A 144,179-nucleotide genomic window follows, 5' to 3' on the forward strand; every position below is an offset into this window, starting at 1 on the left:
ACATAAGTAAAAACATTTTGCAAAGATAAGAGCTGTTTGGTCCTGAAATTGCTCCGGCCGCTCTTACCAGAGCACTGAAAGTTGCTCTGCCTGTCTTGGCCTACTCAATCCTCAGAGGAAATCCCACCCTCAGTTACATAGTATTGTACAGCGCAGCAACAGGCCATTTGGCCCAACACGATTTTATGTGCTCAAGTCTCTGGGGTGAGAATTGAACCCACAGCCTTCAGCCTTAAAGGCAAGAGTGGTACCCACTCAGCCACAGCTGACCCCATTCCTGCACAAGAGTAAGTGAGAAAAAAGAGGGAGCTAATGTTTATGCTCCACATGAGCCTCCACCCACTCCTCTTCAACTCACCCTATCAGCCTATCCTTCTGTTCCTCTCTCCCTCATGCGGAGATCTTGATCCCCCTTAAATGCAGCTATGAATCTAAATTGGCAAGCAGAAGCTACCTCACGGAGAGCCGCACGTTTCGAAGCTCTTGTGCGGTTCTATGTAAGATGGATACAAGGTTGCAGCAGACAGAACTGCGGACCTGGGATCGTTATAATAGCCAGGAATGCTGCAGCTGCCGGGAAAGGGAGGTGGGGAGAGGCGACGGGTTGAAAGCCTCTTCACACGGCATGAAATAACTTCTGATAAGACAAGACCTGATTGCTGAGACTAAACTTGCAGCAATACTTTAGTGGGAAAGTCGAGGAGCAAGAAAGGGTCAAGCAGATGGAGAAAGAACATAAGAATTAGGAGTAGGAGTGGGCCGTACGGCCCTTCAAGCCTGCTCCACCATTCAATAGGATCGTGGCTGATCTTCGACCTCAACTCCACTTTTCCACTCAGCCCCCATATCCTTTGATTCCTCTAGAGTCCAAAAAGATATCTAACTCAGTCTTGAACATACTCAATGACTAAGCATCAACAGCACTTTGGGGTAGAGAATTGCAAAGATTCACAACCCTATGATTGAAGAAATTCCTCCTCATTTCAGTCTTAAATGGCCGATCGCTTATCCTATGCCCTAGTTGTAGACTCGCCAGCCAGGGGAACCAATGTCTCAGCATCTACCCTGTTAATCCCCGTCAGAATCGTATAGTTTTCAATGAGATCACCTCTTTTTTCTAGCTTCCAGAGAGTATAGGCCAAATCTACTCACTCTCTTCTCAAAGGACAAACCTCTCATCCCAGAGATCAATCCAGTGAACCTTCATTGCACCATCTCCAAGGCAGGTATATCCTTTTTCAAATAAATAGATCAAAACTGTGCACAGTACTCCAGGTGTGGTCTCACCAAAGCCTTATATATTTGAGCAAGACTTTGTTACTCTTGTTTCCAACACCTATGCAATAAAGGCCAACATGCCATTTGCCTTCCTAATTGCTTGCAGTACTTGCATGCTAACACTCTAGGGGCGGAATTCGGTATCATCGCAGGTACAGATGTCCCACCCCGGTCGCTAAATTGGGGTTACCGCCCCGAGAGGAAGTGGAACGCAATGTTGCGTGGTCCACTTCCCCTGGCGGGAGGGACTGGGGCGCTACCCACGGGAATTTTCCAGCACCACGCGGAGAGGTTCCAGCACCACGCAGAGAGGTTCCTATGGAGTGGAGGGTAGCCAATGTAACCCCACTTTTTAAAAAAGGAGGGAGAGAGAAAACAGGGAATTATAGACCGGTCAGCCTGACATCGGTAGTGGGTAAAATGATGGAATCAATTATTAAGGATGTCATAGCAGTGCATTTGGAAAGAGGTGACATGATAGGTCCAAGTTAGCATGGATTTGTGAAAGGGAAATCATGCTTGACAAATCTTCTGGAATTTTTTGAGGATGTTTCCAGTAGAGTGGATAAGGGAGAACCAGTTGATGTGGTATATTTGGACTTTCAGAAGGCGTTCGACAAGGTCCCACACAAGAGATTGATGTGCAAAGTTAGAGCACATGGGATTGGGGGTATTGTACTGACATGGATTGAGAACTGGTTGTCAGACAGGAAGCAAAGAGTAGGAGTAAATGGGTACTTTTCAGAATGGCAGGCAGTGACTAGTGGGGTACCGCAAGGTTCTGTGCTGGGGCCCCAGCTGTTTACACTGTACATTAATGATTTAGATGAGGGGATTAAATGTAGTATTTCCAAATTTGCGGATGACACTAAGTTGGGTGGCAGTGTGAGCTGCGAGGAGGATGCTGTGAGGCTGCAGAGCGACTTGGATAGGTTAGGTAAGTGGGCAAATGCATGGCAGATGAAGTATAATGTGGATAAATGTGAGGTTATCCACTTTGGTGGTAAAAACAGAGAGACAGACTATTATCTGAATGGTGACAGATTAGGAAAAGGGGAGGTGCAAAGAGACCTGGGTGTCATGGTACATCAGTCATTGAAGGTTGGCATGCAGTGCAGCAGGCGGTTAAGAAAGCAAATGGCATGTTGGCCTTCATAGCAAGGGGATTTGAGTACAGGGGCAGGGAGGTGTTGCTACAGTTGTACAGGGCATTGGTGAGGCCACACCTGGAGTATTGTGTACAGTTTTGGTCTCCTAACCTGAGGAAGGACATTCTTGCTATTGAGGGAGTGCAGCGAAGGTTCACCAGACTGATTCCCGGGATGGCGGGACTGACCTATCAAGAAAGACTGGATCAACTGGGCTTGTATTCACTGGAGTTCAGAAGAATGAGAGGGGACCTCATAGAAACGTTTAAAATTCTGACGGGGTTAGACAGGTTAGATGCAGGAAGAATGTTCCCAATGTTGGGGAAGTCCAGAACCAGAGGTCACAGTCTAAGGATAAGGGGTAAGCCATTTAGGACCGAGATGCGGAGGAACTTCTTCACCCAGAGAGTGGTGAACCTGTGGAATTCTCTACCACAGAAAGTTGTTGAGGCCAATTCACTAAATATATTCAAAAAGGAGTTAGATGAGGTCCTTACTACTAGGGGGAATCAAGGGGTATGGCGAGAAAGTAGGAATGGGGTACTGAAGTTGAATGTTCAGCCATGAACTCATTGAATGGCGGTGCAGGCTAGAAGGGCCGAATGGCCTACTCCTGCACCTATTTTCTATGTTTCTATGTTTCTATGTACCGCTGGCAGGAGCACAGGACCCTTTGCTTCCGTTAAAGGGGAGGGCACACTGCGGACTCTGCACTGGGGAGAAGGGGCCATCAGTACAGCACTGGGGTGAGTGGTGTTGTGGCAGCAGCCCAGCACAGAAGCTGGAGCGCCGGGCTGCAACATCGCGGCATGGACCCCGTGCTTCCAAGAGGACAAGGCCGCGATCAATACTTGAGCTCCTCGCCGCACCTCCCCTTTAGTTTTTGCAAAGCGAGCGGAATGAAGTCCAGTTCGCGACATGCGAGCTGGCGCGGACACCGCCCATGGCAGCCACATGGAGCACAACCGAATTTTTGCTCTGGGGCAAAAAAGTATCGCTGCGCACGGGGATGAAGTCGTCATCGCTGGCGCAGCAGCCAGGGTCACTACCGGCAGGAGCCGGGCGCTACTGGTTAGCGCCGCCTGTAACGCCCGTGGAATTTCACGGGTGTCAGTAACGCCCCGGACGACAAGTTGCTTGCTCCACATTAGCGCCCCCCCAGGGACGCTAACACGAGGCGCAAACAATGCAAATTTCTCCCCATCTGTACATCCTGTACGAGGACATCAAAATCTCTCTGAAACTAATACAACAGTAAGAATGCGACAAAATAATCCAAAAAACACTCCACACAAAATTCAAGTCACATAAGCTCACAATTCAACACACCTGTAAGAAGCAACGGGATCGCAATTCGGTATCGCCCAGTTTAGGGGCGGTAACCGAGGCGATGCAGGAATTCCTGCGTCCGGCGCGGAAATCCCGCACAGCTGCGAAATTGTGGCTACCGCCCCCGAGAGGAAGAGGAGCGCAATGTCAGATGCATCACCTCTTCTCGGGGACGCGATCGGTGCGGTACGCGGGCAAATTTTTCAGCACTACATGGCCTCTCTGAATAGTGCTGGTACGAGCCTACTGTAAGGAGCCTCCACTAGGACACCAGGGTTGCGGGGTACGGTGGCCGGAGTGCCGGACTGCATCAACGCGGCATGGACTCGGCAAAATAGACCACGAAAGGCTGGACCAGTAATTCGGATGGGGGGGAAAAAATGGCGCCGCGCACCTCCCTTTACTTTTTGTCCCACAATCAGAGTGCGACCAATTCATGACCCGCGAGGCTGGCACTGACAGCGCCCAAGGTGGCCTCACGGGGCGCTGCCCAATTTCTGCTGGTGGCGAATATTGGTCGCTGCGCATAGCGATGATGCCATCAGGAGCTCAACCAGCGGAAGCGGGGCGCTACCAACGGTAGGTGCAAAAGATGCAAATTTCTTCCCCAAAGCCTCAAAGGTCAGAAGGTTCTTTCCGTCCAGCAGCCATTTTAAATGAGTGTAAAAAGACTCTCAATATTTCCAGCAAAATTCATAGGAATTCACTCTTATTTCCATCAATCGCCTTTAAATTGAGGGCATATGGCTTATGAGTCGGATTGCCAACTCCAGTAGGCCATAATCCTAGCGGTTTCATCACATGACCTCCTGCCTCCACTTGCCCCAACCTGTCAAAAAAACTTTTATCCCCCATCTTCAATATTTTTCATACTTAATAAACAAACGTGTTCAAAGAAAATGGAGGAAATAAAATATATATTTTTAATGCTTCTGTTATTTTTCTCCTGGGTTTTTTGTCTTTGTTCCTGGGATGTGGGAGACTCTGGCAAGGCTGGCATTTATTGCCCACCCCTAATTCCCCTTGAGAAAGTGGTGGAGAGCCACCTTCTTGAACCGCTACAGTCCATATTGTAAAGGTATTCCCATAGTGATTTTGGGCAGGGAGTGCCAGGATTTTTACCCACCGACAATGAAGGAATGGCAATATATTTCCAAGTCACGATGGTGTGTGACTTGGAGGGGAACTTGGAGGTGGTGGTGTTCCCATGTGCCTACTGCCCTTGTCTTTTTAGGTGGTAGCCATGGGTTTGGGTGGTGCTGCAGAAGAAGCCTTGCCGAGTTACTGCAGTGCATCTTGTAGATGGTACACACTGCAGCCACGGTGTGTTGGTGGTGGAGGGAGTGAATGTTTAAGGTGGTGGATGGGGTACCAATCAAGCAAGCTGCTTTGTCCTGGATACCTGTTGAGCTTCTTGAGTATTGTTGGAGCTGCGCTCATCCAGGCAAGTGGAGATTATTCCATCGCACTCCTGACTTGTGCCTTGTAGATGGTGAAAAGGCTTTGGGGAGTCAGGAGGTGAGACACTCGCTGCAGAATACTCAGTCTCTGACCTGCTCTTGTAGCCACCTATTTATGTGGCTGATCCAGTTAAGTTTCTGGTCAATGGTGACCCACAGGATGTTGAGTTTGGGGGATTCAGTAATGGTAATGCTTGCAGCAGTGTCAAGGCAGATTAATTTTTAATTCCTGGAGATTCAAGGACAATCCTGGAGGGTTGGCGACCCTAGTTATCGATCAAGTGAAATGTAAGTCTGAAGCTTTCTTATCCAATTCTCTAATCCTCACTCGTCTGACTGATGCCTGTGCATCTAGTACAACTGATTGAAAATTCTACCAACCAGCACTACTTACTCTGTAAGCAATAACTGTATTTCATTACTGGTCCTGCAGTAATTTAGTTAGACTGGAACTTGATTTTTGCTACAGTATCAGGCATAACGTCATTTAAAATCGAAACTAGCATTTTAGCACTGCGGATGCAATCACTCCACAGGCCTGCAAATCTATTATTCAGAATGATTGCCACAACACTAGAAATGGCAGATTATCTGGCAAGCAATTGGAAAAGTTTTAAAAGAACAAGTGTTAACTATGAGATTGCATCACATCTTATGAAGCAGTTCATAGAATTGAACAGGACCGAAGGAGGTCATTCAGCCCATTGTACCTGTCCCAGCTCTTTGAAAGAGTTATCCAATTAGTCCCATTCCCCCGCTCTTTCCCCATAGCCTTGCTTTAACATTCATCACCATTGCGGGAGTTATCATTATGTCTCACCATTCACTGCAACTCACTAAGCCACTTCCAAAGGTGCACACAAATATGTCCATAATCGCAAATTGTTGAAAATAAAAATTTTAATGTTTAACAGCTCATTAACAAAAACTTCTCATGAACATTGCATAAAACGTCTAAGTGCCCATCCTTGTGTGTTGTTAGTTGGTAAGATTGGACTAAGACGAGAGTGAGTGTGAGAGGTGGCTAGTGAGATGCGGAAGTGATAATGTAGGTAGAGAGTTATGGGTGGAGGTGCAAGGTAAGTTGGTGTGGGGAAGGATGTGCACGAGTAGGGTAGGGAAGGCAGAGTGACGGAGATGTGATGAGAGGCACAGCACGATGAGGTTGAGTGTGGCTTTGCAGTAACGTTTCGTGGTCTACTGAAATCATCAAAATGTTTGCGGCACTGCAGCCAGGTCCTCCTGACCCCATCCCTGCTTGTGTCCTCCTGCGCAATGTTCAACCAGGGAGGTCTCTTCTGCCCATTGGAAGGGAAGATAACCTCCCTGTGTGCTGTGACTCCCCCCATAAGCATACGGAGGGAGTTATGGGAGAGCCTGGGTGCAGCCGTGCACTTTATGCAGTGTTTGTCAGTGTTTGCTCAATGCTGGAGAACGCTGACAGCAAAACTGTCAAAATTAATTGCACATGGTCCCTTTAAGGAAACTGGCTGATGACGCGTCATCAAATGATATCATCAGACCCGCTTCCCTCAATTGGCCAGCAAACATGCTGAGTGGGATTAACAAGCCCAATCAGAGAAAAATCCTTCTACACAGCGGGCTGGAGCCAACAGCGAGGTTTGGACCTGCCACCGACCCTGGCCGCCCAGAACCTGGCCGCACCGAGGTTTGGGGAAAAGAAACAAATTAAAACCTAGGAACACTATATTTCTAATAATCAGGATCAAGATTACGATGAGACAAAAAATAAACATTTGTATATAATGAGCCTGCGCACCTTCACAAAAGCATAGAAGAAGGCCTAATCATAACTAGAAATAGAGAATGCTGGAAATCTCAGTGGGTCAGACAGAAAATCTGTGGAGAGAAAAACAAATTAACTTTTCGGGTTGATGACCCTTTGTCAGAACTGCCGAATGTTCAAAAAGAATACATTCTTAAGCACTGAAAGTGGGAGGGGAAGAAAGAACAAAGGGATGGTGTATGATAGGGTGGAAGGCAGGAGAGATAAGAGACAAAAGGGATGATGAGCCAAATTGAAATGGTCATCGACCTGAAACATTAACTTTGTTTTTCTCGACACAGTTGCTGCCTGACCTGTTGAGATTTCCAACATTTTCTGTTTTTATTTCAGATTCCAGCATCCGCAGTATTTTGCTTTTCTAATCATGAATAGAATAGTTATTACAGGACAATAGTCCTTGGATGAGAGCCAAAACTGACATTGAAAGCTTGAATTAACATATGTAAATTGACAACCAAACTCAATCCCTTAGAAGAAATGTAATATTTAGCAATGACACTTGATGTGAAGTTGATGTGATTTTTGAAAGCCCTTGAAATAGACCTTAAAAAAAACCTTAAAAAAACTGTGGAATACATAGGAACATAGGCCATTCAGTCCCTCATGCCAATCCACCATTCAATGAGAGCATGGCTGATTTGTACCTTAACTCCATTTACCCGCTGTAGGACGATGGTTTCATCCCGGATTAATTTGTAGCGGGCAAGAACAATGAGTAAACACTACTGGCTACTTCTCAGAGTTCGACACTGGAAAATAAGGACAAGACACCAATAAGTATAGTTCCCACTGTGCATGGCAGTCTTTACTGAATCTGATCAACCTTTTATCAAAATTACACCTATCAGCCTGTCCCTTGAGCTGCTAAGCTACACTATAGTTACCAGTTCCCTGCGTGCTCACGATTGTCCCAGTGGTCTGCTGATGCGTCATGATGGAAAATGGTGACATGATAGGTCCAAGTCAGCATGGATTTGTGAAAGGGAAATCATGCTTGACAAATCTTCTGGAATTTTTTGAGGATGTTTCCAGTAAAGTGGACAAAGGAGAACCAGTTGATGTGGTATATTTGGACTTTCAGAAGGCTTTCGACAAGGTCCCACACAAGAGATTAATGTGCAAAGTTAAAACACATGGGATTGGGGGTAGTGTGCTGACGTGGATTGAGAACTGGTTGTCAGACAGGAAGCAAAGAGTAGGAGTAAATGGGTACTTTTCAGAATGGCAGGCAGTGACTAGTGGGGTACCGCAGGGTTCTGTGCTGGGGCCCCAGCTGTTTAAATTGTACATTAATGATTTAGACGAGGGGATTAAATGTAGTATCTCCAAATTTGCGGATGACACTGAGCTGCGAGGAGGATGCTATGAGGCTGCAGAGTGACTTGGATAGGTTAGGTGAGTGGGCAAATGAATGGCAGATAAAGTATAATGTGGATAAATATGAGGTTATCCACTTTGGTGGTAAAAACAGAGAGACAGACTATTATCTGAATGATGACAGATTAGGAAAAGGGGAGGTGAAACGAGACCTGGGTGTCATGGTACATCAGTCATTGAAGGTTGGCATGCAGGTACAGCAGGCGGTTAAGAAAGCAAATGGCATGTTGGCCTTCGTAGCGAGGGGATTTGAGTACAGGGGCAGGGAGATGTTGCTACAGTTGTACAGGGCCTTGGTGAGGCCACACCTGGAGTATTGTGTACAGTTTTGGTCTCCTAACTTGAGGAAGGACATTCTTGCTATTGAGGGACTGCAGCGAAGATTCACCAGACTGATTCCCGGGATGGTGGGACTAACCTATCAAGAAAGACTGGATCAACTGGGCTTGTATTCACTGGAGTTCAGAAGAATGAGAGGGGACCTCATAGAAACGTTTAAAATTCTGACGGGTTTAGATAGGTTAGATGCAGGAAGAATGTTCCCAATGTTGGGGAAGTCCAGAACCAGGGGTCACAGTCTAAGGATAATGGGTAAGCCATTTAGGACCGAGATGAGGAGAAACTTCTTCACCCAGAGAGTGGTGAACCTGTGGAATTCTCTACCACAGAAAGTAGTTGAGGCCAATTCACTAAATATATTCAAAAGGGAGTTAGATGAAGTCCTTACTACTCGGGGGATCAAGGGGTATGGCGAGAAAGCAGGAAGGGGGTACTGAAGTTTCATGTTCAGCCATGAACTCATTGAATGGCGGTGCAGGCTAGAAGGGCTGAATGGCCTGCTCCTGCACCTATTTTCTATGTTTCTATGTTTCTATGTTTCTATGATGTGTGTCTTCTGATGACTGACCACGTCACCCCTCTCTAAACGACTGCCAGCTGCTGTTCCGTCGTATGTGTGTTTTATCCCTGCCTCTTCTCAGGTGTTTTTCCATGGCTACCTGTCACTCATTGAATCCTTCCATGATCCATTGATGACCTATCTTCTTTGTGAGCACACATTTAGCACTTCGGAAACTGGCCTATTGTCTAGTCTAGCGCTATCATGGACCTCACTGTGTCAGTATCGGTATTTATATTTCTGCAAAGGTTAGCCGGTATTGGTGTTTAGGGTTAGGGTTAGGGTTGGGGTTAGGATTCTACAAACGGTTTCTCAATAGTCAGCATCATTTCCATTGTGTTGGGGTTTCTCTTCTGATTACAATTTGTGTGGTTTTACATTTCCACAAATGATTTCTTACAGTCCTATTGTGTTGGGGTTTCTCTACAGAGGTAGCACAGATTAACATTAAGCATTTTAAATAGGAGTCGGCAGGAGTTGTTGCATATTACAGGAAGTTCAGCTTTTGTGGTTTACATTAAGCATTTTATACAGAATGTTTAAAAAGGTTAATCACAGAGTTCTGTTTCCTTGTCCTTATACTGAGTTTTCAAGCCCTACACCGCCTTGGCTCCAAATTCCTCAATACCCTAGTCGAGCACAAATCTTTCCAACTCAGATTTAAAATTATTAATTGAACTCCCACCTTATGGGAGAAATTTTCATATTCTACCTTTATTTTGCAGTAGTCTTGGTGACTGAGGAAACTTCTACCCATTTTGAAAAACAATCTACTACCACTTTGCTTCTAAAGGCATGAGGCAGTGGTCCAATATGGTTAATTTGAAGGGTTTTCCAAAGACCATTTGTTGCTTTTAAATGGCAATTTGATTTTCGGACCTGGATTGTACTGGGCACAGACAATACACTGATCCACAACTTCATCCACCATTTGTTATATGTTAAGCCACCACATATTTTGGGAAAATCTCTATGTTAGTCCCTCTCCCTTCTGATGTACACTGTGATTACCACCCGGTTTTGGAACCATCGTAATTGATCTGGTTCCCATGTGATGTCCTCCCTGTTTTTGGGACACCCTAAGGGCCATGCCATGGTGCCTTACATGGAGCTGTGAGGAGGACCACCGCCTGCAAGAAAGTGATGTATGCAAACTTGCTAGTTTCCCAGTACACAACCAGTAGATGTCGCTCACATACATTTTACGACTGTTCCACAGGCGATCGGCCGTGGGATGAGTATGCCACAGGAGCCATCATCCCATGTCTTTCCTGCAAAAGGACTGCTGACAGGGATACATTATTGGTAGCTACCTCCATGGAGAAGGATTTCCCTACCTCCGGAGGGTTTAATGCTGGTGCATCCGTGATGGCTCGTTTAACCAGTACCACTGTTTGTTCCTGCAAGGGCCCCCACTCCCAGGGAGCGCCTTTCCTATGTAATGCATACAAGGGGGTCGTTCAGGCCGCAAAGTCTCTAATAATCATCCTAAGATATCCTACCAACCTGAGGAATCACGGCAACGATAGGATATCAAGAGATATCAGGGTACCCTTTATGGCGTCTATCTAATCCTTAGCAATTTTCCTACACCCATGCGATAGCGTAATACCCAGAAAGGTTACACTGGGTTCTGTTGTGCTATCGGTGCCTTTTTGAGGTTTAATTTCAGCCCACTCTGGATGAACAATGTCAACAATTCTTGGAGCTGTTCCACATTTTCCTGCGTGTGGAGTAGGATATCGTCCACATATTGGACCAGGGCCTCTCTGTGCAAAAAATGTACCAATTGGCCTTGTAACATTTGGTGAAAGATGGATGGGAAATTGTGCAAACCCTGTGGTAGGCATGTCCATGTGTACTGTTTGGCCCTGCAGGGTAAATATAAATTTATATTGACATGGTTCAGTGAGATGGACGGACCATAAGCCATTTGAGACTTCCAATACCGTGAAGACCTCTGATGTGGCTGATGTACCACTGGGGACGAGGTGACTGTTGTCATCAATCGTCAATCGTCATGCCCCATCGGTTTTCCGGACCGGCCAGACAGGGGAATTACAGGTACTGGTTGTCTTATGCAACACTCCTTGTGTTACCAAGGACTTGGCGACCCGTGCCGCTGGTCCTTCTGCTTCCTGCGGGAACCAATGCTCTCTAGCGGGCCGGACGATTCTGGGCCTTGTATATCAACTTCCCCGTCCATCCTCCTACACTCGTTCTTTTGTCTGGCCCAACATGTAGCCTGCTCGATCACCCCCTCAACCACGGGTAAATTGAGCCTGAGGAGTTGGTCGAGACGGTATTCAACCCTCACCCCCACAGGTCAAATTTTCCCTTTGAGTGAGACTATTGCATTCCCTCCTGTGTCCGTATTTCCCCGCCACAGACATTGATTAATCATGTCAAACACAATATCATGTTTCCAGAGCCAATCCGCCCCTAATATGCCATCTGACTCCTCGCTGCGTCCCTTTGTCCAAACAATTGGGTGGTCACGGTGCCCATGGTCAGGCTGGTTTCTACTAACTGACCGTGGTCCCTCCCTCCTCCAGAGCCTCCTAATTCTATCATTCCTTTATAGGCGAATGTCTGGGGAATTTCTCTCCACACACGTGTGTGGATCACCCCTGTATTGACCAATAACATTTGGGAAATACAGCCCACTCTTGCGGTTACATGGGGCCTGCCATAGGGATCTGAACTCACTCACAGATCCCTGTACCGGTGTGGCCGCCGACAGTCATAGTGCACTTGGAGCATTACTGGGCCTGGGACCTGTAGCGTACACCTATCCCACCAACCCGGATTCCCTCATATATAGTTTTAATTCCTCAATCTTTTTCCACAAACAGTCCACCTCATCAGTCCCTCTTCCTATCGGGCCCTTCCCTTCAGGCCAGCTAGATCCCCCATTTGAACATTGCTTGGAAAAATGGTCCCTTTGCCCACAGTTCCAATACCATGGAGCTGACCGAGTCTGGGATTTAGAGATGTGCTGGATGTGGGGGCTCATCCTGTGGGCACCACTCGTTTCTCCATGTGTGTGAGGGGGGGTAGGGGGTTGGCAATGGAACATAGACTGGGGGGCTGGATCACAGGGATCTTTATCTTTTGGGATTTTCCTTGTTCCCACTTCCAGTTCCCCCTTACCCAGTCCTCATTGTGGTTTTCATTGAAGGGATCAGAAATATCATTAATTTCATTATATCTTTCATGCACGGCCCCAATCAGGTAATGAATCCACTGCCTTACTTCGAATCGACTGTCACTGTCATGATCGTGGCTGGGAAAGGCTGCCTGATAGTGATTCCATAATCGGTCTGCAAACACATTCGGGGCTCACTGGCCCCCTGCTTGCATTCCAGCAGGCCTTTTCGGGCATTGCAATTGGATGCCGACCCATGACCAGTTGCTTTCCACACCACTTCTTTCACCCCTCTCCAGGTACCAGCGCCTTTCTTAACTGAGGCGGGAAGAGTCTTGTACGCATTTGGATAACACACATGGAGTAGCAATTTCCCTCTTTCCCCCTCATCGCAATTTTATAGATCGGCTCATTGTTCTATTGTAGTCACATTGGGATTCTGGTCCTCTCTCGGCTTAATCTGTGAGATTTTCTGTGCCATTTCTCTTAACTCATAACTCTTCCACCATGGCGGCTACCTCCTGAACGCAACTTGTACCGTGGTGGTTCACACATCCTCCCCTCTTGCGTCTTTCTTTGTTATCTTAAGGAGCATCATCAAGCCTTTTCCCTCTAAGCTGAAGCCTCCACCGCCTGTTCTTCCCTTCTACGTTTATATCCCCACGCAGCCCATGCGAGAGCGTTGCACTCCATTTCTCCCACTGAACCTCCATGTTCCCCAACCTGTCGTCCCGATACAATGAACATAAGACACCGTTTTTGCACCCACTGATGCCTCAATTCCTGAATCTAGATTTGACACACATCATGACTGTCTCCCATTCCAGCAAATTTCTGGTCCGCCATGTGTTGCTTTAGAGCATCCCTCAGGGCGGCACTCAGGGCCTTCCTTTGGTATTGTTGTACCAACCCTTTCTTTTCTCCAAGCTCTGCCCCACAATGCATCAATTTTCTGATCTTAGCTCCAATCTCAATCCGTAAATAAGATAGTGATCCGGACAGAGACTCGCAATGCTGCTTTTTGTCCTCTAACTGCTTCTCAACCTCGCTCAACCCATTCTGATTCATCTCCACCGCTACCTTTTGTCTTTCCAATTCTTCTTTTATTTGCCACAGAATAATCCTGGCTTTTCAATCATAACTTGTAATTTTCTTTTCCTTCTGTAACCTTTTGTGTAGTTCCGACATCTGTCCCAGACGGTTTACCTCAGTCACTAATGATTTGCATGCTCCTAGCTTCTTTTCCACATATTTCTGAATAGTCCTGACTAGCTCTTCTGCCATGGCACTAACCTCCTGAACTCAACTTGTGACCAAGAAACTGTCCATAATTTATTTCACTTAGTCACAAATGTTGAGTTCCTACCACAGATGAGGCTGCACACAGGGAGGTTAAAGTAACAGTGACCTCAGGCTTTATTAAGACACTCCAGAGTGAGTAACAGGCCTCAGGGGCCGGCTTATATAGAGTGCTCCCAAGGGATGCTGGGATCCCTTGGGACTTCAGGGGATGCGCTCCCTGGTGGCGAAACATGGGAGTGCATGCTTTACAGATACACAACATCACTCCCCCGCCAAAAGTCAAAATGAAAACATTTTACAAGGTGAGCCTTTCTTTCCCTGGTGGACCGCCTCGGTACAAATGTCTGTTCTGGTGTGTTGGCTGTGCCCTTGCTGGGCTGGCGTGCTGTTGGCCCTGCAGGGCTGCTGGGTGAGCCTGGCCTTGCTGGGCAGTTGGGCGTGATAGGTTTGATTTCCTGGTCCGGCGTGGTGTCGTTTGATCCTTTCGGTGTGTGTTGTGGGCTCGAAAAAGGTGGTGTCTGCTATGGGTTGTTCAGGGCAGTCTGTGAACCGCAGCCTCGTTTGGTCCAGGTGCTTTCTGCAAATTTGTCCATTGTCTAGTTTGACGACAAACACCCTACTCCCTTCTTTAGCTATCACCGTGTCCGCGATCCACTTGGGACCATGTCCATAGTTTAGCACATATACAGGGTCATTCAGATCAATTTCCCGTGACACAGCATGACCATCGTTTACATTTTGTTGCTGCCGCCTGCTCTCTACCTGATCATGCAGGTTGGGGTGAACCAGCGAGAGTCTGATTTTAAGTGTCCTTTTCATGAGTAACTCAGCCAGGGGCACCCCTGTGAGCGAGTGGGGTCTCGTGCGGTAGCTGAGCAGTACTCGGGAAGGTGGGCTTGTTGTGAGCCTTCTGTGACTAGTTTCAGGCTCTGTTTGACTGTGTGTACTGCCTGCTCTGCCTACCCATTGGAGGCTGGTTTAAACGGGGCCGAGATGACATGTTTGATCCCATTGTGGGTCATGAATTCTTTAAATTCGGCACTGGTGAAACATGGCCCGTTGTCACTGACCAGTATGTCAGGCAGGCCGTGGGTGGCAAACATGGCCCTCAGGCTTTCAATGGTGGCAGTGGTGGTGCGTCCCGACATTATTTCACATTCAATCCATTTTGAAAAAGCATCCACCACCACCAGGAACATTTTACCGAGAAACGGGCATGTACAGTCGACATGGATCCTCGACCATGGTCTGGAGGGCCAAGACCACAAACTTAGTGGTACTTCTCTGGGCGCGTTGCTCAACTGAGCACACACGCTGCATTACCGTACACAGGACTCTAAGTCAGAGTCGATTCCGGGCCACCATACGTGGGATCTGGCTATCGCTTTCATCATTACTATACCCGAGTGTGTGCTGTGGAGATCCGAGATGTACATCTCCCTGCCCTTTTTGGGTAGCACTACGCGGTTACCCCACAACAGGCAGTCTGCCTGAATGGACAGCTCGTCCTTTCGCCACCGGAACGGCTTAATTAGCGCTTGCATTACAACGGGGATGCTGGCCCAGCTCCCATGCAGTACACAGTTTTTTACTAGGGACAGCAAAGGATCTTGGCTGGTCCAAGTCTTAATCTGGTGGGCCATGACAGGTGAGTTATCATTTTCAAATGCTTCCATGACCATCAACAGGCCTGCGGGCTGCGCCACCATCAACAAGTTTGCAGGCTGCGCCATTTCCACCCCTGTGGTGGGCAATGGTAGCCGACTGAGAACATCCGCACAGTTCTTGGTACCTGGCCTGTGGCAGATGGTATAGTTATACGCTGATAGCAAGAGTGCCCACCTTTGTATGCGGGCTGAGGCATTGGTATTTATCCCCTTGTTTTCAGTGAACAGGGATATGAGGGGCTTGTGATCGGTTTCCAGCTCAAATTTGAGGGCAAACAGGTGCTGATGCATTTTATTTACCATGAACACACACGCTAATGCCTCTTTCTCAATCATGCTATAGGCCCTCTTGGCCTTAGACAAGCTCCTGGAAGCATAGGCGACAGGTTGCAACTTCCCCGCAACGTTAGCTTATTGTAATACACACCCGACTCCGTACGACAATGCGTCACATGCTAACACGAGTCTTTTACATGGGTTATACAATGCAAGCAGCTAGTTGGAGCATAAAATGCTTCTGGCTTTCTCAAAAGCAATTACTTGTCTTTTTTCCCCATCCCCAGTTCTCACCTTTGCGCAATAACACATGAAGGTGCTCTAAGAGGGTGCTTAACCCCGGTAGGAAGTTACCAAAATAGTTGAAGAGTCCTAGGAACGACCGCAGCTCCGTGACGTTCTGTGGCCTGAGGGCGTTCTTGATAGCCTCTGTCTTGGCATCTGTGGGCCGAATGTCGCCCGCCGCGAACTTTCTCCCCGAAAACTCTACTCATGTTGCCATGAAGACGTATTTCGACCTCATCAGCCACAGCCCTACGCGATCCAGTCATTGGAGGACCTCCTCCAGGTTTTGTAGGTGCTCGATGGTGTCCCGACCCATGACCAATATGTCATCCTGAAAGACCATCGTGTGTGGTACTGACTTGAGTAGGCTCTCCATGTTTCTCTGGAAGATCGCTGCAGCCGACCGAATTCCAAATGGGCATCTGTTGTAGATGAACAGTCCCTTGTGCATGTTGATGCAGGTGAGGCCCTTTGAAGACTCCTCCAGCTCCTGCATCATGTAGGCTGAAGTCAGGTGGAGCTTGGTGAACATTTTGCCTCCTGCCAGCGTCGCAAATAGGTCGTCTGCCTTAGGTAGCGGGTATTGTTCCTGTAGCAAGAAACAATTAATAGATACTTTATAATCGCCGCAAATCCTGACCATGCCATAACTTTTGAGTACTGGAACAATCGGGCTGGCCCACTCGCTGAATTCCACTGGGGAGATGAGCAGCCTGTCCAGCTCGATTTCCACTCTCTCCCTCATCATGTGAGGTACCGCTCGCGCCTTGTGGTGAATGGGTCGTGCCTCTGGGACCAATTGGATCTGCACCTTCGCCCCGGAAAAGTTTCCAATGCCTGGCTCAAAAAGGGAAGGAAATTTGTTAAGAACCTGGGTACATGAGGCCTTATCGACATGTAATAGCGCTCGGATGTCATCCCAGTTCCAGTGGATTTTGCCCAGCCAGCTGTAAGGGTCGAAAATCCAGTGCTACACAAAAGAAAAAGGGGCACCCAGTAACAAGGAAACAGAGCATGGGATCATTCCATACACCCTTTTAATCGAACTTTGGCCAAGGCAAGCCGCAGGAAGAAAGGCAGGCTGGGAAATGTGTCTGTGGCCAGTCACTATGTGAATTCGGGGGCCACAGGCAGGCTGAGAAGCCAGCCAATCCTGGGACAGTGCATCCTGGGCCGGCTAATCAGTGAATCGAGCCGGGCCAGAAGCAGGGAAATCCTCGACCAATAGGAAATACCCGGCCCATTTTGTAAAGGACAGCTTACCTGGATCTAATCAAGGAGAATGGCCCATCACCAGCCCATTACCCATGTACATAAAGACAATAGAAGAGGCCAACACCTCAGTGCACCCCGACTCTGACACAATAGCCAGCCAGACTATTCAGGCACTGAGGTGCACAAGAAACAATGCTTTACCTTAACACCTCATCCCCATCTCGACTCAAACAATGAGACACTGATTCAGTTTGGGCACGAAAAGGGCCAGAACTGAACCGGGTATAAAAGTGAGAGCTGGCAGCAATTGAAGAACACAGACAAGGGGACCTAACGACACCTCGAAGGAAGAGAGAGGGACTCAGCCTCGCAAAAGAACGGCCCAGACTAAAGAACTTCAGAGCGGCCAAAGACAACTGCCACCAGCAGTCCGAGACTCCATCCCTGTTCTGAACCAGCAACTTAAAACCAAGGAAGAGGAAAAAAAGAGGGGCCAACCTTGCCCTAAGCAACCGAGCCGCACACCAGGACCGCGCTCCGAGGCCCACCGACTGGACAACCGACGACCGAGGTGACCGGGAGAGGCAACGTTCACTCCAGTCCACACCGACAACTCACCCGGCCGAAAAGAAACACAACTGCGAGCCCATACAACCTCCGAGGATAACTGGAGCAAATCCAATTTAAGGTGGGACCCACTATACCCGTCAAAGGAAACTGTGAGTATCACCCTGGAGTCTTCTCCCAACTGTCAGCTTAGGCTAGTTAGGTGTAAAGGAGGGGGTGGGTGATAGAGTGGGTAGAAGGATTTTAAACTTGTGTAGAATTTTGTTGTGTCCGTTCCTCCCATAAACCTTTTTTTTCCTTAGTTCAAAGTGGTTCAATAAGCCAGTGCGTCGACCTTGTATTTCACTTGGTCCACACTTTGGGGGCTCGCACCAATTTTATTATGTGTGTATTAGTTTTGTGTTGTTTTTAGTAACTTAACCTTGTTTAAACGCTCACCTGGATTTTAATAAAGTAGGACTTACCTGACTTTTCCAGGAACATTTCTTGTCTTTTGCATCTGAGTGTTTTATTGTGGGAAGCTCATTATCCACCTAAATTCTGAGGTCACAACCAGATAGGGGTGCAGGACACCTCAAAACGTCAAGGTTGCGATTGGGTATAAGCAGCCTCAGACTTATTGGTGGTATCAAACATATCACTAAGCTGTAATTGGGTATAAGCAGCCTCAGACTTATTGGTGGTATCAAACATACCACTAAGCTGTAATTGGGTATAAGCAGCCTCAGACTTATTGGTGGTATCAAACATACCACTCAGCTGCAATTGGGTATAAGCAGCCTCAGACATATTGGTGGTATCAAACATATCACTAAGCTGTAATTGGGTATAAGCAGAAAAGGGGTCCACTGATGATAGCAACTCAAATCACCATAGTCTAAAGGCTGCGCCCAGTCACAAGCAACAGTAGAAGGAAAAACCCCTACACAGCTCCTTCCAAGCAGTGTGGGGCCATCGGCCGGGACAATCCTGAATCGCAGTTCGTGTACCATGCCCTCGTAGGTTACCTTGACCATGGTGCTGCCCAGGACAGTGATAAGCTCTTTGGTGTACGTTGTCAGTTTCATGTGGAGGGGGCTCAGGGCTAGTCTGAGTGCCTTGTTGCACCACAGTCTCTCAAACATCTTTTTACTCATGATGCATTGGCGAGCGCCAGTGTCCAGTTCAATGGCTACGGGTAAGCCATTCAATTTTACGTTTAGCATTATAGGTGGACATTTCATCGAAAATGTGTGCACCCCGTGTACTTTAGCATCTGCCTCCTCTCTCTGAGGCACCTCCAACGAGCTCGCCTGCAAGCTCGTTGGAGGTGCCCAATTGTTCCACAGCTCTTGCAAACATACCCTTTGAAGCGGCATGAATAGGCTGAATGGAAGCCTTCACAGTGCCAACAAGGTGTGAATTGCCTTGCATTCATCCTTTGTTGTGGACTCTGAGTATTCTGGGTCACCTGAGGCCTGCTGGCAGTTGCAAACTCGTGGTTTCTGCCTGTACATTTCTGCTCGCAAACACAGTTCCAGTTAATTTATGAACATTGCTAGCACTTGTATGCTGAGAGATTTGTTTGGTATTATCACTGGTGGACATAAACGCCTGTGCTATCGCAATGGCCTTGCTGAGGGTCGGTGTCTCTTCAGTCAAAAGTTTTTGTAGGATGGTCTCGTGGCCAATGCCCAGTACAAAGAAGTCTCTGAGCATTTGCTTCAGGTAGCCATCAAACTCACATTGTCCTGCAAGTCATCTTAGCTCGGCGACGTAGCTCGCCACTTCCTGACCTTCAGATCGCTGGTACGTATAGAACCGATACCTCGCGATCAGCACGCTCTCCCTCGGGTTAAGATGCTCCCGAACCAGTGTACACAGCTCCTCATATGACTTATCTGTGGGTTTCACCAGAGCCAGAAGATTCTTCATGAGGCTGTAGGTTGGTGCCCCGCAGACCGTGAGAAGGACCGCTCTCTTTTTTGCAGCGCTTCCTTCTCCTTCCAGCTCGTTGGCTACAAAGTACTGTTCTAACCATTCGACATAGGCTACCCAGTCCTCACCCTCCAAGTACTTCTCCAGGATGCCCACAGTTTGCTGCATCTTTGCGTTGGATTCGTGTACTCGTCGCCAGTTGTTGTGTTCCTACCACAGATGAGACTGCACACAGGGAGGTTGAAGTAACAGTGACCTCAGTCTTTATTAAGAACTCCAGAGTGACTAACAGGCTTATATACAGTGCTCCCAAGGGATGCTGGGATCCCTTGGGACTCCAGGGGATGAGCTCCCTGGTGGCGGAACATGGGAGTGCATGCTTTACAGATACACAACATCAAACGTCTCCTTTTTTATAATCCGAAGGGTAGTCCACTAATTTATTTCACCAAGTCGCAAAGTGTACCCCTTCCCTCGGAACCACGGTTAGCAATCCAACTTACTTTTTTCACCAGTTTAACTTGAGCCCACACAGAGACGCCAACATGTAAGGAAATCTCTTAACTCAATTAAATGATTCCTCAAGGTTCAGGCGCGAGTGTATTGTCCATTGCAAGACACCAATAGCATAATAATTATTACAAGTTTCATCGGTCACCAGTTGCTTCAGCTAAATTGTTCTGATTTCTGGACTTTTGACACTGAAAAAAAGAAAGACTTGGATTTATATAGCGCCTTTCATGACCACCGGACATCTCAAAGTGCTTTACAGCCAATGAAGTACTTTTGCAGTGTCGTCACTGTTGTGATGTGGGATACGCAGCAGCCAATATGCGCACATAAAGCTCTCACAAACATCAATGTGATAATGACCAATTAATCTGTTTTTAGTGATGTTGATAAATATTGGCCAAGACACCAGGGAGAACTCCCCTGCTCTCCTTCAAAATAGCGCCATGCGATCTTCTATGTTCACTTGAGAGCGCAAATGGGGCCTCGGGTTAACATATCATTAGAAAGATTGCAGTTCCAACTATTAGTACTCCCTCAACACTGCAGTGTCAGCCTCGCCATTTGTGCTCAAGTCACTGGAGTAGAACTTGAACTCACAATGCTTCTGACTCAGAGGCAAGAATGATATCCACTAAGCCACAGCTACCGCAGTGAGGGTAATATATTAGCATGGATAGAGGATTAGTTAATGGACAGAAAACAGAGAGTGGGCATAAATGGATCATTTTCAGGTTGGCAGGCTGTAACGAAAGGGGTGCTGCAAGGATTAGTGCTTGGGTCTCTGTTATGACAGGGAGGAAAAAGAGTGGGAGAGCGATAGTGATAGGGGATTCAATTGTAAGGGGAATAGATAGGCGTTTCTGTGGCCGCAACCGAGACTCCAGGATGGTATGTTGCCTCCCTGGTGCAAGGGTCAAGGATGTCTCTGACCGGGTGCAGGACATTCTAAAAAAGGAGGGAGTAAAGCCAGTTGTCGTGGTGCACAATGGTACTAACGACATAGATAAAAAAAAGGGATGAGGTCCTACGAAACGAATTTAAGGAGCTAGGAGCTAAATTAAAAAGTAGGACCTCAAAAGTAGTAATCTCAGGATTGCTACCAGTGCCACGTGCTAGTCAGAGTAGGAATCGTAGGATACCGTAGATGAATATGTGGCTTGAGCAGTGGTGCAGCAGGGAGGGAATCAAATTCCTGGGGCATTGGAACCGGTTCTGGGGGAGGTGGGACCAGTACAAACCGGACGGTCTGCACCTGGGCAGGACAGGAACCAATGTCCTAGGGGGAGTGTTTGCTAGTGCTGTTGGGGAGGAGTTAAACTAATATGGCAGGGGGATGGGAATCAATGCAGGGAGACAGAGAGAAACAAAAAGGAGACAAAAGCAAAAGACAGAAAGGAGATGAGGAAAAATGGAGGGCAGAGAAACCCAAGACAAAAAACAAAAAGGGCCACTGTACAGCAAAATTCGAAAAGGAAAAAGGTTGTTAAAAAAACAAGCCTGAAGGCTTTGTGTCTTAATGCAAGGAGTATCCGTAATAAGGTGGATGAATTAACTGTGCAAATAGATGTTAACAAATATGATGTGATTGGGATTACGGAGACATGGCTCCAGGATGATCAGGGCTGGGAACTCAACATCCAGGCGTATTCAACATTCAGGAAGGATAGAATAAAAGGAAAAGGAGGTGGGGTAGCATTGCTGGTTAAAGAAGAGATTAATGCAATAGTTAGAATGGACATCAGCTTGGATGATGTGGAATCTATATGGGTAGAACTGCAGAACAACAAAGGGCAAAACACGTTAGTGGGAGTTGTGTACAGACCTCCAAACAGTAGTAGTAATGTTGGGGAGGGCATCAAACAGGAAATTAGGAGTGCATGCAATAAAGGTGCAGCAGTTATCATGGGTGACTTTAATTTGCACATAGATTGGGCTAGCCAAACTGGAAGCAATACGGTGGAGGAGGATTTCCTGGAGTGCATAAGGGATGGTTTTCGAGACCAACATGTCAAGGAACCAACTAGAGGGGAGGCCATCTTAGACTGGGTGTTGTGTAATGAGAGAGGATTAATTAGCAATACCGTTGTGCGAGGCCCCTTGGGGAAGAGTGACCATAATATGATGGAATTCTGCATTAGGATGGAGAATGAAACAGTTAATTCAGAGACCATGGTCCAGAACTTAAAGAAGGGTAACTTTGAAGGTATGAGGCGTGAATTGGTTAGGATTGACTGGCGAATGATACTTAAGGGGTTGACTGTGGATGGGCAATGGCAGACATTTAGAGACCGCATGCATGAACTACAACAATTGTACATTCCTGTCTGTCGTAAAAATAAAAAAGGGAAGGTGGATCAACCGTGGCTATCAAGAGAAATCAGGGATAGTATTAAAGCCAAGGAAGTAGCATACAAATTGGCCAGAAATACCAGTGAACCCGGAGACTGGGAGAAATTTAGAACTCAGCAGAGGAGGACAAAGGGTTTGATTAGGGCAGGGAAAATGGAGTACGAGAAGAAGCTTGCAGGGAACATTAAGACGGATTGCAAAAGTTTCTATAGATATGTAAAGAGAAAAAGGTTAGTAAAGACAAACGTAGGTCCCCTGCAGTCAGAATCAGGGGAAGTCATAACGGGGAACAAAGAAATGGCGGACCAATTGAACAAGTACTTTGGTTCGGTATTCACTAAGGAGGACACTAACAACCTTCCGGATATAAGAAGGGTCAGAGGGTCTAGTAAGAAGAAGGAACTGAGGGAAATCCTTATTAGTCGGGAAATTGTGTTGGGGAAATTGATGGGATTGAAGGCCGATAAATCCCCAGGGCCTGATGGACTGCATCCCAGAGTACTTAAGGAGGTGGCCTTGGAAATAGCGGATGCTTGACAGTCATTTTCCAACATTCCATTGACTCTGGATCAGTTCCTATCGAGTGGAGGGTAGCCAATGTAACCCCACTTTTTAAAAAAGGAGGGAGAGAGAAAACAGGGAATTATAGACCGGTAAGCCTGACATCGGTAGTGGGTAAGATGATGGAATCAATTATTAAGGATGTCATAGCAGCGCATTTGGAAAGAGGTGACATGATAGGTCCAAGTCAACATGGATTTGTGAAAGGGAAATCATGCTTGACAAATCTTCTTGAATTTTTTGAGGATGTTTCCAGTAGAGTGGACAAGGGAGAACCAGTTGATGTGGTATATTTGGACTTTCAGAAGGCGTTCGACAAGGTCCCACACAAGAGATTGATGTGCAAAGTTAAAGCACATGGGATTGGGGGTAGTGTTCTAACATGGATTGAGAAGTGGTTGACAGACAGGAAGCAAAGAGTAGGAGTAAATAGGTACTTTTCAGAATGGCAGGCAGTGACTAGTGGGGTACCGCAAGGTTCTGTGCTGGGGCCCCAGCTGTTTACACTGTACATTAATGATTTAGACGAGGGGATTAAATGTAGTATCTCCAAATTTGTGGATGACACTAAGTTAGGTGGCAGTGTGAGCTGCGAGGAGGATGCTATGAGGCTGCAGAGCGACTTGGATAGGTTAGGTGAGTGGGCAAATGCATGGCAGATGAAGTATAATGTGGATAAATGTGAGGTTATCCACTTTGGTGGTAAAAACAGAGAGACAGACTATTATCTGAATGGTGACAGATTAGGAAAAGGGGAGGTGCAACGAGACCTGGGTGTCATGGTACATCAGTCATTGAAGGTTGGCATGCAGGTACAGCAGGCGGTTAAGAAAGCAAATGGCATGTTGGCCTTCATAGCGAGGGGATTTGAGTACAGGGGCAGGGAGGTGTTGCTACAGTTGTACAGGGCATTGGTGAGGCCACACCTGGAGTATTGTGTACAGTTTTGGTCTCCTAACCTGAGGAAGGACATTCTTGCTATTGAGGGAGTGCAGCGAAGGTTCACCAGACTGATTCCCGGGATGGCGGGACTGACCTATCAAGAAAGACTGGATCAACTGGGCTTGTATTCACTGGAGTTCAGAAGAATGAGAGGGGACCTCATAGAAACGTTTAAAATTCTGATGGGTTTAGACAGGTTAGATGCAGGAAGAATGTTCCCAATGTTGGGGAAGTCCAGAACCAGGGGTCACAGTCTAAGGATAAGGGGTAAGCCATTTAGGACCGAGTTGAGGAGGAACTTCTTCACCCAGAGAGTGGTGAACCTGTGGAATTCTCTACCACAGAAAGTTGTTGAGGCCAATTCACTAAATATATTCAAAAAGAATTAGATGTAGTTCTTACTACTAAGGGGATCAAAGGGTATGGTGAGAAAGCAGGAATGGGGTACTGAAGTTGCATGTTCAGCCATGAACTCATTGAATGGCAGTGCAGGCTAGAAGGGCCGAATGGCCTACTCCTGCACCTATTTTCTATGTTTCTATGTTTCTATTTACAATTAGTATTAATGACTTAGATGAAGAGACCAAATGTAATGCATCCAAGTTTGCTGATGATACAAAGCTCAGTAGGAAAGTAAGCTCAGTGGAGGAAACAAAGAGCCTGCACAGGTATATAGTTGGATTGTGCGAGTGGGCAATAAGGTGGCAGATGGAACATAATGTGTTGGAATGTGAGGTTGTTCACTTGGTCGGAAGAATAGAAAAATGTATTTTTTTTAAATGGTGAGAAACTATTAAATGTTGATGTTCAGAGTGATGTTGATTTCCTGGTACAGGACACACAGAAAGTTAGCATGCAGGTAGAGCAAGCAATTAGGAAGGCAAATGGCATGTTGGTCTTTATTGCAAAGGGGTTAGAGTTCAAGAGTAAGAACTCCTTGCTACAATTGTACGGGGCTTTGGTGAGACCACACCTGGAGTACTGTGCACAGTTTTGGTCTCCTTAACTGAGAATGGTTGATGAGCATTGACCGACATTTAAAGAGCTATTTCATAATTCTCAATAAAAATCCATTCCAGTGAGAAGGAAAGACTTGAAGAGAAGGGAGAACCATCTGTGGCTAACTAAGGAAGTAAAGGATGGTATCAAATTGAAAACAAAGGCATATAATGTTGCGAAGATTAGTGGGAGGTAAGAGGATTGGAAAATGTTTAGAAACCAGCAAAGGTTGACTAAAAAAATAATAAAGAGAGAGAAGATGGATTATGAGAGTAAACTAGCAAAAAATATAAACACAGATAGCAAGAGCTTCCACTGGTATATAAAAAGGAAGAGGGCAACTAAACTAAACATTGGTCCCTTAGAAGATGAGACTGGGGAATTAATCATGGGGAACAGGGAAATGGCAGAGATTTTGAACAAATATTTTCACAGAAGACATTAAAAACATCCCAATAATAGATAATGAAGGGGCTATAAGGAGGGGGGAACTTGAAACAATCACTATCACTACTCAGTAAAATTATGAGACTAAAGGAGGACAAGTTCCCTGGACCTGATAGCCTACATCATAGAGTCTGAAAAGAAAGGCAGCAGAGCTAGTGGATGCATTGGTTGCAATCTACTAAACTTCCCTGGAATCTCGAGAGGTCCCAGCGGATTGAAAAACTGCGAATGTAACGCCCCTATTTAAAAAAGGAAGGAGGCAGAAAGCAGGAAACTATAGACCAGTTAGCCTAACATCCGTCATTGGGAAAATGCTGGAGTACATTATAAGGAAGCAATAGCAGGGCATTTGGAAAATCATAATGCAGTCAAGCAGATTCAGCATGGTTTTATGAAAGGAAAATTACATTTGACAAATTTGCTGGAATTCTTTGAGGATGTAACAAGTAGGGTGGATAAGGGGCAACTAGTGGATGTGGTGTATTTGGATTTTCAGAAGGCATTCGATAAGGTGCCACATAAAAGGTTACTGCACAAGATAAGAGCTCACTGGGTTGGGGGTAATATATTAGTATGGATAGAGGATGAGTTAACTAACAGAAAACAGGGAGTCGGGATAAATGGGTCATTTTCCATTTGGCAAACAGTAACTAGTGGGGTGCCACGGGGACCAGTGCTGGGGCCTCAACTATTTACAATCTATATTAATGACTTGGATGAAGGGACCGAGTGTAATGCAGCCAAGTTTGCTTATGATAAAAAGATGGATGGGAAAGCAAGTTGTGAGGAGGACAAAATGAATCTGAAATAGGATATAGACAGGCTAAGTGAGTGGGCAAACATTTGGCAGATGGAGCATAATGTGGGAAAATGTGAGGTTACTCACTTTGACAGAAAAAATAGAAAAGCAAATTATAATTTAAAAGGAGAAAAATTGCAAAGTGCTGCAGTACAAAGGGACCTGGGGGTCCTTGTGCATGAAACACAAAAGTTAGTATGCAGATACAGCAAGTGATCAGGAAGGCAAATGGAATTTTGGCCTTTATTGCAAGGGGGATGGAGTATAAAAGCAGAGAAATCTTGTTACAGTTGTACAGGGTATTGGTGAGACCACACCTTGGGCTGGATTTTCGTGTTTTTGTGATTTCGCCTGTTTTCGGGCATATATCTCTGTGAAATTTTTTTTTAAGCAACATGTTAGCATTAGCGGCAGATCGTGCAACTTTCTGCAAATGAAAATTGCTGACGAGCGTTAGCTTAACTCCGACTTTGCACAACACATTTTGTGCGCAGGAGCCAAAACTTCCACCCTGTAAAAAATCGACCGTTCTGCGCATGTGCAAATTTTTTTTTTTCTTGTTTCTTTCCGTGCTTCTGGTCTGCTGTCCGAATACACTGCTAATGCAGGAAGTGACAGCACACGTGCGCAGTACACCTGGAACTGAATCAGCATTTTACGTTTGAATTTTGATGATGGAGGACAAGGAGTTAAAACAGCATGCCAGGCGATTTAGCCCAGAAGCAAATGAAACTCTATTGGGGGCTCTGGAGTGGAGATGGTCTGAATTGTATCGGAGGGGTGAATCTAGACCCCACCCATCAAGTTTTAACAAATTCTGGAGGCAAATTGCAGAGGAGGTCTCTGCTTCCGACACTGTTGTAAGGAATGCAACACAGTGCCAAAAGAAATTCAATGATCTTTCGAGGGTCATTAAAGTGAGTACAATTTTTATTGATGCACTCCTTCATAAGTTAAATTACAAATCTGACATAATATTTGTTAGTTTGGCACCCTATTTGCCATGAATGATCTTTACATATTCTTAAAATTGTTTTTTAGATCTCATAAGATGTTTCCGCACTTTACTGTCCTCCTGATGAACCAAATGCAGCTTCCAAGGCCATTAAACAGGACATATTCACACAGTATGGTGTAAGTGCTTTGGTGGCTATCTGTGTGTGCCACAAGAGCAGATGGACCCTCTTGTAAACATTCCCATTTTCATCTTTGCAGGCAAAGCAGTCACACAGTTGCCGCGAACAGATGTGGACAGACGGCGCTCCGCCTCAGACCCTGGAGGAGCGAGTGGCAGGTCTCAATGGTGTCTCAGGTCAGGCACTGTCCGTGGGGGTGCTGACCCCCACTTGGATACTAAGGGTAAGTCCTGCACACTCCCTGGGCTGGGTTGGGGCAATGCGATGCAGTGTCTCTGGACTAGGGTTGGGGCAAAGTCATGCATTGTCTGTCGACTAGGTTTGGGGAAGTGTCATGCAGTGTCTCTGGACTACATAGAATGGAGTAGCCTGTGCTATGTGACCTTCCTCATGTCACCCTGCCCCCTTCCCTGCTGCTTACCACTCGTCTGTTGCTTTCTACTTCCAAATGACCAGTCACAGGTGCCATACCTCTTACATCAACCCTCCACGTCAGGCCAACATGTGGAGGTGGAGGAGGAAGAGGCGGAGGAGGAAGAGGAAGAGGTGGTTAGCAATCAGCCTTCTCCGGCGGTTGGAGGTAGATGCACTTGACTCCTCTTTTGCCATCTTTTGCCTCACCCGAGGATGATTTTACATTCCCAGGCTTTGAGCTCTCTGCGTGTCTTGGGACTAGTGGCATGCAGCAACGCAGTTCTGGGGTCGAATCCCATATGCCATCTCTCTGGAGGGTGAGTTGGTAAAGTTGGTCTGCTGACAGACAGCTTGATGCGGAACTGGACATGGTGGGACTGTCCAGGGAGAGCATCCAGCTCACCCGTCAGCTCTTGATGTCCTGGGTAGGATTCCCGTGACCATCGAGAAACTTACTGCGACCATAATGGAGGTAGGGTCACAGATTGTCATTGCGAGCCGCGAAACCTGCGAGACCATCAATGCCCACTCGAGGCTGGTGGCCTTCACCAGTCACAGTGTAACACCCAGACACACACCACCTGTGACTGGCAATGCCGATCAAGAGGCTCGCCAGTCAGAAGCCAGGCCTTCCATGCCATAAGCTGATCCAGTGCGTCCCCAAATGGCATCTCCAATGTCTCTCCCCCCAATTCAGCAAGATTCTGGCCGCCTTGCTGCACGAACTCTTGGTGCCACTTTAGGTAGGCGCATCAGGCGAGGGAGGGGGATAAGGGTAAGAGGGGGAGGGGAAGAGTAAACGACAGTCGGGCAGGGGTTGTTGTTTGGTTGTTTTTATTGTTGTTATTATTTTATTAAAGTTTTCAAAGTTTCCCAATTCTGTTCAGAAAGTTATAAAAGTTCACAATATTTAATAAAGGTTATTAACGTTTCACAATTGCGTTTACAAAGTTCACAAAGTTTGCAATGTTTAATAAATTATTTTGTTCACCTTAACCATTAATGTGTAGTATCTCATTTGCAGATTAAGAGGGGGGAATAGTTAAAATGGTGGGATAGAGCAGGCAGGAAATGGTCAAAGTTCACTCTTCAAGAAAAGTGTTCAATTATGAGCTACTGACGTAACGCTTTTGCAGCAGTCAAAGCTCCACGAGGCCTCCGCTGTGGTTGTGGTGGGGGTGGTGATGGTGGTGGCATGGGTTCCTTGCCAGGCACCTCATCCTCATCCTCATCCTCCTCCGCCCCTCTCTCCTGAGATGGTTCTGCAATCCCCATTGGCAAATCCTGTCTCCTCAAGAAGGCTACGTTGTGTAGCATGCAGCACACCACAATGAACTCGGAGACCTGCTGAGGGGAATATTGTAGGTAGCCTCCAGAGTGGTCTATCTTATGTAGGCAACCCTAGGCAACCTGTATCATACAACCACCAGAGGGCATACCTGTTGGAGTCTCAAGGGATCACAGCCTCCCTTGAGAGCACTGTATAAAAGCAGGTCTCCCATGCTGTACCAACACCCTGGAGTTTAGGAGCTAAGGTCACACATACTCATTGTCAGTTGCATCACTTTATAATGAGCTTAACAACTGGTGATGAGATAATGAACAATCATGCCAAAATGCAGAGAAGTGTTGGTATCCTGGAGAAATTCTCAGAAGGGCACAATTGGGAAGCCTTCGTGGAGCGACTCGACCAATACTTTATGCCAACGAGCTGGAAGGGGATGAGAACGCTGCTAAACAAAGGACGATCCTCCTCACCGTCTGTGGGGCAAGAACCTATGGCCTCATGAAGAATCTTCTAGCTCCGGTGGAACCAACGACCAAATCGTATGAAGAACTGTGTATGCTGGTCCAGGAGCACATAAATCCGAAGGAAAGCATTCTGATGGCAAGGTATCAGCTTTACACATGTCAACGGTCTGAAGGCCAGGACGTGGCGAGCTACGTCGCCGAACTAAGGCGCCTTGCAGGACATTACGAATTCGATGGATTCTTTGAGCAAATGCTAAGAGACTTCTTTGTGCTTGGCATTGGCCATGAGGTTATCCTTCACAAACTATTGACTGTTGAAACACCGAACCTGAGCAAAGCCATAATGATAGCCCAGGCATTTATGTCCACCAGCGATAATACAAACAAATTTTGCAGCATAAAGAGGTTTCGGCAAGTACTGTAGACAAAGTAATGTTGTTTTCAGGCAGGAATGCATAAGGCAGAACATACACGCCTGCAGCTGCATGACCTCAGATGACCCAGAGTCCGCCATCAAGCATTAATGCGAGGCAGTTAACACCTTGTTGGTACTGTGGAGGTGATCAATGCCACTTCAAACACTATGTGTGCAAAAGCTGTGGAACAATGGGGTACCTCCAGCAAATGTGCAGACGAGTTGCAAACCCTGCAAACCACCATGTTGCAGAGGAGGATCGATCCATGGCGGATCAGGCTGAACTAGAGACTCGAACCGAGGAGGCAGAAGCATACGGGGTACACACCTTCAACACGAAATGTCCACCGATCATGCTAAAAGTCAAACTGGATGGATTTCCAGTCTCCATGGAATTGGACACAGGTGCAAGTCAGTCCATCATGTGCAAAAAGGCCTTCGACAGGCTGTGGTGCAACAAGGCACATAGGCCCAAGCTTATCCCCATTCATACCAAGCTAAGAACTTACACTAAAGAGCTGATCCCTGTTATTGGCAGCGCAGCAGTAAAAGTCTCCTATGATGGAGCAGTGCATGACTCCCACTATGGATTGTACCAGGAGATGGTCCCACACTGTTTGGCAGAAGCTGGTTGGGAAAGATCCGCTGGAACTGGGACGACATTCGGGCGCTTTCGTCTGTCGATGACGCCTCATGTGCCCAGGTTCTGAGCAAGTTCCCGTCGTTGTTTGAGCTAGGCATCGGAAGTTTCTCGGAGGTGAAGGTGCAGATCCACTTGGTTCCCGGTACACAACCCATCCACCACAAGGCACAGGCGGTGCCATATATGCAAGAGAAAGTGAAATTTGAGCTGGACAGGCTGCAGCAAGAAGGCATCATCGCGCCGGTGGAGTTCAACAAATTGGTCTGTCCGATTGTTCCAGCTCTCAAAGGCAATGGCGCGGTCAGAATTTGTGCGGACTATAAATTAACGACTAACCGTTTTTCGCTACATGACCAGTACCCGCTACCAAGGCAGATGACTTATTTGTGACCCTAGCTGGAGGAAAGACGTTTACCAAGTTGGACCTGACCTCGGCCTACATGACGCAGGAGTGGGCGGAATCTTCGAAAGGCCTCACCTGCATCAACACACACAAAGGTCTGTTCATCTACAATAGATGCCTGTTTGGGATTTGATCGGCCGCAGCAATTTTCCAACGGAACATGGAGAGCCTTCTAAAGTCAGTTCCACGCACCGTGGTTTTCCAGGACGACATACTGGGCAAAGGTCGGGATACCATCGAACACTTGAAGAATCTGGAAGAGATTCTAAGTCGGCTAGATCGCATGGGACTCAGGTTGAAACGCTCGAAGTGTGCTTTCCTGGCACCAGGCGTCAAGTTCTTAGGGAGAAAAATCACAGCAGTTGGCATCAGACCCACCGACGCCAAGACGGAGGCCATCAAGGACGCGCCGAGACCACAGAACATGACAGAGCTTCGAGCGTTCCTGGGACTCCTTAACTATTTTGGTAATTTCCTACCCGGGTTAAACATCTTGCTAGAACTCCTACATGTGCTGCTGTGCAAGGGAGACAACTGGGTATGGGGGAAATCACAAGAAGCTGCTTTTGAGAAATCCAGAAATGTGTTATGTTCCAACAAACTGCTTGTTTCTCTATAACCCATGTAAACGTTTAGTGCTAGCTTGCGATGTGTCTTCGTACGGGGTCGGGTGTGTGTTACAACAAGCAACCGAATCGGGAACATTGCAACCGGTCGCCTATGCGTCCAGAGGCTTGTCCAAGGCCGAAAGTGCCGACAGCATGATTGAAAAAGAAGCTCTGGCATGCGTTTACGGGGTTAAAAAACTGCACCAGTATCTGTTTGGTCTTAAGTTTGAGTTAGAAACTGACCATAAGTCGTTCATATCACGATTCTCAGAGAGCAAAGGGATTAATACCAATGCCTCTGCCTGCATCCAAAGATGGGTGCTCACCTTGTCTGCATAGAACTATGAAATCTGCCACAGACCAGGCACAGAGAACTGCGCTGATGCTCTCAGTCGGCTACCATTGCCCACCACCAGGGTGGAAATGGCACAGACTGCAGACTTGCTCTTTGTGATGGATGCATTTGAAAATGAAAAGTCACCAGTTACGGCCCGCCAGATCAGGACCTGGACCAGCCAGGATCCTTTGCTTTCCCTTGTAAAAAACTGTTCCCTCCATGGGAGCTGGTCCAGCGTCCCGGCGGAGATGTATGAAGAAATTCCAGCAGCGCAAAGACGAAATGTCCATACAGGCAGACTGTCTTTTGTGGGGTAATCTCGTGGTTTTGCCTAAGAAAGGCAGGAAAACTTTCATACGCGACCAACACAGTACCCACCCAGGCATAGTAATGATGAAAGCTATAGCCAGATCCCATGTGTGGTGGCCCGGCATCGACTCAGATTTGGAGTCTTGCGTGCGCCAATGCAACACTTGCTCTCACCTGAGCAAGGCACCCAGAGAGGCACCGCTAAGTTTGTGGTCATGGCCCTCCAAACCGTGGTCTAGGATCCACGTGGACTTTGCGGGCCCGTTTCTAGGCAAAATGTTTTTGGTTGTTGTGGATGCTTATTCAAAATGGATTGAATGTCTGTAAGCACGTCCACTGCCACCATCGAAAGCCTACGAGCCATGTTTGCCATGCACAGCCTGCCTGATGTCCTTGTCACCAGTGCTGAATTCAAGAAATTCATGATCCGCAATGGGATCAAGCACGTCACATCTGCCCTGTTCAAGCCCGCATCCAATGGCCAGGCAGAACGGACAGTCCAAACCATCAAGCAAAGCTTGAAACGTGTGTTGGAAAGCTCCCTACAGACCCGCCTGTCCCGAGTCCTGCGCAGCTACTGCACCAGACCCTACTTGCTCACCGGGGTTCCCCCAGCCGAGCTGCTCATGAAAAGGGCGCTCAAAACAAGGTTCTCTCTTGTCCACTCTGATCTCCATGATCATGTTGAGGGCAGGCGGCATCAACAAAGCATGCACCATAATCGCGCAAACTTGTCACGCGATATTGAAGTCAATAGCCCTGTATTTTTGCTCAACTATGGACATGGTCCCAAATGGTTTGCTGGCACCGTCAGAGCCAAAGAAGGGAGTAGGGTGTTTCAGGTCAAACTTGCTAATGGACTAACTTGCAGAAAGCATTTGGACCAAACCGAACTGCGATTCACAAACAGTGACGAGCAGCCCGAAGAGGACACCACCAACTTCGACCCTCCAACACACACACAAGTGGCAACCGACATCACGGTCGACCATGAAGCTGAACTCACCATCCCCAGCAGCCCGGCAAGGCCACCTGCCCAGCAGCCCAGTGAAGAACCAATCAACTCACCCACACCTGCTTTTGTACCTAGACAATCGACAAGGAAGCGAAAAGCCCCAGATCGTCTCACCCTGTAAATAAGTGTACTATTGACTTTGGGAGGGAGTGATGTTATATATGCAACCCTAGGCAACCTATATCATATCGCCACCAGAGGGCATACCTGTTGGAGTCCCAAGGGATCCCAGCATCCCTTGGGAGCACTCTATATAAGCAGGCCTCCCATGCTGTACCAACACTGGAGTTTAATTAAAGGAGCTAAGGTCACATTTACTCATTGTCTGCAGTACTCAGTTGCATCACTTTATTATGAGCTTAGCAGTCCAGGCATCTGAAGAGCTGCTTGAGCATTCCAATTGTCTGTTCGGCAAAGTTGCATGTGGCAGCATGGCTCTCATTATAGCAATGCTCGGTTTCTGTCTGAGGGTTCCAGAGAGGGGTCATAGAAACATAGAAACATAGAAAATAGGTGCAGGAGTAGGCCATTCGGCCCTTCGAGCCTGCACCACCATTCAATAAGATCATGGCTGATCCTTCACCTCAGTACCCCTTTCCTGCTATCTCTCCATACCCCTTGATCCCTTTAGCTGTAAGGACCATATCTAACTCCCTCTTGAATATATCCAATTAACTGGCATCAACAACTCTCTGCGGAAGGGAATTCTACAGGTTAACAACTCTTTGAGTGAAGAAGTTTCTGCTTATCTCAGACCTAAATGGCTTACCTCTTATCCTTAGACTGTGTCCCCTGTTTCTGGAGTTCCCCAACATCGGAAGCACTCTTCCTGCATCTAACCTGTCCAGTCCCGTCAGAATTTTATATGTTTCTATGAGATCCCCTCTCATCTTTCTAAACTCCAGTGAATACAGGCCCAGTCAATCCAGTCTCTCCTCGTATGTCAGTCCAGCCATCCTGGGAATCAGTCTGGTGAACCTTCGCTGCACTCCCTCAGTAGCAAGAACGTCCTTCCTCTGATTAGGAGACCAAAACTGAACACAATATTCCAGGTGAAGCCTCACCAAGGCCCTGTACAACTTGCTCTCTGCTCCTATACTCAAATCCCCTAGCTATGAAGGCCAACATACCATTTGCCTTCTTCACTGCCTGCTGTACCTGCATGGCAACTTTCAATGACTGATGTACCATGACACCCAGGTCACGTTGCACCTCCCCTTTTCCTAATCTGCCGCCATTCAGATAATATTCTGCCTTCCTCTCTTTGCCCCCAAAATGGATAACCTCACATTTATCCACATTATACTGCATCTGCAATGCATTTGCCCACTCACCTAACCTGTTCAAGTCACCCTGCAGCCTCTTAGCATCCTCCTCACAGCTCACACCGCCACCCAGCTTAGTGTCATCTGCAAACTTGGAGATATTACATTCAATTCCTTCATCTAAATCATTAATGCATATTGTAAATAGCTGGGGTCCCAGCACAGAGCCCTGCGGCACCCCACTAGTCACTGCCTGCTATTCTGAAAAGAACCCGTTTATCCCGACTCTCCTGTCTGCCAACCAGTTCTCTATCCACGTCAGTACATTACCCGCAATACCATGCACTTTAATTTTGCACACCAATCTTTTGTGTGGGGCCTTGTAAAAAGCCTTTTGAAATTCCAAATACACCACATCCACTAGTTCTCCCTTGTCCACTCTACTAGTTACATCCTCAAAAAATTCCAGAAGATTTGTCAAGCATGATTTTCCTTTCATACATCCATGCTGACTTGGACCGATCCTGTCACTGCTTTCCAAATGCGCTGCTATTTCATCTTTAATAATTGATTCCCACATTTTCCCCGCTACTGATGTCAGGCTAACTGGTCTATAATTCCCTGTTTTCTCTCTCCCTCCTTTTTTTAAAAGTGGTGTTACCTGAACCAGGTAGAAAGGCCATAACCTTTGGCCCACAGCATCCAGTTCTGGCCTTGTGATTGATGCTGGAACATGCATGAGAAAGTGCTCTCACGCAAGATGAAAGCACCGTGGATGGTCCCTGGATATTGGGCATTGACTGCCATGATGCACTGAGTATGGTCGCAGACGATCTGTCTGTTCAGGGAGTGTAAATCGTTTCAGTTTCGCTAAAGCTCTGGATTGTGTAAAGGTGCTCACAGGGCGATGTGCACACAATCAAGGGCACCCTGAACCTTGGGGAAGCCAGCAAATCATCCAAAACCTACAGCTTCCTTTTGGGCCTCCTTGGTCATTGGGAACTTTATAAAGTCCATCTTGCATGCGTACAGTGCAGCAGTCACCTGGCCAATACAGCAATGTGTAGCGTGCTACGAGATGGAGCATATGTTCCCCGCTGATGCCTGAAAGGAAGGGAAGGGAGGTGGGGTAGCTCTGTTAATAAGGGATGATATCAGGGCAGTTGTGAGGGATGATATTGGCTCCAATGAACAAAATGTTGAATCATTGTGGCTGGAGATTAGAGATAGTAAGGGGAAAAAGTCACTGGTCGGCGTAGTTTATAGGCCCCCAAATAATAACTTCATGGTGGGGCGGGCAATAATCAAGGGAATAATGGAGGCATGTGAAAAAGGAACGGCAGTAGTTATGGGGGATTTTAACCTACATATCGATTGGTCAAATCAAATCGCAGGGGGTAGCCTGGAGGAGGAATTCATAGAATGCATACGGGATTGTTTCTTAGAACAGTATGTAACAGAGCCTACAAGGGAGCAAGCCATTTTGGATCTGGTCCTGTGTAATGAGACAGGAAAAATAAACTATCTCCTCGTAAAAGATCCTCTCGGAATGAGGAATGAGTGATCACAATATGGTTGAATTTGTAATACAGATTGAGGATGAGGAAGTTGTGTCAGAAACGAGCGTACTATGCTTAAACAAAGGGGACTACAGTGGGATGAGGGCAGAGTTGGCTAAAGTAGACTGGAAATAAGGACTAAACGGTGGCACAATTGAGGAACAGTGGAGGACTTTTAAGGAGCTCTTTCATAATGCGCAACAGAAATATATTCCAGTGAAAAAGAAGGGCGGCAAGAGAAGAGATAACCAGCCGTGGATAACCAAGGAAATAAAGGAAAGTATCAAATCAAAGACCAATGCGTATAAGGTGGCCAAGGTTAGTGGGAAACTAGAGGATTGGGAAGATTTTAAGCAACAGCAAAGAATGACTAAAAAAGCAATAAAGAAAGGGAAGATAGATTACGAAGGTAAACTTGCGCAAAACATAAAAACAGATAGTAAAAGCTTTTACAGATATATAAAACGGAAAAGAGTGACTAAAGTAAATGTTGGTCCCTTAGAAGATGAAAGGGGGGATTTAATAATGGGAAATGTGGAAATGGCTGAGACCTTAAACAATTATTTTGCTTCCGTCTTCACAGTGGAAGACACAAAAACCATGCCAAAAATTGCTGGTCATAGGAATGTGGGAAGGGAGGACCTTGAGATGATCACTATCACTAGGGAGGTAGTGCTGGACAGACTAATGGGATTGAAGGTAGACAAGTCCCCTGGTCCTGATCAAATGCATCCCAGGGTATTAAAAGAGATGGCGGAAGTTATAGCAGATGCATTTGTTATAATCTACCAAATTTTTCTGGACTCTGGGGAGGTACCAGCGGATTGGAGAGCAGCTAATGTAACACCTCTGTTTAAAAAAGGGGGCAGGCAAAAGGCAGGTAACTATAGGCCGGTTAGTTTAACATCTGTAGTGGGGAAAATGCTTGAAACTATCATTAAGGAAGAAATAGCGGGACATCTAGATAGGAATAGTGCAATCAAGCAGACGCAGCATGGATTCATGAAAGGGAAATCATGTTTAACTAACTTACTGGAATTCTTTGAGGATATAATGAGCATGGTGGATAGAGGTGTACCGATGGATGTGGTGTATTTAGATTTCCAAAAGGCATTCGATAAGGTGCCACACAAAAGGTTACTGCAGAAGATAAAGGTACGCGGAGTGAGAGGAAATGTATTAGCATGGATAGAGAATTGGCTGGCGAACAGAAAGCAGAGAGTCCGGATAAATGGATCCTTTTCCGGTTGGAAATCAGTGGTTAGTGGTGTGCCACAGGGATCAGTGCTGGGACCACAACTGTTTACAATATACATAGATGACCTAGAGGAGGGGACAGAGTGTAGTGCAACAAAATTTGCAGATGACACTAAGATTAGTGGGAAAGCGGGTTGTGTAGAGGACTCAGAGAGGCTACAAGGAGATTTGGATAGGTTAAGCGAATGGGCTAAGGTTTGGCAGATGGAATACAATGTCGGAAAGTGTGAGGTCATCCACCTTGGGAAAAAAAACAGTAAAAGGGAATATTATTTGAATGGGGAGAAATTACAACATGCTGTGGTGCAGAGGGACCTGGGGGTCCTTGTGCATGAATCCCAAAAGGTTAGTTTGCAGGTGCAGCAGGTAATCAGGAAGGCAAATGGAATTTTGTCCTTCATTGCGAAAGGGATGGAGTACAAAAGCAGGGAGGTGTTGCTGCAACCGTATAAGGTATTGGTAAGGCCGCACCTGGAGTACTGCGTGCAGTTTTGGTCACCTTACTTAAGGAAGGATATATTGGCTTTGGAAGGGGTACAGAGACGATTCACTAGGCTGATTCTAGAAATGAGGGGGTTACCTTATGATGATAGATTGAATAGACTGGGTCTTTACTCCTTGGAGTTCAGAAGGATGAGGGGTGATCTTATAAAAACATTTAAAATCATGAAAGGGATAGACAAGATAGAGGCAGAGAGGTTGTTTCCATTGGTGGGGGAGACTAGAACTAGGGGGCACAGCCTCAAAATACGGAGGAGCCAATTTAAAACCGAGTTGAGAAAGAATTTCTTCTCCCAGAGGGTTGTGAATCTGTGGAATTCTCTGCCCAAGGAAGCAGTTGAGGCTGGCTCATTGAATGTTTTCAAGTCAAAGATAGATAGATTTTTAAGCAATAAGGGAATTAAGGGTTATGGGGAGAGGGCGAGTAAGTGGAGCTGAGTCCACGACCAGATCAGCCATGATCTTATTGAATGGTAGAGCAGGCTCGAGGGGCTAGATGGCCTACTCCTGTTCCTAATTCTTATGTTCTTATGTTCTTAAAGGAGCCGGAGGCATAGAAGGCAAGTGCCACAGTCACCTTCACCTCGATGGGCACTGCAGTCCTATTGGCGCTGGTAGGCTGCAGGTCTGCCTTTGTGAGCTGGCATATCTCTGTCAGCACATCTTTTCAGATGCGCAGCTTTCTAATGCACTGTGCCTCAGAGAGCTGCGTGTATAAGTGATGTTCCCTGTAAATTCATGGGGGTAAGGCCTCCTCCCGACCTATTCGATTACATTGAAAATGCTCATCAATAAGCCTTCTTCCAGCTCGACGCCGTATAAATATAGCAGCTAGCATTAATGGCTGACATAGTATGGTCCCCATCTTTTAAAATGTCCTTAAATGTCCTTTAAAATGAACTATAAACTCCCTTAAAACTTCAGTGTGAAAAACGCAGCATGCTTCTCCCAAACCTTTGATGCACTGAACTTCTGCTCCGTTTTAAAGATGGCACAGTTCACGCCGGTTGTGCCCTGGGTCCGATTTGGATGCAACTGCTTTTTGCTGGCAGGTTCCCAGGCAGACGCTAAATTGGTCGATATGCTCAAAAGTTCCACCCAGGGTGCTAGCGCAGCATTGCACCCCGATTGATGTCATCCAAACGGTGAAAAGGTCGGCTGGGCTTAGCGCCGCCGTAAAACCACTGCCGAATGTTCCACCTGCCGCAAAATGTTGTGCGCCTTGTTTCGCGCTTGTTTTGCCCCGCGCAGGCGCTAAACGGGGTGCAAATAAATCTAAAATCCAGCCCCTAGAGTACTGCGTACAGTTTTGGTCTCCTTATTTAAGGTGGGATATTCTTGCATTGGAGGCAGTTCAGGGAAGGTTCACTAGGTTGATTCCTGAGATGAAGGGGTTGACTCATGAAGAAAGGTTGAGCAGGTTGGGCCTACACTCATTGGTATTTAGAAGAATGAGGTGACCTTACTGAAACATATGATACTGAGTAGGCTTGATAAGGTAGATGCAGAGAGGATGTTTCCACTCGTGGGGGAATCGAGAACTAGGGGGCATAGTTTAAGAATAAGAGGTCGCCCATTTAGAACTGAGATGAGGAGAAATTTCTTCTCTCAGAGGGTCGTAAATCTGTGGAATTCTCTTCCGCACAGAGCTGTGGAGGCTGGGTCATTGAATATATTTAATGTCGAGATTGACAGATTTTTGAACGTTAAGGGAGTCAAGGGTTATAGGGACGGGCAGGGAAGTGGAGCTGAGCCCAAGATCAGATCAGCCATGATCTTATTAAATGGTAGAACAGGCTCAAGGGGGCAAATGGCCTACTCCTGCTCCTAGTTCTTATGTTCTTATATTTGCCTCAGATGCAACAAAGGTTCACTGGATTGATTCCTGGGGTGAGAGGGTTGTCCTATGAGGAGAAATTGAGTAGTTATATTCTCTGGAGTTTAGAAGAATGAGAAGTGATCTCACTGAAATATATAAGATTCTGAGGGGGATTGACAGGGTCGATGCTGAGAGGTTGTTTCCCCTAGCTGCAGGGTCTCAGGATAAGGTGTTCGCCATTTAAGTCTGAGATGAGGAGGAATTTCTTCACTCAGAAGGTTGTGAATCTTTGGCATTCTCTATCCAAAAGGGCTGTGGATGCGGAATCGTTGAGTATATTCAAGGCTGAGATTGATAGAGATTTGGACTCTGGGAGAATCGAGGGATATGGAGATCGGGTGGGAAAGTGGAGTTGAGGTCGAAGATCTTATTGAATGACGGAGCAGGCTCGAGGGACTGTATGGCCTACTCCTGCCCATAATTCTTATGCTCTTATGCATCTCAACTCCAGCTCCTTTCCCAACACTGTCAGTTCCACTTTATGTAACTTGCATACCATCTTACTGTGTATCTCCAGCTTCAAAAATGATAAAGAATCAAAATTAAATCCACAAGTGAAGGGAAATATAGAAAATAAATGCACTCATTTACACTTCAACAGAATGATGGAGAGAGTTGTATAATCCAATGCCCAAAGCACCGACAAAATTCCAGTATACCATGTAATAAAAATGTAACTTATTCAGATACCGTAAATCAGTGGCCCTGATATTAAATTGTAAATTGTTTGGTATAACACGACTATTATTAAAAAAACAGCATATCCTCTGGCTCACTGTGAGAAATGCCATCTTATATATATTATTTCGATAAATAGATCACAACCACTTTTCTAATCTACAACGTTTTAATCTTCAAGTGTGGTGACTTTTTTTTAAACATCTATTTTCTTTCCTCCTGAATATGTAGATTGAAACTAGGATGCCCCCGGAGCATCCGAAAACCAGGGAGTCCTCAGTGTCCCCTCGGTGCCCGGTGCAGATCCTTAGCGATACCAGCATCACTAACGTCCAGTAGGGAGGTGTTGACATCTGAAAGGCAAGAAGAACATGGCCTTGCCTTGAGAGACCTTTCCAGGCTTGTCCCACTTAACATGTTCCGAACATAAAATGCTGTACCCAACCGTCACTGCCTTACCTAAACACATATGCACACAACACAAAGTAACAAAACAGGAAGGGAAAATATATACACCGCCACCCGTCCCCGGGTGGCCAGGCTACATCCTGTCACTGTACAGGCGGCGTCGACCACTCGGCTGACCGTACCCTGGGGACCAGGATGCCCTCCGCTGAGGGGCTCGTATAGTCCCCTTTAATGAGTCTTGTGCTGCCCTCCAAGGCCCTCCCAAGCCCCGGATAATCGGTGGGAGATCCTTGCTAGCGCAACAGAGCACTCTCCCTGTTGTCTTTCGCCTTCTCGGTCTGGGGCGGGGAGCTAAGTAACCAGGGGGCCATGGCGCCCTGGGCTGTGGCACTCTGTCACTCCTCCTTACTGTCGGTGCAGAGTCCCACGTTATGGGCTGCAATGCTATCTCCTCTACCTCTTGGGCTAGCCCCAGCTGATCCACCATGGGAGGTTCAGCTTCCCCTTGGACCTTGCTAATGCTAGAGCCTTTCTCCCTACTTCTGTTAGTGGGCTGGAACCTCTACCCAGTGGTGGGATAGCCTTACTGGAGCAGTGAACTAGCCCCGGCTGTAGAGCTTCGGGGCCCGCTGCCTCCGCCGGAGCCTCCAAATCCACCGGGGCCTGTTCTTCCCCCAGTGCCTGATTCCCTTCCCTTGCTCGTCCCCTCTGTTTTTTTACCTCTTTTGGGGTCAAACAATTTACACTGATTAATGTGATACCACTTCACCCGGCGAGGCAGTCGAACCGCATAGACCATAGGGCTAGCCTTGTCGATTATGCTGTATGGTCCCATTTTCAGTGGTTCAAATACCCCGACCCGGGCGAAGCTCCTCACCATCACCTGGTCGCCCACCTCCCAATCATGGTGACTGCGGTGTTCCAGCAGCAGCCGATTGGCACAGTGCTGTTTACCCATGTTGTTGGCCGCCTGCCAGTGAATCTGTTGAAGCTGTTCAAACAGATTCCTGATGAAGCGGTCCCGGTTCACCTCTCGGAGCTGCCCTTCGGTGAGAACCGGCGCCAACACATGCACTGGGGTTCTCATGATCCGGCCAGTCATCAGCTCATGGGGTGAGTACCCTGTGCTCTGTGACTGACTGTCCCGGATTCCCATGAGGACCAACGGTAAGACCTCCACCCACCTTGTGCAGCCTTTCCTTTAGGGTCCAGTTCAGGCGTTCTACGGGGCCTGAGGACTGAGGGTTGTAGGCGACATGCCATTTGGCTCTTATCCCCAGCACCTTTAGGGTGGCCTGCATCACCTGGCCAGTGAAGTGGCTTCCCCGGTCGGACGCCACGATTTGAGGTCGACCCCATCGAGAGAACACCTCCCTCACCAGGAGTTTTGCAGTCCCCACCGCGGTAGCTGTTCGGCAAGGGAAGGCTTCCACCCACTTGGAAAACACATCCACCAGTACGAGGCAGTATTTATAACCTCCCTGGGTGTCTGGTAGCGGTCTGATGTAGTCGATCTGGATCGACTGCCATGGTCCCTCTACCCGCCTGAAGTGTCCCATAGACACCTTCCTTTTCTGAGGGTCTGGGTTGTTTGCAGCGCAAACCAGACAGCCCGCACAGAAGTTGCAGACGTCTTCCCGGAGGCCTGGCCACCACCCTGCCTTTTCTACCCGTTGCCAGGTAGATTCCGGCCCGGGGTGTTCCGCACCTGGACCCTCATGGGCCAGCTGAAGGAATTCCCTCCGGTGTTGTGGCGGCACTACCCATTTGTCCCCTTTAAACAACATGCCTTCCCGCACAGCAATATCTGCAGCTCTGTATGGGCCCTCCGTCTTTTCCCCCTTTCTGATAGCAGCCAAGGCAGCCTTCAGGACCGGATCCTGCATCTGGACTACTTTAAGGTCCGGGGTCACAGCCGCCCCTACGCTCCCTTGTGTCTCTGGCTTGCTTCTTGCTGCTGCTATCCTGCCTGCCTCGTATGGGTCCCATGGGCGACCTGTACGAGCACCTTCCCTTGCCAGCAGGTCTGCCTGCTGGTTACCTTCCCCCCGTGGCTCAGTTTTGGAGTGGGCCTTTACCTTATGGATATATACATCCCCGGTTTCTCCCATTGCAGCCACGATCTTTTCTAGCAGGGGTTTGGTCACAAGGGGCTTCCCATCCGCAGCGGTGTACCCCCGGCATGACCAAATCGCCAGATACTCTGTACACGAATTGCAAGTGAACATGCTGTCCGAGCAAATCGTGTATGGGGTAGGGAATTCCTCGGGGGGTGTGACCACATACATCACCACCGAGAGTTCCGCCTGCTGGGCGCTCAGGGTGCATGTGAGTTTAAGAGCCAAGGCAACCCCTGCCTTGGGATCCCAAACTCCGCAGCCCGTGATTCTTTTACCCGCCGACACTGAACTGGAGCCATCAACGTAGATCTCGTGGCCTGTGGGGTGTATCCCTGCCCGAAATCCAAAGTTGATGTCCCATACCCCCTCCACAGAGCATCTATGCGGCTGCCCTGGATAGATTAAGTTTGCTGCGAGCCTGGGCTCGCAGAGGGCCTTGACCTTTAAAATCATTTGGGAGATGAGGAGGGTCCAGCGAGTGATTCTAGCACTGCTCACTGTCCCGTCCTTAATCCTCCCGTCCAACAGCATCTGTGTCGGGGTATGATGGGTGAGGAGTGTAATGGGGGATATTCCGGTAAAGATCTGAGCCCTCTTTACTGCCCAGTGGGTGGCAAGCAAGTGCCTCTCACAATTGGAGTATCCCTTTTCTACCTCCGTGAGGATCCTGGAGGAGTACACCATCGGTCTCAGCTGACCGTGTCGCTCCTGGAGCAACCCTGCACTTAAGCTGTCGCCACTGGCTGCCACCTCCAGGAAGAATTAGCGGCAACCGCTGCTAATGTGGGAGCACAAGCTGGGATGTTTTTATTGAGCACCCTATAATCCACCGTAGCCCATCAATTGCCCCTAGGGCTGGTGCTACCTACAGGTCTCTCTTAAGACGGACAAATGCTGCCTCACAGCCCTCGTCCCATTCCCACTCGACCCCTTTATGTAGGAGTGTGAGCAGAGGGGCGGCAGTGGCTGCATAGTCCTCGATGAAGTCCCGACAGTAGCCAGTGATTCCCAGGAAAGACCTTACCCCCGACACATCCCTAGGGACAGGGAGTTCCTGCACTGCCTTCCTTCTAGCCTCATCAATGGCCCTTTCTCCTGCCCTTATCGTCAGGCCCAGGAATTTACCTCTCCTAGACCCATCTGGACTTTCTTGGGGTTAACTTTAAAACCCCTTTCCTTCAGTAAGACCAGCAGTTCGGCCAGCAGTGGACCGTGTTCCTCACTGCTGTCTGTGAACAACAACAGGTCGTCCACATACTGGACCAGCTGGTGTGGTTGGCTGAAGCCTTTTAAGCAGTTCGCCATGCATTGGTGAAAGATGCTGGGACTATTATGAAAGCCCTGTGCGGGGCAGTTCCATGTATACTGCTGTTCCCGGAAGGTGAAGGCAAACTTGTGCTGGTCTTCCCTCCGTACAGGGATAGACCAGAACCCGTTGGATATGTCCAACACTGTGAATGTGGTTGCGGATACAGGGATTTCCCCTATCAGATCCGCAACCACCGCTAATGTGGGAGCACAAGCTGGGATGTTTTTATTGAGCACCCTATAATCCACCGTAGCCCTCCAAGAATTGTCCGGTTTCCTAACCGGCCAAAGCGGGGAGTTGACATGGGTGGCTATGGGTCTCAAAACACCCTGCTCGACAAGCGAGCTTAAAGCTGTCTCCAAGTCTGCTTCTGCCTCTTGGGGAAAGCCATACTGCTTTTGCGGGCGGGACATAGGATCCCCATCTATTCTAACCTCCACTCCTGTGACTCTCCCACAATCGTGTTTATGGGTGGCAAATGCTGCAAGATTTGCTTGCACATAGGACCGGTACTCGGCCGGGGTGTTACCGACCAGAACCTCCAGGTCGTAACCCCCTTTTGGCTTCATTGTACACAGAGTCCCTTTTCCCTGTTTCTTATCAATAACCATGACTTCTCCCTCTGCTCCCGTGCCCACTGTGCCCCATAGACAGTGATTCCTCAAGTCTACTAGGATCTGGCGAGCGATGATGAAATCAGCCCCCAAGATCCCCTTTCCCACCTGCTCCCAGTTCATCAAGACGCACTTCCATTGTATTTGGAGTGCTCCTAAACGAACTGCGAGCGGGACTGAGAAAAACCCAGCCTTCTCATTTCCTGTAAACACAACTAGTTGATACGGCACCCCGTTTGATAGAGGTGAGGTTGCGGGGTTCTCCAAATGGACTATCGTGCTGGAAGCACCAGTGTCCAAAAGGTAAGTACCCAATACACCCTCAACTTCCATCTTGACCCAGGGTCATCCCCATGTGTTGTATTCTAGTGGGCACAGGTATGCAGGCTGGGTCTGGGCTAGTCATGGACTCTGTACTTGCAGGGTTGCTGGTGCTTCCCTGCCTGTTGCCATGGCTACCTTCCCAGTCCCCTCCAGCGCTGTCCTCACTGCAGCTACTATCTCGTCAAGGGATGGTGAGGAGCTCGCTCCACTTCCCCCAATCTGGGCGGCTCCTGAAGGACTTCTCCCCCCATATCTCTTTACTGAGCTCCTGCAATCCCTTTTAAAATGCCCAGCTTTCCTGCACCCGTAGCACACTCCCTCCTTCTCAGATGAGCGGCTAACCCTCCTGGTGCCATTCCCTTTTGGGAATCGAGTTGGGTTTTACTTCATTTACCGGACCTTTGGAGGTTTTCTCCTCCTCCCCTCCTCCATTCCGTTGGACCAGTGCCAGTTGCCTGGCCACTGCTTCCTCGGTGAGGTTGGGGTCCCGGGAATTGAACCACATTTCTGCCCTGGCCTTGAGCCGGGGCAAGCAGTTTGCCACTAGCATCCTCAGCCAGCGGCCAGTCTGTACCGTGGAAAGATTCGCCCGGTCGAGGAGCTCCCCATAGGCTGCGTGGTATACCACCCACAGCCTGTCCGCAAATGCCTGCGGGGTTTCCCCTGCGAGCTGCCTTGTCCTTTCGACCCTTTCGAAAGGACTGCCGTCATCGAAGCCCATAGCCTCAAGGACGGCCCTCTGGACCTCAGTAAATGTGCGCTGCCCCCTCCGGCATTCTGCCGGTAGGGCCTGGTACAATTTGCTGTCCAGAGAAAAGAGCAGCAGCTTGGCTGTCTCTTCCTCGTCGCACCCATTAATTTCTCCTGCCTGCATCACCTCCATGAAGTGGATAGACGGGTCCCCGCTGCGAGTGAGTTTGGCCAAATGGGCCACCATGGCCCTGAGTGATTGAACTCCATGGGGAATAATAAAGTCGCTCTCCAGCGCTCCCTGACCTTGGCCACCTCCCTGTGGTGGACCGTACTTGCGCTGCCTGACCAGGCACATCCGCCCTGGTTCAGGATCTTTCTGCGCTGGTCCCTCTACCTCCAGCTGTCCCACTAAACCCGGTGCAGCAGACAGTGCCTGGTCGCCTGATCCAGCCCTTAACTGACCCTCTGTGGGAGCCTCACATCCCTGCTGCCGAGCGGGACACATTGGTCCTGCACCCAGCCCTGGGTATGCTACTACCTGCGCGCCCTGCTCCTCCCGGTACCCCACCGGACAAACCACCGGTGCCTCAGGAGGTGGTCGGGCGTCTCTTGCATTTGGATTCTCCTCTACCCCCCAATACTCTCCTTTGTACCCTGTGGACCCTCCAGGTCCTATCAGGGTGACCATCCCCTTTGCCTGGGATAGAGCATCGGTGAGAGTTTTAATCCTCTCCTGGCAGGGACTGTATCTGCAAATTCACTGCTACTGGCCACTTTATAGGCTACCTGTACGCCTTTTAATTTATTCTCCAGTTCCCAAATTTTCTGGGTGCACCGAGAGTTCTGTTCCCAGAGGGACCCCTCACTACCCTTGGCCTCAGTGACCTGACACTGAAGATAGTCCCGGCTATTTCGGAAGGTCTCCTTCAACTGCCGGTTCCCTTGCTGCTCCTCAGCTAATTCGGCCAGCAGGTTGTCCCCAACCGCAGCCCAGATAGCAGAGAGCTTCTCTGATTTCTGAAGACTCTGTTCCAAGTCCTTCACCCGTTGGTCGAGCTTTCGGATTTGGCGGGTGAAGCAGATAAGCCAGATAGCCTTTTCCACCCTGTGGTTGTGGTCCTTCCCTGCTGTCCACTACGCAGCAGCATCCACTGGGCGCTCTGCCCGTGTGAGGGCTTCTTGCACCCAAGGTTTGGTGAGGTTCACTTTGCCAAAAATGTATGAGGAAATTCTCTCCTCCATTTTAGTTTCCTCTCTTATTAACATCTTCTGTTTGCTTATGTTCTGCCGCGGTCACCATGTTCTGTAAGGGGTTCTCGGGGAGTGTTGTTGTGCCTTGGGTATCTCTCTCTGGGCTTCTGCCCTCACAGCTTATGCCTGGCCTGTGAGGTACCCTGAGTGCTGCAAGAGCACCCCTGGAGAGACTGTGTCCACAGCTTATGAAGGGGGTTTTGAGACTCGTGCGTCTCCAAGGCTTATGCCTAGCCTGTGAGGCACCTGTGAGTGTCAAACACTCCTAACCCCTTCTTCCCTAGTTGAGCGTTTTCGAGGCGCTCCTAGCTTCCCTTACACTGTTCTGACATAAGACTCATGATCAGGAAATGTAATACAATAGAACTGAGATAAGGTGATTCCAAGAGAAACTTAGGCTTCCAATTTATTTGACAATGTGTATCTCAACAAACAGCAATACACCAACAAAACAATCCCCCTAAATCCCACTAAACGGACACAACGAAAATCTTTACACAAGTTTAGCAGTACAATGCCCAACCTCGCACCTTTCCTGGCCTAACTGAGTTGGGAGTTCCGGGGACCAGAGGTTATACTCACTACTGTGCCTTATGCAGTCTGGTGGTTTGTTTCTTCTATCTTCGGTGTCTTCGGACACCGGTTTTCCTTCATTGTCAAGAGGCTTGCTGGTTGTTGGATTACGAGGGCAGGGAACCACACACACTACGTCAGAAACCCTTTTTTATAGCCAGATTATCCAGTCTGCCTCACCTGCTGAAATCGATCCTTCCCATTGGTGGGCTTTGTGATTTTGAAAAATGCAGCAGTTTTAGATTATTGCGGGTTTTTTTCCACTGATGTTAACCTACTCAAGGTTTGAGTGGGTGTTGATTGCGTTGGCCTCCTGTAGCCATTGTGTAGGCCCTTGGGTTGTTTTGGGTTTCCTGGTTTCTGAAGGTCTGCATAATTTTCCTCCAATTCAATTTTTCTAACCTACTCAAGGTTTGAGTGGGTGTTGATTGCGTTGGCCTCCTGTAGCCATTGTGTAGGCCCTTGGTTTGTTTTGGGTTCCCTAGTTAGCTGAAGGTCTGCATAACTTCCATCCATAGTGTAAACATGGGGAAGACAATAGCCCAATAATGGCTATGAGTCAGTCCCACAGTTTTCGAGCAAGTGTTCTCCCATTGGCTCGAAAGCCCCATGCTTCGGGCTGACTCTTTCCCACCATTGGCCCTCCGGTGTCCTTCCCCGTCCAATCACTGCTCTGCCAAGGTCAAAGCGTCTCGGTTTCAATTCACAGCACAGACCGATCCCACAGCCCTTTTCCTTCTGGGTAAAATGAGGAGGTTTTTGTCCTCCCCTACAGTGGAATGCAAGAGCGATTAAATGACACAAGTTATGATAGTACAAATCCCATTAGCATCTCCTTTGTCTTTGCACAATCATATCTTTTGTCATCTAATCAGGCTTCTGTTCCACCCTATCACAGACCTTCCCTTTTGTTCTTTCCTCCACTCGCTGACTGCAATTTTATCAACAGTGGTGATACTGTTGCGACTGGCATTGGTGGTGTGTGTGGACCGCGCTTCCGGCTGCATCCCGCCCTCTCCAAACAATCTTCCATTGATGGGGCTAGTTAAGCCCGCCCTGTGAGGTTCCCGGCCAATTAACAGGAAGCGGGTCCGATGATGTTATCTGATGACACATCATCAGCCAATGGACGGAGACCACCCAGGAGACCAACGCAGTCTGGCTGCACATTGTGCAGGAGGGTACAAGCAGGGATGTCGTCAGGTGGACCAGGCTGCAGTGGCGCAAACCTTTCAATGATCTCAGTAGATCACGAAACATTACTGCAAAGCCACACTCAACCTCATCCTGCTGTGCCACTCATCACATCCCCATCACTCTGCATTTTCTGCCCTACTCGTGCACATCCTTACTCACACCAACTTAACTTGCACCTCCACCCACCCTTCTCTCTATCTAAATTATCACTTCCCCATCTCACTAGCCACCCCTCACACTCACCCTCATCCTTGTCCAATCATACCAACTAATAACTCACAAGGATTGGCACTTGGTGTTTGACCCAATGTTCATGTAGAGTTTCTGCTGATATGTTGTCAGTCATTGAAATCTTTATTTGGAACACGTTGTGCTGGAATTTTGCGTGTCTAACGTCTCAGTTAGCGGCCAGAGGGTGTGTTAATGGGAATGTAAGAGGTTACCGACTGGGAGCGCAGTGTTTAGCGCCATGACCAAAAATTCATTAGAGTGCAAACCACTAGCGCCTGGCTGCGGACAATCAGTGTGATCAATGCATGTTCCTGATGCAACACCCATGCTTGCGCCCCGGTCGGAAAATTAGGTGCGGCTGCCTCATTTAACGGCCGCCAAAAACAGTCAGTACAGGCTTGCAGAATCGTTAACTGGTGGCTACTTAAAGGGATGAGGAACGCTTCCCTCGGAGGTCACAGTCAGTGCAACGTTTACACCCAGCACGGTGGTGAGCCTCCAAGTTTGCAGCAGAAGGCAGACATACCAGCAGAGCTTGAGAGAAATTTATTTCTGAAACTTTAATGGGGCCATTACTTGTTCGCCAGCATTGTATTCTACATGCTCGAGCAAAGCATCGTGAAGACAGATGGGTTATTGGCCATGTCGGCAGCCGAAGGAAGAGAGCCCCTAGACGTCGGAGCAGAGGCCTTACCCACCACGGATTTATTGGTAGCCACGCTTATAGTTGGACCTCTCCAAGGAGCAGTGTGTCAGAAGGCTACACTTACGAAAGGAGCTCGTGACAGAGTTATGCCATCTCCTGCAGGAAGACCTGCAGCCTCACGTCGGCACCAAAACTGTGCTGCCCGTCGCAGTGAAGGTCACAGTGGCACTCACCTTCTGTGCCTTCGGCTCCTTCCAGACTGCATCGGGGGACATAGGCTGCGTCTCACAATTCGCAGCACATTGCTGCATCTGCGACATCACACAGGCTCTCTACACCCGTCGAATGAAATTCATTACCTCCTGATCAGTAGGAAGAAACAGAATGAACGCGCATGTGGGTTTGCCAGGATATCGGGCTTCCCGATGGTACAAGGAGCAATTGGCTGCATACACATGGCATTGTGAGCACCATTCCAGAATGCAGAGGCCTTCAGAAATAGAAAGGGATACCACCCCTTAATGTGCAATCGGTGTACGACTACACGCAGCGCATCCTCGCAGTCAATGGTCGCTCTGCTGGAAGCGCACATGACCCTTTATCCTGCACTGTCCGGCCACTGCACCGACAGCTGGGCCCATGAGAGCATAGACTCACTCCTCGATGTTGCTGAGGTTCTGTAGGTCTGGTTTCCCTCCTTCTATCCGCTATGGCTATTGCCTGTTGTAGGCGAGCTTGGCCTGCAATGAGCAAAACAAGATGTTGTTAGTGGGTCTGTACCTACTGTTGTGTAACAACTGTCTGTAATAATTGCATGGCAGCTGACAGTGGATGTGTAAAAGATGGGCACAAGGAGGTATGAGTAAGTAAGTTACTGAAGGCCTGTGACTGCATATGGAGACTTAAAAGGTGTTATTGATATATTCAGGCTGAGTCAGGAGCTAGAAGGTTGGAGACACTTCGATGAGCAAGGCATGTCTGGGGAGGCTATAGAGAGCTTTGAGGGTGTGTACAGAAATGAGGACCATGGCCTGGCACACATAGAGAAGGTGTCAAGTGTCAAGCAGTGAGGCTCATATGAAGGCATTGCAAAGATAATGTAACGGGTGCTCACCCTGACGACTCTAGTTAGATCATTGAATCTTTTCTGACATTGAGTGGCCATCCTGGGCACCCTTTCCATGGGCACAGACATGCATGGAAAGGTGGGAGTTCTGGGGTCGGACCGTTGGCAGGCATGCAAAAGGCCCAGAGTGCGAGCAGAGTCGGAGAGTGCGTGGAGTGGCGCGAGTTCCGGGGTCGGAGCGTCGGCATGCCTACAAAAGGCCCAGAGTGTGAGCAGAGTCGGAGAGTGCATGGAGTGACGCAAGTTCCGGGGTCGGAGCGTCGGCATGCCTACAAAAGGCCCAGAGTGCGAGCAGAGTCGGAGAGTGCGTGGAGTGGCGCAAGTTCCGGGGTCGGAGCGTCGGCATGCCTACAAAAGGCCCAGAGTGCGAGCAGAGTCGGAGAGTGCGTAGAGAGGTGGGAGTTCTGGGGTCGGAGCGTCGGCATGCCTACAAAAGGGCCAGAGTGCGAGCAGAGTCGGAGAGTGCGTGGAGTGGCGCGAGTTCCGGGGTCGGAGCGTCGGCATGCCTACAAAAGGCCCAGAGTGCGAGCAGAGTCGGAGAGTGCGTGGAGTGGCGCGAGTTCCGGGGTCGGAGCGTCGGCATGCCTACAAAAGGCCCAGAGTGCGAGCAGAGTCGGAGAGTGCGTGGAGTGGCGCGAGTTCCGGGGTCGGAGCGTCGGCATGCCTACAAAAGGCCCAGCTTGTGCAGCTGCAGCGGGGAGACAAAAAAGAAGTAGAAAGAAATCGAAAGGTGACGTCATAGCCAAGGGGGTAAGTGATTGGCTGGTGATTGGTAAGTAGCTTTTCTTTTTCTTTTCTATTTCAATAATTAACCTTTAGCGTTGTTGTTGCCAAATTAAGTTAATCTAGGGGTTAAGTCATGGCAGGAGAGCTCGGACACGTGTTATGCTCCTCCTGTACTATGTGGGAAATCTGGGACGCCTCCGGTGTCCCTGATGACTACGTGTGCAGGAAGTGTATCCGCCTCCAGCTCCTGACCAACCGCATTGCGGAACTGGAGCTGCGGGTGGATTCACTCTGGAGCATGCACGATGCTGAGAATGACGTGAATACCACATTTAGTGAGTTGGTCTTACCGCAGGTAAAGGGTACACAACCAGATAGGGAATGGAAGACCAACAGGAAGAGCAGTGCAAGGAAGGCAGTGCAGGGGGCCCGCTGCGGTCATCCCCCTGCAAAACAGATAAACCGCTTTGGGTACTGTTGAGGGGGATGACTCATCAGGGGAGAGCAGCAGCAGCCAGGTTCATGGCACCATGGCGGACTCTACTGCACAGGAGGGCAGGAAAAAGAGTGGGAGAGCGATAGTGATAGGGGATTCAATTGTAAGGGGAATAGATAGGTGTTTCTGCGGCTGCAACCGAGACACCAGGATGGTATGTTGCCTCCCTGGTACAAGGGTCAAGGATGTCTCGGAGCGGGTGCAGTCTATTCTGAAAAGGGAGGGTGAACAGTCAGTTGTCGTGGTGCATATAGGTACCAACGATATAGGTAATAAACGGGATGCGGTCCTACAAGACGAATTTAGGGAGCTAGGAGTTAAATTAAAAAGTAGGACCTCAAAAGTAGTAATCTCAGGATTGCTACCAGTGCCACGTGCTAGTCAGAGTAGGAATCACAGGATAGCTCAGATGAATACGTGGCTTGAGCAGTGGTGCAGAGGGGAGGGATTCAAATTGCTGGGACATTGGAACCGGTTCTGGGGGAGGTGGGACCAGTACAAACCGGACGGTCTGCACCTGGACAGGACCGTAACTAATGTCCGAGGGGGAGTGTTTGCTAGTGCTGTTTAGGAGGAGTTAAACTAATATGGCAGGGGGATGGGAACCTATGAAGGGAGACAGAGTGGAATAAAATAGAGACAGAAGCAAAAGATAGAAAGGAGAATAGTAAAAGTGGAGGGCAGAGAAACAAAAAGATCCACTTTACAGCAGAATTCTAAAGGGTCAAAGTGTGTTAAAAAGGCAAGCCTAAAGGCTCTGTCCCTCAATGCTAGGAGTATAAGGTGGACAAATTAACTGCGCAGATAGCAGTTAACGGGTATGATGTGATTGGCATCACGGTGACATGGCTCCAGTGTGACCAAGGCTGGGAACTTAACATCCAAGGGTATTCAGCAGTTAGGAAGGATAGACAGAAAGGAAAAGGAGGCGGGGTGGCATTGCTGGTTAAAGAGGAAATTAATGCAATAGTAAGGAAGGACATTAGCTTGGATGATGTGGAATCGGTATGGGTGGAGCTACGGAATACCAAAGGGCAGAAAACACTAATGGAAGTTGTGTACAGGCCACCACATAGGAGTAGTGAGGTTGGGGACAGCATCAAACAACAAATAAGGGATGTGTGCAATAAAGGTACAGCGGTAATCATGGGTGACTTTAATCTACATATTGATTGGGCTAACCTAACTGGTAGCAATGCGGTGGCGAAGGATTTCCTGGAGTGTATTAGCGATGGATTTCTGGACCAAAATGCCGAGGAACCAACCAGAGAGCTGGCCATCCTAGGCTGGGTGATGTGTAATGAGAAAGGACTAATTAGCAATCTTGTTGTGCGAGGCCCCTTGCAGAAAAGTGACCATAATATGGTAGAATTCTTTATTAAGATGGAGAGTGACAAAGTTAATTCAGAAACCAGGGTGCTGAACTTAAGGAAAGATAACTTTGATGGTATGAGGCGCGAATTGGCTAGATTAGACTGGCAAATGATACTTAAAGGGTTGACGGTGGATAGGCAATGGCAAACATTTAAAGATCACATGGACGAACTTCAACAATTGTACATCCCTGTCTGGAGTAAAAATAAAACGGGAAAGGTGGCTCAACTGTGGCTAACAAGGGAAATTAAGGATAGTGTTAAATCCAAGGAAGAGGCATACAAATTTGCCAGAAAAAGTATCAAACCGGAGGACTGGGAGAAATTTAGAATACAGCAGAGGAGGTCAAAGGGTTTAATTAAGAGGGGGAAAATAGAGTACGAGAGGAAGCTTGCCAGAAACATAAAAAATGACTGCAAAATCTTCTATAGGTATGTGAAGAGAAAAAGATTAGTGAAGACCAGCGTTGGTCCCTTGCAGTTGGATTCGGGTGAATTTATAATGAGGAACAAAGAAATGGCAGACCAATTGAACAAGTACTTTGGTTCTGTCTTCACAAAGGAAGACACAAATAACCATTCCGATGTACTAGGGGTCCGATGGACTAGTAAGAAGGAGGAACTGAAGGATATCCTTATTAGGCGGGAAATTGTGTTCAGGAAATTGACTGGGTTGAAGGCCGATAAATTCCCAGGGCCTGATAGTCTGCATCCCAGAGTACTTAAGGAAGTGGCCCTAGAAATAGTGGATGCATTGGTGATCATTTTCCAACAATCTATCGACTCTGGATCAGTTCCTATGGACTGGAGTTTTGCTAATGTAACACCACTTTTTAAAAAAGGAGGGAGAGAGAAAATGGGTAATTACAAACCAGTTAGCCTGACATCAGTAGTGGGGAAAATGTTGGAATCGATCATTAAGGATGAAATAGCAGCGCATTTGGAGAGCATTGATAGGATTGGTCCAAGTCAGCATGGATTTATGAAAGGGAAATCATGCTTGACAAATCTTCTGGAATTTTTTGAGGATGTAACTAATAGGGTGGACAAGGGAGAACCAATGGATGTGGTGTATTTGGACTTTCAAAAGGCTTTTGACAAGATCCCACACAAGAGATTGGTGTGCAAAATTAAAGCACATGGTATTGGGGGTAATGTACTGACGTGGATAGAGAACTGGTTGGCAGACAGGAAGCAGAGAGTCGGGATTAACGGGTCCTTTTCAGAATGGCAGGCAGTGACTAGTGGAGTGCTGCAGGGCTCAGTGCTGGGACCCCAGCTCTTTACAATATATATTAATGATTTAGATGATGGAATTGAATGTAATATCTCCAAGTTTGCAGATGACACTAAACTTGGTGGCGGTGTGATCTTTGAGGAGGACACTAAGAGGCTGCAGGGTGACTTGGTCAGGTTAAGCGAGTGGGCAAATGCATGGCAGATGCAGTATAATGTGGATAAATGTGAGGTTATCCACTTTGGGGGCAAAAACACGAAGGCAGAATATTATCTGAATGGCGGAAGATTAGGAAAAGGGGAGGTGCAGCGAGACCTGGGTGTCAAGGTTCATCAGTCATTGAAAGTTGGCATGCAGGTACAGCAGGCGCTGAAGAAGGCAAATGGTATGTTGGCCTTCATAGCAATGGGATTTGAGTATAGGAGCAGGGAAGTCTTGCTGCAGTTGTACAGGGCCTTGGTGAGGTGCCACCTGGAATATTGTGTTCAGTTTTAGTCTCCTAATTTGAGGAAGGACGTTCTGGCTACTGTGGGAGTGCAGCGAAGGTTCACCAGACTGATTCCAGGGATGGCTGGGCTGTCATATGAGGAGAGACTGGATCAACTGGGCCTTTATTCACTGGAGTTTGGAAGGTTGCGAGGGGATCTCATAGAAACATATAAGATTCTGACTTGACAAGACAGGCTAGATGCAAGAAGAATGTTCCCGATGTTGGGGAAGTCCAGAACCAGGGGACACAGTCTTAGGATAAGTTTAGGACTGAGATGAGGAGAAACTTCTTCACTCAGAGAGTTGTTAACTTGTGGAATTCCGGCTGCAGAGAGTTGTTGATGCCAGTTCATTGGATGTATTCAAGTGGGAGTTAGATATGGCCCTTATGGTTCAGGGGATCAAGGTGTATGGAGAGAAAGCAGGAAAGGGGTACTGAGGGAATGATCAGTCATGATCTTATTGAATGGCGGTGCAGGCTCGAAGGGCCGCATGGCCTACTCCTGCACCTATTTTCTATGTTTCTATGTTTCTGTGCTGTAACACCTCCCACCACAGCCTCCTGAAGACTCAGGGGGATGGCTTTTGTCCCCCTCCAGTCAGCAGGTCATCTTGTCGCCATTCCACAGCCTCCAGGAGTGTCTCAAGGGCTGCGGCCGAGAAGCATTGCGCTCGTTGTCTCGCTGCATCCGCATCCATCCTCCCGGGCTCAGGGGAGTGAGAGTCTTGAAGTGCGCGTGCTTATAGTTGAGATGCCACTCCGCTGTCAATGAGGACCATTTTGACAGTAGGCCCGCCTCCAAACCCACAGATGCTGCCTGACCTGCTGAGTATTTCGAGCTTTTTCTGTTTTTGTCTCACAATAATGCTTATGTAGCTACCCGACCATTGTTAGTACTTCGCTTTTTTAATGGGTTAGTTTACTAATTTCCTACTTACCACAGTGACTACACTTCAAAACTACGTCATTGGCTATAAAGAGCTTTTGGATATTCTGAGTTATAGAATCATAGAATAGTACAGCATAAAAGGAGGCCATTCAGCCCATTGAGTCTGCGCCGATTCTTTTGAAGAACAATCCAGTTAGTCCCACTCCCCCCGCTCTTTCCCCATACCCCTGCATTTTTTTTTTCCTTCAAGTATGTATCCAATTCCCTTTTGAAGGCTAGTATTGATTCTACATCCACCATCATATCAGGCAGTGCATTCCAAATCCAAACCATTCTTTGTGTAAAAAAGTTTTTCCTCATGTCCCCTCTGTTTTTTTTTGCCAATCACCTAAAATCTGTGCCCTCTGGTTAGCAACCCTTCAGCCATCGCAAACAGTCCTAAAATTGCCCTTTGCACTGATTGGAGGCAGTAACCTTCCAGGGCTGGGACTTCCTGCGCCCGACCCGCAAGTCCCACCCCCAATGCCGTATTGGACCGTGCGCCCCTCAACGTAAGCGGAGCGCTGTCTCCGGCACTCCGCTTCCTGAGTCCGGGAGGATGGATGCGGATGCAGCGAGACAACGCGTGCAATGCTTCTTGGCCGCAGCCCTTGAGACACACCTGGAGGCTGTGGAATGGCAACAAGATGACCTGCTGACTGGAGGGGGACGAAAGCCATCCCCCTGAGTTTTCAGGAGGCTGTGGCAGGAGGTGGCACAGCATGTCTCTGCCCATGGCACGGTGCCCAGGATGGCCACTCAATGTCGGAAAAGATTCAATGACCTAATGAGGGTCGTCAGGGTGAGTACCCGTTACGTTATCTTTGCAATGTCTTCATGTGAGCATCACTGCTTGACACTGCCCACACCTTCTCTATGTGTGCCAGGCCATGGCCCTCGTTTTTGTACACACCCTCAAAGCTCTCTATAGTCTCCCCAGACATGCCCCGCTCCAGGGGCGGCAGCGGTTTGCAGAATCCAGCGCTGCTCGAAGCAGGCCAATACTCTGCAGACCCTTTGGTGGCCGCCACTGAGCACCAGGGAAATGATCGACTTGGTCAGCAGCCTGGCATCCAAAACAGAATGCGCTGAAAAAACTAGCACAACCGAGCAGAAACTCTAGGCTCAAATGGTTAACACAGATATATATACAGAATAAAAATAGCCATTAACTTTTCTGTTCATCTACCACATTATTCCTATGTTTCTCAGCCACTTTGCTAGTCATAGGCTGCTTCTCTGTGCTGGACTACCGAATGAGTATTAAATGCAATAGCTTAAAACAGAAGATTTATGGAGCTTGTTCTATCTAGTTGTGTCTTTTCTTGTATAGTTTTACTAGTTTTAACATATTCTTTTCCAATACAGTAACAACAATTCTGAGGCATTGTCAATGTTGTAAAATGTTTTCCAAACTTCCTGACACTGTGATATAATGCTTATAGCGATGTCTCATTGTATCATTAAGGCACCACTGCAAAGGTGGCACTTATCTAAATATTTATACTCTTCCAGCAATCCTGGCACTGCATCATTAATGTTTGGATAATATAGTAGTTGAAAAATCAAGATAGTGCAAATAATAATATTAAACTTACAAAATCTCCCCCATGAGACAAGTTTTGCCTTTACAACCTGACATCCATCATCAGTTTCAAGGAAGTTAATAGCTAGATATCGCAAATCTATAAATACAGGAAAGTTAAGCAATCACTGTAAGCATTCATCACATCACATCATACAATGTCAAGAGATTTTTCTTGGCTACAACTTACTTCCAGCTCAGAGATGACTGTTATTCTCCAAACTATTATGGGGTTGCGGGATATTGCTAATTTGTACAGAAAGAACAATGAAGCGGTAAAGCTAGCGCCCGGGGACAGTTTGTGCTCAGTCAGCAAATCTCATCAGCTGGGCCAGATGAACAATGAAAATCCCGAGCCAAACAGCGGGCCTCGGAGCGCTCTAAGAGAGGCCTTGGGGGGGGGGGGGCGGGGGGGAGAACTCACGCCACCACAACGTAAATCGCAAAACAAATAAAATAAAAAGCAATCACACTTACCAGAGGTCAACATTACTTCCCTCACTGCGGCCGCTACTGCTTGGAACACCAGCTTCCACAGGCCATCCCAGCAAGGCACTCTACAGAGCGCCACGGATTGGATGGCAGCCAAAAATTGAACCGGTTGCACACCGACTCGCCTCTTCCATGCAGTAATGGTCCATGCCCCATTGAAACCGGCACTGAATGTCCCAGCAAAGTGATGGAAGCTGGCTGCCTGCCCAGAAATGCTTACCGCCGCCATTGCAGCCCCTCCGGGACACTAACAGGGGTCACAGAAGACCGAAAATCCAGCCCAAGCATATTTTTTTGATTTCATTAGGAGGCAATATTTATTTCACTATAGGAGCAAAACAGAAAGAGATAGGGTTCTCTTCTTCAATGTGTTTCTGTTGTGAAATTCTTTTTCTGCAGCTCTTTAAAGAACTCTCTTCCATATGGACCAGTCCCTAGTTTTCCTCTGCTCATGACATTAAGCATAAAATGGCCTTCACCCGAGGGCTGAATACATTTAATCATCAGTCATTGACCACTATGGACAAAGAACACTTCACCCAGCCTAGAAACACTTTTAATTATGGGATGCTGGTGTTTGAAGAAGGCTTTCCATTCAACCTCCCCATACTTCTCAAGGATGCAACCTTCGCTTTCCAGTAAACACGATAAAAAATAAGCATACAATTATTCCTGAGGCATAACACCCCCTTGAAATAGCCAGTAGGAAGTTCACTAGTAAAATGCATTGATGTCCACATGAGCACTGATGCTCAACACTATTCTAAGCACAATGGCATGTCATTTATCAACAGAAACTATAGATTGCATCAGCTGTGGCTCCATTGGTAGCACTGTCACCTCCTGAGTCAGAAGATTGTGCCTTCAAGTCCCACTCCAGAGACTTGGGCACAAAAATTTAGGCTGACACTTCCAGTGCAGTACTGCGGCCCAGAAGAGGCGAGGGCCCAGGGGCAGCACGGGCCAGCCCACACTGCAATATGAGTGTGCACTAGGTCCGTGCAGCAGAGCAGGTCTCCAGTCGTCTTGGTTAATCCTTGCCACTGGACCAAGACCGAGCTCTGTCAAGCCCATGTGGTGGCTGGTGTGCAACGATCACCACACGTTAAAAAAAATTCATGCACAGGCATCTTCCACCCCATCAATTGGAGTTCAGGACTGGGTCCTTCATCGAAACACCTGTGAACTCGTGGAAACAAATCATCCTTGTTTGTGGGACCGCCTATGATGATGAGTACTGAGTGAGTGCTGCACTGTCAGAGGTGCAGCCTTTTGGATGCAAGGTTAAACCGAGGCACCATCTGCTCTCTCCGGTGGATATAAAATGACACTATTTTGAAGAAGAGCAGGGGAGTTATCTCTGGTGTCCTGGCCAATATTTATCCCTCAATCAACATCACTAAAAACAGATTATCTGGTTATTATCACATTGCTGTTTGTGAGAGCTTGCTGTGCACAAATTGGCTGCCGCATTACCTAAATTACCTAAATAGTGACTACACTTCGAAAGTAATTAATTGGCTGTAAAGTGCTTTGGGATGTTATGAAAGGGGCTATATAAATGCAAGTCTTTCTTTATAGGTTAAGGACAGCTAATAAATTTTCATGAATTTACCCAAATGCATTGCAACTACGTTGTTGATAAAGAAGGCAGGATTAGATAGAAAGAATTTGCACTTATACAGCACCTTTCATTATCTCAGGATGTCTTAAAGCTCTTTATAGACAATTATGTGCTTTTGAAGTGTAGTCACTGTTGGAATGTAGGAAACGTGGCAGCCAATTTGCGCACAGCAAGTTCCCCAAAACAGTAATGTAATAATAGCCAGATAATCTGTACTTTTAGTGATGTTGGTTGATAAGGGAGCATTATAGAGAAAGCAACCACTTGAACTCAGGCCCCCAATGGTACAAAGAAAACATTGTAAGCCATTGCATTGCACAATACAGGTTGAACCTCCCTTATCCAGAACTCCCTTATCCGGAACCACCCCTCGTCCAGAACCATTCCCGGCCACCGGGTGATACATGAGCAGAACTCGACATGAACAAATTGAACAAATTGAAGTCCTTCCTCGCTGGCGACTCCCGCAATCGCTGGCCTGACCCAGCGATCCACCGCCGCACTCCCCCATGTTCTCACTGCCGCACTACCAGCCCTAAGCCAGCCAGCGTCGATATCCCCTTGCTCAGTACCTGTACCATCCAATTTAACGTGACCACCCCTCATCCGGAAAAATCACTTATCCAGAACAGGCCAGGTCCCAAGGGTTCTGGATAAGGGAGGTTCAACCTGTACTTAGCTGATTTGTTCCTTGTTCTCATGTGCACTCTGACCTGTTTCTTCACCATCGTAACAGATGTCATGTTTCCTGTGTTCGAAATGATTGAATTGGAATGTTGATACATTTGAGGTGATTCTCCTTGTTAAATATTTTGGTTGTGCTGGAAAATCTTGAGTTTGGAAACCTTTCCAAAGAAATACTAAACTTTTGGAAACAATCAAAAATGCTGTTTTCTCTGATGAGACACAAAAAGTGCTCGAGGTTGGGAGTCGAGATAAGTTATGGAAGTTGCCTTGTAAATGAATCGCGAGCACTTGTGTCTCTAATGTTAAGACACCAGGGCCCCGAAATTCAGTACCGCTGGAAAGCTGGTGCTCCCCCCACCTTTCTATGGCCAGTAGCACCAAAATTGTTTTGTGGCTGGGTCACCAAAATTCAGCTCCAAAATGGTTCCAGTGCTAATGTACTCTTCCAAAGTGGATTTTTCAGCAGTGTGACTGTCTTAATTTGAGCGTTATCACCACTGAGAAATTCAGCATGCAGGTAAGGAGGGGATAAAAGGCTAGGGTTTGCAGCAAGGTCCTGAGGGGGGAAGGAGTTTGGAAGGATGGCTGGTGTAGGAGGTGCAAGGAGAGCCAACGGGTTCACTGATATGCAGCTGGAGACACTGATGGGCGGTGTGGAGGACAGAAGAAGAATACTGTTTTGTGATGTCGGGAGACCTGGCAGACAAGCACTCCACCAGCTTGTCCTCGCCGCACAGCACTGCCCCCAATTATCAAGTCCATGGTGCAGCCCTGGACAATGTGGCCCATTTCCCATACCTTGCGAGCCTCTTATCAACAAAAGCAGACATTGATAACGAGATTCAACACCGCCTCCAGTGCGCCAGCGCAGCCTTCGGCCGCTTGAGGAAAAGAATGTTCGAAAACCAGGCTCTCACATCTACCACTAGGCCCATGGTCTACAGGGCTGTAGTAAAACAGACACGAGACTCCCAAAGCAGGCGCTCTACTCAGAGCTCCTTCATGGCAAACGAGCCAAGGGTGGACAGAGGAAACGTTACAAGGACACCCTCAAAGCCTCCCTGATAAATTGCCCCATCCCCACCGACACCTGGGAGTCTCTGGCCAGGGACCACCCTGAGTGGAGGAAGTGCATCCGGGAGGGTGCTGAGTACCTCGAGTCTCAACGCCGAGAGCATGCAGAAAAGAAGCACAGGCAGCGGAAGGAATGCGCGGCAAACCTGTCCCACCCTCCCTTACCCTCAACGACTGTCTGTCCCACCTGTGGCAGGGACTGCTGCTCTCACATTGGACTGTTCAACCACCTAAGGACTCATTCTGAGAATGGAAGCAAGTCTTCCTCAATTCTGAGGGACTGCCTCTGATGATGAATGCATGGAAGGAGATTGCAAGGGAGGTGTCAGGCACCTCCATATATGTGAGGCTGCACCGTCCCAGGAGGGTGCTGGCAAGTTTGCACCCTGCCCTTCCCGGCTCAGAGGTGTTCCGTGGGCATCCAAGAAGGACAGCGTAGGTCCCAAACAACAACCACAGCAGCCTTCCCGGACCCATGATGCAACCACAGGAATGACAGTTAGGCGTGGTATTAGGGTATTCACGCATAACAGTTGTTATAGTGAGATGCACAGGGGTAAAAAATGATCACAGTATTATTATATTGTTCTTTATGGTCTGTTTTTGCAGTGATTTGGATAATTGGATAAATCTTTAATTTTGGCATATATATTTGGCAGGGTGTTTCATCTGGGAGTGGGCAATTCTGCATTAAGGCACTCATTGCGATGCCCATTGAAAGTGGTACTTGGAGCATCATGTGTGGATGGGATTATCTGAAGCGAGCAGTTATGAGACACAGCTGCCCCTCCCTTCCAAGGTTGTGATGGTTCGACGCCTCCTAACTCTGGGGTGACGGGGATCCTCCTCCTCCTCCTCATCAGCTGGTACTGCTGGCTCAACCTCCAGTGGCTGTCCCCTCATGATGGCCCGGTTGTGCAGCATGCAGCAGACCACGACGATTATGGAGACCTGTTGAGGAGAGTACTGCAAGGTGCCACCAGAGCAGTCCAGGCACTGGAACCTCTGCTTAAGGATTGCTGTGCACTGCTCGACAATGCACCTGCTGGCACAATGGGCGTCATTGTACACATGCTCTGGCGCTGTCCTGGGGTTCCACAGAGAATGAGCAGCCAAGTGGACAGGGGTATCCCTTGTCCCCAAGCAGCCAATCACAATCCTGATTCGGGCCGGTGAAGACGGCGGGCACACTGGTCTGGTGCAAAATAAATTAATCATGGCTGCTGCCTGGGTACCTCGCATCAACTGCCAGGAGCTGATGCTGGTGGTCACACACGAGCTGCACGTTCAGAGAGTGGAAACCTTTGCGGTTGACAAAGATCTCGGGGTGATAGTGTGGCGCCCTCAGCCCAACGTGTGTGTAATCAATGGCACCCTGCACCTTCGGGAAGCCTGCTATTCGGGCAAATCTGGCCTGTCATTCCACCTGTTTGTCCCTTGTCATCGGGAAGGAGATGTACTGGCCCCTTCTCCTGTACGGTGCATCTGTGACCTGTCGTAGACACCGATGTGTCGAGAATTGTGAGATGTTGCCAATGTCTGCAGTGGCCAATGCCTGCAGTGGGAGACTGGAAAGGCCCCGTGGCATAGAAATTTCAAGGTGATGGTGACCTTGTTCTCCACGGTGAGGATGGACCTGAGGCGTGTTTGAGGCTGCAGATCTTCTCGCAGGACAGTGCAGAGCTCCCTGAGTACTTCCGTCCGAAATCGTAGCCTTCGCAGGCATTGCTCATCAGTGAGCTAGAGGAAGGAGAGCTGAGGTCTGTAGACCCTTTGAGGGTATGGCCTCCTTTCCCCAAGTCTGCGTTGGCCACCTCCTCTGGCATCTCCCTGGTCCTCCTCATACTCGGGCTCCTCTGGAGGTTCTTGCTGGAAAGGCTCCTCTCCCAGTATTTGGAGGGGGGGGCGGGTCAGCATCCCTCACCCTCCTCCTGGCCACCCTCTCTAGCTGCAGGTCAGCGCACACATGCACGTCCTACTCTCGGTTGTGCAGCCATGGCTGCTGCCTCCCTCTCTGCTCGGTGCTGACAGCGACGCCTTCTCCTGCATGCCGTCCCGTGTCTGACCAGGTATACCCTGCCAAGCAGGTCTCTGCAGCCCACAATGAGGCCTAGAGGCCTCCACTAAACAGTCAGCGGGTTTAATGAAGCAAAAACAATCACTACAACGTATTATATTTTAAATTCAAATCAAAACTTAATTAAAATATTTTCATGTCAAAGGGCCCCGATTCCAGCAACACTCCAGCGGTGCTGCATTCGAGCACCGACTCGAATACCTGAAGAACTCCGACCTTTCTAATAGCTGAAAATCCAGGTGGTGTCCGTTTCCCAGTGGCTAGCCGCTGCTTCCCTTACCGCACGAATCTTCTCCTTTACAGTGGCTTCACCCCGCAGTTTCCCGCGGAAGTGAACACCGCTGAAACCCCCCCTCCACGACTCCCCGCCGAGCTGAATATGGCTCGGTGAGGGAAAAGTCCGCGACCATGGCGGCTGATCAATTTTTTCGGTCGACCGCCCAAACTCCTTCAGGGACAGTGAATTTTGGCCCCCATGTAAGCTATCAAGCTTGCCAGTCACTTGTTTCTGAAATTGAAATTGACACGAATTGCTTTTTCAAGCACCCGAGAAGGTAAAGTCTAACTGAAGTTTAAAATGGATTTTTTAAATTAAAATAAACTGTTGTAGAACAATCTAGGTGGTCCTACTAATTGCTGTGTATCAAGAGGAAAAGGTTTGTTGGGAAATAAAATTGAACAGTCATAAGACCTGTCAGTGCAATATTACTGCTGTTTGGATTTGTGATAAGTTTGAAATGATGAAATTGAACGCGGGCACAATATAGTTGGTTGTGAAGATATTCTTTCAATGTTAATCTTTAATTTTGTATTATATTGTCAGGTTACTCCAGAGCTCATGGTTATGAATAGTAATTAATGGGATGCCAACGTAAGATGCAAGATAGAAGCATGCAAATGACACCACCAAATGAGAATTTTTATCATCGTCATCATCATCATAGGCAGTCCCTCGGAATCGAGGAAGACTTGCTTCCACTCTTAGCATGAGTCCTTAGGTGGCTGAACAGTCCAATACGAGAACCACAGTTTCTGTCACAGGTGGGACAGATAGTCATTGAGGGAAGGGGAGGATGGGACTGGTTTGCTGCACACTCTTTCCGCAGCCTGCGCTTGATTTCTGCATGCTCTCGGCAGCGATACTCGAGGAGCTCAGTGCCCTCCCGAACGCACTTCCTCCACTTAGGGCGGGTCTTTCGCCAGGGCCTCCCAGGTGTCAGTGGGGATGTTGCACTTTATCAGGGAGGCTCTGAAGGTGCCCTTGAAACGTTTCCTCTGCTCACCTGGGGCTCGCTTGCCGTGTGGGAGTTCCAAGTAGAGCGCTTGCTTTGGGAGTCTCGTGTAGGGCATGCGGACAATGTGGCCTGCCCAACGGAACTGGACGAGTGTGCTCAGTGCTTTGATGCTGGGGATATTGGCCTGATCGGGAACACTGACGTTGGTGCGTCTATCCTCCCAGTGGATTTGCAGGATCTTGCGGAGGCATCGTTGTATTTCTCCAGCGGTTTGAGGTGTCTGCTGTATATGGTCCACGTCTCTGTGCCATACAGGAGGGTGGGTATCACTACAGCCCTGTCGACCCTGTTGCAACATTTGAGGGCCTAATCCTCGTACACTCTCTTCCTCAGACGACCGAAGTCTGCGCTGGGGCACTGGAGGTAGTGTTGGACCTCATCATCGATGCCTGCCCTTGCTGATAATAGTCTCCCGAGGTATGAAAAGTGGTCCACATTGTCCAAGGCCATGCCATGGATTTTGATGACCAGGGGACAGTGCTGTATGGTGGGGTCAGGTTGATGGAGGACCTTTGTCTCACGGATGGTTAGTGTAAGGCCTATGCTTTCGTATGTCTTGGTGAAGATGTTGACGATGTCTTGGAGTTCAGCCTCTGAATGTACACAGATGCGAGTGTCATCTGCCAACTGTAGGTCGATAACAGAGGATGGGACGGTCTTGGATCTAGCCTGGAGGTGATGAAGGTTGAACAGGTTCCCACTGGTTCTATAGTTCAGTTCCACTCAAACGGGGAGCTTGTTGAGTGTGAGATGGAGCATTGCAGCGAGGCAGATCGAGAAGAGGGTTGCCGCAAAGACGCAGCCCTGCTTGACCCTGGTCCGGATGTGGATTGAGTCCGTGATGGATCCATTGGTCAGGATCACGGCTTGCATGTCATTGTGGAGCAGGCGGAGGAGGGTGACAAACTTTTGGGGGCAGCAGAAATGGAGGAGGATGCTCCATAGTCCCTTGTGGTTAACAGTGTCAAAAGCCTTTGTGAGATCAAAGAAGGCCATGTACAAGGGTTGGTGCTGTTCCCTGCATTTCTCTTGTAGTGGTCGTGCCATGAAGATCATGTACCCCGCAGCAGATGGAATCCAAACTGTGACTCCGGGAAGAGCTCCTCAGCCACAGGGAGAAGACGGTTGAGGAGAATACTAACGATGACTTTCCCAGTAGCCGACAGCAGGGAGATTCCTCCGCAGTTGCCACAGTCGGATGTCCCCTTTTTTAAAGATAGTCACGATTACGGTATGTCTATGATCTCCAGGCATGCACTCCTCCTTCCAGATGAGAGAGATGAGGTTATGCATTCGAGCCAATAGTGCCTCTCCACCATGTTTTAGTGACTCAGCGGGGATTCCATCTGCTCCTGATGCCTTGTTGTTCTTGAGCTGACGGGTGGCCATTTCTACCTCGTGCAGGACTGGGGTTTTGCTGAGATGGTGGCGGGTAGCATGCTGCGGGATGGAGTCAAAGACACTTGTGTCAAGGGCAGAGTCTCGATTAAGAAGATCTTTGAAGTGTTCCTTCCAGTGGGCCCTGACTGCCTCGATGTCGTTGATGATTGTCTCCCCATTCTTGGCCAGCAGTGGGATGGGGCCTTGGGTGCTTGGGCCGTAGGTGGACTTGACTGTGGTGAAGAATCCTCACCCATCACACCCGTCCCATCACATCTCATCACACCTGCTCCATCACACTCGTCATGAGGCGTTCGTTTATCCCACAGGGGGCTTCTCTGAGACAGCCCACCAGCTCATTCTTGATGGCGAAGCCAACTCCATATAAAGTGGCATTCTTCTTCTGGTTTGCCTTTCCAGAAGAAGGTGTAACCACCACCTTGATCTTTGAGCTGGCCTTCCCCTGCCCACCAGGTCTCGCTTAGAGTGGCGATGTCAACGTCAAAGCGTCTGAATTCCTGAGCAACGATTGCAGGGCAGCGTTCCGGTCTGTCACTGTTGGGGTTGTCCAGTCGGAGCCTGACGTTCCGGGCCCCAAACTTCATTTTGAAGGGTGTACGATGCCTGTGCATGAGTTCTTTTAACATTGGCCATTGCACACTAGCTACCACACGGGCTTAGCAGAGCAAGGACTTGGTCTAGTGGCACGTGGATCCGAGATGACTGGAAACCAGGCTGTACTGTATGGGTTTAATTGCCTACGGTAAGGTGTGAGCTGTAAGCTCAGTACTGACCAGCACCTCAGGAGAAGTGGTGGGAGATCTGAGGTGTGTTGTGGGGTGCTTCGAGAAGCTAAAATTATGCAGGGCCCCAGCGTCTCTCATCCCCGCCCCTCATCACACCTCAGGTCTCCCACCAGCTCTTTTGATTTTCAAAAATGCTATCGCTGAAGGTATTAAGTAACGGAGCATTGGATTGGTGATCTATGATGCTCTTGTGGCAAAAAAAAATTAAACATTCTCCCATTGAGGTTTGTGATTTATTCCATTTTCAGCATAACCATTGCTCACCTCATATCTGGGTCTGTTCCAGACTAATTGATAGACATAGAAACATAGAAAATAAGTGCAGGAGTAGGCCAATCAGCCCTTCGAGCCTGCACCACCATTTAATGAGTTCATGGCTGAACATGCAAATTCAGTGCCCCATTCCTGCTTTCTCGCCATACCCCTTGATCCCCGTAGTATTTAAGGACGACATCTAATTCCTTTTTGAATATATTTAGTGAATTGGCCTCAACAACTTTCTGTGGTAGAGAATTCCACAGGTGCACCACTCTCTGGGTGAAGAAGTTCCTCCGCATCTCGGTCCTAAATGGCTTACCCCTTATCCTTAGACTGTGACCCCTGGTTCTGGACTTCCCCAACATTCTTCCTGCATCTAACCTGTCTAAACCCATCAGAATTTTAAACGTTTCTATGAGATCCCCTCTCATTCTTCTGAACTCCAGTGAATACAAGCCCAGTTGATCCAGTCTTTCTTGATATGTCAGTCCCGCCATCCCAGGAATCAGTCTGGTGAACCTTCGCTGCACTCCCTCAATAGCAAGAATGTCCTTCCTCAAGTTAGGAGACCAAAACTGTACACAATACTCCAGGTGTAGCCTCACCAAGGCCATGCACAACTGCAGTAACACCTCCCTGCCCCTGTACTCAAATCCCCTAGCTATGAAGGCCAACATGCCATTTGCTTTCTTAACCGCCTGCCATACCTGCATGTCAACCTTCAATGACTGATGTACCATGACACCCAGGTCTCTTTGCACCTTCCCTTTTCCTAATCTGGCACCATTCAGATAATAGTCTGTCTCTCTGTTTTTACCACCAAAGTGGATAACCTCACATTTATCCACATTTTCCTTCATCTGCCATGCATTTGCCCACTCACCTAACCTATCCAAGTCACTCTGCAGCCTCATAGCATCCTCCTCGCAACTCACACTGCCACCCAACTTAGTGTCATCCGCAAATTTGGAGATACTACATTTAATCCCCTCGTCTAAATCATTAATGTACAGTGTAAACAGCTGGGGCCCCAGCACAGAACCTTGCGGTATCCCACTAGTCACTGCCTGCCATTCTCAAAAGTACCCATTTACTCCTACTCTTTGCTTCCTGTCTGACAACCAGTTCTCAATCCATGTCAGCACACTACCCCAATCCCATGTGCTTTAACTTTGCACATTAATCTCTTGTGTGGCACCTTGTCGCAAGCCTTCTGAAAGTCCAAATATACCACATCAACTGGTTCTCCCTTGTCCACTCTACTGGAAACATCCTCAAAAAATTCAAGAAGATTTGTCAAGCATGATTTCCCTTTCACAAATCCAGGCTGACTTGGACCTATCATGTCACCTCTTTCCAAATGCGCTGCTATGACATCCTTAATAATTGATTCCATCATTTTACCCACTACTGATATCAGGCTGACTGGTCTATAATTCCCTGTTTTCTCTCTCCCTCCTTTTTTAAAAAGTGGGGTTACATTGGCTACCCTCTACTCGATAGGAACTGATCCAGAGTCTATGGAATGTTGGAAAATGACTGTCAATGCATCCACTATTTCCAAGGCCACCTCCTTAAGTACTCTGGGATGCAGTCTATCAGGCCCTGGGGATTTATCGGCCTTCAATCCCATCAATTTCCCCAACACAATTTCCCAACTAATAAGGATTTCCCTCAGTTCCTCCTTCTTACTAGACCCTCTGACCCCTTTTATATCCGGAAGGTTGTTTGTGTCCTCCTTAGTGAATACCGAACCAAAGTACTTGTTCAATTGGTCTGCCATTTCTTTGTTCCCCGTTATGACTTCCCCTGATTCTGACTGCAGGAGACCTACGTTTGTCTTTACTAACCTTTTTCTCTTTACATATCTATAGAAACTTTTGCAGTCCGTCTTAATGTTCCCTGCAAGCTTCCTCTGATTCTCTATTTTCCCTGCCCTAATCAAACCCTTTGTCCTCCTCTGCTGAGTTCTAAATTTCTCTCAGTCCCCAGGTTCACTGCTATTTCTGGCCAATTTGTATGCCACTTCCTTGGCTTTAATACTATCCCTGATTTCCCTTGACAGCCACGGTTGAACCACCTTCCCTTTTTTATTTTTACGCCAGACAGGGATGTACAATTGTTGTAGTTCATCCATGCGGTCTCTAAATGTCTGCCATTGCCCATCCACAGTCAACCCCCTAAGTATCATTCGCCAATCTATCCTAGCCAATTCACGCCTCATACCTTCAAAGTTACCCTTCTTTAAGTTCTGGACCATGGTCTCTGAATTAACTGTTTTATTCTCCATCTTAATGTAGAATTCCACCATATTATGGTCACTCTTCCCCAAGGGGCCTCGCACAACGAGATTGCTAATTAATCCTCTCTCATTACACAACACCCAGTCTAAGTTGGCCTCCCCCCGAGTTGGTTCCTCGACATATTGGTCTAGAAAACCATCCCTTATGCACTCCAGGAAATCCTCCTCCACCGTATTGCTTCCAGTTTGGTTAGCCCAATCTATATGCATATTAAAGTCACCCATGATAACTGCTGCACCTTTATTGCATGCACTCCTAATTTCCTGTTTGATGCCCTCCCCAACATCACTACTACTGTTTGGAGGTCTGTACACAACTTCCACTAATGTTTTTTGCCCTTTGGTGTTCTGCAGCTCTACCCATATAGATTCCACATCATCCAAGCTAATGTATTTCCTAACTATTGCATTAATCTCCTCTTTAACCAGCAATGCTACCCCACCTCCTTTTCCTTTTATTCTATCCTTCCTGAATTTTGAATACCCATGGATGTTGAGTTTCCAGCCCTGATCATCCTGGAGCCACGTCTCTGTAATACCAATCATATCATATCCATTAACATCTATTTGCACAGTTAATTCATCCACCTTATTATGGATACTCCTTGCATTAAGACACAAAGCCTTCAGGCTTGTTTTTTTAACACCCTTTGTCCTTTTAGAATTATGATTAGAATAGAGATCGATTGGCCCGAATAGTCAACAACTTCATTATCTTGAGACGACCAGGCTGGTAAAAGCCGAACTAGCAATTCCTATATTCCTATGACAAATATGTTTCAGTCCCAAAATCAGAAGCATATTTTTCATTCCGTGACAAGCATATAAAATAAAATGTTATTCTGCACAGTGCAACTCACTACAAAGATCTAGCAGACTTATTTTAGTCTCTATTCTAACTCATGGTCAGAGTGGTACATGCATGATCAGTTTTATAGTCCACACTGATAATTTAACAGATAAATGCATTGCTGTGTTGAGCCATGTCGACCAGAAAAGCTCCTTGCTTGATCTTGTGTTCGATCTGTCACTCTCAAACATGATAGTATTGGAATGCACAAATATCCACCTCCTAAATAGGGGGAAAAAAGGAACCAAGGTTCCTGATCACAGTGATTCTTGCTGGAAGTACATGTGTAGGATGAGGGAAGGATTAGATGTAATAGCCGCCCAGTCAAATAGCCCACCAATACTCCCTCTCTAGGATCACAGACATAGAAACATAGAAAATAGGTGCAGGCGCAGGCCATTCAGCCCCTCCAGCCTGAACCGCCATTCAATGAGTTCATGGCTGAACATGAAACTTCAGTACCCCCTTCCTGCTTTCTCGCCATAACCCTTGATCCTCCGAGTAGTAAGGACTTCATCTAACTCCCTTTTGAATATATTTAGTGAATTGGCCTCAACTACTTTCTGTGGTAGAGAATTCCACAGGTTCACCACTCTCTGGGTGAAGAAGTTTCTCCTCATCTCGGTCCTAAATGGCTTACCCCTTATCCTTAGACTGTGACCCCTGGTTCTGGACTTCCCCAATATTGGGAACATTCTTCCTGCATCTAACCTGTCTAAACCCGTCAGAATTTTATACGTTTTTATGAGGTCCCCTCTCATTCTTCTGAACTCCAGTGAATACAAGCCCAGTTGATCCAGTCTTTCTTGATAGGTTAGTCCCACCATCCCGGGAATCAGTCTGGTGAATCTTCACTGCACTCCCTCAATAGCAAGAATGTCCTTCCTCAAGTTAGGAGACCAAAACTGTACACAATACTCCAGGTGTGGCCTCACCAAGGCCCTGTACAACTGTAGCAACACCTCCCTGCCCCTGTACTCAAATCCCCTCGCTATGAAGGCCAACATGCCATTTGCTTTCTTAACGGTCTGCTGTACCTGCATGCCAACCTTCAATGACTGATGTACCATGACACCCAGGTCTCGTTGCACATTCCCTTTTCCTAATCTGTCACCATTCAGATAATAGTCTGTCTCTCTGTTTTTACCACCAATGTGGATAACCTCACATTTATCCACATTGTACTTCATCTGCCATTCATTTGCCCACTCACCTAACCTATCCAAGTCACTCTGCAGCCTCATAGCATCCTCCTCGCAGCTCACACTGCCACCCAACTTAGTGTCATCTGCAAATTTGGAGATACTATATTTAATCCCCTCGTCTAAATCATTAATGTACAATGTAAACAGCTGGGGCCCCAGCACAGAACCTTGCGGTACCCCACTAGTCACTGCCTGCCATTCTGAAAAGTACCCATTTACTCCTACTCTTTGCTTCCTGTCTGACAACCAGTTCTCAATCCACGTCAGCACACTACCCCCAATCCCATGTGCTTTAACTTTGCACATTAATCTCTTGTGTGGGATCTTGTCGAAAGCCTTCTGAAAGTCCAAATATACCACATCAACTGGTTCTCCTTTGTCCACTTTACTGGAAACATCCTCAAAAAATTCCAGAAGATTTGTCAAGCATGATTTCCCTTTCACAAATCCATGCTGACTTGGACCTATCATGTCACCATTTTCCAAATGCGCTGCTATGACATCCTTAATAATTGATTCCATCATTTTACCCACTACTGAGGTCAGGCTGACTGGCCTATAATTCCCTGTTTTCTCTCTCCCTCCTTTTTTAAAAAGTGGGGTTACATTGGCTACCCTCCACTCGATAGGAACTGATCCAGAGTCAATGGAATGTTGGAAAATGACTGTCAATGCATCCGCTATTTACAAGGCCACCTCCTTAAGTACTCTGGGATGCAGTCCATCAGGCCCTGGGGATTTATCGGCCTTCAATCCCATCTATTTGCCCAGTGGGGTGAGGCACCAGGGGAACTGCAGGGTTTACAATGCTTTATTCCAGCATGATTCACTGATTTCAGGAGAAGAGGTGCCAGCAAATTACATTGGAGTGTAAATTATTGAAAGAAAAACTGATTATCAGAATGCAGAAACTGCCCTCCATTACAGACCGTGGAATTATCATAGCATTTTAATTATTTTGGCAGACTATGGATCTGAAATAGATTGAAGAATCAAGTATTTATATCTTAATCACTATCGGCAACAGAAAAATGAGAAGAAATAGCAAAAATCAAAAAATAAATTTTGGCTAATTACTAATGGATAAATCATAGTCTTACTGTGAATTTTAACACCTCAATTTTCTGCGTCTCACACTTTTCAACTAGATTATTAGTTAGCATACAAGAATCATGGCACCTTCCTGTGTAACTGAGATCTCTAATTCTCTTCTTCACATCACAGGCAGCATGTTCATCAAATTAAGTGACTGAATTACAAAAAAGGGTTTTATTTTCTCTGAAGATTCAGAAGGCAAGTGTGTGAAACCAATTGGCTCCCAGGACATTGGCAAAACCATTGGTACCAAAACAACATCTGAGGCCGTGAAAGCCATCTGCATAAATTGCCCCATTGTGTTGACTAATAGAAGTCTTTTCTACATTACAACAATGACTACACTTCAAAAGTGCTTCATTGGCTGTAAACCCTTCTGAGGTCATGAAGACGCTATAGAAATGCAAGTCTTTCTTTCTTTTTATAACTGTATCTTTAAATGTTTGCAGTGACTCCTGACAATGACCGGAAGCTGCACAAATTTAAAAAATAACCGGCAAATTTAAAACATAATGTTCACAATGGCTCACTCGTGTAGCTCTGTGCCGATGAAGCCACGTCAACTCTCTCTCGGTTAAAACGCTTTTTACCGAAATCGAGAGCCCCCTATCACCCTCGCTCCGGAGTTCAAAGGGGATGTGACAGTTTTAGAATTGTAAAAATCTAGATGTTCATTTAAAGAAACAAAGATTTTTTTTTTTAAAAAGGGACGTGAGGGGATACATCTGTATAGATTGTTGCCATCATGCTTAGCTGAAGTCAGTTGAAGGAATCCGTTGATTTATAGGAATCACGATTGTTAATTTTGAACCAGTGACCCCTCCGTGTCAAATTTAACTTAAACATATCCAGTAGGAACTGAGATCTGTATCACTTGTCAGGGCTGTCAACATGGGAGCTATTAGGAGAAATGCTTGATCAGAAACACTGAGGCAGATCACAATCCACTTTCAAACGAGAGACTCATACCTGAATAAATTTTACAAGTCACACAATTAATAAATGAATCTACAAATGAACAATATTTTTTTTTATCTGCTTCTTAATTCATCATTTTGGGAAGTCCGGCAACAACAAACAAGAAAAACACTGGAACTGCACACGTACAACTACTTCTGGTTCATTCGCCACTGGTTTATTCAGTAACCATGGTTTGGCTGATGCCATGGCTCTCCTTCACCACCACAATAAAAGGCAGTGATTTTCAGCATCAGGGACTCCATACTTAGTCTAGTCTGTACCCAGTACCAAGGGATGGATTCTCAGCTCCATTCCAGAGTTCATCACCCAGGCATGGAGGGCTCTGCTCGGGATTCCTGCCACCAAGCAGAAGTCGCCAGTGCTCAGTGGAAAAATTCCAGAGGTGCTGCAGCTGAAGTTCACCTCCCCTTCTGCTACTGCTTACCACTTGTTTGCTTTTTCTGTGCAGTGCCTTGAAATGTTTGCTGTGTCAACAACAATTTGCATTTATATAGAACCTTTAACTCAGTAAAATGTCCCAATACTCTTCACAGGAGCATTATCAAACAAAATTTGACACCAAGCCACATAAGGAGGTATTAGGACAGGTGAGGTAGATTTTAAGGAATGTTTTAAAGGAGGAAAGAGAGGTACAGAGGCGAAGAGTGTTTAGGAAGGGAGTTCCAGAGCTTAGGGCCTTGGTAGCTGAAGGCATGGCTACCAATGGTGGAGCGATTAAAATTGGTGATGCTCAAGACACCAGAATTGGCAGAGCTGGAGCGGCTGGAGGAGGTTATAGAGATCGGGAGGGGTGAGACCATGGAGTGTGCATTTCAGGTCATTGGATGAGGAAAGAAACAAACTCAAATATGACTGTCCCCTGCTAAAGAGTCTTCGAAGCTCACTCTCAAACACTCAACTTGAATAATGCCTACTGAGATGAGATATCACAGGGCAACTGACAACCACAAAACCTTGCCCTAAATGTGTCAACATCTTTATGAGAGATGGGGAAGTGAAGGGATGAACAAGGTTAGATGAAGTTAATTTACATACTATTATATCTCTGTTTATTTGGGAATATTGGCATTTAGTCATGATGCTTCGGCTACCATGAGTGTGGGTCAGGCTTGATGGACCAGCTGGTCTTTACCTGCCCATCATGTTAGTTGTTCTGTTGAAATAGGATGAAGTAACCATTTTTAAACTATTGAAATATAATGAATCAACTCTTTTAAATCATTGAAATACAGTGACTTACATAGGATATATGGTACAGAAACAGGTCATTTGGCCTAACCAGTCATTGCTGGCATTTATGCTCCACACGAGCCTCCTCCCATCTTTTCTCATCTAACTCTATCAGCATAACCCTCTATTCCCTTCTACCTCATATGCTTGTCGAAATGCATCTGTACAATTCGCTTCAACCACTCCCTGTGGTAGTGAGTTCCACATTCTCACCACTCTTTGGGTGAAGAAGTTTCTTCTGAATTCCCTGTTGGATTTCCTGGTGACGATCTTATATTAATGGCCTCTAGTTATGCTCTTCCCCACAAGTGGAAACATTCTCTCTGTATCCACTCTATCAAAATCTTTCATCATTTTAAAGACTTCTATTAGGTCACCCCTTAGCTTTCTTTTTTCAAGAGAAAAGAGACCCAGCCTTTCCTGATATGTCTACCCTCACATTTCTGGTATCATCCTTGTAAATCTTCTCTGCACTCTCTCCAGTGCCTCTATATCCTTTTTAGAATGTGGTGACCAGAACAGTACACTCCAAGTGTGTTCTAACCAAGGTTCGATACAGGTTTAGCATATCTTCCCTAATTAACTAAGTGAAATGTTCCTTTCTGAATTGTGGAATTATGCCTGTGTGCTCAACAACAGCATTGTATGTAAAAGATAAGTACATCTTGCTCGAGGTGAAACCACCTGAAGCGAACTATCAGGAGTAAGAATCTGCAAATTGGTTAAAGATAGGCGCCGATGAAATCACAGACTTGCTGATTGTATTATAAGATCGGGGGGAAAACAACTCCATATCAGGCTTTTCTAACTTACACAAACCGCTCGCCCAGCTCAGCCTGGAATTGGGGTTAAAGGTTGCAACAACTCAAAAGTCTGAAACAGCTGACCAGCACAGCAGAAACCAAAAAACAGCAGAAAAACTGAGGAGAATAACAGAGATAGGACAGGGAACAAACTGCACTGCTGTCCAGAGCTCCAGACCGGTGACATCGCTTTGACTCTGTAAATTAACGCTTATGTACTGAATGTACTTCACTGCTAACTGCAAATTCCGAGCCAACATTTCATATCTGCGATCTTTCATCAGCATTGGAAAATGTTAGATGTAACAGGTGTAAATAAGGACAGAGGCAGGGAAAGGTTTGGAAGGCAGCAGTGAACTCAATTTCAGGATCATAACCACTGCTCATGTTTTTTCGGACAGCAGGTGTTGACAATGATTCTGCTGTTCATTAAATCAGTCCTGCTTTCCACCCCATCACAGACCCTCTCGTTCATTCCATGCCTCTGTGCTTGCTTAAAACTTGTTACATCTGTAACATTTTCCAGTTCTGATGACAGGCATTGACCTGAAACATTAACTCACTTTCTCTCTCCACAGATGCTGCCTGACCGGCTGAGTATTTCCAGCATTTTTTGTTTATATTTCAAGAATTTTGCCTTCTGCTTTAAATTGTCTACATATGGGAATGTTGAAGTCATAGTAAATGACGAGCTCATGTTTCAAGTAGGCTGCATCTTTGCTGACTAACTTACTTAATTAAACATGGGGATTTTGTTACGAGGTGGAAAGCCTTTTTTGCAATTTTTAGCATGGGGCGAATGATTTGAACCGGCAGTGACTAAACCAAAATCCAAACCAAACTTCAATTTTCCAATTGGTTGTAGCAACAGATTGGAGATTCCCTGCATCCTTTGTTTATAAATCAAGCAAGAATTTCCTCAGGGCGTACACACATTGTGATTCACTGATTCAAAGTCAACTACTGTGGTCATCCCCCTGCAAAACAGATACCCCGCTTTGAGTACTGTTGAGGGGGATGACTTATCAGCGGAGAGCAGCAGCAGCCAAGTTCATGGCACCGTGGCTGGCTCTGCTGCACAGGAGGGCAGGAAAAAGAGTGGGAGAGCGATAGTGATAGGGGATTCAATTGTAAGGGGAATAGATAGGCATTTCTGCGGCCGCAACCAAGACCCAGGATGGTATGTTGCCTCCCTGGTGCAAGGGTCAAGGATGTCTCGGAGTCTATTCTGAAAAGGGAGGGTGAACAGCCAGTTGTCGTGGTGCATATAGATACCAACGATATAGGTAAAAAACGGGATGAGGTCCAACGAGATGAATTTAGGGAGCTAGGAGTTAAATTAAAAAGTAGGACCTCAAAAGTAGTAATCTCAGGATTGCTACCAGTGCCACATGCTAGTCAGAGTAGGAATCGCAGGATAGCTCAGATGAACACGTGGCTTGAGCAGTGGTGCAGAAGGGAGGGATTCAAATTCCTGAGGCATTGGAACCGGTTCTGGGGGAGATGGGACCAATACAAACCGGACAGTCTGCACCTGGGCAGGACCGAAACCAATGACCTAGGGGGAGTGTTTGCTAGTGCTGTTGGGGAGGAGTTAAACTAATATGGCAGGGGAATGGAAACCTATGCAGGGAGACAGAGGGAAATAAAATGGAGGCAGATGCAAAAGATAGAAAGGAGAATAGTAAAAGTGGAGGGCAGAGAAACCCAAGGCAAGAAACAAAAAGGGCCACATACAGAAAAATTCTAAATGGGCAAAGTGTGTAAAAAGACAAGCCTGAAGGCTCTGTGCCTCAATGCTTGGAGTATTCGGAATAAGGTGGACGAATTAACTGCGCAGATAGCAGTTCACGGTATGATGTCATTGGCATCACGGAGACATGGCTCCAGGGTGACCAAGGCTGGGAACTCAACATCCAAGGGTATTCAGCATTTAGGAAGGATAGACAGAAAAGAAAAGGAGGTGGGGTGGCGTTGCTGGTTAAAGAGGAAATTAATGCAATAGTAAGGAAGGACATTAGCTTGGATGATGTGGAATCGGTATGGGTGGAGCTGCGGAATTCCAAAGAGCAGAAAACGCTGGTGGGAGTTGTGTACAGATCACCAAATAGTAGTAGTGAGGTTGGGGACAGCATCAAACAAGAAATAAGGGTGTGTGCAATAAAGGTACAACAGTTATCATGGGCGACTTTAATCTACATATTGATTGGGCAAACCAAACTGGTAGCAATACGGTGGAGGAGGATTTCCTGGAGTGTATTAGGGATGATTTTCTTGACCAATATGTCGAGGAATCAACTAGAGAGCTGGCCATCCAAGACTGGGTGATGTGTAATGAGAAGGGACTAATTAGCAATCTTGTTGTGGGAGGCCCCTTGTGGAAGAGTGACCATAATATGGTAGAATTCTTTATTAAAATGGAAAGTGACACAGTTAATTCGGAAACTGGGCTCCTGAACTTAAGGAAAGGTAACTTCGACGGGTATGAGGCGTGAATTGGCTAGAATAGACTGGCAAAGAATACTTAAAGGGTTGACGGCGGATAAGCAATGGCAAACATTTAAAGATCACATGGATGAACTTCAACAAGGGAAATTAAGGATAGTGTTAAAGCCAGGGAAGAGGCATATAATTTGGCTAGAAAAAGCAACAAACCTGAGGGCCAGGAGAAATTTAGAATTCAACAGAGGAAGACTAAGGGTTTAATTAAGAGGGGGAAGCTTGCCGGCAACATAAAAACTGACTGCAAAAGCTTCTATAAATATGTAAAGAGAGAAAGATTAGTGAAGTTAAATATAGGTCCCTTGCAGTCGGATTCAGGTGAATTTATACTGGGGAGCAAAGAAATGGCAGACAAATTGAACAAATACTTCGGTTCTGTCTTCACGAAGGAAGACACAAATACCTTCCGATTGTACGAGGGGACAGTAAGTCTAGTGAGAAGGAGGAACTGAAGGATATCCTAATTAGGCAGAAAATTGTGTTAGGGAAATTGATGGGATTGAAGGCTGATAAATCCCCGGGGCCTGATAGTCTGTATCCCAGAGTATTAAGGAAGTGGCCCGAGAAATAGTGGATGCATTGGTGATCATTTTCCAACAGTCCATCGACTCTGGATCAGTTTCTCTGGACTGGAGGGTAGCTAATGTAACATTTTTTTAAAATGAGGGAGAGAGAAAATGGGTAATTATAGACCGGTTAGCCTGACATCAGTAGTGGGAAAAATGTTGGAATCAATCATTAAGGATGAAATAGGAGCGCATTTGGAAAGCAGTGACAGGATCAGACCAAGTCAGCATGGATTTATGAAAGGAAAATCATGCTTGACGAATCTTCTGGAATTTTTTGAGGATGTAACTAGCAGAGTGGACAAGGGAGAACCAGTGGATGTGGTGTATTTGGACTTTCAAAAGGCTTTTGACAAGGTCCCGCACAAGAGATTGTTATGCAAAATCAAAGCGCATGGTATTGAGGGTAATGTACTGACATGGATAGAGAACTGGTTGGCAGACAGGAAGCAGAGAGTCGGGATAAATGGATCCTTTTCAGAATGGCAGGCAGTGACTAGTGGAGTGCCGCAGGGCTCAGTGCTGGGACCCCAGCTCTTTACAATATACATTAACGATTTAGATGAAGGAATTGAGTGTAATATCTCCAAGTTTGCGGATGACACTAAACTGGGTGGCGGTGTGCGTTGTAAGGAGGATGCTAAGAGGATGAAGAGTGACTTGGACAGGTTCGGTGAGTGGGCAAATGCATGGCAGATGCAGTATAATGTGGATAAATGTGAGGTTATCCATTTTGCGGGCAAAAATACAAAAGCAGAATATTATCTGGATGGCAGCAGATTAGGAAAAGGGGAGGTGCAACGAAACTTCTGTGTCATGGTTCATCAGTCACTGAAAGTGGGCATGCAGGTACAACAGGCGGTGAAGAAGGCAAATGTTATGTTGGCCTTCATAGCTAGGGGATTTGAGTATAGGAGCAGGGAGGTTTTACTGCAGTTGTACAGGGCCTTGGTGAGGCCTCACCTGGAATATTGTGTTCAGTTTTGGTCTCCTAATCTGAGGAAGGACGTTCTTGCTATTGAGGGAGTGCAGCGAAGGTTCACCAGACTGATTCCAGGGATGGCTGGACTGTCATAAGAGGAGAGACTGGATCAACTGCGCCTTTATTCACTGGAGTTTAGAAGGCTGAGAGGGGAACTCATAGAAATGTATAAGATTCTTACGGGACTGGACAGGTTAGATGCGGGAAGAATGTTCCCAATGTTGGGGAAGTCCAGAACCAGGGGACATAGTCGTAGGATAAGGGGTAAGCCATTTAGGACTGAGATGAGGAGAAACTTCTTCACTCAGAGAGTTGTTAACCTGTAGAATTCCCTGCCGCAGGGAGTTGTTGATGCCAGTTCATTGGATATATTCAAGAGGGTGTTAGATATGGCCCTTACGGCTAAGGGGATCAAGGGGTATGGAGAGGAAGCAGGAAAGGGGTACTGAGGGAATGATCAGCCATGATCTTTTTGAATGGCGGTGCAGGCTCGAAGGGCCCTATGGCCTACTCCTGCACCTATTTTCTATGTCTCTATGTTTCTACTATTCTTCCATTTGCTTTTAAGGATATTTTTGTGCAGACGATCGCATATAAAATTTAAGAGCTTTATCCGTTTATCGCATATGTCTGGGTAAGGGGGTAAAAAGTACACTTGAGTAAGAAGCATAAGAGAATTATGAGGTTCTAAGGAATTGGGAGTTCCTCTGTCTTACGGTATAGAAACATAGAAAATAGGTGCAGGAGTAGGCCATTCGGCCCTTCTAGCCTGCACCGCCATTCAATGAGTTCATGGCTGAACATTCAACTTCAGTACCCCCTTCCTGCTTTCTCGCCATACCCCTTGATCCCCCTAGTAGTAAGGACCTCATCTAACTCCTTTTTGGATATATTTAGTGAATTGGCCTCAACAACTTTCTGTGGTAGAGAATTCCACAGGTTCACCACTCTCTGGGTGAAGAAGTTCCTCCGCATCTCGATCCTAAATGGCTTACCCCTTATCCTTAGACTGTGACCTCTGGTTCTGGACTTCCCCAACATTGGGAACATTCTTCCGGCATCTAACCTGTCTAACCCCATCAGAATTTTATATGTTTCTATGAGGTCCCCTCTCATTCTTCTGAACTCCAGTGAATACAAGCCCAGTTGATCCAGTCTTTCTTGATAGGTCAGTCCCGCCATCCCGGGAATCAGTCTGGTGAACCTTCGCTGCACTCCCTCAACAGCAAGAATGTCCTTCCTCAGGTTAGGAGACCAAAACTGTACACAATACTCCAGGTGTGGCCTCACCAATGCCCTGTACAACTGTAGCAACACCTCCCTGCCCCTGTACGCAAATCCCCTTGCTATGAAGGCCAACATGCCATTTGCTTTCTTAACCGCCTGCTGTACCTGCATGCCAACCTTCAATGACTGATGTACCACGACACCCAGGTCTCTTTGCACCTCCCCTTTTCCTAATCTGTCACCATTCAGATAATAGTCTGTCTCTCTGTTTTTACCACCAAAGTGGATAACCTCACATTTATCCAAATTATACTTCATCTGCCATGCATTTGCCCACTCACCTAACCTATCCAAGTCGCTCTGCAGCCTCACAGCATCCTCCTCGCAGCTCACACTGCCACCCAACTTAGTGTCATCCACAAATTTGGAGATACTACATTTAATCCCCTCATCTAAATCATTAATGTACAGTGTAAACAGCTGGGGCCCCAGCACAGAACCTTGCGGTACCCCACTAGTCACTGCCTGCCATTCTGAAAAGTACCCATTTACTCCTACTCTTTGCTTCCTGTCTGACAACCAGTTCTCAATCCATGTCAGCACACTACCCCCAATCCCATGTGCTTTAACTTTGCACATCAATCTCTTGTGTGGGACCTTGTCGAACGCCTTCTGAAAGTCCAAATATACCACATCAACTGGTTCTCCCTTGTCCACGCTACTGGAAACATCCTCAAAAAATTCCAGAAGATTTGTCAAGCATGATTTCCCTTTCACAAATCCATGCTGACTTGGACCTATCATGTCACCTCTTTCCAAATGCACTGCTATAACATCCTTAATAATTGATTCCATCATTTTACCCACTACCGATGTCAGGCTGACCGGTCTATAATTCCCTGTTTTCTCTCTCCCTCCTTTTTTAAAAAGTGGGGTTACATTGGCTACCCTCCACTCTATAGGAACTGATCCAGAGTCAATGGAATGTTGGAAAATGACTGTCAATGCATCCACTATTTCCAAGGCCACCTCCTTAAGTACTCTGGGATGCAGTCCATCAGGCCCTGGGGAATTATCGGCCTTCAATCCCATCAATTTCCCCAACACAATTTCCCGGCTAATAAGGATTTCCCTCAGTTCCTCCTCCTTACTAGACCCCCCGAAGGCTTTTATAACCGAAAGGTTGTTTGTGTCCTCCTTCGTGAATACCGAACCAAAGTACTTGTTCAATTGGTCCGCCATTTCTTTGTTCCCCGTTATGACTTCCCTTGATTCTGACTGCAGGGGACCTACGTTTGTCTTTACTAACCTTTTTCTCTTTACATATCTATAGAAAGTTTTGCAATCCGGCTTAATGTTCCCTGCAAGCTTCTTCTCACACTCCATTTTCCCTGCCCTAATCAAACCCTTTGTCCTCCTCTGCTGAGTTCTAAATTTCTCCCAGTCCCCAGGTTCGCTGCTATTTCTGGCCAATTTGTATGCCACTTCCTTGGCTTTAATACTATCCCTGATTTCCCTTGATAGCCACGGTTGAGCCACCTTCCCTTTTTTATTTTTATGCCAGACAGGAATGTACAATTGTTGTACTTCATCCATGCGGTCTCTAAATGTCTGCCATTGCCCATCCACAGTCAACCCCTTAAGTATCATTCGCCAATCCATCCCAGCCAATTCACGCCTCATACCTTCAAAGTTAGCCTTCTTTAAGTTCTGGACCATGGTCTCTGAATTAACTGTTTCATTCTCCATCCTAATGCAGAATTCCACCATATTATGGTCACTCTTCCCCAAGGGGCCTCGCACAACGGTATTGCTAATTAATCCTCTCTCATTACATAACACCCAGTCTAAGATGGCCTCCCTCCTAGTTGGTTCCTCGACATATTGGTCTAAAAAACCATCCCTTATGCACTCCAGGAAATCCTCCTCCACCATATTGCTTCCAGTTTGGTTAGCCCAATCTATGTGCATATTAAAGTCACCCATTACAACTGCTGCACCTTTATTGCACGCACCCCTAATTTCCTGTTTGATGCCCTCCCGAACATCACTACCACTGTTTGGACGTCTGTACACAACTCCCACTAACGTTTTTTGCCCTTTGGTGTTCTGTAGCTCTACCCATATAGATTCCACATCATCCAAGCTAATGTCCTTCCTAACTATTGCCTTAATCTCCTCCTTAACCAGCAATGCTACCCCACCTCCTTTTCCTTTTATTCTATCCTTCCTGAATGTTGAATACCCCTGGATGTTGAGTTCTCAGCCCTGATCATCCTGGAGCCATGTCTCGTAATCCCAATCACATCATATTTGTTAACATCTATTTGCACAGTTAATTCATCCACCTTATTGCGGATACTCCTTGCATTAAGACACAAAGCCTTTTGGCTTGTTTTTTTAACACCCTCTGTCCTTTTAGAATTTTGCTGTACAATGGTCCTTTTTGTTCTTTGTCTTGGGTTTCTCTGCCCGCCACTTTTCCTCATCTCCTTTCTGTCTTTTGCTTTTGCCTCCTTTTTGTTTCCCTCTATCTCCCTGCATTGGTTCCCATCCCCCTGCCATATTAGTTTAACTCCTCCCCAACAGCACTAGCAAACATTCCCCGAGGACATCGGTTCCGATTCTGCCCAGGTGCAGACCGTCCGGATTGTACTGGTCCCACCTCCCCCAGAACCTGTTCCAATGCCCCAGGAATTTGAATCCCTCCCTGCTGCACCATTGCTCAAGCCACGTATTCATCTGAGCTATCCTGCAATTCCTACTCTGACTAGCACGTGGCACTGGTAGCAATCCCGAGATTACTACTTTTGAGGTCCTACTTTTTAATTTAGCTCCTAGCTCCTTAAATTCATTTTGTAGGACCTCATCCCTTTTTTTACCTATGTCGTTGGTACCAACGTGCACCACGACAACTGGCTGTTCTCCCTCCCTTTTTAGAATGTCCTGCACCCACTCCGAGACATCCTTGACCCTTGCACCAGGGAGGCAACATACCATCCTGGAGTCTCGGTTATGGCTGCAGAAACGCCTATCTATTCCCCTTACAATTGAATCCCCTATCACTATCGCTCCCCCACTCTTTTTCCTGCCCTCCTGTGCAACAGAGCCAGCCACGGTGCCATGAACTTGGCTGCTGCTGCCCTCTCCTGATGATTCATCCCCCTCAACAGTACTCAAAGCAGTGTATCTGTTTTGCAGTGGGATCACCACAGGAGACCCCTGCACTACCTTCCTTGCACTACTCTTCCTGCTGGTCTTCCATTCCCTCGCTGGCTGTGGACCCTTCTCCTGCGGTAAGACCAACTCGCTCCACGTGCTACTCACATCATTTTCAGCATCGTGGATGCTCCAGAGTGAATCCACCCTCAGCTCCAACTCCGCAACGTGGACCGTCAGGAGCCGGAGGTGGATACACTTCCCGCACATGTAGTCGTCAGGGACACTGGTGTTGTCCCCGAGTTCCCACATGGTACAGGAGGAGCATATCACGTGACCGAGCTGTCCTGCCATGACTTAACCCTTAGATACACTTAAATTGGCGACAACAATGTTAAAAGTTACTGACTAATAAAGAAAAAGAAAAACTACTCACCAATCAGCAGCCAATCACTTACCACGTTGGCTGTGATGTCACTTTTTGATTTCTTTCTACTTCTTTTTTGCCTTCTCTCCCAGCTGGAGCTGCACCGGTACGCCTCTCTCGACGCTCCCTGGACTGCTGAGCCTTTTATAGGCCGCTGCCTCTCTCGACTCCCGCCTCTCTCGACGCTCCCCGGACTGCTGAGCCTTTTATAGGCCGCTGCCTCTCTCGACTCCCGCCTCTCTCGACGCTCCCCGGACTGCTGAGCCTTTTATAGGCCGCTGCCTCTCTCGACTCCCGCCGATTATGTAAAACTCGCATATTTCTGTAAAGCACGCTTATACACTTGCTTACATTGGGTTAATAAGAGGGAGGCAGCAATGCCTGATGGTTAATGAACCATCTTAAGTAGCCAACACTGCATTGACCCTTAGCACAGACTGATAGAAGATGAAAACATACACTCAGTACTGAATAACAAGGGCAGTGGAGAATCAACAGCCTAGAAAGGTAGCATACCCTGGAAGCAAGGTCAATCAACACGGTATGAGAAACTGAGGCAGAGTTGAACACGTTCCAGAAGGGTGACACCATGGGAGATGGACAGGTGGCGGAGAACCACTCCGAGCCAGTCTGAGCAGTCGGCCAATCGGGGGTTTTGTAGTAGGGTTGCACAAATTGAAAAATCATATAACTGTGCTTGTAGAACTCTTGTACTTTGAAGTGTTCATCAGAACATTTCCCGAGCATGTTCGAATAAAACCGGTTAACCAAGATTTCGTCTGCGTGATTCCGTGGTCGCTATACAATATGGGCAGGTGTCGATTCCTTATATCAGGAAGTCCACCTTGAGGAAGAGCAGTCTTCTTTTTACCCCAACAGTCTGTAACATACAGCAATAGGTTCTCTTATCAGTAAGATAGCAAATGATGTTCCCTATGAGATTTTAAGCTCATGTGTTATCCTGCAACGCTATGATTATGTGTGAGGTTCAACAACCAATATAATTAAGTGGTCGTTGGAAGGTAACTCCAGTCCCAGCTAAATTATGTATTTTTTTAAAGTAATTTTGCAATGATCATTCATGTTTTCCTTGTGTAATTTTAATGACCATCTGTCACAAATGTCCTTTCATTTTTATAATGTTCAATCTGAAACTTTTTTTTCACTGTACTTTATGGAAATCTGAAACATAAACAGTTAACTACATTTAACATGCAGGAAATACTCTGTTGTTTGTTTTATTTGTCAATTGCAGGTTGATGCTTATAAGGAAATTACTCTTATTCAGTCTCAAGAAAATATTCTTGCATTAAATGCTGAATTCTCCTGACGAATTGAACGGATGAGTGTCTCAGCTATCAGTTACCTTTTGGTTCTTACAGAATGCCAGGTTTTGACCCCCATTTCTGCAAAGTATAGGGCGCTTTTAACTACTCGCTCAGCAGAAACCTGGCGGGTTGGGCAATTAAAATCTCCCTGGCTCTTACCTGTCTGAAAGCCACCATGATCGCAACATTTGCAATATTAACCTGCTCTCCTCGGCAGGCAACAAGCACAATCGGCAACAGAGTGCTTCTTTACATATGCTATTGCAGTCCAATGACATAATTGAGACCCGACTGTAATTTGAACTCAGGCCTGAGCAGGGAATCCACCTGGAGTTAAGATCAGGGCATAAAGTGTGTGGCTGGATCGAATTTATGATGTTAACAACAAGAAGCAAAAATGAAATGTCTTTTGACACATGTTTCGAAGTAGCTTTGTCCGCCCACAGTTTCATTTACTTACAGCTTAGTCTGGCAATTTTCTTAAGTTCAGTGATGCACAAACACTTGCACTTTCCTTAAAACACCATCAAACATGAATTGTATCTTTTCCCCCACGATGTAAGTAATTCATCAGTGACCTGTTTGAGGTCTTTAAAATTATGAAGGGGTTCGATAGGGTCGATGTAGAGAAGATGTTACTGTTGTGTCAGATCTGGATGTTTGGTAAGGTTTGATCAATATACATTCTGGGCATCATGTGATATGACTCACATTAAGGGGGAAGGTATTTTAAGGATTTTGATCTAGTGACAAATTACAGGGAGCAGCCTTCTTGTGGAGACAGCTCACGGGACGATCGGAAGACCAACACCACACGGAGGCCAAGGTAGATTACCTTGGGTCTTCAGGTTGTATTAGTCTATTGTATAACCATAGCAGTTATTATACGCATGCCAGACACAAGACTCCCAAAGCAAGCGCTCTACTCGGAACTCGTCCACGGCAAACGAGCCAAAGGCGGGCAGAGGAAACATTACAAGGACACCCTCAAAGCCTCCCTGATAAAGTGCGACATCCCCACTGACACCTGGGAGTCCCTGGACATAGTTCGCCCTAAGTGGAGGAAGTGCATTCGGGAGGACGCTGAGCTCTTCGAGTATCGTTGCCGAGAGCATGCAGAAATCAAGCGCAGGCAGCGGAAGGAGCGTGCGGCAAACCAGGCTCCCTGCCCACCCTTTCCCTCAACGACTATCTGTCCCAACTGTGACAGTAACTGTGGTTCTCGTATTGGACTGTACAGCCACCTAAGAACTCATGTTAGGAGCAGAAGCACGTCTTCCTCGATCCCGAGGGACTGCCTATGATGATATACTATTGGTGTCTGAGTAATAAACTTGCATTTGGACGATACGCTCAAGCCTGAATCACAAAGAATCATTTCATTAAGTTTAAGTGATTTCCTTACAATGAGCACGCATGTTATCTTGTTTGTTCTGAGGACATCAGCATTGGGAATTCTGGAGCAAACAACCTCAAAAAGCACCTGGAAACTTCCAAGCCTTGAAAATGCAACATTCAATAACAAGTATATTTTAGCCTTCCTCAGCAGACTTTGGGTCAGAAGGTTGCAAATGCTGAAGTGCTTTTTTGCCGAGGCATTACAGAACATGGATTACCGATTGCATTTGCAGATCATTTCACAAAACTCATAAAGCTGATGTTTTCCAATTCAAACATTGCAAAAGAATTTTCCTGTGGGAGAACAAAAGCCACTGCAATAATAAAAGCTCTTGCCAACCATCATTCTGAGTCAGGGGATCTGAGGATGAAAAACAATCATGAGGGGTACAGACAGAGTAGATAGAGAGAAACTGTTCCCATTGACGCAAATGTCGAGAACCGGAAGACACAGATTTAAGGTGATTGGAAGAAGAACCAAAGGCGACATGAGGAAAAACATTTTTACGCAGCAAGAGGTTAGGATCTGGAATGCACTACCTGAAAGGGTGGTGTAGGCAGATTCAATCGTGGCTTTTAAAAGGGAATTGTATAAGTAGCTGAAGGAACAAAATTGCAGGCTTACGAGGAAAGGGCGGGGCAGTGGGACTAGCTGAAGTGCTCTTGCAGGGAGCCAGCACAGGCTCGATGGGCCAAATGGCCTCTTACTGTGCTGTAACCATTCTATGGCCCCAAGTTTCCACACGCGGCAAAACAGGCGCCCCTCTGAGCTGGGCGCCCGTTTTTCGTGCCGAAAACAGCGCCTGAAAAAAAAGCGCTATTCTCGAGCGCTTTGCAGCTCGATGTCTGCTTGGCGCGGCGCCCAGGGGGCGGAGCCTACCACTCGTGCCGATTTTGTAAGTAGGAGGGGGCGGGTACCATTTAAATGATTTTTTTTTGTGCCGGCAACCCTGCGCGTGCGCGTTGGAGCGTTCGCGCATGCGCAGTGTGAAGGAAACATTGGCACTTCGCCATTTTTGTAGTTCTTTGTAGCTGTTCAATTTTTAACATTTTTTAATAAAACCACATTGCCCTTCCATGATCAGCACTGAGGCTTCTTGCAGCTTTCTCCTCCTGCCGTCGGTCAGGCCCGTCGGGAACGGCTGCCTCAAGTTCTGAGGCTTCCTGCAGCCTTCTCACTGCCTGCCGTCGGGAAACCGCTATCTGAAAGGCCTGCCTGAAGCACTTTCACACAGGTAGGAAGATGGTTTATTTAATCTTTTCTTTGCTTATAAATTTTTATTCAGGTTGGATTTATTTGTATAATATTTGTATAAGTATAAATAAGGATTTATTGTAGAATTTAATGACTTCCCTTTCCCCCCCTCCCCCACCCCCCACCTCGTTCCCGACGCCTAATGTGTAACCTGCACCTGATTTTTTAATGTGTAGACAAGGTTTTTTCAGGCCTACAAAAATCTTCACTTGCTCCATTCTAAGTTAGTTTGGAGTACGTTTTCACTGTGGAAACTTTCAAATCAGGCGTCAGTGGCCGGACACGGCCCCTTTTGAAGAAAAAATTCTGTTCCAAAGTGAAACTGTTCTACCTGACTAGAACTGGAGCAAACTAAATGTGGAGAATTCCGATTTCTAAGATACTCCGTTCTCCACCAGTTGCTCCTAAAAATCAGGAGCAAATCATGTGGAAACTTGGGGCCTTTGATTCTATGAATCAGTATCAAGTAGATTCTGAACTGTCTGATTTCCAGCTAGGGGTAACAAAACTGGATGAGAGGTGGGATCTTCACAAAATGTAATGGGGACACCAGAATAGTGCAATCCAGTTCTTTGCAAATTGATTGCTACACTTCTGATTCTCCCTTATGATCCACATAGAATGTGTTTCTCCCTAAAACAGAGAAACAAAACCATTTTCCGATCCAGAATATGCAACGAAGTTTTATCTACTGTACTCATAACAAAAACAAATGGTCTGACCTGATATGAACTGAAACCTTCCCAAAGCTACACGCGCAACACACTAGCAGATGTCAACCCAATCACTGTCACCATAACCTTAAACTGAGATGCATAGCAATGTGGCGATAACAAGTACGATTTTTGAAAAAAGTTTTTGTAAAACATTTTCAGATGCAGAAATATAGGGGGGGAATTTTCACAGGAATAAATAAGTGGGTTGGAGATGGAGGGGAGGGGGAGAGTGAAAGTTGGAAAAGCCTAAAGCCTGACCCCAACCTTTTACTCAGACGGGACAGGGGGGCATGCAACCAAACCGTTGCCAGGAGGTGGGTTAACAATTTAAATATGATAACGAGGCCCTGAAACCTCTACTTTAATCTGCGGGCGGCTGGGGATCCCCGGGGTGGGAATTCCTGGGAGCTGCAATGAAGTGGCCTCAGCCTCATGAGCAATCCTTGGGAAGAGCAGGAGTGCTTCCTCCTGGCCCCCAAGCTGCACCACCAGCAGCCTGCATCCCTTCCCCGTTGGGAGCGCAGCTCTCCCCCGGGACAGGGATCGAACACCCACGCTGCCCCACCCAAATGGGCTTTCCCTCCCTACGAGCTTGGACTCCCCCTGGCTTGGAACCCGCCCACCCCCCAACCTCACCTGGGCCCAGCACATATCTGTTGCTGCGGCATACAACCTGTGTTCCTGTGCGACTGGAAGCCAGCCTGTCAATCAGGCTGACTTCCAGCTGGGAAACCTTGCCATTACATTACATGTAAGCTGTGGAGTTAAAATTCCACAGGGGATCCCAGAACTCCGGGTTTCCCATTATCGACCAGGCCCCCCCCGCACCAAGCGGGTGGGACAGGGGTAAATCTCACCCATAGATTTTGGAAAGAATACTGACCTGTCAGAAATTAAGTAAGCCCCCAATGAGGTTTATAAACCAACAGTCAATTTATATTGGTTTATGCTTGCAAAAAATAGCAACTCATGATTTATATGCTAAATCTCTTGAATTTGCCTCTTGATTTATGAGAGGTGGGGTTGACATGAATGCATAAATGCATTTAAGGGGAAGCTAGATAAGTACATGAGGGAGAAATGAATAGAAGGGTATGTTAGATGAAGTAAGGTGAGTGAAGGCTCATGTGGACCATAAACACCAACATAGATCTGTTGGGCTGAATGGCCTGTTTCTGAGCCCTAAAATTCTTTGTAATTCGATGTAATATGATTTGCATCCACCAAAATTCACAACCGGACCTTTCACAGCGCTTTAAAGCCAATGAAGTACTTTCTGGAGTGTAGTCACTGATGTAATGTTGTCAGAGGTCAGAAGCCCAGTATCAGGGGCTCCTCGGACCTCACCATTCCGGCACGGGGTGTTTACACTACACCCCTCCAGTAATCAATTTCCCTGGTCAAAAAGCCACATTTATTTTTCTTCCCCGGTCTCATTTGTTCCATTTCATGTTCTCCACGTTATCATTATAAAGGCGCTATATAATGCAAGTGTTTGTTGTTCTTGTTGTAGAGCTATCCAGCATGGCAATGTGCAACAGAAAAGGCAGAAGGCAATTTCAAGAGGTCAGCAGCTAAGTTGGTGGGATTTGCAGATACCTTATTTATGACACCTATCCCACCATTTCCTCCAGAGATTTTCAATGGGACCGAAGTCATAACCCTGCCATCCAGTGATTTACCCAGCCAACTAATTACTATAGGGACAGATTACAGAAATGTTGCACACAGTGACAATGATACATCAGATTCAAGGGTACTAGAAACAATCAAAGATGGTTATCCCCTGCATTTTTTCTCCTCACTCCATCATTAAAACGTCCCAGAGACCTTGTGATAACAGAAGCTCCATCGACATAAATCGTGTTATATATGTAAACTTGTATTTATACTGTACAGCCACCAGAGGGCTCATTCCCTGGAGCCCCAAGGAATCCCATAATTCCTTGGGAGCACAGGTATTCAAGGAGGCCTCACAAGTTGGAGAGCCACTCTGGAGACCTGCAATAAATGACGAAGGTCATAATTTACTTTGCGCTCGCAGTGTTCAGTCTGACTCTTTCTCCATTCATAACAACTGGCGATGAGATACAGATAGCCAACACAAAGATGCAGAGAACAGTGGGCATCCTGGAGAAATTCTCGGAGGGAGATGATTGGGAAACTTTTGTGGAGCGACTCGACCTATACTTCGTGGCCAACAAGCTAGATGGGGAAGAGAGCGCTGCTAAACGAAGGGCGATCCTCCTCACCGCCTGTGGGGCACCAACGTATGGCCTCATGAAGAATCTGATCATTGCAGCGAAACCCACGGAGAAATTGTACGATGGTTTGTGCACACTGGTCTGAGAGCATTTGAACCTGAAGGAAAACGTTCTGATGGTGAGGTACCGGTTCAACAAAAGATCTGAAGGCCAAGAAGTAGCGAGTTATGTCACCGAACTAAGACGCCTTGCAGCACATTGCGAATTTGAAGGACATTTGGAGCACATGCTCAGAGACTTTTTCATACTTGGCATTGGCCACGAAACCATACTTCGCAAACTTTTGACTGCAGAGACCCCAACCTTGAGTAAGGCCATAGCAATAGCCCAGGCATTCATTGCCACCAGTGACAATACAAAGCAAATCTCTCAGCACACAAGTGCTGCTACAAGTACTGTGAACAAAGTGATGTTGTTTTCGAATCGCAACATACAGGGCAGGTCACACATGCCTGCAGCTGCACGTCCGCAGATGTCTCAGAGTCCACCGTCAAGGGTGATGAATGCAAAACCATTAAAATCTTATTGGCGCTGCAGAGGTGATCATCATTTCCATTCATGCCAATTCAAAGGGTATGTTTGCAAGGGCTGTGGAACAATGGAACAAATGTGCAGGTGAGCTGCTAATCCTGTTAAACCTGCAAACCACCATGTTGCAGAGGAGGACAGATCCACAGAGGATCACGATGAACCAGAGCCTCAAACTGAGGAGGCAGAGGTACATGGGGTGCACACATTCACCACGAATTGTCCACCGATAATGCTGAATGTTGAGCTAAATGGACTCCCGGTGTCAATGGAACTGGACACGGGTGCGAGCCAGTCCATCATGGGCAAAAAGACTTACCAAAAATTGTGGTGCAACAAGGCCTCAAGGCCAGTCTTAACTCCAAGTCGCATGAAACTAAGAACTTACACGAAATAATTGATTCCTGTAATTGGCAGTGCTACCGTAAAGGTCTCTTACGATAGAGTGGTGCACAAGCTACCACTCTGGGTGGTACCGGACGATGGTCCCATGCTGCTTGACAGGAGCTGGCTGGGAAAGATACACTGGAACTGGGACGACGTCTGAGTGCTATCACCCGCTGACGACACTTCGTGTGCCCAGGTCTTAAACAAGTTCCCTTCGCTGTTTGAACCAGGCATCGGGAAATTCCAAGGAGCAAAAGTGAAGATCCACCTAATTCCGGGGCACAACCCATCCATCACAAGGCGAGAGCAGTACCGTACATGATGAGAGAAAGGGTAGAGATCGAGCTAGACCGGCTGCAACGAGAGGGCATCATTTCACTGATCGAGTTCAACGAGTGGGCCAGTCCGATCGTTCCTGTCCTGAAGGGAGACAGCACCATCAGGATCTGTGGCGAGTACAAAGTAACTATCAATCGTTTCTCCCTGCAGGACCAATACCCACTATCAAAGGCCGATGACCTCTTTGCAAGCTGGCGGGAGGAAAGACATTCACTAAGCTGGATCAGACTTCAGCCTACATGACCCAGGAACTGGAGGAATCATCGAAGGGCCTCACCTGCGTCAACACGCACAAAGGTCTTTTTATTTATAACAGATGCCCGTTTGGAATTCGATCAGGGGCGGCGATATTCCAGAGCAACATGGAAAGCTGACTGAAGTCGGTCCCGCACACCATGGTCTTCCAGGAGGACATCTTGGTCAAAGGTCGGAACACAGCCGAGTATCTGCAGAACCTGGAGGAGGTTCTGAGTCGACTCAACTGAGTGGGGCTCAGGTTAAAACGCTCAAAGTGCGTTTCCCTGGCACCTGAAGTGGAGTTTGTTGTGTTCGTAACACAGATGAGGCTGCACACAGGGAGGTTAAAGTAACAGTGACCTCAGTCTTTATTAAGACATTCCAGAGTGAATAACAGGCCTTAGGGGCCGGCTTATATACAGTGCTCCCAAGGGATGCTGGATCCCTTAGGACATCAGGGGATGAGCTCCCTGGTGGCAGAACATGGGAGTGCATGGTTTACAGATACACAACATCACTCCCCCCTCCAAAGTCAAAGTGAAAACTATTTACAAGGTGAGGCGGTCGGGAGCCTTTCTTTCCCTGGTGGACCGTCTCGGTACAAATGTTTGTTCTGGTGTGTTGGCTGTGCCCTCGTTGAGCTGGGGTGTTGTTGGCCCTGCAGGGCTGCTGGGTAAGCCTGGCCCTTCTGGGCTGTTGGGCGTGATGGGTTCAATTTCCTGGTCCGGTGTGGTGTTGATGATCCTTTGGGCGTGTGTTGTGGGCTCGAAAAAGGTGATGTCTGCTGTGGGTTGTTCAGGGCAGTCTGTGAACCGCAACCTCGTTTGGTCCAGGGGCTTTCTGCAAATTTGTCCATTGTCTAGCTTGACGACAAACACCCTATTCCCTTCTTTAGTTATCACCGTGTCCACGATCCACTTGGGACCATGTCCATAGTTTAGCACATACACAGGGTCATTCAGATCAATTTCCCGTGACACAGTGGCGCGACCATTGTTTACATTTTGTTGCTGTCGCCTGCTCTCTACCTGATCATGCAGGTTAGGGTGAACCAGTGAGAGTCTGGTTTTAAGTGTCCTTTTCATGAGTAGCTCAGCCGGGGACAGACCTTTGAGCGAGTGGGGTCTTGTGCGGTAGCTGAGCAGTACTCGGGACAGGTGGGTTTGGAGTCAGACTTCTGTGACTCGTTTGAGGCTCTGTTTGAATGCTTGTACTGTGCGCTCTGCCTGCCAATTGGAGGCTGGTTTAAACGGGGCCGAGGTGACATGTTTGATCCCATTGCGGGTCATGAATTCTTTAAATTTGGCATTGTTGAAACATGGCCCATTGTCAATGACCAATATGTCAGGCAGGCCGTGGGTGGCAAACATGGCCCTCAGGCTTTCAATGGTGGCGGTGGCGGTGCTTCCCAACATTATTTCACATTCAATCCATTTTGAAAAAGCATCCACCACCACCAGGAACATTTTACCGAGAAACGGGCCCACAGAGTCAACATAGATCCTCGACCATGGTCTGGAGGGCCAGGACCACAAACTTAGTGGTGCCTCTCTGGGCGCGTTGCTCAACTGAGCACATACGCTGCATTGCCGTACACAGGACTCTAAGTCAGAGTCAATACCGGGCCACCACACGTGGGATCTGGCTATTGCTTTCATCATTACTATACCCGGGTGTGTGCTGTGGAGATCAGAGATGAAAGTCTCCCTGCCCTTTTTGGGTAGCACTACGCGGTTACCCCACTACAGGCACTCTGCCTGAATGGACAGCTCGTCCTTTCGCTCCTGGAAAAGCTTGATTAGCTCTTGCATTTCAATGGGGATGCTGGCCCAGCTTCTATGTAGCACACAGTTTTTTACTAGGGAGAGCAGAGGATCTTGCCTGGTCCAAGCCCTAATCTGGCGGGCCACGTCAGGTGATTTATCATTTTCAAACGCTTCCATGACCATCAATAAGTCTGCAGGCTGCGCCACTATCAACAAGTTTGCAGGCTGCGCCATTTCCACCCCCGTGGTGGGCAATGGTAGTCGACTGAGAGCATCGGCACAGTTCTCGGTGCCTGGCCTGTGGCAGATGGTATAGTTATACGCTGATAGCGCAAGTGCCCACCTTTGTATGTGGGCTGAGGCATTAGTATTTATCCCCTTGTTTTCAGCGAACAGGGATATGAGGGGCTTGTGATCGGTTTCCAGCTCCAATTTGAGGCCAAACAGGTGCTGATGCATTTTCTTTACCCCGAACACACACGCTAATGCCTCTTTCTCAATCATGCTGTAGGCCCTCTCAGCCATAGACAAGCTCCTGGAAGCATGGCGACAGGTTGCAACTTCCCCGCAATGTTAACTTGTAATACACACGCGACGCCGCACAACGACGCATCACATGCTAGCATGAGTCATTTCCACGGGTTATACAATACAAGCAGCTTGTTGGAGCATAAAATGTCTCTGGCTTTCTCAAAAGCAATTACTTATTTTTTTCCCCAATACCAGTTCTCACCTTTAAGCAATTACACATGTAGGGGCTCTAAGAGGGTGCTTAACCCCGGTAGGAAGTTACCAAAATAGTTGAGGAGGCCCAGGAACGACCGCAGCTCGGTGACGTTCTGTGGCCTGAGGGCGTTCTGATAGCCTCTGTCTTGGCGTCTGTGGGCCGAATGTCGCCCGCCGCGATCTGTCTCCCCAAAAACTCCACTTCTGTTGCCATGAAGACGCATTTCAACCTCTTCAGCCGCAGCCCTACGCGATCCAGTCGCTGGAGGATCTCCTCCAGGTTTTGTAGGTGCTCGACAGTATCCCGACCCATGACCAATATGCCGTCCTGAAAAACCACCATGCGTGGTGCCGGCTTGAGTAGGCTCTCCATGTTTCTCTGGATGATCGCTGCAGCCGACCGAATTCCAAACGGGCATCTGTCGTAGATGAACAATCCCTTGTGCGTGTTGATGCAGGTGAGGCCATTCGAATACTCCTCGAGCTCCTGCATCATTTAGGCCGAAGTCAGGTCAAGCTTGGTGAATGTCTTGCCTCCTATCAGCGTCACAAATAGGTCCTCTGCCATAAGTAGTGGCTATTGGTCCTGTAGCAAGAAACGATTAATAGTTACTTTATAATCGGCGCAAATCCTGACGTGCCATCACTTTTGAGTACTGGAACAATCGGGCTGGCACACTCGCTGAATTCCACTGGGGAGATGATGCCCTCACATTGCAGCCTGTCCAGCTCGATTTCCACTCTCTCCCTCATCATGTGAGGTACCGCTCGTGCCTTGTGGTGAATGGGTCGTGGCTCTGGGGCCAAGTGGAAAAGTTTCCAATGCCTGGCTCAAAAAGGGAAGGAAATTTGTTAAGAACCTGGGTACATGAGGCCTCATCAACATGTGATAGCGCTCGGATGTCATCCCAGTTCCAGTGGATTTTGCCCAGTCAGCCCCTTCCAAGTAGTGTGGTGCCTTCGCCCGGGACAATCCAGAGTGGCAGGCAGTTCGTGCACCGTGCCCTCGTAGGTGACCTTGACCATGGCGCTGCCCAGGACAGTGATAAGCTGTTTGGTGTATGTTCTCAGTTTCATGCGGATGGAGCTCAGGGTCAGTCTGAGTGCCTTGTTTTTTTTTTTTTTTAATTTTTCGTTGCCAATCTTTCCAATTCTTTGTCAAATCACAAACGCCAGAGGTCACCTTGCACACATCAAGGATCACTCTGCGCCAATGCTCTTAGCCAAAAGGCCGAGAGCCACTGCACCGTTCCTGGAAGTACTGCAATACCAGGTTCGTGCCATGGAGGTGGATGGGTCAGGCCCCCCACACACCTCCGTGGAGGTGGATGGGTCAAGCCACCCCACCCACCTCCTAGTCTCTCAAACATCTTTTTACTCATGATGGATTGGCTAGCACCAGTGTCCAGTTCCATGGCTACGGGTAAGCCATTCAATTTTATGTTTAGCATTATTGGTGGACATTTCATCGAAAATGTGTGCACCCCATGTACTTCAGCATCTGCCTCCTCTCTCTGAGGCTCAAAATTGCTTTGGCCCATCATAGACCGATCTTCCTCTGCCACTTGGTGGTTAGCAGGTTTTGCAGAGCTTGCAGCTCGTCTGCAAGCTCGTTGGAGGTGCCCCATTGTTCCACATCCCTTGCACACATACCCTTTGAAGCAGCATGAATAGGTTGAATGGAAGCCTCCACAATGCCAACAAGTTGTGAATTGCCTTGCATTCATCCTTTGTTGCGGAATCTGAGTCATCTGGGTCACCTGAGGCCTGCTGGCAGTTGCAGACTCATGGTGTCTGCCCTGTACATTTCTGCTCGCAAACACAGTTTCAGTTAATTTATGAACATTGCTAGCACTTCTGTGCTGAGAGATTTGTTTGGTGTTATCACTGGTGGACATAAACGCCTGTGCTATCGCAATGGCCTTACTGAGGGTCGGTGTCTCTACAGTCAAAAGTTTTCGTAGATTGGTCTCGTGGCCAATGCCCAGTACAAAAAAGTCTCTGAGCATTTACTCCAGGTAGCCATATAACTCACATTGTCCTGCAAGTCGCCTTAGCTCGGCAACGTAGCTCGCCACTTCCTGACCTTCAGATCGCTGGTACGTATAGAACCGATACCTCGCCAGCAGTACGCTCTCCCTCAGGTTAAGATGCTCCCGAACCAGCATACACAGCTCCTCATATGACTTATCTGTGGGTTTCACTGGAGCCAGAAGATTCTTTATGAGGCTGTAGGTCGGTGCCCCGCAGACCGTGAGGAGGACCGCTCTCCTTTTTGCAGCGCTTCCTTCTCCGTCCACCTCGTTGGCTACAAACTACTGGTCTACCTGTTCAACATAGGCTTCCCCGTCCTCAACCTCTGAGAACTTCTCCAGGATACCCACAGTTTGCTGCATCTTTACATTGGATTTGTGTTCTCGTCGCCAGTTGTTGTGTTCCTAACACAGATGAGACTGTACACCGGGAGGTTAAAGTAATAGCGACCTCAGTCTTTATTTAGACACTCCAGAGTGAGTAACAGACCTTAGGGGCTGGCTTACATAGAGTGCCCCCAAGGGATGCTGGGATCCCTTGGGCCTTCAGGGGAACATGGTAGTGCATGCTTTACAGATACACAACAGAGATCTTAGGAATGAGGATTGCGGCGGACGGCATCAGGCCCACCAACACGAAGAAGGATGCAATCGAGAACGCACTGAGGCCACAGAACGTGATGGAGCTGTGGTCGTTTCTGGGACTCCTGAACTACTTTTGTAACTTCTTACCGGGTCTCAGCACACGGTTAGAACCACTGCATGTCTTACTACAAAATGGGGACGAATGGGTTTAGGGCAAAAGCCAAGAAAATGCCTTTGTAAAAGCGAGAACATTTTTATGCTCAAACAAATTGCTAGTGTTGTATGATTCATGTAAGCGTTTGGTACTAGCATGTGATGCGTCGTCATATGGCGTAGGGTGTGTATTGCAACAAGCTATTGATTTTGGGAAACTGCAACTGGTTGCTTATGCATCCAAGAGTCTGTCCAAGGCTGAGAGAGCCTACAGCATGATTGAGAAAGAAGCGTTAGCGTATGTCTATGGGGTAAAGAAAATGCATCAACACCTTTTTGGGCTAAAGTTCGAATTGGAAACTGACCATAAGCCACACATATCCCTATTTTGCGAGAGTAAAGGGATGAATACCAACGCATCGGCCCGCATCTCGAGATGGCCGCTCACGTTGTCCACATACAACTACGCCATCCGCCACAGGCAGGCACAGAAAACTGCGCCGATGCTCTCAGTAGACCGCCATTGCCCACCACAGTGGTGGAAATGGCATAGCCCGCTGACTTAGCCATGGTTATGGAAACATTTGAGAGTGAGCAATCACCCGTCACTGCCCGGCAGATCAAAACCTGGCCGAGACAGAACCCCTTATTATCCCTAGTCAAAAGCTGTGTGCTTCACAGGAGCTGGTCCAGTGTCCCAGTTGAAATGCAGCAAGAGATAAAGCCATTCCAGTGGCGCAAAGATGAAATGTCTATACAGGCAGACTGTCTTCTGTGGGAAAATCGAGTAATGGTCCCCAAGAAGGGCAGAGACACCTTCATCAATGACCTCCACAGTACCCACCCAGGTATCGTAATGATGAAAGTGATAGCCAGATCCCATGTATGGTAGCCCGGTATCGATGCGGACTTAGAGTCCTGTGTTTACAGATGTAATACGTGCTCGAAGTTGATCAATGTATCCAGGGAGGCGCCGCTAAGTTTATGGTCTTGGCCCTCCAAACCGTGGTCTAGGGTACACGTCAACTCTGCAGGCCCGTTCTTTGGTAAAATGTTCCTTGTGATTGTAGATGCGTACTCCAAGTGGATTGAATGTGAGATAATGTCGGCTAACACGACCGCTGCCACCACTGAAAGCCTGCGGGCCATGTTTGCCACACACGGCTTACCCGATGTCCTGGTGAGCGACAACGGGCCATGTTTTACAGTGCTGAGTTCAAAGAATTTATGACCCATAATGGGATCAAACATGTCACATCTGCCACGTTTAAACCAGCGTCTAATGGTCAGGCAGACAGAGCAGTGCAAACTATCAAGCAAGGCTTGAAGAGGGTAACTGAAGGCTCACTGCAGACTCGCCTTTCCCAAGTCCTGCTTAGCTACTGCATGAGACCCCACTTGCTCACTGAGATCCCACCTGCTGAACTGCTCATGAAAAGAGCACTTAAGACAAGGCTCTCGTTAGTTCACTTTGATCTACATGAACAGGTAGAGAGCAGGCGGCTTCAACAAAGTACATACCATGATAGCACAAATGTGTCACGCGAGATTGAAATCAATGATCCTGTATTTGTTTTGAATTATGGACAAGGTCCCAAGTGGCTTCCCGGCACTGTCGTGGCCAAAGAGGGGAGCAGGGTGTTTCGGGTCAAACTTTCACCGTAAGCACTTGGACCAAATCAAACTCAGATTCACGGACTATCCTGAGCAACCCACCTTGGGCCCTATCTTTTTTGATCCCCCAACATAGATACCGGTGGCAACCGGCACCACGGTTAACCACAAAGCAGAACCCATCATCCACAGCAGCCCAGCAGGACCCAACACACCAGGCAGCCCAGCAAGGCCAGCTGCACAGCAGCCCAGCAAGGGCCCAACAAATGATTCAACAATACCAGCTTTCACACCAAGACGATCAACCAGGGCAAGAAGGGTCCCAGATCAACTCACATTGTAAATAGTTACACTATTGACTTTGCGGGGAAACGTTGTTATATATGTAAACTTGTATTTACTCTGTACAGCCACCACAGGGCTCATCCCCTGGAGTCCCAAGGGATCCCATAGTCCCTTGGGAGCACAGGTATTTAAGGAGGCCTCACAGGTTGGAGAGGCACTCTGGAGACCTGCAATAAAAGACTACGGTCACACTTTATTTTGAGCTCACAGTGTTCAGTCTGACTCTTTCTCCATACATAACAAATCGGACGCAATATTCTAGCTGCAGCCAAACCGATGATCTGTATAGGTTTATCATTAGGTCTTTGCTTTTTACACGGTGCCTCGAGGATCCCTTATGTTCCTTTTAAAAACAACAACTTTATTAACTTGTCCTCCCACTTTAAAGATTTGTGCATTTGATTCTTTGCGGCTGTCCTCCCTTCTAAAATTTTACCATTTTGTGTATATTTTCTCAACGTCGAGCTTCCTCCCAAAATATATTAAGAAGCATAGAAACATGGAAAATAGATGCAGGAGTAGGCCATTCAGCCCTTCGAGCCTGCACCACCATTCAATAAGATCATGGCTGATCATTCACCTCAGTACCTCTTTACTGCTTTCTCTCCATACCCCTTGATCCCTTTAGCCATAAGGGCCATATCTAACTCCCTCTTGAATATATCCAGTGAACTGGCATCAACGACTCTCTGCACAGATTAACAACTCTTTGAGTGAAGAAGTTTCTCCTCATCTCAGTCCTAAATGGCTTACCCCTTATCCTTAGACTGTGTCCTCTGGCTCTGGACTTCCCCAACATCGGGAACATTCTTCCTGCATCTAACCTGTCCAGTCCCATCAGAATTTTATATGTTTCTATGAGATCCCCTCTCATCCTTCTAAACTCCAGTGAATACAGGCCCAGTCGATCCAGTCTTTCTCATATGTCAGTCCTGCCATCCCGGGAATTAGTCTGGTGAACCTTCGCATTTCTCTGTTTTAATTTTCATCCGACATTTATCTACCCTGTCTACTAGCCTGTCTATGTCCAAGTGCCATGCGAACAATTCTTTTGGGATAACATAAGCTCTGGAGAATGATCCAATGCTGTGAGTCCAACTAACAATTATTGAATGCTAATAAAAGGACCAGGAATCAAGGAGATGACAAAGCAAAAGCATTAACTGTGGTTGAAAAGTAATATGAATTCAGGGAATAAAGATTAACAGATTACAAAATGGTTGAATGTGAATATCATTACCACCCTAATTATGTTTTAATCATAAAACCATTACATAATAAATTATGATACCCTTGTTTATATGGAAATCATTACTGTAATTTGTGTGTGATCATGAATATTGAAATTTGAAAAGTGCTTTACATCATTTTTTAAAGCAGGAAGCAATTCATATAATTTATGTTTGTCTTCTTCTCCTTGGACTAACAACAAGATTATTGGTTATATTTGGAGCATTTTGAATACTGTATATCCATTTGGTTCAGACCTTGTAACTCTAGTGGTACAGTGCTGGGATCCACTGTTGTGGGATCTGCGCTAAGGTCCCAGTTGCAATGGTATTTAAACTGCATTCTTCAATGGGTGTGTTCTAATTGCTTTTAGTAAGACTTGGTTAAGCATCCCATGATAGCAAATTGTTCCATTTTACACAACAGCAACAACAACAACAACTTGCATTTATGCAGCACCTTTTAATTTTCACCAACATACAACCCACCCATTCTTTGGGAGTTAAAATTACCCCTTGCATCTTTTCCAAATGTTTATAGTGCATTTAATATCGTAAAAACATCCCATGATAATGCTCCTTCACAGGAACATTTTCAGACAACATTTGACACCGAGCCACATAAGGAGATATTATGGCAGGTGACTAAAAGCTTGGTCAAAGAGGTAGGTTTGAGAGAGAATCCTAAAGGAGGACAGAGATAGAGAGGTGGATAGGTTTAAGGATGGAATTCCAGAAACTAAGGCCCTGGCATCTGAATCACAGCCGCCAATGGTGGAGCGATGAAAATCAGAGATGCTCAAGAGGGCAGAATTGGAGGAGCGCAGATATTTCAAAGGCTTGTAGGGCTGGAGAAGGTTACAGAGATAGGGAGGGGTGAAGCCATGGAGGGATTTGAAAACAAAGCTGAGAACTTACCCCATAAAGTATAAATGCTTTAGGATGATACAGAGCAGCACTGACAGCAGCTTTAGAGAAGTCTGGGATCCAGATTGTGCTTCCGAGCAACTGAAGTAGAATTACATGGAGATGTCAGGAACTAGAAATTCAGAAGGACCAAAAACTATAAAAAGACATAGTTTCTATTTTTTAAATACAGTCAGCTAGCGGATGTTAACAAAGTGGCCTTCACTTTCCATTACTAATTCATGACTACTTAAACTCAAGAATATGGTGATCAATTGTTCCAAATTGTAGGCACTTTTTAGCAATTTTTTCATTTAGTGTAAAGCAGTTCACAATTCTAACCTAATTGAAGGTTCAGAAGTTTAATTCTATTGCAATTGAAGTTGTCTTTTTCAACTAACAAAGGTGATCAAAGGTATTAGTGGAATTTACTTCAAGTCTTTTTTCTACTATTCGACTTACTTTGTATTCTTGGCTCTGTAAATCCTCTGTGTATCCTATCAGTACAGAAATAATTTAATTAATCTCCATCACAACGAAACTGCAACAATGCTGCCTTAAAAAAATGATAAGTTCCCATTTACGACAATTGAAGATGATATTGTCTTTTGATTAGAGAAAAATAATGTTACCAAACATTTAAAACCAGCAATAATTGCTTGCAAATTTACAGCCCACTCATGCCCTTTTGGCATGCTAATCCATGGGTGGCAGTGATAATTTTTTTCTGAAGCCCATGGGTGTCTGTAGTCATCAATCATAAGTACCACAGAAAATTACCTGAATCACAATCCCAGACCAGTGTCTGATATTTGCCAGCCATGCGTTACAATTGACCTTGAAGTGAGGTGTTATTGTGTTCAAATGTTGGCTGGCCAAGGGCAGATTTGGCTTCAGAAATCAAACACTAGATATTAAAATATTACCAGACGTTTTGATGTTTAATAAAGTCTGACAGTTGTTTAGTTTTGAAGAAGTGTTTTTTTGGGTGGAGCAGAGGTAAGGTCTGCTTATTGAAAGGCTGTATTTTATAGGCATGCATTTATAAACATTTCCATTTTTCGATCATATTGTGGTTGACTTAGTATGGATGAACCCATATGCCTTTGTTCTAGTAATTGGCACAGCTGGATTAATCTGGCATCTAATCACACTACATTTTTGTATACCGGTGAGTTTTTTCAGGACCAAGGAGCTATGATTTGCCTCCAGACATTTTCTCAGAGGATTGCTTATATCAAGCAATGAGGATGAAACAAGCACACGGTGCCAAAGTCTTTACTGCAAGAAATAACAAGAATAGTCATGAGCTGATGGGGGGGGAGGGGGTGGATTTCTATTGAGATCAATGAGCACAGTGAACTCAAATCACGTAGGTTAAAGTGGACTAGAGTGATTATTTTCAATTGAATGTCATAGCAGCTTGCAAACTAATCATATTAAAAAAGCTATGGGAATGTTTCTTAATATTTTGCATGGTGTGCAATGTAAGATCTGGTTGATAAAATAGCATATGTTACTCAACCAAACAACATTCAGCTAAAGGCTTTCAATTCAGGCACAATTGTAGAAAGGAATTTATCCCAATTATTAGCCTTCCTCCAAAAAATTATCAGTGCCAGTTAAATGTAGGCAATAGCTACTCAGGAGGAACAGGAATGGGTTTGGTAGCATAATAAGCTGCAACTGATATCAAAGCAGTTTATTCTCACCTAACTCTCAAGATATGAACATTATAAAACAGTCCAAAATGCCATTACTGTATATAATAAGGTGTGGAAAAACCTAGAAGGATTTTAAGTTAGTTACTAAAACAGAAACTGCTGCAAAACGCTCAGCAGGTGAGAATCTCAGCATCTGTTGGCAAGGGAAACAGAGTTATCGGCTGGGATTTTGCTAACATTGGCGGGTTGGTGAGTTTCCATTGACTTTCCATTGATCGGCTAATTAGAGGAAGTAGGTCTGGTGATGTCACTTGATGACATGTCATCAGACAGTTTCCTTAAAGGGACCATGGCCAATTTTATTTTGACATTTGTGCTGTCAGTGTTCCACAGCATTGAGGTGCTGCAACCACCAGAAATGACTGCACAAAGGCACAGGGCTGCACCCAGGCTCTCCCATGACTCCCTCTATATGCTTTTTTTTTCAACATTTTGCGTTGTTGGATAGACTTGTGTGCACTTTTGGAAATAGCTTAGTGAGTTGCAGTGAATGGTGAGACATAATGGTACAGCCCGCAATGGTCATAATTGTGAAAAGAATGGCTTGGGCATTGTTGAGATGTTTTATAGTGTTGGAATGGAGTGGTGCCAACCTGGTGCATCATGTAGCAGCCAGGGTATACAGCATCAAGTGAAATAAATATGGCCATGGTGAGGCCATCCCTGGCCTCCTAGGTAACAATGTGGTCAGGTGCAGATGCCCTTGGTCCTGTCCAGCATCAGTTGATTGCGGAGAAGGTTGGTGTTGTAGTTGGTGCTGCTGGAGTGCCTAGTGTTGCTGGTGTTGGGGCTGATTCTGGTGGAATTCTGAAGACCAAGTTGAGAGAATATAAAGTGCCTATCCTTGTGTGTTGTTAGTTGGTATGCTTGCACTAGGATGAGGGTGAGTGTGAGGGGTGGCTAGTGAAATGTAGATAATGTAGATAAAGAAAGAGGGATGGGTGGAGGTGCAAGGTAAGTTGGTGTAAGGATGTGCAGGAGTAGGTTAGGGAAGGCAGAGTGATGGGGATGTGATGAGAGGCAGCAGGATAAGGTTGAGTGTGACTTTGTAGTAACGTTTCCTGATCTACTGAGATCATTGAAATGTTTACGCCACTGCAGCCAGGTCCTCCTGATGACATCCCTGCTTGTGCCCTCCTGTGCAATGTGCAATCAAGCTGTGCTGGTCTCCTGTGGAGGTCTCTTGTGCCCATTGGAAGGGAACAGAAACACCCTGCATGATGTGGCTCCCTCCATAAGCATCTGAAGGGAGTCATGGGAGAGTCTGGGTGCAACCGTGCACCTTTGTGCAGTGCTTGTCATTGTTTGCAGCACCTCAATGCTGTAGAACACTGACTGCACAACTGTCAAAATCAATGTGGACATGGTCCCTTTAAGGAAACCATCTGATGGTGTGTCATCAAATTACATCATCTTTTTGATGAAAGCTTCCTTTTAATTGGCTGGGAACCTCGCTGGGAGGGCTTAACTTGCCCCATCAAGGTAAAATCACTTGTAGAGAGTGGTATGGAACTGGCAGCGGGCCAGGACCTCACTAAAGACCCTGGCCGCCTTGCGGCCGGTAGATGAAATTGCGGCCTTTGTTCATGATATCGTATACTCTTACACCAATGAAATGACAAGAAGAGATGAGATATGGTAGCTGGCATCATGAAAGGAACAGAAAATAACAAACAATTGCATTTATGTAGTATGTTTCACATCCTCAGTTAGTACCAATGTGCCTCACATATAAAGTTAGCTAAACATTAGCTCTGAAAGAAGAATAGTGAAAATATGTTGCATGAAAAGGATAGCCAAATACAGTTAATCCATTCATGGTACTGGACGCAAAATAATTTGCAGTTTCTACTCTGTTGCTTTAAATTATACTGGAAAGTGAGTGGTATTGTAGTTATTTGAGGTTTAGATCCCATTTAAAACATCTCTTTTGAGCCAGAGAGTGGGGAGAGCCAAATGTGGTTATTAAGAATGATCTGTGAGTGTACTTGGAAGAGCATGAGAGGAATCAGAGCATGTCAATATGCAGCACTATGCCAGCATTATTAGGAGTCATTTTATTGCAGATAACAATCTTAAAATTAGTCAGAATATGCCATCAGTTGAATAAAAGAGGTCTATCAAGCACCAGTGATCTCCATTTCAATTGAAAAATTGTGTGACAGAAAACATGTATTTGGAAGCAATGCCCTGTAAACTCTAATCCCACACACACTAATAGCTACCATATTCCAATTTAACAAAAGGTCTTTATCAAAGAAGCTAAACTTCTGAGTAATCTTTGGAAGTAAGATTCGTCAGAGTTTGTGGAAAGATTGATATTTTGTGAATACTAGATGACAAAATGCTCAGTTGAGCAAATAACGAGCAACCTAAAACTTTCATTATAATCATCATCCTCATCCAATCCCTCGAAATCGAGGAAGACTTGCTTCCACTCTAAATGTGAGTTCTCAGGTGACGGCACAGTCCAATATGGGAATTACAATCTCTGTCACAGGTGGGACAGACAGTCATTGGAGGAAAGGGTGGGTGAGGAGTCTGGTTTGCCGCACGCTCCATCCGCTGCCTACGCTTGTTTTCTGCATGCTATTGGCGATGAGACTCGAGGTGCTCAGCACCTTCCTGGATGCTCTTTCTCCACTTAGGGCGATCTTGGGCCAGGGATTCCCTGGTGCCGGGGGGATGTTGCACTTTATCAAGGAGGCTTTGAAGGTGTCCTAGTAACATTTCCTCTGACCACCTGGGACTCGCTTGCCATGTCAGAGTTCCGAGTAGAGCGCTTGCTTTGAGAGTCTCGTGTCGGGCATGCGGACAATGTGCCCCCCCCCCCCAACGGAGCTGGTCGAGTGTGGTCAGTGCTTCGGTAGAGGACACTAAAAATATCCCAACAATGGATAGTTAAGGGCCTATAGGCGGGGAGGAACTTAACACAATCACAATCACTAAGGAGGTGATACTCAGTAAGATAATGGGACTAAAGGGAGATAAATCCTCTGAACTGATGGCTTGCATCCTACGATCTTAAGAGAAGTAGCGGCAGGGATTGTGGATGCATTGGTTGTAATTTACCAAAATTCCCTGGATTCTGGGGAGGTCCCAGCAGATTGGAAAACTGCAAATGTAATGCCTCTATTTAAAAAAATGAGGCAGACAAAAAGAAGGAAACTATAGACCAGTTAGCCTAACATCTGTGGATGGAAAAATGTTGGAGTCCATTATAAAAGAAGCAGCAGCAGAACATTTGGAAAAACATAATTCGGTCAGGCAGAGTCAGCATGGATTTATGAAGGGGAAGTCATGTTTGACAAATTTGCTGAAATTCTTTGAGGATGTAATGAACAGGATGGATAAGGGGGAACCAGTGGATGTGGTGTATTTGGACTTCGAGAAGGCATTTGACAAGGTGCAACATAAAAGGTTACTGCACAAGATAAAAGTTCACAGGGTTGGGGGTAATATATTAACAAGGATAGAGGATTGGCTAACTAACAGAAAACAGAGAGTCGCGATAAATGGTTCATTCTCGGTTTAGCAATCAGTAACTAATGGGTTGCCGCAGGGATCTGTGCTGGGACCCCAACTATTTACAATCTATATTAACGACTTGAAAGAAGGGACCGAATGTAACGTAGCCAAGTTTGCTGACAATACAAAGATGGGAGGAAAAGAAATGTGTGAGGATGACACAAAAAACCTGCAAAAGGACATAGACAGGCTAAGTGAGTGGGCAAAAATTTGGCAGATGAAGTATAATGTTGGAAAGTGTGAGGTTATGCACTTTGGCAGAAAAAAATCGAAGAGCAAGTTATTATTTAAATGGAAAAAATTGCAAAGTGCTGCAGTACAGCGGGACCTGCGGGTCCTGCTGCATGAAACACAAAAGGTTAGTATGCCGGTACAGCAAGTGATCAGGAAGGCCAATGGAATCTTGGTCTTTATTGCAAACAGGATGGAGTATAAAAACATGGAAGTCTTGCTCCAGCTATATAAGATATTGGTGAGGCCAAACCTGGAATACTGCATACAGTTTGATTTCCATATTTAAGAAAGGATAGACTTGATTTGGAGGCAGTTCAGAGAAGGATCACTAGGTTGATTCCGAGGATGAGGGGGTTGACTTATGAGGAAAGGTTGAGTAGGTTGGGTCTCTACTCATTGGAATTCAGAAGAATGAGAGGTGATCTTATCGAAATGTATAAGATTATGAGGGAGCTTGACAAGGTGGATGCAGAGAGGATGTTTCCACTGATAGGGGAGAATAGAACTAGGGGGCATAATCTTAGAATAAGGGTCCACCTATTTAAAATTGAGATGAGGAGGAGTTCCTTCTCTCAGAGCGTTGTAAATCTTTGGAATTCACTGCCTCAGAGAGCTGTGGAAGCTGGGTCATTGACTAAATTTAAGACAGAGATAGACAGTTTCTTAAACAATAAGGGGATAAGGAGTTATGGGGAGCGGGCAGGGAAGTGGACCTAAGTCCATGATCAGATCAGCCATGATCTTATTGAATGGCGGAGCAGGCTCGAGGGGCCATATGGCCTACTCCTGCTCCTATTTCTTATGTTCTTATGTTCTTATATGGTCCACATCTCTGAGCCATATATGAGGGCGGGTATCACTGCAGCCCTGTAGATCATAAGCTTGATGCCCAATTTGAGGTCCTTGTAATACTAAATAATCAATAGCAATAGCTTATTTTTGTAAAGTTAGTTTATTCTCCAATCTGCACGAGCATCAGCCCTACTCAGCTGCACAATGAAACACTAATTCAAATGCCTGGGGCCATAATCATTTTGTTTAAGCTGTTACCACCCAGCTGCTGCATAAAGCTGTCATGGTTATGTTTGGCATTATTACTATCACCATGTTCACATTTTCCATTTTAAAACCAAGCATCTACCCATTTGAGGCAGGAACGTCTACCACACTGATCCTGCTCACTAGAAAACAAATTTGGAAAAGAAGTGCGGCAGAATTCTGGTGGGCTGCCCTTCCATCAATTTTTATTCATCAAGCTGCTTTGAATACAACCTAATTTTCAGGCAGTCGAGGTGAAATCCACTCAAATGCATTATTCAGCTACTGAAGCATGGAAGCCCCTTTAAAGCTATAAAGTCCTGAAGTGAACATTGGGTGAGTTCAGTGAAAGGTTAATTGTTATTCAGGCTGGAGACCAGAACCCTTTGTTATGTTTGCAGGAAGGTCAATTAAGGGCCTGAAACTGTTTGGTATTGTGTCTACCTGAAGAGCTTTTCTGTACATTGAAAATGATTGCTATGTGTGTCTTTGTTTTAAAAAAAAATTAAATATGTGACACAAATTTAAATAGATAGGGCGTGATATCTGAATTGTGGTATATTCCGAAGATAGCTGTAAGGGAAGCGTGCATAGAGGTGAAGCTATTTATATATTTATACATTTGATCTCTTGTGGCACTGCCTATGGTATGCCAGATGGCATGGGGGGAGAGTTTTGTCTTCACCACATATGCGTTAATCTGGTGGAGCGGAACGCCTGGCCGTTATAAAACCCACCCGACCTTAATTCAATGCTATGAAATTCAGACGAGTTTATATCAGGATTCTGCTGCTTTCCCCTCTTCTACTCACGGGTACCATCCTCCTCTGGAGCCTTGCTAATGAGGCTTTTTTTATATGAGGTAAAACTGCACAGCAAGCAGCATCGAACTATAAAGTTCGAGATCCATTTATGCCCACTGTCAGTATTTCACCCTGACAGTCAGTATTTAGGGGCACGGTCCACATGTTAACATTTGTTGTTTGATCATCAGCTTGAACTAGGCCCCTCTCCACTCAATGCTGCTTCTGCTGCCAATCCAGTTCCTGTTGCCAATGGCCATTATTCTGCTGCAACCACAGGTGACAATTCTTGAGGACATCAGCAGCTGGGCTTGAGTAGGAGCAGCTTTGAGGAGAGAGGGGGAAAAGTTCATGGCAATAATGGGGGAAGAGCGAAGCAGGCAGAGACTGGGAGCAGTTCTTTGAGGTGGGGAGGAAAGAGTGCAAAGCATTGGGGGAAAATTGTGGTCGGAGGCTTCCTTCGGACGAACGCCTCCGACCCAAAAAGGATCCACAAAAAATAACTGGTTGTCCCGGAGGAACGTAGGATTCTGGTCAGAGGCCTTCATTTGCTGTGTGGCTCACAGGAAGACGCCTTCCAGATACGTAAGTACAGCCTGGAATCATGTGGGCCTGGACCACCAATCACTATCTAGTATTCTCATTGATAATAATAGGAGCTCTGTTTAAAGAGCTGCCATTACTATCAATGAGAATACTCCCCTAAAATAAGAAACACAACACAATAAATAAAAAAATACCTCACATATTTAAAATTAATTGAAAATGAATGTAATTATTTGAGAAAAAAATATATATTTTTAATTATTTTTAATGTGTTTTAATAGGGTTAAAAATAAACTTACTTTAAAGGACATGGTTTTATAATTAAAAATTGAGTGATTAAATTTAATTTTTCTATGTTTTAAAACTCTTACCATGGCAAAAGTAAGCTATATGTCTGCTTTTACCAGGCGTAAGAGTTTGAAGGACCTTCGCTGGGCAAGAGTTGGGCAAATAGTCCAATCTCTGCCCTGCGGATGTCCTTCCTGCGGGGATGCATTCGATTTGTCCAAAAAAATTTTGACAGATCGGAAAAGCTGGTTCTTGGCGTATGCGGATCGCGCGCCGATAACCAGCAATTGCAAGGCCTTTTCGGGTGCGTGCGCAATTTGTACACACCCGGCGAGGCTGCAATTTCCGGCCCAATAACTGAGAGGGAGTGGAAAGAAAGATTGGCAGGTTTAACTGAGGGGCAACATAAGTGTACCAGCATAAACCAGGAGGGAATGGGGTGTGGTGGGTCAGGGAGTAGAGAAGGGAGTCAGCTTGAGTTGAAGGGTTGGGGGCACAGAATGTCATCTTGAACATGGGGAGAGGATAAAAGAATATCATCTTGAATTAGGTTGGCGGGGAAGAACATCAGCTTGATAGAAACATAGAAACATAGAAAATAGGTGCAGGAGTAGGCCATTCGAGCCTGCACCACCATTCAATATGATCATGGCTGATCATGCAACTTCAGTACCCCATTCCTGCTTTCTCTCCATACCCCTTGATCCCTTTAGCTATAAGGGCCACATCTAACTCCCTCTTGAATATATCCAACGAACTGGCCTCAACAACTTTCTGTGGTAGAGAATTCCATAGGTTCACAATTCTCTGAATGAAGAAGTTTCTCCTCATCGCGGTCCTAAATGGCTTACCCCTTATTCTTAGACTGTGACCCCTGGTTCTGGACTTCCCCAACATTCTTCCTGCATCTAACCTGTCCAATCCTGTCAGAATTTTATATGTTTCAATGAGATCCCCTCGCATTCTTCTCAATTCCACTGAATATAAGCCTAGTCGATTCCGTCTTTCTTCATATGTCACTCCTGCCATCCCGGGAATCAGTCTGGTGAACGTTCGTTGCACTTCCGCAATAGCAAGAATGTCCTTCCTCAGATTAGGAGACCAAAACTGTACACAATATTCAAGGTGTGGCCTCACCAAGGCCCTGTACAACTGCAGTAAGACCTCCCTGCTCCTATACTCAAATCCTCTCGCTATGTAGGCCAATATGCCATTTGTCTTCTTCACCACCTGCTGTACCTGCATCCAACTTTCAATGCTGATATACCATGACACCCAGGTCTCGTAGCACCTCCCCTTTTCTTAATCTGTCACCATTCAGATAATATTCTGCCTTCATGTTTTTGTCACCAAAGTGGATAACCTCACATTTATCTACATTATACTGCATCTGCCATGCATTTGCCCACTTACCTAACCTGTCCAAGTCACCCTGCAGCCTCTTAGCATCCTCCTCACAGCTCACACTGCCACCCAGCTTAGTGTCATCTGCAAACTTGGAGATATTACATTCAATTCCTTCGTCTAAGTCATTAACATATATTGTAAATAGCTGATAGTTAACTATCTCTGTGAACTGGGCAGGGGGTTGAGTGTGGGGGAATGATGGTTGCGATAACGTTTGGTGAATTGATATTGTTGTTGCTTTGTTACAAATCCATATTGCATTAAAAATGTATTTATTTTTGAAATAAAACCAAATCCATTGTAAACTTTTTAGCTTGAATTGTGGTTGATGAGGAAGAGCATCAGCTTGAATTGAGGAGCGAGACGCTAGTATGAACTGGGATGGTTGTAAGAGGAGAGATTGTCTCTGTGCAATTGTAGGAGGGGGTGAGGGGTGGGATTTGGATGGAATAGAGTGCCTCTGGAAATTGGAACCAGAGGGGTAGAGTATCTCTGTGAACTGGGCAGGGGGTTGAGTGTGGGGGAATGATGGTTGCGATAACGTTTGGTGAATTGATATTGTGGTTGCTTTGTTACAAATCCATATTGCAGTAAAAATTTATTTATTTTTGAAATAAAACCAAATCCATTGTAAAGTGCAAAAGTGCTTAACTTGAATCGGAATGCATCATTTTTAACGTAGGAGTCAAGTTTTTCTGAGGAAGGGTACCTCTGTTATTTCCAGCGACATTGTCTACTTTGCTAGAAAAAGCGATGAAAGGAAGCCTTCACTCTAACATAGCGACTGCTGGGAAATTTCCTCCATGGTACCCATAATAAACTAATATCAAATCAAAATACTGCAGATACTGGAAATCAGAACTAAAAACAGAAAATGCTGGAAATACTGAACAGGTCAGGCAGCATCTGTGGAGAGAGAAACAGAGTTTACGATTCAGGTCGATCAGTTCTAACGAAAGATCATCGACCTGAACCGTTAACTCTGTTTCTCCCTCCACAGAGGCTACCTGTCCTGCCAAGTATTTCCAGCATTTTCTGTTTCTTATCCCATAATAAGCTAGTCAGGCTGTGATACTATGTACATTGTTTATGTACATTCCTTACACAAACCATCCTTGAGCAGTCAACTCCAGGTAATACATTCAATTCGAACATTAGTCTGACCCAAGCCATGACACATTTATTGATAATACCTCAATACAAAATTCTTGATGCAAGGATAAAATATTGCCCCAATTATCTATGTTTTGATGCTCAGCACAATAAACATAGTCAATCGACAGTAACATTTTTACCTGGAGGCAACAGCACATTTCAGAAGACTAATCATTTTTTGCATAAAGTATGTTTTGTTAATTGTGATTTTGCTAATTTTTGTTTGCAATAATTTGCCAAATGAATAATTAAACGAACCACGGCAATAAACTGCTTATTTCCATCTGTAATTTGTAGAAATCCTGATCCAAGCATAATTCCAACTGAAACGTATTTCTAATTAAGCACTTTGCAGGATTCACCTGCAATAAATGATTCAGTCCTTCATACAGTGCGGACCACCACCTGGTGTGGGCGGAGCTCGCTTCGCTCCGCGCGAGGACGGGGTCCGCGTACTGGCACTTTAACAACCGGCTGCTGGAGGACGTGCGGTTCCAGGACTCGTTCCGTCGATTCTGGTCCGACTGGAGAAGGAAGCGGGGGGGCTTCCCCTCCTTGAAGCTATGGTGGGACGTGGGCAAGGCTCACGTCCGCGTCTTCTGTCAAGAGTACGCGAGGGGGTCGACCAAGAGGCGGGCGGCCAGAGTCGGGCGCCTAGAAAAAGAGGTGCTCGACCTGGAGGCCCGTCTCGGTCAAGTCGTCCAGGACCCGGCCCTGCGGACGGTGTACGAAGTGAAGAAGGCCGCGCTGAAGGACCTGCAGCTCGTCGGGTCCCGAGGCGCGTTCGTGAGGTCGCGGATCCGGTTCCTGCGGGATCTGGACCGCGGCTCCCCCTTCTTCTACTCGCTGGAAAAAAGGCAGAGTGTCCGTAAGCAGCTCTTGACGCTGCTGGCCGATGACGGCTCTCTCGTCTCGGATCCGGAGGGCGTCAACAACAGGGTCCGTGAATATTACGGGGCTCTGTTCTCTCCGGATCCGTCCAGCGAGGAAGCGCGTAGAGTTTTGTGGGAGGACCTGCCGAAGGTCAGCCCGGAGGGCGCCGAAAATCTGGAAGCTCCGCTAAGCCTGGCGGAGCTGACCGGTGCCCTCGCCCGGCTCTCGAGGGGAAAATCCCCGGGGCTGGACGGGCTGACCGTGGAGTTCCACAGGGCGTTCTGGGACGTCCTGGGGAGCGACTACGCGCGGGTCCTGGGGGAAAGTCTGGCGACCGGGGAGATGCCCCTCTCTTGGCGCAGGGCAGTCATCGTCCTGCTGCCTAAGAAGGGCGATCTCCGCCTCCTTAAGAACTGGCGCCCGGTCTCCCTCCTCAGCACGGACTACAAAATCTTCGCCAGGGCGATGTCTGCTCGCCTTGGTGCCGTGCTGGACCACATGATCCACCCCGACCAGTCCTACACGGTCCCGGGCCGGACAATCCACGATAACATCCATCTGGTCCGAGACCTCATCCATTGTTCCCAGGAGGCTGGTCTGTCGGTCGCCTTCCTATCCCTCGACCAAGAGAAGGCGTTCGACAGGGTGGATCACGACTATCTGCTCGGAACTCTGCGCGCTTTCGGGTTCGGGACGCATTTCGTCGCCCAGATCCGACTTTTGTACGCCGCCGCGGAGTGTCAGATTAAGGTTAACGGGTCCTTGACGGCGCCCCTTCGCTTTAGGAGAGGGGTGCGCCAGGGATGCCCCATGTCCGGCCAGTTATACGCCGTTTGCGTGGAGCCTTTCCTGCGCCTCTTGCGGACGAGGTTGACGGGACTGGCTCTGCAAGGGCCGGGCGTGGAGGTCGTCCTCTCAGCTTACGCCGATGACGTGCTCCTCACGGTAGAGGATCCCGCTGACCTGCGGAGGATGCGTGAGTGCCAGGAGATTTACTTGGCCGCGTCCTCCGCCAGGATCAACTGGGAGAAATGTTCCGGACTCCTGGTGGGTCAGTGGCGGGTGGACTCCCTGCCGGAGGAGCTCAGGCCTTTTGCCTGGAGCACGACCCATCTCCTCTATCTGGGAGTCTACCTTAGCCCCGACGAGGGAGCCTGGCCGGCGAACTGGCAGGAGCTGGAGGCCAAGGTCGCCGCTCGCCTAGGACGCTGGACAGGACTGCTCCGAGTGCTGTCCTACAGGGGTCGAGCGCTAGTCATAAACCAGCTGGTGGCCGCAATGTTGTGGTACCGGCTGGTCACTTTGACCCCTCCCCCTGCGTTTGTCGCCAAGATACAGAAGAAGCTGGTGGACTTCTTCTGGAACAACAGGAAGCACTGGGTCTCTGCCGCGGTCTTGAGTCTCCCGCTTGAGGAGGGCGGTCAGTCGTTGGTGTGCGTCAGTGCCCAGCTCGCGACTTTCCGTCTTCAGACCCTGCAGAGATACCTTTACGTCGAGCCCCCTCCTAGGTGGTGTGCTCTGGCGAGGTATTTCTTCCGCCAGCAGCGTGACCTCAATTATGACACGCAGCTCCTGTTTGTGAACTTGGGGGGTGCCAGGACCGCCCTCCGGGAGCTGCCTGTCTTTTACAGGGAACTCATCAGGTTCTGGAACAAAGTCTCCACCAAGCGCAGCTCTCCGCCGGCTGGAGTGGCGGCCGTCCTGCAGGAACCGCTGCTCGGGAATCTGTACCTCCACGGCCGAGGTTTTATGTGACGGTCGGAAGAGAGGGCTGTGGCTGGTGAGCTGACCAGGGTCAGGGACCTGCTCGATGGCGGAGGAGCGGGCTGAATGGTGCCAGACACGCTGGCGCGGCGCCTAAATTCTGCCAACGTCCGCCACGCGGCTGATGCCATCGAGTCGCTAAAAACAGCTCTGGGCCCTGACTCCGTTAGGTGCATCGAGGAGGCTCAAGCACGTGGGGAGATCCCGTCCAAACTGACCCCCGTCCGGCCGGAATTCCTCATCGGCGCCAAACCCCGGAACCTCCCTCGGGGGCCGGCGCCTCACAACTTGAGCCGCCTCGGGGAAATCCCCTCCGTGCCTTTCAGTTCCGCGTGGAGGGGTTTCCTGTACGGGCTGCTCCTGCACACTCTCAACTTTACCATCCTCGCCGGCCGTCCGGACACGCCATGGCGTACCATCTTGCCGTCCGGAGGAGGCGGGGGTCCCCGATGGAGGGCACTCTACGCAGGGGTCCTCCCACTATTCATCGGGGACTTGGCCTGGAGGGTGGTGCACGGAGCAGTGCCGTGCAACAAATTTTTAAGCCGGTTCACGGACTCCCAGGCCGCCTGCAATTTCTGCGGTCTGGAGGAGTCCGTGTTCCATGTTTTTATTGAGTGCACAAGGTTGCAGCCCCTGTTCCATTATTTGAAGGGGCTGCTCCTGAAATTCTGGCTGCACTTCAGTCCCACTCTCCTGATCTTTGGGCACCCTGTGCGGAGGGGAGCGGGTAGGTCCGAGGGCCTCCTCCTAGGACTGCTCCTGGGCACGGCCAAGGGTGCCATCAGCCGGTCCAGGCAGCGGGCGGTCGAGGGGGTCGTTCAACCTGACTGCCTGCCTCTCTTCCGCTCTTACATCTGGTCCAGGGTGTCCTTGGAGATGGAGCACGCGGTGTCCACCGGTACGCTCGTGGCCTTCCGCGAGAGGTGGGCACCGGAGGGACTGGAGTGCATCATCACGCCCGGCAACCAAATTTTAATTTGATTTTACGTTTTAAAGTTTAATTTGTTTTAATTGCCGGTGCTTTTAGTGTCCCCTTCCCTTTTATCGGGGGCACTGGAAAAATGTGATTTTAGCGCCCAAAAAAAACCCCAGAAAAAATGAAAATCACAAAAGAAAAACCAAAAAAAGGAAAAAAGGGCCTTGTAAATGTCTGGTGTGTCACCCAGGTCGGGTGGCACGGTTTAATGGTTTATGTTTTCGCAGGTGAACTCCAAAAAGAGTTTCATGCACAAGGACCAATTGTGGAGCAGTGGAGGCGTGTCCTGCACAGTAGGAGCTGAGCTGCAGAGAGAGGAGCAGCTATCAACTTTTGCTCCTGCCTGGAGAGCCCTGAGAACAGCCCAGGAAGAGAAGGAAGGAAGGGGCTTCACCACCAACTTTCACCCAGAGGGAGAGGAGGAAGCAGAAAACATTTCATACAGTGTGGTTGAATACTGCGACCCCGATATTTACAGGGAGTCGGGGAGGGAGCGGGGGTAAGGAGTTCCGGATGGGAAACCCGATGTACGTGTTTCCTGGATGTCCTGCTGAAATTAACAGTAGGATGTCTTTTAAATCTTTTCACCGGGTTTCCCACCCAACAGCCACCTGCATTGACAGGCTGCCTGACTGTCGGGCGGGATAGTCTGTAGCACATGAATGCAGCCGGGGTGCAGAGAGCAGGAAGTAAGCGATCGCGAGGAGGGGAAGATTGCGGGGAGGAGGGGTGTTGTTTTGGGGGAAGATCATGGTCGGGGGGGGGGGGCAGCGCCGGTGGTTTGGGGCGGGGGGAGATTGTGGTCAGAGAGCGGGGGGATTGTGATCAGGGGAGATCGTGGAGATTGTGGGGGGGTGGGGAGTGGTGTGGTAACATTGTGGCTGCCAGAAATTTAGCTGCAGGTTGTTCTGACGTATTTTTCACAACCTCACTGTGCCCTTGGAGGATTGGTGTGAGTGTTGGTAGGTAGAGACTGTTGGTGGTGAGTGCTGGGGATTTGGTGCATTTAGCAGTGTGTGAAGCTTGTGGTACAGATGGTGGTATGTAGCATTTGTTGAAGCCTTCACTCACCCTGCCCACCCGTGTGAGCGTGTTATAGTTATTCCTTCACTGGGTATGGATACTGGGGAGCACAGTGCTGCCCGTGACATGATATGCCACCTCCCCCCACATAGTTTGGCAGACTTGTGGCAAGGGCCTCCTGACAGTTGGCAGGTACAGGTCCGCTTGCCTTCTCACCACTGTAAAACCAATGACTCCAAAGCTTCTTTGGAAAACCCCCGGGCTCTCTCCCCAGGGTGGCGATCTGCCATCAGCATTTGTAAATAAGTGCTCCTTATCTTTGTCTTTCTTCTTCTGGTTGTTGAGGCAACTGCACATCCAACAATGCTGAGAATGAGGTGCTGTAGCATCAATGGGCCTCTCCTTTAAGCAGAGAAAAAAGCCTGTGGCAATCATTACTTGCGTTTAGATTGCACCCGATATTGGTCTATCTTTCAGTGTAATGTCAATGAGTGTGGGTTTTTAGACTAGATTTATGGCTCCAATCATTTTAATGAGGAGTGAGGATAAATTTTGCATGCAGTATAGATGATTTTTATCTGGCATTAATTCCAAAACAGTAAACACTGCCCATTCCTTGGCTATAATGAATTTTTAGCCCATAGACCTCAATTTGGAATGTGATTATCAAACTGAATGTTGGTCAGTTAGTTTGCCATTGTAGCCACAAGAATTTAATGATACAGCACCATGGGTATCCCATTTGGAATTCCCATTTTACATGTGTTACTTGGCAGAAACGGAAGAGGAAGGAAGAACATCTGGATGGCAAGGAAGTGCAGCATCACTGCAGAATGAGAGCTCCCAATTGCCACTACGCTGCCAAGTGAATACATCGGCACTGAAATGATTTTCATCTTGCATAGGAGCAATGTGTTTGCAGAGGTATCCACTCCTCCAAGGGCGCAGTGAGGTTGTGAAACATACTTCAGGGCAACCTGCAGCTAAACTCCTGGCAGCCACAATGCTACCAGTGGCAGTGATGGTTGACAGCTGCCAGCAATATTTTTGCCTTGGGCTTTTTAGGAAGCCAGTTGGGACGTCTAGTCTAACAACTAATTTAGATTATTAGCACCTCGCTCCCACAATGTGCAGTATTGAATTTCTCAATCATCTAAAATCAAAGACCATGCAGCTTAAATTTGAAAAAAGTTCCCTCTTTTACTGCACAGCCATTATTCAGAGCTGTCTTTTTGAGTGTTTTGTAAAGCGCAATAGAGGTGATCAGAAATGAAGAAGACTGTGCACATTGTCCAAACGTAACTTGGACATTGCTGCTTGGGCACTATTATTGTGAGTCACTCTTCAAGGAGAAGTTAATCCTGCCCATCGATTCACAATCTCGCTCTTCTCACTTCCTGAACTTAAATGTATACTTCCTCTCCCACACAGTTGATCAACCTTGTAAAGGTGATGCCATTAATCCTCTAAATCAGCCATGAGCTGCAATTCCGAGTCAGTTAGGCACCAGAAACTGGGACACAAATCCATCTGTTACCCAACAAAATCACTGGGTATTATTGAGTGAAGGAAAATGGCTTTACAGGCCAGGCACTTTAAGATCTCCTGTAAGGACTGAGAGAGAAATGGCACCTATTTATGGGACTGGTGGCCAAACTCTATCCCCAAATCAGTGCCTGTTGCACCAGTAATGGGCTTTAAAAGCATGCAACACCAGTCAGCTATTACATTCCCAAATATTGCTAACTCACATGCAAGACCTCACACTGTATATCCCAGGGAGATCTGGGGCCAACAGATCCCCAAGAAGCTACCAGCGAAAGCATGCAGCAAGCCAACAGACTTGCTCCTTCCACAATGGAATCACGTAGGACTGGGAGCATTAGATGGCACACATCTGAAATAAAACATAAGTATCAAGGGGCATGCCAACTTAACCTTGACACCATTCACCCATCGCATAGTATAGGAGATAAATGGGTAGCATTTAATCTGAACATTGTGCGGAGTATTTATATGTCATTGGTTACAATAGAACAGCTACCCAAAATAAGACAGCCATAGAATCATAGAATCATAGAAATTTATGGCACAGAAGGAGGCCCTTCCGCCCACCATGTCTGCCCCGGCTGAAAAAGTGCTTTCCAGCTTAATCCCACTTTCCAGCTGTTGGTCCATAGCCTTGTAGGCTATGACACTTCAAGTGCATATCCAAGTACTTTTTAAATGTAATAAGCATTTCTGCCTCTACCACTCTTTCAGGCAATGAGTTCCAGACCCTGACCACCCTCTGAATGAAAAAAGTTCTCCTCAACTCCCCTCTAATCCTTCTATCAATTACTTTAAATCTATGTCCCCTGATTATTGACCTCTCTGCTCAGAGAAATAGATCCTTCCTATCCATTCTATCTAGGCCCCTCATAATTTTATACACCTCAATCAAGTCACCCCTCAGCCTCCTCTGTTCCAAAGAAAATAGCCCATTCAATCTTTCCTCATAGCTAAAATTCTCCAGTCTTGGCAACATCCTTGTAAATCACCTTTGTACCCTCTCCAGTGCAGTCACATCTTCCTGTAATGTGGTGACCAGAACTGCACGCAGTACTCTGTCTGTGGCCTAACTAGTGTTTTATACAGTTCAAGCATAACCTCCCTGCTATTACATTCTATGCCTCGGTTAATAAAGAAAAGTATCCCTCATGTCTTCTTAACCTCTTTATCTACCAGTCCTGCTACCTTCAGGAATCTATGGATATGCACTCCACGGTCCCTTTGTTCCTCTACTTCTCAGTATCCTTTAATATAAATAATATTGAAGAACTGAATATGAAAGTGCAGGAGAAGTTGGTTTTGGCACAGTTACAGGCAGAAATGTTGCGACTGCGATGTTACTGTTCCTTATTCTTCAGTGACGTTTTCATGCTCTTATTTTGCAACCTGGCTTTTGTGTTGTAACCAAGCAAAGTTATGGAGAATGCAATGGATGAGAATCATTCTAAAATGGTGGGAGGGATTGTACTGTCATGATGTCTCTAATCAATTCAGATATGTGAAGCACTGCCTGAAATTACCAATGGCATGTTTGATAACAATTCTGTATGTAGCAAGATTTTTGTTGCATCTTCCTTTTGCTTCTGTCCAAGGTTGTCATATGGGTGTAACAAGCTATATCTACTTAGCTTAAGAAGCCTGGCTGTTTGATGATAACATCCTCCAATAAGATGGCACAGATAACTCCCTTAAAATGAAGGCATCGTGAAAGTTTCTGTGGGAGCAAATATCAACCTGTGTGATTCTGTGCTGCTGTCCACATATCATGCTCAAACTAAAGTAAACTCCCTTAGGGGGCACATAGAGCATGGTATTGTGCGCAGGGGCCCAAATGGAAGTACGGATGCAGTCAATAACCCTCTGGGATTGGGAAAAGCCAGCAGTGCTATAGAACTGTGTTCCCCTCGCACATTGCCCATGGTAACTGACAAAAGTAATTGGCCCAACCGAGAAATGCATGTGTGATCTCTTGGATGTCCCCAGTGCTCACCTGGAAAGAATGCTGTATATAAAATCTGAGAGCCACAATAACTCAGCGAACCACTGACAGTACGTTATAGCTGTTACATCAATGCTTTATACATCATACTGAGGTCTGTGCCAAGCAGATTGCCCAACTCAGTCAATGCCTTCATACTAAACCTCAGCCTTCTTTGGCTCATCACTAGTACAATTGTGCGGCCAATTTTGACCGTACAGCACATGTGCTGCCCTACATATTAACATACAAAATGGACAGGGTGGAAAAGACCATCTGGTCTATCAGGCCTGCCCCACACCATGATGGCTGGACCATTATGACTAAACACTTCTTCCATCATCATCATCATCCCCCGCCCCCCTCCAGCACCACAGATATTTAATCATTGATAAACTTTTCTGGTCTTGCTGGTCCTCCTTTGCTGTGCCCAGTGCTAGCAGAGCACTTAATGCAGTGGCTCGTATCTGGAAACAAAATTTCATTATGCATAACTTCAATTGAATACTCCTACTTTCTCTCTGCAACCTCTCCTTTTAAACCGGTTCCATTTGGGTGAGATGAACACATGACACAACTGATGCAATCCTGAAACAATGTGGGGTGCTTCATCATCCCATCTAGTCTCATAATGATTGCAATAGTCAATTTTCCGTCACATATTCATTGGTTCCCCCAGGAACGTTGCGAAATGCAATACAGCCGTCCCCCTATTGCTGAATTGCCACTGTCATAACTCTTTACATTGACAGCAGACTGGTATCTTACAAATAACTAAATGAGCCAAAAAAATGACATTGTTTATGTGGAGTTTAAACATCAGTCATTTTGGAGAACATTAGAGATCCACGGATTTTATTGTACAGAAATTTACCAAGACCAATATCATACAATCATAGAATCATAGGGCTATAGACTTTCCACTTAACATCACCCATATATCTCCCCAAATGGATCTCTAGCGCCCATTTTGATCAAAAAAGTGGAAACTCAGACAGAAAATCGCTGGAAAATTAAGCCCCTAAGTTGCGGCTCACTTCGCCAAACTGATTGCTGAGGTGATTGCCCGCACATCGCCCATCCCAGCTTTCAGCACATCGCCGGCATTTCGCTGGGCTTCATTAAAGGAAACGGGCACTACAGACGCCATTTTGAAGGTCGGAGGGTGGAGACAGCTAAAAAAAATCGTGCTTAGATAGTTGTGAGTTATTCAAGGGTACTGTATAGATAGATCTACTCAGATATTTAATTTTGCTAATAGTAGCCTAGTGGATTAGGCATTTTTTTAGTGAAAAGTGTATTTATGCCAAGTGAAAATAATTATTGACAGTGATGGGGCCAAGTGTGTTATGTATGGAGAAAGAGTCAGACTGAACACTGTGAGCTCAAAGTAAAGTGTGACCTTAGTCTTTAATTGCAGGTCTCCAAAGTGTCTCTCCAACCTGTGAGGCTTCCTTAAATACCTGCGCTCCCAAGGGATTATGGGATCCCTTGGGACTCCAGGGGATGAGCCCTCTGGTGGCTGTACAGAGTAAATACAACTTCATATATATAACATAGTGTTCGACTGGGGCTGGAATAGAGAGAGTATTAGACTGAGACTGGTATACAGTGTTAGACTGGGGCTTTTATAGCGAGAATAGTTTAATAGATTACATTTTTATGTGAAAAGTGCATTTATAGCAAGTGAAAATAATTATTGATAGTGATGGGGCCTATGCTTTCTGCACCATTACTCGTAACTGCTCACAAGCTCGTTTCTGAAAGGATCAATCGAAGAGGTAGCAGAGTAATGCTTAGACAGAGACAGAGGAGACAGAGGTGGCGAGCATACAGCCAACGAAGGTACAAAGAAACACAATCTTACCGCAACTCGTCTGAAAACGCGTGTCTTAGGAGGCTGCGCTTCCGGAAGGACGTCATCGATGAGATTTGCCAACTCGCCAAGGGGAATCTGCAGCCTTCCAGCACCATCAGGTGAAGATTACTACAGCCCTTGACTTCTAAACATTGGGATCCTTTCAGACTTCAGCTGACGAGATCTGTCGTATTTCTCAGCACGCCATACTGATGCATTCGGCGGGTGACTGAAGCCCTTTACGCTCGCAGGATGGACTTTATAAGCTTCCCTATGACCAGGAGGGCTTAGGGTTTCTCCAGAATAGCAGACTTCCGCAAGGTGCAGGGAGCAATAGACTGCACGCACATTGCCCTGAAAGCCCCTTTGAAGAACGTGGAAGTGATTCGTAACAGAAAGGGATTCCACTCCCTGAATGTGCAGCTTGTTGTCGACCACAACCAAATAATCATGACAGTAAATGCTATATTTCCTGGCAGCATAGAAACATAGAAATATAGAAATATAGAAAATAGGTGCAGGAGTAGGCCATTCGGCCCTTCGAGCCTGCACCACCATTCACTATGATTATGGCTGATCATGCAACTTCAGTACCCCATTCCTGCTTTCTCTCCATACACTTTGATCCCTTTAGCCGCCAGCGTCACATCAAACACCCTTTTGAATATATATAACGAACTGGCCTCAACAACGTTCTGTGGTAGAGAATTCCACAGGTTCACAATTCTCTGTGAAGAAGTTTCTCCTCATCTCGGTCCTAAATGGCTTACCCTTTATCCTTAGATTATGACCCCTGATTCTGGACTTCCCCAACATCGGGAACATTCTTCCTGCATCTAACCTGTCCAATCCCGTAAAAATTTTATATGTTTCTATGAGATCCCCTCTCATTCTTCTCAATTCCAGTGAATATAAGCCTAGTCGATCCAGTCTTTCTTCATATGTCAGTCCTGCCATCCTGCAAATCAGTCTGGTGAATCTTCGCTGCACTCCCTCAATAGCAAGAATGTCCTTCCTCAGATTAGGAGACCAAAACTGTACACAATATTCAAGGTGTGGCCTCACCAATGCCCTGTACAACTGCAGTAAGACCTCCCTGCTCTGATACTCAAATCCTCTCGCTATGAAGGCCAACATTCCATTTGCATTCTTCACCGCCTGCTGTACCTGCATGCCAACTTTCAATGACTGATGTACCATGACACCCAGGTCTCGTTGCATCTCCCCTTTTTCTAATCTGTCACCATTCAGATAATATTCTGTCTTCCTGTTTTTGCCACCAAAGTGGATAACCTCACATTTATCTACATTATACGGCATCTGCCATGCATTTGCCCACTCATCTAACCTGTGCAAGTCACCCTGCAGCCTCTTAGCATCCACCTCGCAGCTCACACTGCCACCCAGCTTAGTGTCATCTGCATCCATGATGCGCATATCCTACGTGAGAGTGCTATCCCTGACCTGTTTGTCAATCAGCCAGAAGGTCACGGAGGATGCTGGGCGATAAGGGATATGGCCTTGCAAGTTGGCTGATGACCCCACTGCGTAATCCCGTCATTGAAGCAGAGAAACGTTACAATGAAAGCCACATAGCGACATGTAACATCGTCAAAAGACAACTGGAGTCCGAAAGCAACACTTCAGATGCCTGGACCATTCTGGTGGCAACCTACAGAACCACCCTAACCAGGTCACTGAGTTTATTGTGGTGTGTTGCATGCTGCATAGCCTAACACAAGGAGAGGACAACTAATGCCAGATAGGGCTGCAGGTCTACCTACAGAAGGAGGGGAGACGGAAGAGCCAGCCAGCGAGGAGCAAGAGGAGGAAGAGGTGGAAAAGGCAGAAGAGGAGGCTGGTGACGACCTAGGAGAGGCAAATCATCCTGGCGATCTAGTCATGGTCCCACCCCAACACCCCCCCCCCACCCCCCCAAAGACCAGTACCCAGTGGTAGTTAAGCGGCTGCTAAGCTATTGCGTCAGCAGCTCAATTATGAACGCTTTTCATGAAATTTCATTGGGGATAGTCACATTTACATTGAGAGTTACGGTTAAACAAAAGTTGCATTTGCATTGAGTTACATTTTTGCCTTGCCTGCACTGGCCTGGCCTTTGCATTAATGCTTAACTTAAGTAAACTTTTGATATAATAATAGAATGCACAACAAATGCAGAACAATTTTTTAAATGTTATGCTTAACGTAACTATAAGAGAATGCACAACAATTGTTAAAGTCAATAAAATGTTTTATTTAACACAACCAATTTTTAAAATCATTTAATCAACACCCTCTGCGCACCCCCCGCCCCCACCTCCCCCCGCCCCACACCCCACCACCCCAAACAACAATGAACACACAAACTTAAAAAAATGTAACTTTATATTGAAAAAACAACCCCTGTCCCTACCAGCGGCCACGTTTCCCTCCAGGTCCTTTCCTACCCTGTGTTTTAACACCACCCGCCTGTTTTGGTCCCCACAGACCGAGACAAGCATGCAGCGGGCAATGGCAAGACTTCCTGCCATGGTGGAGGTGTCGGAGCGGAAGACGAATCATACTGTTCGTCTTCCGAGTCAAGAGGAACTGTATCCTCCGTACTTGCTTGAGCGCTAGGGGCTGTAATTTAAACCAGTAAAAACACCTTGGGGTGCAGCGCGTGTCCAGCCAGCAATGCATGCCGATGGGCATTGGTTGCGGCGATCTGCTCTCTGATCCCCTCCAAGGTCTGCCATGCTAACCGTTGACATGACAGACCAGTTGGAGAAGTTCGTGGAGAACTGGTTCAACATCGTGGAGAACTGATGGAACCCCTGAATAAGATCACGGCCTATCACGACTGTCTCCCTGCACATGGAGATCAAGCACTACGTCTGCACCTCCGAGGTAGGCGATTGCTCACCTCGCTGACCCGACCTCCGTGGGGTCGACATGTGCAAATATGACGCGCCTTGGCGTCGCCGGCTGCGGACCACTTGGTCCCGGTGCCTCTTCACTCTCAATGGAGATGACCGCAGGTTCATTCCCCCCCCCCTCCCCCCACAAGTATGGACAGCTCAGGCAGGAGCTCCAGCTCATCAGCGTCCTCCTCCTCCTCCTCCTTGAGGTGAGAAAAGTGTTCCCGTTGCAATTGTTCCTCCTGCTTCTCTTGCTCCTTCGAGGGTGTCGGTGATACTGCTGGTGCCGGCTGCATGTGTACCAGCGTATCAGGTTGACCTTAAAAACACATATGATGACATTTGTACGGAGCTTATTAGAGCATAATGGTGAACATTGCCAAGTGACGTTACATATCAATTCTTTTCACTACCCCAGAAAGCTGTAGCGACTGCATCCCCTGTTTCTTATGCACCAGGGCTGCATACATACATGCATGCATGACATGGCATGACATCATTAGTATATCATAAGTACATTACAAGTATTTTGCATCTTGCATTATGATTACAGGACATTAGATCAGTTACTTATTTGAGTTTTTAATACTGTTTGACACATTACACATTACTCACGAGACACATGGCTGGGTTCGGCCAGACCACGGGTGGTGGCCGAACGGTTCTCATGGCCAACCAGCGCGGCCGCACGCTCCTCGATCTCGGTTAGTGGCTGCAGCTGAGCAGAGTCACCCCCCCCATCCGCCATTGCTCGGCCCGGTTGATAGATATCTTCTTCTGCAAATGAGAAAAGAGCATAGACTAGCATAAGCTAATTGACTAGGCAGTATCTTGAGTTCACAACAGTTTAAAATGTTACATGTTAATAGTTCAGAGCACTCTCCGGATCTTAACATGGTTTACATAATATATTTATGAGTGACAAACTTAAATTCAATGCAGGAGATTAATTGTTCAAATAAAAATTTGCATGCATCAGTAAAATATTAAATCTAAAATATAAAATGCAACTTACTCTTGCTGCGGTGACCAAGCAATTCCATCTTTTTCTGCACTGGTCTGCCCCCCTCGCCTCATGGGCGGCAAACAAGACAATATCTGCAATCTCTCGCCATATTTTTCGGTATGCATGGGGTGGAGGTTTCCCATGCACACCCCGAGTCAAGTCTGCCCACCTGCACTGCACTTCATTAACGAAGGGTCTCATTCGCTTCCTCACTGAAGGGTTTTGCCCTTTTCCTCTCAGAATCACCTTCTAATGATATTTTTGCTATTGTTTTTAAGTTAAGATTCCCTCTGATCTCTGGCTTCCATTTCTCTCTCTATCTCCTCTCTCTCTGCCCCTCCTTGTGCTTTCTGCACATGTGTGATAACCTCTGACCTACTGAAATGCAGGAAAGCCAGTCGGCCGAAAAAAAATCTCACACATGCGCAGAAACCCGTTGCTAGGGAAGCTTTTTCTTTCCACGTTCGGTGGGCGAATGTGACATCGTTGAACTTTAAGCTCACCCATTCCACATCGCCGGCCTAAGGCTGAGTGGAAAATCATCAAAAAACAAACGGGCCATGTTCCAGCGATCACTAAGGCTGAGACGTCCGACATCGCTGGAACAAGGCCCGTTTTTTGGGGCGATGGCCACCTAGTGGAAAGTCTAGCCCATAGAAATTTACAGCATGGAAGGAGGACATTTTGGCCCATCGTGTCCGTGCCAGCCGACCAAGAGCTATCCAGCCTAATCTCACTTTCCAGCTCTTGGTCCGTAGCCCTGAAGGTCACGCCACTTTAAGTGCACATCCAAGTATTTTTTAAATGTGGTGACGCTTTCTGCCTCTACCATCCTTTCAAGTAGTGAGTTCCAGACCACCAAACACCCTCTGGGTGAAGAAATTTACCCTCATATCTCCCCTAAACCTCACGCCAATTACTTTAAATCTATGCCGCCTGATTGCTGACCCCTCCATCAAGGGAAACAGGTCCTTCCTATCCATTCTATCCAGGCCCCTCATAATTTTATACACTTCAATCAGGTATCCCCTCAGTCTCCTCTGATCCAAAAAAAGCAGACCCAGCATCTCCAATCTTTCCTCATAGCCAATATTCTCCAGGCCAGGCAACATTCTTGTAAATCTTCTCTGCACCCTTTCCGGTGCAATCACATCTTTCCTGTAATGTGGTGATCAGAACTGCACACAGTACTCCAACTGCAGCCTAACCAGTGTTTGATACAGTTCCATGCCTCGACTAATAAAGGCAAGTATTCCATATGCCTTCTTAACCACCTTATCTATCTGACCTGCTACTTTTAGGGATCTGTGGACCTGCATACCAAGGTCCCTTAGTTCCTCTACACTTTTCAGTATCATACCATTTAATGTGTTTTCCCTTGCCTTGTTAGACCTCCTCGAATGCATTACCTCACACTTATCCAGAATGAATTTCATTTGCCACTGTTCTGCCCACCTGACCAGTACATTGATATCTTCCTGCAGTCCACAACTTTCTTTTTCATTGTCAACCACACAGCCTATTTTAGTGTCATCTGCAAACTTCATGATTCCGAGGGACTGCCTATGATGACTCATACCCCCAACATTCAAGTTCAAGTCATTGATATATACCACAAAAAGCAAGGGACCCAGCACTGAGTCCTGTGGAATCCCACTGGATACAGCCTTCTAGTCACAAAAACATTACCCTTTGCTTCCTGCCTCTGAGCCAATTTTGGATCCAACTTGCCACATTGCCCTGGATCCCATGGGCTTTTACTTTCATGACCAGTCTGTCATGTGGGACCTTATCAAAATTTTTGCTGACTCGCATGTGTCGGTGGCAATGGCGGTACGGCATCTTGGGGTGCAATGCCGCATTCCGGGACCACTGGCTGCCCCTTAGCATCTATGGACTCGGCTATCCTCTCCATCACCGCTACCATCCACGACATCTCCTGGGAGACGATCACAGTTAGAGCAGCAACATTGCCATTTAACCCGCCCATTGCCTGGCAGAGCTCTCGATCTATGTCGACGCTCATCCTGGACAGATTCACCATGGCCACACTTAAATCTGCCGAACTTCCGCGGGGTCGGCGCAAGCATGGAACCACTCGGGGTGCACTGCTGTCAAGAGTTTGGCCCCGCTGCCTCCTCGGTGGAAGAGGATGTGGCCTCAGGAACACATGACGAGAGGGCTGCAGGCTCGTCCTGCACCTCCTCACTATCCTCGGTGGATAGGAGGACCTGCAGAAGCACAGGAGAGGCTCTTGCCTCCTCAACTCCAGAGACAACAGGTGCGAGCATGGAAATCTGGGGATCCTGTGATGGCTGACGAGCCTGGGGAACCTGGGGTACCTGGGGAACCTGGAAAGCCTGTGAGGCCTGGTGACCTAGAAAATGGAAATGAGGTTAGTAGAAGAGAAGGGGATGCCAGGGTCACATGAGAATGTTTACGCTATTCAGTCATATGCACAAGGAGCAACACTACTGCTATAAATTTACTGACAAACATCACATATAATTAGCATCATGATAGTACAGAACCTGCATTGCATTACAATGATATTTCATGACCCATCATTAATTAAATAACATTACATCAATCATATATTGTACGGAAATGGCATTAAATTACTTTAAATTACCAATGGTTTATACATTACTCACATGGCACAAGAACAGGTTCAGCAACACCACAGGTGGCCGACTGGTTGTGGACCCCCACCAAGACCAACGCCTGCTCTTCAAGGTCGGTCAGCAGAGTGAGATCTCCTGGTCCTCCACCAGTGCACTTCTGCTCAGCGCGATTCTTTGAAAGCTTCTTCTGCAAAGGTGACAAGAGCATGGCATGGCATAAGATTATTGCCGAGGTAATATTACAGATATGACAGATATCAGATTACTGACAGATATCATATTATTATTATTACTGTTACACAACACAACACATATAACACACAGACAATCCCCAATTAGTAATCCCATGCTAATCATCGTCAATGTTAACATTATATATTAATGCGCTTCGTATGCAATTAAATGCATGGTTCTAGCTACCATCAGAGAATAACTTGAATAAGATCGAGGTTAGGATTAAACGTATGACACCAAGATTACCAGCCTAACTACAATCCAGCATATCTATATTTAAATTAATCATTGCATCATTACAATTTATTCAATAAATACATTTAATACTTACACTGCCGGAACCAAAGAGGTCGTTCCAGCGTTTGCAGCACTGGTTCAACTCTTTGACTATGTGCGTTGTTGATGACACAACCTCTGCGATGTCGGACCAGATTCTTTGGTACACACGGGAGTGAGGGGGTGGTTTCCCAAGACCACTCCAGGTCAATTGGGCCCATCGATTCTCCACCTCGGAGACAGCATTGGTCTCCTCGCTGAAGGGCCACATCCTCCTCTTCACTCATATTAATCACTTAACTAATTGAATATTCTCCATTTTCAACTAATAATATCAATCATACCAATAATACACCAACCACATACACTAGCTTCCTCCTCTCTCTCTCTCTCTCTCGCTCTCTCCTCTCTCACTCTCTTCTGCACATGTGCAGATGACCCCTGACCTCCTGTTGGTCAGAGTATAAACCAGAGGGAACAGCAATAACCATTGGTGATTTTACCCACTATATTGATTGGCCAAATCAAATTGGTCAGGGTAGCCTTGAGGAAGAATTGATAGAGTGTATAAGGGACGGGTTCCTTGAGCAGTATGTAACAGAACCAACCAGGGGACAGGTTATCTTGGATCTGGTCCTGTGTAATGAGACAGGATTAATAAACAATCTCCGAGTAAAGGATCCCCTTGGAATGAGTGATCATAGCTTGGTTGAATTTCAAATTCAGATGAGGGATGGGAAAGTTGGATCTAAAACCACTGTACTAAGCTTAAATAAAGGATACTTTGAAGGTATGAGGGCAGAATTGGCTAAGGTGGACTGGGAAAATAGATTAATGAGTAGGACGGTTGGTGAACAGTGGCATACATTTAAGGAAATATTTCACAACTCTCAAAAAATATATTGTAGTGAAGAGAAAAGGGTGTAAAAGAAAAGATAGCAATCCACGGCTAACACTTGGGCAGGACTGGAACTGATGTCCTGAGGGTAACATTTGCTAATGCAGTTCGGGAGTGTTTAAACTAATATGGCAGGGGGATGGGAACCTATGCAGCGAGACAGGGCAAAGTAATATGGAGTCAGAAACAGATGGTAGAAAGGTAAAAAGCAACAGTGGAAGGCCGAGTAAACAAAGGCAAGAAACAAAAAAGGCCACACTACATCATAATTCTAAAAGGACAAAGGGTGTTAAAAAAACAAGCCTGAAGGTTTTGTGACTTAATGCAAAGAGTATCCGTAATAAGGTGGATGAATTAACTGTGCAAATAGATGTTAACAGATATGATGTGATTGGGATTACAGAGACGTGGCTCCAGGATGATCAGAGCTGGGAACTCAACATCCAAGGGTATTCAACAGTCAGGAAGGATAGAATAAAAGGAAAAGGAGGTGGGGTAGCATAGCTGGTTAAAGAGGAGGTTAATGCAATAGTTAGGAAGGACATTAGCTTGGATGATGTGGAATCTATATGGGTAGAGCTGCAGAACACCAAAGGGCAAAAAACGTTAGTGGGAGTGGTGTACAGACCTCCAAGCAGTAGTGGTGATGTTGGGGAGGGCATCAAACAGGAAATTAGGGGTGCATGCAATAAAGGTGCAGCAGTTATCATGGGTGACTTTAATATGCATATAGATTGGGCTACCGAAACTGGAAGCAATACGGTGGAGGAGGATTTCCTGGAGTGCATAAGGGATGGTTTTCTAGACCAATATGTCGAGGAACCAACTAGGGGAGAGGCTATCTTAGACTGGGTGTTGTGTGAGGCCCCTTGGAGAAGAGTGACCATAATATCGTGGAATTCTACATTAGGATGGAGAATGAAACAGTTAATTCAGAGACCATGGTCCAAAACTTAAAGAAGGGTAACTTTGAAGGTATGAGGCGTGAATTGGCTAGGATAGATTGGCGAATGATACTTAAGGGGTTGACAGTGGATGGGCAATGGCAGACATTTAGAGACCTCATGGATGAACTACAACAATTGTACATCCCTGTCTGGTGTAAAAATAAAAAGGTTAGTAAAGACAAATGTAGGTCCCCTGCAGTCAGAATCAGGGGAAGTCATAACGGGGAGCAAAGAAATGGCAGACCAATTGAACAAGTACTTTGGTTCGGTATTCACTAAGGAGGACACAAACAACCTTCCGGATATAAAAGGGGTCAGATGGTCTAGTAAGAAGGAGGAACTGAGGGAAATCCTTATTAGTCGGGAAATTGTGTTGGGGAAATTAATGGGATTGAAGGCCGATAAATCCCCATGGCCTGATGGACTGCATCCCAGAGTACTTAAGGAGGTGGCCTTGGAAATAGCGGATGCATTGACAGTCATTTTCCTACATTCCATAGACTCTGGATCAGTTCCGATGAGTGGAGGGTAGCCAATGTAACCCCACTTTTTAAAAAAGGAGGGAGAGAGAAAACAGGGAATTATAGATCGGTCAGCCTGACATCGGTAGTGGGTAAAATGATGGAATCAATTATTAAGCATGTCATAGCAGTGCATTTGGACAGAGGTGACATGATAGGTCCAAGTCAGCATGGATTTGTGAAAGGGAATTCATGCTTGACAAATCTTCTGGAATTTTTTGAGGATGTTTTCAGTAGAGTGGACAAGGGAGAACCAGTTGATGTGGTGTATTTGGACTTTCAGAAGGCTTTCGACAAGGTCCTACACAACAGATTAATGTGAAAAGTTAAAGCACATGGGATTGGGGGTAGTGTGCTAACGTGAATTGAGAACTGGTTGGCAGACAGGAAGCAAAGAGTAGGAGTAAATGGGTACTTTTCAGAATGGCAGGCAGTGACTAGTGGGATACCGCAAGGTTCTGTGCTGGGGCCCCAGCTGTTTACATTGTACATTAATGATTTAGACGAGGGGATTACATGTAGTATCTCCAAATTTGCGGATGACACTAAGTTGGGTGACAGTGTGAGCTGCGAAGAAGATGCTATGAGGCTTCAGAGTGACGTGGATAGGTTAGGTGAGTGGCCAAATGCATGGCAGATGAAGTATAATGTGGATAAATGTGAGGTTATCCACTTTGGTGGTAAAAAAAGAGAGACAGACTATTATCTGACTGGTGACAGATTAGGAAAAGGGGAGGTGCAACGAGACCTGGGTGTCATCGTACATCAGTCATTGAAGGTTGGCATGCAGGTACAGCAGGCGGTTAAGAAAGCAAATGGCATGTTGGCCTTCATAGCGAGGGGATTTGAGTAGAGGGGCTGGGAGGTGTTACTACAGTTGTACAGGGCCTTGGTGAGGCCACACCTGGAGTATTGTGTACAGTTTTGGTCTCCTAACTTGAGGAAGGACATTGCTATTGAGGGAATGCAGCGAAGGTTCACCAGACTGTTTCCCGGGATGGCGGGACTGACATATCAAGAAAGATTGGATCAACTGGGCTTGTATTCACTGGAGTTCAGAAGAATGAGAGGGGATTTCATTGAAACGTTTAAAATTCTGATGGGTTTAGACAGGTTAGATGAAGGAAGAATGTTCCCAATGTTGGGGAAGTCCAGAACCAGGGGTCACAGTCTAAGGATAAGGGGTAAGCCATTTAGGCCCTAGATGAGGAAAAACTTCTTCATCCAGAGAGTGATGAACCTGTGGAATTCTCTACCACAGGAAGTTGTTGAGGCCAATTCACTAAATATATTCAAAAAGGAGTTAGATGTAGTCCTTACTACTAGGGGGATCAAGGGGTATGGTGAGAAAGCAGGAATGGGGTACTGAAGTTGTATGTTCAGCCATGAACTCATTGAATGGCGGTGCAGGCTCGAAGGGCCGAATGGCCTGCTCCTTCACCTATTTTCTATGTTTCTACATTTCTATGTAAAGAAATAAGGGATGGTATCCAATTCAAAATAAAGGCATGCAAAGTGGATAAAATTAGTGAGAGGACAGAATATTGGGAAGTTTTTAAAAGCCAGCAAAGGATGACTAAAATTAATGATTCAGAAAGCGAAGATAGGCTATGGGCTAGATTTTCCATTATTTTGGCATGCATAACGCCCACTTAACATCCATTTTAACGCTGAAATGAGGTGCAACGCTCATATATCGCCCATTTAGCCACAAAATGGAAATTGACGCCCATTTTTCAGACATTTATCGGCAAGTGTTACTTTCGGTATCTACGTAACGCTGGGAAAAAATAATACCGCCACCCACTTTTTTTGGGTGGAATCATCAGAATGAGCGAAACCAACACCCATAATATCGGCCAGCATTACTTTCGGCACGTAATTAACACCGAGATTCAATAATACAAACCGTCCACTTTTTTTGTTGGAAAGATCAAATTTGCCAAAACTAACGCCCAGTATATCGCCCAGCGTCACTTTCATCACCTCGCAAACATCTCGCCCACAATATTGCTCAGCCAAAACACTGCTCTGAAAAAGTGGAACTGTTCTGAACTAATCATTGCGGTGTGGATGCCATTTTTCAAATCGCAGGTCGTTTCATTGAAAAGCCTGCTTCAACTTCAGGGGAGTTTGGATTGACTCTGGAGTTCTTCTCGGGTGAAATGACCATCTGAACAGACATCTTTTCAGAAGGTGTCTTTTAGTGTTGAAATTCATTGCTTGTGAACAATCGGCATTATACTTTTATTGGAATGGGGCCAGCCATTTCTCAGCCTGCATCGATGACCACGCAGATGCTGCAGAGCACAAATGGCACAACGCCAAATGCACAGGATTATGTGCCCAATCTAAGACGTGCCAGACTGAGGAGGAGGTCTAGACCATACATACCCCGCACTTACAGGGAGAAGCGGTCTTACCTCGACGTATCCGGGAACACCTGCCTTCATAGACTGCGCTTCCACAAAGTGGTGATCAGTGAAATATGCCAGCTCATCAGGGCAGAGCTGCAGCCTGCCAGCACCTTCAACACATCACTGTCTGTCGAGTTCAAGGTCACCGCGGCACTGTCGTTCTACATGTTCGGTTTCTTTTGGGCCTCCGCGGTTGATATTTCCCCTCTGTCTCACCATGCCACACATCGCTGCATTAGACAGGTCACGGAGGCCCTGTACGCGTGTAGGATGGACTTTATCAGCTTCCCCATGACCACGGAGGCTCAGCCTAACAGGGCTGGAGCATTCTACTGCATTGCTAAGTTCCCCAAGGTGCAGGGAGCAATGCAGTGTACTCACATCGCCATGCGGCCACTTTCTTTTTTTCGCAACAGGAAAGGATTTCACTCCCTGAAGATCCAACTTGTTGTCGACCACAACCAGATCCTAATGGCAGTGAATGCCAAATGTCCGGGCAGCTTTGATGAGGCTCACATCCTGCGTGAGAGTGCTGTCTCTGACATGTTTACCAGTCAGCCACAAGGATAAGGCTGGATGCTTGGTGACAAACAATATGGCCTAGCCACCTGGCTGATGACCGCCCTGCGTGACACCCACACCGAGGCCGAGAAGCGACACAATGAGAGCCACAGAGGCACATGCAATGTGGTCCAGAAAACAATTAGGGTGGTTAAGCAGTGCTTTAGATGCCTGGAGCACTCAGGAGAGGAGCTAAAATACAACCCTGAGCAAGTAGCTCAATTCATGGCCATGTGCTCCATGCTGCACAACCTGCCTATCAGGAGGGGACAAGAATTGCCAGAAGAGACGGATGGTCCAGCTCAAGGGAGAGAGGAAGAGGAAGACGAGGGGCTGGATGCTAACCTCGGGCCAGACAATCAGGCTGATTATGCAACCGTGTCTACACCCCACTCCAGACCGCAGGAAAGGGCCCGTGGTGGCTACATAGCTGCAACACAATTACTGTTATTGGCAAAGCTGACGTATTGCTGTGTGTGTGCAGCTCAGACATCAATGGTGGGCATCACCTTGGTGTCAGTTAAAGTTTAAGTTGATTCAAGTTAAGTTTAATTGTACCCTTTCATGTTTGGCTGGAGGACCACTAGATGGCCTTGGGGTGGAATGCCTTCTGGAGCCTGGTGATGCAGATTCCTCAAAGTCGGCGTTGTCATCTGTAGAAAACAGACCCAGTTGATTGACGGGCAAGAATCAAACCTCAGCAGCAGATGTAGGATTGTCCGCTGAGTCCGGCCCCACGCCCCCACCTTCTGGCCTCTCTTGTGTTGCCGTGGGACGCGCTGCTGGCTGAGCTGCAAAACACAAATGAGGTTATGTCATGTATGTACATTCTGTTTTTTAGCCATCAGATGGTGTCATTGTTGGAGGCCACTGAGCAGCACGCACATGGTGCTGTTCAGGGTGAAAAGGCCAGCCATTTTGAGAGTCAGTCACTTTGGGCCTAAATAAAGCAGAGCCAAGATTGTACCTTGCTTAGTTAAACAGTACTCAGTTTGAACCTTTATTGCATACATAACATTTGGCGATGAGAATACAAGAACCTTTGTTTGCAAAATGAGCATGATTGAATTTTTAGAGCGATTCGTGGAGGGCGAAAATTGAGTAGACTTTGTGAGCCGTTTGAACCAGTACTTCGTGGCCAACAAAATGAAGGGGGTCAATAATGCAGATCGACGCCGGGCCGTGTTCCTCACTGTGTGCGGTTCAAAGATCGACGGTCTGATAAAGAATCTACTCATGCCCAGTGATCCAACAGAGAAAACGTACGAGGAGTTGTATACATTGTACGGGAGCACCTCAAGCCAGACGACAGTGTCATCATCTCGAGATACAGGTTTTATTCACACGTTCGATCGGAGGGCCAGAGCGCGGCGGAATTCGTTGCCAACCTGAGATGTCTAGCGGGACTGAGCAAGTTTGGGACGATGTTGGCAGACATGCTGCGGGACTTCTTTGTTATCGGTATCAACCACAAGGTGATCCTGCACAAACTTCTGGCAGTGGAGGAGTTGAATTTAAAAAGGGCCATCCAGATCGCTCAATCATGTATGACGACGGACAGGTGTCGAAAGCAAATAGCGGTGAAGGACCGAACCTCGGCAAGTACTGTAAATGCGATTGATTCGGCGTTCGGCAGAGAGGCACATAGCAGGACCTATCCGGCTGCGTTTGCGAAACCTGTGGCTGCCCAAAGTCCGCCAGCGGGAATTTAAGCAATATGGTTGAAAAGGCTGTCTGAAAGTGGGGCATCTCCAGCGCAAATGTCCGCAAATGAGCAAGCGAGCTGCGACACACCACGTGGAAGATGAGAGTCAGACTAGCGCGGATCCGGATATGCAATCCGAGATGCCAGATGAGGAAGTGCATGGACTGTACTCCTTCATAACCAAGAGTAAACCAATTTTGATTAATGTGAAGTTTAACGGGATACCGGTATCGATGGAATTGGACACGGGGGCGAGTCAATCAATCATGAACGAGAGGGCAGCTGTGGGATACTAAGACTGTGAGGCCCAGGCTGAGCCCTGTTAATGCCAAGCTACGCACGTACATCAAAGAACTGATAAAGGTGATTGTCAGTGCACAAGTTAATGTGTCATATAATGGTGCAGTTCACGAGTTACCGCTGTGGATTGTTCCAGGCAGTCGCCCAACGCTGCTCGGCAGGAGCTGGTTGGAGAAAATCAGATGCGCCTGGAATGACATAAAGGCGTTGTCGTCGGAGGAAGATACATGTGCCCAAGTATTGAGCAAGTTCCTCTCGCTGTTCGAAACGGGTATCGGCAACTTCACGGGAGCCAAGGTGCAGATCCACGTGGACTCAGATGTAAGACCCACCCTTCATAAAGCTCGGGCATATGATGAGGGAGAAGATCGAAATTGAATTGGAAAGACGCCAGCATGAAGGATCATATCACCGGTCGAATTTAATGAATGGGCCAGCCCCATTGTTCCTGTGTTGAAAAGTGATGGCACAGTCAGAATCTTTGGAGACTACAAGGCTACGATCAACAGGGTTTCGAAACAAGATCAGTACCCGTTACCGAAGGCTGATTACTTGCTTGCGACGCTAGCTGGAGGGAAATTGTTCACAAAACTTGACTTGATGTCGGCATATGTGACACAGGAGTTGGTCGAGAAGTCGAAGAGACTTACGTGCGTTAACTGTTTATTTACCACAGGTGCCTTTTCGGAATTCGCTCGGCTGCAGCAATATTCCAGAGGAATATGGAAAGTCTACTGAAGTCCGTTCCCAGAACCGTCGTGTTCCAAGATGACATCCTGATCACCGGTCATGAGTCCAAGGAACATCTGAACAACCTGGAAGAGGTTCCACTGCATTTGGATAGTGAGACTCAGACTGAAATGCTCGAAGTGCGTCTTCCTGGCACCGGAGGTCGAATTCCTCGGGAGGAAAATCGCCGCTGCTGGCATCAGACCTACTGACATGAAAACCAAGAATGCACCCAAGCTGCAGAATATAACAGAGCTGCGTTCGTTCCTGGGTCTACTCAACTACTTCGGTAACTTCCTATCTAAATTGAGCACCTTACTAGAACCACTGCACATGCTATTGAGAAAAGGCGACAACTGGGTATGGGGTGCATCGCAAGATAGAGCTTTCGAGAAAGCCACCAATCTGCTTTGCTCGAACAAGCTGCTGGTACATTATGACCCATGGAAATGTTTAGTTTTAGCCTGTGACGCATCGTCATATGGAATTGGTTGCGTACAACAAGCCAATGAGTTGGGGAAACTTCAACCTGTCGTGTATGCATCCAAAAGTTTGTCTAAAGCGGAAAGAGCCTACAGCATGGTAGAAAAAGAAGCTTTAGCTTGTGTGTACAGTGTTAAAAAGATGCATCAATACCTGTTTGGTCTGAGGTTCGAATTAGAGACTGATCACAAGCTGTTCATTTCATTGTTTTCCGAGAGCAAAGGTATCAATACCAATGCTTCATCCCGCATCCAAAGGTGGGCACTGACATTATCTGCCTATGATTATGCCATTCGCCACAGACCTGGCACAGAGAATTGTGCCGATGCTTTGAGCCGGTTGCTGTTGCCCACACCGGAGGTGGAAACGCCACAACCGGCAGATCTAATGTTAATCATGGATGCTTTTGAGAGCGAAGGAACCCCTGTCACGGCTCAACAAGTTAAAACCTGGACCAGCCAGGACCCGATTTTATCGGTGGTAAAGGGTTGTATCCTCAAAGGGGATTGGCTTGCCATACCTAAGCAAATGTGCGAGGAGGCCAAACTGTACATTCGTCACAAGGACGAACTGTCTGTTCAAGCAGATTGCATATTGTGGGGCAATCGCATTGTAATGCCCAAGAAAGGAAGAGAGAAGTTCGTGCGTGAGTTGTACAGCACACATCCTGGTATAGTGATGATGAAGGCCATCGCCAGGTCCCACGTATGGTGGCCAGGAATTGATTCTGAGCTGGAAGCCATGCGTGCATCAGTGCAACACTTACATGCAGCTCAGCAAAGCACCAGTGGAATCGCCGCTGAGTCTGTGGTCATGGCCATCATAACCTTGGTCCAGGATCCATGTAGATTTTGAAAGGTCCTTCCTGGGCAGAATGTTTTTAGTGGTGGTGGATGCTTATTCGAAGTGGATAGAATTCATAATCATGTGATCCAGCACGTCCACGGCAACCATAGAGAATCTCAATGTCATGTTCACGACACAAGGTCAGCCTGACTTAGTGGTGAGCGACAATGTTGTGCTTCACCAGTCAGGAGTTTCAGGAGTTTGTGAAACCTAATGGCATAAAACATGTAAGGTCAGCACCGTTCACGCCCGTGTCCAATGGGCAAGCTGAACATGCAGTACAAATTATCAAGCAAAGCATGAGGAGAGTAATTCAAGGGTCACTGCAGACCCGCTTGTCCTGCATACTGCTGAGTTACAGGACAAGACCCTACACACTCACAGGGGTCTCGCCTGCTGAACTCATGATGAAAAGTGGTCTTAAGACCAAGCTATCTCTGGTACACCCGGATTTAAATAATCATGTTGAATACAGAAGGCAAAGTCAACAAGGGTACCACGATTCCGCAACTGTGTCATGTGAGATTTCTGTTAATGATCCTGTATATGTGTTGAACTATGGTCAGGGTCCTAAATGGATAGCTGGTACGGTCATGGCCAAGGAGGCAATAGAGTATTCATTATTAAGCTCAAGAATAGGCAAACTTGCAGGAAACACATGGATCAGACAAAGCTGAGATACACCGATGAGCCAGAACAGAGGGACGAAGAAGCCATCGATAACTGACCAACCTACCAGCAGTCTTCAGAGAACTTAAGGGTCATCAGTGAACCTGGAATTTCCATCACAGACCTGTTCAATAAAAATGGACTTGCAATTCCTGACATGGCCACTGCCACCTCCAACAAGTCAGTCATCCAGCCATCAGCCACAACAGACCCCGCACACTCACCCAGGCTGGAATCTAACTGAGACGGTCAACCCGGGAGCGCAAAGCACCGGACCGTCTCAACCTGTGAAAGACTGTGATAAGATCTCAGAAGGGGGTATTGTCATGTATGTACATTCTGTTTGTAGCCACCAGATGGCATCACATGGTGCTGCTCAGGTATAAAAGGCCAGCCATTTTGAGAGTCAGGCACATCGGGCCTAAATAAAGCAGAGCCAAGGTTGTACCTTGCTTTGTTAAACAGTACTCAGTTTGAACCTTTATTGCATACATAACAGGTTATAAGAGGAGAAGAGGGTGCTCGGGTCACAAGGTGAGTCCAGCACTACACACAGCATATGCACGACAAAAGCACCACCGCTATCACAATCATCACAGACATCAGATTTCATGAACATCAACACATTGTGCATTGCAATGATTCTCATGAGGCCAGCATTATTTATAGGACAATTTTAGAAACCATCTGTCATATATTACTGTTCGGATATGAGTGGGCGTGGCATCAATTGACTTTAGTTCACGTAATGGTATACACTTTACTCAAGTGGCATTACTTCAGGGTCTGCAGCTCCTTGCATGGCCATCCGGGGGTGCCTCTCCACGAGTGCGAGCACATGCTCCTCCATGTCAGTGATGTCGCTGGTGACTGGTGGCCTCCCACCCATTCGCCTCTGCTCGAACCTCATCGTCGATAGCTTCTTCTGTAAAAGGTGACAGGATGACATGGCATGAGATCATTGCATGATATCGTTGCTAGGTACTGTCACAGAGACTGATACAACACATAATCGATAGATGTAATCATGATTATTATGAAAATTATTATTCTTTACCTAAAGACATAAACCGTGAGCACAGGCTTTGAGTACAACATTCCCGGTAAATTGAAAGACCTTACATCTGATGATAGTCACTCATGACGCCGAAAAATCAAATTATATAAATACATAAGTACATGTAAACAAATGTAATACTTACTTTTGCGGATCCGACAAAGTCGTTCCATCGCTTTCGGCATTGGTTGCCCTCACGCACCTCGTTGGTTGCCGACGAGATCACCTCTGCTATTGCGACCCATATATTCTGGAAGGCCTTTGGCTTCGGCTTCCCACGCCCTCCCTGTGTCAAATGACCCCAGCGTGACTCGAACTCCTGCAGGAGGAGGCATTTGCCTCATCCGAACCTCCTCGCTCTTTTGTGTCCTTCAATGTGTTCCTCTGCCAGCTCACTGCGCTCGCCAGCGTCAGTCTCCACAGCATGCTGTATCACCTCCTCCTCGCCCTCCATTATAGGCCAAATTCGGGAAAATATCTGGCTGGTAACAGCTAATGTTTTTTTCCCAATTTGCTATAAAGCTCGAAACTCTCCCTCCTTCCTCCCAAAGCAGCCACACCACACCCACACATGCCTTCTCTCTCTCTCAACTCCCTCTCTCTCTGTCTCCTCTTATGCTCATGTTGTGATGATCCTTGACCTCCTGAATCACAGGAATCAAGCGTTGCCATGCCGTTGATAAGGACGGTGACTCTTTATGACAGAAGGTCAGAGAGATTTAAAGCTAACGCCTATTTCAGTTCGCGAACGCTAACGTCCAATTTTTAAAATGGAGACTAGGGGCTTTGAAAATGGACGACAAGCCGGCGATCTGAAAACCCATTTTTACCGCCCATTCCGGAAATAACACCCATTTTTGGGCGATCTGTACGAAAGTGTAAGATCTCGCCCCAGGAAAGTAAACTATCACGAAACATAAAAATAGATAGCAAGAGTTTCTATAGGTATATAAAAATGAAACGAGTGGCTAAAGTAAATGTTGGGCCCTTAGAGGACAATAACGGGGAATTAGTAATGGGGAACATGGAGATGGCAGAAACTCTGAACAAATATTTTGTATCAATCTTTATGGTAGAGGACACAAACAATATCCCAACAATGGATAGTCAAGGGGCTTTAGGGGGGGGAGGAACTTAATACAATCACAATTACTAAGGAGATGGTACTCAGTAACATAATGGGACTAAAGGCGGATAAATCCCCTGGACCTGATGGCTTGCATCCTAGGGTCTTAAGAGAAGTAACAGCAGGGATAGTGGATGCATTGGTTGTAATTTACCAAAATTCCCTGGATTCTGGGGAGGTCCCAACAGATTGGAAAACTGCAAATGTAACACCCCTATTTAAAAAAGGAGGCAGACAAAAAGCAGGAAACTATAGACAAGTTAGCTTAACATCTGTGGTTGGGAAAATGTTGGAGTCCATTATTAAAGAAGCAGTAGCAGGACATTTGGAAAAGCATAATTTGGTCAAGCAGAATCAGCATGGATTTGTGAAGGGGAAATCATGTTTGACAAGTTTGCTGGAATTCTTTGAGGATGCAATGAACAGGGTGGATAAAGGGGAACCAGTGGATGTGGTGTATTTGGACTTCCAGAAGGCATTTGACAAGGTGCCACATAAAAGGTTACTGCACAAGATAAACCTTCACAGGGTTGGGGGTAATATATTGGCAAGGATAGAGGATTGACTAACTAACAGAAAACAGAGAGTCGGGATAAATGGTTCATTCTCTGGTTGGCAACCAGTAACAAGTGGGGTGCCGCAAGAATCAGTGCTGGGACCCCAACTATTTACAATCTATATTAATGACTTGGGAGAAGGGACTGAGTGCAACGTAGCCAAGTTTGCTGACGATACAAAGATGAGAGGAAAAGCAATGTGTGAGGAGGACACAAAAAATCTACAAAAGGACATAAACAGGCTCAGTGAGTGGGCAAAAATTTGGCAGATGGAGTATAATGTTGGAAAGTGTGAGGTCATGCACTTCGGCAGAAAAAAAATCAAGAGCAAGATATTATTTAAATGGAGAAAGATTGCAAAATGCTGCAGTGCAGCGGGACCTGGGGATACTTGTTCATGAAACACAAAAGTATAGTATGCAGGTACAGCAATTGGTCAGGAAAGCCAATGGAATCTTGGCCTTTATTGCAAAGGGGATTGAGTATAAAAGCAGGGAAGACTTGCTACAGTTATATAGGATATTAGTGAGGCTACACCTGAAATACTGCATGCAGTTTTGGCTTCCACATTTATGAAAGGATATACTTGCTTTGGAGGTAGTTCACAGAAGGTTGATTCCGGAGATGAGGGGGTTGACTTATGAGGAAAGGTTGAGTAGGTTGGGCCTCTACTCATTGAAATTCAAAAGAATGAGAGGTGATCTTATCGAAACGTATAAGATTATGAGGGGGCTTGACAAGGTGGATGCAGAGAGGATGTTTCCACAGATAGGGGAGACTAAAACCAGAGGGCATAATCTTAGAATAAGGGTCCACCCATTAAAAACTGAAATGAGGAGGAATTTCTTCTCTCAGAGGGTTGTAATGCTATGGAATTTGCTGCCTCAGAGAGCTGTGGAAGCCAGGATATTGAATAAATTTAAGACAGAGATAGACAGTTTCCTAACCGATAAGGGATTAA

Source organism: Pristiophorus japonicus, chromosome 10, assembly GCF_044704955.1.
Source record: "Pristiophorus japonicus isolate sPriJap1 chromosome 10, sPriJap1.hap1, whole genome shotgun sequence".
In the NCBI taxonomy this organism is placed as follows: Eukaryota; Metazoa; Chordata; class Chondrichthyes; family Pristiophoridae; genus Pristiophorus; species Pristiophorus japonicus.